The 137,951-nt window shown below is 33.4% G+C and overlaps 8 protein-coding genes across 12 annotated transcripts; 4 read left to right on the top strand and 4 right to left on the bottom strand.

The window, feature by feature from the left end:
* Nucleotides 1–37,666: 37,666 nt before the first annotated feature.
* Nucleotides 37,667–44,063, bottom strand: LOC131602109 (protein HESO1-like). Of its 4 annotated transcripts, none has more exons than XM_058874114.1 (9): nucleotides 43,922–44,063; nucleotides 42,362–42,664; nucleotides 40,870–41,034; nucleotides 40,536–40,714; nucleotides 40,364–40,459; nucleotides 40,134–40,203; nucleotides 39,494–39,624; nucleotides 39,078–39,188; nucleotides 37,667–38,865 (listed from the first exon to the last, which is right to left on the bottom strand). In XM_058874114.1, exons 2-9 carry the CDS (start codon nucleotides 42,498–42,500, stop codon nucleotides 38,185–38,187), a joined length of 1,572 nt encoding a protein of 523 aa, XP_058730097.1. In that variant the 5' UTR covers nucleotides 42,501–42,664; nucleotides 43,922–44,063; the 3' UTR covers nucleotides 37,667–38,184. The 4 variants fall into 4 exon arrangements, with proteins under 4 accessions (XP_058730097.1, XP_058730100.1, XP_058730098.1 ...); XM_058874117.1 differs by lacking the exon at nucleotides 43,922–44,063 and adding an exon at nucleotides 43,830–43,854; XM_058874115.1 differs by lacking the exon at nucleotides 43,922–44,063 and adding an exon at nucleotides 43,562–43,768.
* Nucleotides 44,064–52,392: 8,329 nt separating this feature from the next.
* LOC131605213 (probable BOI-related E3 ubiquitin-protein ligase 2) lies at nucleotides 52,393–53,213 on the top strand. The gene is made up of 2 exons (XM_058877597.1): nucleotides 52,393–52,593; nucleotides 52,704–53,213. The coding sequence occupies exons 1-2, from the start codon at nucleotides 52,393–52,395 to the stop codon at nucleotides 53,211–53,213; spliced, it is 711 nt and encodes a 236-aa protein (XP_058733580.1).
* A 16,455-nt stretch (nucleotides 53,214–69,668) lies between these two features.
* LOC131605212 (probable BOI-related E3 ubiquitin-protein ligase 3) lies at nucleotides 69,669–70,526 on the top strand. The gene is made up of 2 exons (XM_058877596.1): nucleotides 69,669–69,866; nucleotides 70,017–70,526. The coding sequence occupies exons 1-2, from the start codon at nucleotides 69,669–69,671 to the stop codon at nucleotides 70,524–70,526; spliced, it is 708 nt and encodes a 235-aa protein (XP_058733579.1).
* Nucleotides 70,527–74,740: 4,214 nt separating this feature from the next.
* Nucleotides 74,741–76,371, bottom strand: LOC131602108 (GATA transcription factor 7-like). The gene is made up of 3 exons (XM_058874113.1): nucleotides 76,214–76,371; nucleotides 75,748–76,100; nucleotides 74,741–75,624 (listed from the first exon to the last, which is right to left on the bottom strand). The coding sequence occupies exons 2-3, from the start codon at nucleotides 76,066–76,068 to the stop codon at nucleotides 75,070–75,072; spliced, it is 876 nt and encodes a 291-aa protein (XP_058730096.1). The 5' UTR covers nucleotides 76,069–76,100; nucleotides 76,214–76,371; the 3' UTR covers nucleotides 74,741–75,069.
* A 5,658-nt stretch (nucleotides 76,372–82,029) lies between these two features.
* LOC131607093 (subtilisin-like protease SBT3.5) lies at nucleotides 82,030–85,516 on the bottom strand. Of its 2 annotated transcripts, none has more exons than XM_058879133.1 (11): nucleotides 85,275–85,516; nucleotides 85,083–85,180; nucleotides 84,896–84,993; nucleotides 84,642–84,797; nucleotides 84,428–84,539; nucleotides 83,802–84,345; nucleotides 83,591–83,688; nucleotides 83,279–83,518; nucleotides 83,093–83,207; nucleotides 82,782–83,007; nucleotides 82,030–82,697 (listed from the first exon to the last, which is right to left on the bottom strand). In XM_058879133.1, the coding sequence occupies exons 1-11, from the start codon at nucleotides 85,347–85,349 to the stop codon at nucleotides 82,150–82,152; spliced, it is 2,310 nt and encodes a 769-aa protein (XP_058735116.1). In that variant the 5' UTR covers nucleotides 85,350–85,516; the 3' UTR covers nucleotides 82,030–82,149. The 2 variants fall into 2 exon arrangements, with proteins under 2 accessions (XP_058735116.1, XP_058735117.1); XM_058879134.1 differs by having other exon boundaries at nucleotides 85,096–85,180; nucleotides 85,275–85,308.
* Nucleotides 85,517–92,603: 7,087 nt separating this feature from the next.
* On the top strand, nucleotides 92,604–95,198 carry LOC131607092 (uncharacterized). The gene is made up of 6 exons (XM_058879132.1): nucleotides 92,604–92,806; nucleotides 92,886–92,968; nucleotides 93,621–93,707; nucleotides 93,915–94,063; nucleotides 94,550–94,681; nucleotides 94,785–95,198. Exons 1-6 carry the CDS (start codon nucleotides 92,668–92,670, stop codon nucleotides 94,972–94,974), a joined length of 780 nt encoding a protein of 259 aa, XP_058735115.1. The 5' UTR covers nucleotides 92,604–92,667; the 3' UTR covers nucleotides 94,975–95,198.
* A 4,277-nt stretch (nucleotides 95,199–99,475) lies between these two features.
* Nucleotides 99,476–103,332, top strand: LOC131602107 (SH3 domain-containing protein 2-like). Its single transcript, XM_058874111.1, has 10 exons — nucleotides 99,476–99,746; nucleotides 100,270–100,392; nucleotides 100,481–100,550; nucleotides 100,655–100,806; nucleotides 101,392–101,493; nucleotides 101,663–101,863; nucleotides 102,114–102,176; nucleotides 102,325–102,477; nucleotides 102,582–102,656; nucleotides 103,072–103,332. Exons 1-10 carry the CDS (start codon nucleotides 99,687–99,689, stop codon nucleotides 103,186–103,188), a joined length of 1,116 nt encoding a protein of 371 aa, XP_058730094.1. The 5' UTR covers nucleotides 99,476–99,686; the 3' UTR covers nucleotides 103,189–103,332.
* Nucleotides 103,333–110,607: 7,275 nt separating this feature from the next.
* LOC131602106 (squalene synthase 2-like) lies at nucleotides 110,608–117,031 on the bottom strand. Its single transcript, XM_058874110.1, has 14 exons — nucleotides 116,529–117,031; nucleotides 116,395–116,437; nucleotides 116,007–116,096; nucleotides 115,605–115,680; nucleotides 115,122–115,191; nucleotides 114,707–114,850; nucleotides 114,515–114,619; nucleotides 114,134–114,280; nucleotides 112,559–112,634; nucleotides 111,836–111,924; nucleotides 111,273–111,364; nucleotides 111,147–111,192; nucleotides 110,994–111,063; nucleotides 110,608–110,866 (listed from the first exon to the last, which is right to left on the bottom strand). The coding sequence occupies exons 1-13, from the start codon at nucleotides 116,721–116,723 to the stop codon at nucleotides 110,995–110,997; spliced, it is 1,242 nt and encodes a 413-aa protein (XP_058730093.1). The 5' UTR covers nucleotides 116,724–117,031; the 3' UTR covers nucleotides 110,608–110,866; nucleotide 110,994.
* Between the last annotated feature and the right edge of the window lie 20,920 nt (nucleotides 117,032–137,951).

The raw sequence follows: 137,951 nt of genomic DNA, 5'->3' as shown, positions 1-137,951 counted from the left end.
ATGATGAAGGGTACCCCTAAGGTACCTCAAAATCCTCTTGACAGCAACCCAATGACTTTGCATAGGTTGAGATAGGAACTGGCAGGCTTTATTCACTGCAAAGCTGATTTCAGGTCTGGTAATAGTGGCATATTGGAGAGCCCCTACTACAGACCTATAGTAAGTAGGATCAGGTAAATAATCAGTCCCCATTTTGGTCAGTTTTAGATTGGAAATCATAGGAGTAGGTAGGCTCTTAGCCTCACTCATATTGGTCTTGGCAAGGAGATCTTTGATGTATTTGGACTGAGAGAGGAAGAGTGATCCACCTGAGAGATGAGTCACCTCAATGCCTAGAAAATAGTTCAAGAGTCCTAACTGTTTGAGGGAAAATTGATCATTGAGTTTGTTAACTAGCTGTTGAATGTGAGAGGGAAAATATCCTGTAACTATTATATCATCTACATAGACTAGCATGTAGATAGAATAAGTGAGGGTCTTCAAGGTGAATAAGGATGGATCACACTTACTGGTGACAAACCCAAAGTTGTGCAATGCAGCAGTGAGCCTTTCAAACCAGGCCCTAGGAGCCTGCTTTAAGCCATAGATGGCTTTATGAAGTTTGCATACAAGAGTAGGGTCAGAATCCTGAAAACCAGGAGGCTGCTGCATGTAAACCTCCTCTGTAAAAATGCCATTCAAGAAGGCATTGTTGACATCCAATTGAATGAGTTGCCATTTTCTAGAGACAGTCAATGTAAGAACAGTCCTCACTGTAACAGGTTTCACTACAGGAGAAAAGGTCTCCTGAAAATCAAAGCCATGAACTTTATGGAAGTCCTTGGCTACTAGTCTAGCCTTGTACTTTTGAAGTGAGCCATCAGGATTTTGCTTGATTCTAAACACCCATTTTCAACCAACTGCTCTTCGATTGGGAGGTAACCTAGTAAGGGTCCAGGTCTGATTTTTGAGTAAAGCATTGTGTTCATCTTGCATTACTGCCAGCCAATGGGGATTTTTAAGGGCAGCTTTGTAAGAGGATGGTTCCAGTTCAGTGAGGAGAAGTGTAGGGTGAAGTCTAGGTTGCACAATTCCATTTTTAGCCCTAGTAACCATAGGGTTAGTGTTAATAGGAAGATTAGGAACCAAAGGTGAATTAGGAGGAGAGGAAGAAGGTGATGGAGAAGAAAAATTGAGTGGAAAAGATGCTGCAGTAGAAGAAGCAACAAAATGAGGTGAGGCAGAGGGAAGGTGTTCAGGAACAGAGGCTGCCAGTGAGGAAGAAGGAGAGGAAACAGCAGCTGAAATGATAGGAGAAGTACTAAAAGGTGTAGAAGAGTTTGGAAAACTGAAAGGAACTGGTACTTGGCAGTTGGAAGAAGAACTAGCTGCTGAAGTCTGAACTGGAAAAAGGTCAGAATAAGGATACCTTGTTTCATTAAACAAGACATCTTTTCAAATAAAAAGCCTTCCATCAGCTGCAAGACATTTGTAGCCCTTGTGTTGAGTGGAGTAGCCTAAGAATAAGCATTCCTTAGTGTGATAGGAGAATTTGGATGAACTGTAAGGCCTAAGGTGTGGATAACAAGCACATCCAAATATTTTAAGGAACTTGTAATCAGGTTCAGATTTAAACAAAACCTTGAAAGGTGAGTCCATTCCTAACACAGTAGTAGGCATCCTATTGATGAGGAAAGTGGCAGCCAAGAATGCATGATCCCAATACTTTAGAGGTAGGGAAGCATGAGCTAGCAAGGTCAGACCAGTTTCAACCACATGCCTGTGCTTTCTCTCTACAGACCCATTTTGATGATGGGTGTGGGGACAAGTAAATCTGTGAATGGTGCCCTGTTTGGTCAGTAGGGGAGTGAGTGGTTGAAACTCACCTCCTCCATCAGTTTGCACAATCTTGATTGTGCATTTGAACTGAGTTTGCACATAAGCCATAAAATTAGTGAATACAGCAGCAACATCAGATTTAAGTTTGATCAGAAAAATCCAAGTGAACTTTGTGTGTGCATCAACAAGTGTTAGCATATATTTGAATCCAGAGGTTGAGAGCATTGGAGCAGGACCCCACACATCAGCAAATATAAGATCAAAAGGTGCATTATATGAAGTATTGGATGCAGTAGAGGGCAATCTATGAGCTTTACCCAGGCAACAAGCAACACAGAAATCCAAAGTAGATTGCTTAGGGATAGGAATATTACACTTGAGTAAGACAACTTGAGAACCTCATGATGAGGATGCCCAAGTCTTCTATGCCACTGCTCATACAGTGAAGGACCTAGACTAGTGGCAGATTTATTTGCATGAGAATTCAAAGTAGAAGTGCTAGAATCATTGCTAGTGAGTGTGTGCACTACAGGTGTTTTATTCCTAGGAGAAGGTAAAGAAAGATCCTGTAGAGATCCAAATGAATAAAGTCCATCTTTGCCAATATCTCCTTGGAGAAGTACCTCAAAAGTAGCCTGGGATTTAACAATGCACACATCAGGATGAAATTCAAAATACACCTTATTATCTCTTGCAAATTGACTGACAGAGATTAGATTTTTTGTGATATTAGGAATGCTTTCAAGATGAGGGAATGCTTTCAAGAAAGCTCTCTGCAGAGTGTGTGACATGGTGAGTAGCACCTGAGTCAGGATGCCATGGAGAAGCACCAGATGAAGTGGCACCTGCATTAGAACCAGTGACATATGCTTGTGCTTGCTTATCTGGCCTAACAGTAGCAGCTGGAGCACGCCGCTGAACAAATTGAGGAGGATACCACTGATTAGCAGCCTGTTGTTGTTGAGCAGGTGCACTTGGATACCAAGGAGCAGGTGCACACCATTGACCTCCAGAAGCAGGTTGAATAACAAGTCTATAGTAACATACTTTCGCATCATGACCAGTTTTGGCACAGATCTGACATTGCACATGATTACGTCCATCATTGCGACCACCACGACCACCACGAGAGTACTCCAACGGTGGTGCAGACTCCGGTGTGGGAGCATCAGACGCAGTAGAAATAGTAGAATTAACAGTAGGAGTGGAGGTACCTTGAGTAAGATTCACAGAGAGAGAGTCTTGGGAGACATTGCGAGGAGTACGATCAAGACGAGCTTCATGAGAGAGAAGCATCGGCTCTGATACCAAAATAGAAAAAGAGAAATGCAGAGAGAAATAGAGAGAAAGAGAGTTTGTTATAATCTTGGTAATGAAACTCTAACTGTGTTAGTTACAAGATGAGGTTTATATATGTGGCTGCAGTGACAGGTGTCACTGCCAGCTCACTATTACATTGTATCACTTAATCTAATTCTATATAATACTATATATATATATATATATATATATATATATATATATATATATATATATATATATATATATATATATATATATATCGACACGGTGTAAGCTAAACTGGTGTCAACATACCAAACCTGATATATATATACAGGGCCAGCCCAATGTATATTGAGGCCTGATGCAAATTCTTAAATGTGGCCGCTAATATATATATATATATATATATATATATATATATATATATATATATCTGTGTGTGTGTGTGTGTGTGTGTGTGTGTGTGTGTATTTTCATGTGTTACTTGAACATCCTAAATCATGTTCACGAATATTGTTATGAACATTTTGAACTGTCAAATAACTTGAATGAATATTATGCACTTGGTCAAAATGAACATTTTGAATTGTCAAATAACATGAATGAATGAATGAGAATGTTTTCCTAGCTCTGCTAGGGTTTGTTTTTTCTTCTTTTTTGAGAAGCTTGATATCTCTTTCTGGTTTTTTTGGTCTACTGTTTCTGTTTTTCTTAGAACCGATGACTACACCAACTCTTGAGGATCTGTCGATCCAAGATGAAGGACCTAAGGAGGGTTTTTGTTTCGAGGTGGAGGAGGACGGGGATGAAATGGGAGGATTGAGATGGTGTCTGGTGGGTAGATTCCTATGTGATCGGCCTATACATCTATTGTCAATGAAGCGTAAAGTGGCAGATATCTGGAGGCCGGTAAAAGGAGTAACAATAAAAAAAGCCAAGGAGGGCTTGTTTCTGTTCTAGTTTGATCACAAATTGGATATGGAGTCGGCAATGAAAGGTGGTCCCTGGACATTTGATGGTCATCTTTTGATTACGGAAAAGGTGCAATTGGGAGTCCAGATTGAGAATATTCCTCTTAATCATGTAGATTTTTGGGTGCAAGTCCATAACCTTCCTGCGGGACTGATGCTTGAGAGGGTGGGGAAGACGATGACTAATTTCATAGGATCATTTGTGGAGTATGATAAAAACAATAATTCTAGTTTTTGGAGGCAGTATATGCGATTGCGTGTGAAGATAGATGTTCGTCAACCTTTGAAGAAGCATACAAGAGTTAAAAATAAAGGCGGAGATTGGTGTACGGTAACATTCAAGTATGAGAGACTGGGATTATTTTGCTTTTTTGCGGTATTATCGGCCATTCAGATAAAAAATGTGAGGTCCGATTTTCTATGGAGGAGGATAATGGTGTCCGAGGCTGGTCGAATGAGTTAAGGGCGGAGTTGCGCCGTAATGGTGTGGGCATGGAGTCAAGGTGGTTGAACAGTGAAGCAGGTGGAAGAAGTTCTCAGAGTTCTCACTTCTCTGATTTCCAGGCGCGTGCATCCCAAACTGATGGAGGAGAGAGTGAGATTCAGCAGGGTAACCCCATAATAGTAGCTCCCAACGTTTCAGAGAGCATTAATCACCAATTATTGGTGAGTAATGACACACTTACGTTACATGGTGGTGCATTGAATGAGGGACAACCAGACATACATGTCGGTGCAATGATTGGGGCTGTGGGGACAGGACCAAACACTCAATTTAATTCGCTGGAATTTTTGTCTGCTAATAATACTGCTAAGCCCACTGATGTGCCAAGCTGGATGAAGAATTTCAACCCACTTAATGATCCAAACAGCGGGCCCCCTCCTTTTCCCAACTTCAGTACCACAGCTCATACCGGTCATACACCTGGCCCACTTTTATTACAAAACCCATGCATGATTGCTAATAACCACGTTCCCACTTCCCATGACCAAACACAGTAACCATGTTATCAATTCCAAACACAGTAACCCCGAGAATACACCATTTACTTCTATTTCCAAACCCATTCATACTACACTTAAAAAACCACACAAATTTAAACCAAAAAATAACCATGCTAAATTCAACAAAGAAACCACAACTACTTTTCAGCCTATTCCTACTCAAATTCCCCAACAACCGAGTATCACCTTTGACAGTATAGTGCATAATTCTAGAACACAGACCTTACCAACAGAACCTGTAACCCACTCATATAGTGAAGATCAAGTAGAAATAAAGAGGAGACGGGAGGATAAAGAAGGAATCGAAAACAGCAACGCAATAGTGGGGCAGTCTTTTTTATCGGCAAGTCCTGGCAGCCAGGACTGCCAGGACTCATGAAAATACTTAGCTGGAATTGCCGGGGTGTGAGCAATCCGAGAGCAATTCCGAATTTACGCAATCTAGCTCACAAGCATCAACCTGATATTATTTTCCTTTCGGAGACGTTGGCAAAAGCTCATAGATTGGAGAGTATTAGAGTGATGCTCAAGTATAGTTCGTGTTTAGCGGTGGATGTCGAAGGTAGAAGTGGAGGCCTTGTTGTCCTTTGGAAGGATAGTATCAAGTGTCAAATTCTTAACTTTTCTAGAAATTTTGTTAATGTCCTTATCCAAGATGCGACTAAAGGTGATTGGCGGCTTACTTGTTTATATGGTTACCCGGAGAGAAGTCGACGTCGTCATCATGGGAGTTATTACATACGCTACGGGATATGTCGGATGTTCCTTGGTGTATTATTGGCGACTTTAATGACTTACTTTCTCAGCAAGACAAACGGGGACTACACCCGCATCCTAACTGGCTGTGTGAGGGTTTTCGGCAAGTGGTGGGGGATTGTAACCTGATGGATCTTCCGTTGGGCGGGTACCCGTTCACTTGGACTAAGAGTCATGGGAAAGAGAACACAGTGGAGGAACGCTTAGATAGAGCTCTTGCGAACTCGGGATGGTTGGATTTTTATCCAGATGCGAAGCTAACTAATTTGATTGCTTCATATTCAAATCATAGTCCTATATTATTACAGTGCAGCAGTGGCCAAAGCAGGAGGATAAGTTGTTCTTTTAAATTTGAAAATAGATGGCTGAGGGAGGAGGATATTGAAGGTGTTATCGGTAGCGGTTGGTGTAGTAGAGAGGGCATGGAGGTGACTTCTCGTATTGCTTCTTGTGCTAGTGCGTTGACTGTCTGGAATAAAAGAAAATATAAGGAGGAGAAGGATGTTAAAGCTGGGCTTTTGGCTACAATGGAAATGTTTCGTGGAAGCCATGATGCGAGCTCATCGTCTCGATATCTTGAAGCTCAAAGGGAGTATAATAAACTTATTGTTAATGAGGAGATTTACTGGAAACAGCGCGCTAAAATGTATTGGCTTCGGAGCGGTGATCGCAATACCAATTTCTTCCATAGATCAGCCACTGTTTGCAAGAATTTTCAAAAGTTAGACTTGTTATTTGATGAGGACAATGTTGAAGTCAGTAACCAGCCTGGTTTATGTGGAGTTGCTTTTCGTTACTTTGACAAACTCTTTACGGTCCAGCATGGTGTTTATGAACCGGTTCTGGAGTTTATCCATCCTGTTATTTCATTGGAAAACAATACTAAGTTGCTAGCTAGTATCACAAAAGAAGAATTGTATGCAGCCCTTAAACACATGCATCCCGATAAATCTCCGGGCCCCGATGGTTTCAACCCGGCTTTTTATCAGAAATTTTGGCATATCTGTGGGGATGATATTTTTTCAGCAGCGTGCACTTGGCTCGAGCGTGTTTTTTTTTCCGGATTCTCTCAATGAAACAAATATCTGTTTGATTCCAAAGTGTGCTAAACCTCAAACTATGAAAGAGTTACGACCTATTTCTTTGTGTAATGTTGCTTATAAACTGGTGGCTTAATTACTCGCTAATAGGATGAAGAGCTGTTTGGCGAAATGTGTGTCTGAGGAACAGTTTGCGTTTGTGGAAAATCGGTCTATTTTGGATAATGCTATGATGGCGATTGAGATTATTCACTCTCTTAAGCGGAGAACTAGTGGTAATAAGGTTCACATGGCCTTGAAGATTGATATTAGTAAGGCTTATGATAGGGTGGATTGGGGTTTCCTTAGGGAGATGTTAAGGAGGTTGGGTTTTGCGGATAGATGGATTCATTGGGTGATGATGTGTGTGACTTCGGTGAATTATTCGGTTCTTGTAAATTCAGAGAAAGTTGGACCAATCAAACCAGGAAGAGGTTTGAGACAGGGTGACCCACTGTCACCTTATCTCTTTATTATCATCGATGAAGGCCTTTCGGCCCTTATCAAAGGCGCTGTAGCTCGTGGAGATATTCATGGTGTTCAGATATGCAGAGGGGCGCCTAGTGTGTCCCACCTGTTTTTTGCTGACGATAGTTTTTTATTTTGCAGGGCTTTTATTGCTGATGTGTCTCACCTTATGGATTTGCTTAAAATCTATGCCACTGCTTCGGGACAGGAAATTAATATGACTAAGTCAGAAGTTTTCTTCAGCCGTAACCTGAGTATTCCGGCTTAAGAGGATATTGCTAATATGATGGGTGTACGTCATGTTCTTGGGATAGCTTCTTATTTGGGCTTACCCTCGGTGATAGGCCGTAGCAAGAAGGAGACTTTTGCTTTCATTAAAGACCGTATTTGGAAGAGAATTAATTCTTGGAAGGGGCGATCTTTGTCGAAGGCAGGTAAGGAGGTGATGATAAAATCTGTTCTGCAAGCTATTCCATCCCATATCATGAGTGTGTATGTTATTCCTGACGGCGTGGTGAATGATATTGAGAAGATGCTAAATTCTTTTTGGTGGGGAGGCGGTAGTGGTGGTAATAGAGGTATACATTGGTTGGCGTGGGATAAGTTGGTGAGCCCGAAGAGAGATGGAGGTATGGGTTTTAGAGATTTTAGAGCCTTTAACTTGGCTATGGTAGCTAACCAAGGTTGGAAGCTGGTGTCTAGTCCCACCTCTTTAGTCTCCAGATTCTTCAAAGCAAGGTACTTTCCTAACTCATCGTTTTTGGATGCTAATCTAGGCTATAATCCGAGTTTTTTGTGGAGAAGTATCTGGAAGGCTAAGGATGTTTTGTGTTTGGGCTGTAGGTGGAGCATTGGGAATGGCGGTAATATCAAAGTATTACATGATCCTTGGCTCCATGATAGCAAGGACTTCCGCATCATTGGCACGTTTCCTCAAGGTGTGTACCATCTATCGGTTCAAGATCTTCTTTTACCCAATTTTAAGAGTTGGAACACTCAACTTGTTAATTCATTATTTAATCAGGTTGTTGCGAAAGATATCCTGAGTATTCCATTGATTGAGGAGGTGGCGGAGGATAAGTTGGTTTGGACGAAGAGAAAAATGGGATTTATAGTGTTCGTTCGGGCTATAAACTCTGGAGGAATTCTCGGTCTTTTCAACCAAATGGTAGAGTGGATGGAAATTGGGATAGCTTGTGGAATATTATGGCGCTGCCTAGAGTTAAACACCTCCTTTGGCGCATTTGTAGAGGTTGTTTACCGTCGCGCAGAAGACTTAGACAACATTATGTTCAGTGTCCGTTATCTTGCCCGGTTTGTGATTCAGGTGTGGAGGATGATTGACATGTTTTCTTCGGTTGTCATGCAACTAATCTTTGTTGGCGGGAAGCGGGCTTATCTAATATTGTTGACCATCGGCTTCAAACTTTTAGTGATGCTAAGGCTTTTATCCTTGATATTTGTAATAAAGAAGACAAGAAAGAGGCGGGTCGTTTTGCTGTGGTATTAGAGGGTCTTTGGAAGAATCGTAATAACATTGTGTGGAATAATGATAGAGAGGACCTTTGTAGAATTGGTACTCAAGCCTATTATAATTGGTTTGATTGGTTTGCTGCCCGAGATATTCATACGCCGAATAATGCTCCTCAGCTTCCGTTGGTTTGGAGTCCGCCTCCTGAAGGATGGATAAAATGTAATGTTGATGCCGGGTTTAATCATTTTTATCAGACTACTAACAGAGCTTGGTGCCTTCGGGATAATATGGGAAGGTTCCTCACTGCAGGTGTGGCTTGGGACAATGGCATTATGTCTCCCTTGGAAGCTGAAGCTCAGGCTCTGAAGGAAGCTATTCACAATGCTTTAGCCATGGATCTGAATAATGTTATTTTTGAAAGCGACTCTCAGGTGGTGATTCATGGAATTAATTCTTCGGTTACCGGTAGGTCTGAGTTTTATGATATTATCATGTCTATCCAAAGATTATTGAGGTCTGTTACAAACTTTGAGGTTAAATTTATTAAACGTCAAGCGAATTATTTTTGAACATGAATATTAAAATTGAAAATTTAATTCATTCATTGAAAAGCACAAAGTACAGACACAAGCAGTCAACATAAACGCTCGTAACCATAGACAGTACATGACATAAACAAACTGAGCTACGCAAACAAAACTTCACATCTTTCTTCCTCACAAGCATTTCTAGGTCCAGAGTAGCGAACTGCTCCAAAATTCCCAACCTAGATGAAGAGTGCAGAAAGAACTCTCCTAAAAGGTATAAAGGTTTGTTGATGGTTCCTGGAGACAGGAATCAAGCTCTTGAGATAGTTGAAGATTGTCTGAGTTAGATTGACTATGACATGATGCACAAGGAAATATATAAGAACCCTGTCATCAAACTCTAGAATGTTCATGTTGAACCTTCTAGGTCTGAAGTTATTCAACAAAAGATGAAACTAGATAGCAGCAATAAGAATAAGAGTTCCAGGATTGGTTGGTGTATATCCACGAGAGACGTCATGGATGGTATTGAGTTTTTCAACCTGAGTAAGAATGCAAATATGTGCTAAACTTAGTCATAAAATATTTTAACAAATTTAAGTTATTATATGCTCTAAAGGATACAATTTAAGTTCAAATGGACACTATACTTTTTCATGGAATTCCCAACAAGCAATATTCGTTTCAAAGTTGGCTCTTATTTTGTATCCTTCCTTTTTAGCTCATAAATTCGTTTTTCTTTTAAAATTTTCTGATGTCGTATTTTGTTTTACGCATCTTCATAAGATTTTAGAATTAAAAGAAGGTAGAGTTTATCGACTTGGTAATAATATGATTTGTAATGTTCATGGTATTGATACGACTTAACTGAAGATATTTTAAAATATTAAATATTTTTACGCAATGTGAGGTCTGTTCTCGAGGGTAAGAAGAATTTGTTGTATATACATTTCTGATGATTTTGACTATTGCATTAGAATTAAACATGGTATGTTGATAATTTTGCACGGTGTTAAATAATTGTTAAAATGTCTAAAGTAGTTAGTGTATTTTGGTTCTTTCCATTGTAATTTGTCACGCATCATTAGTTAAGTGAAGATTTTTATGATAAATCAAACTTCAACATTTTGAGATTATGACAATTTTGAGATTATGACATGTTAGTGAAAGAGGTACAATTGAGCTAGCTATAGAAAGTTTTCTAGAAAGTGAAAAATCAAACAAGCTATATTTGTGATCAATATACTAGGAAAAAAAATATAAGATGAAGTTTGAGAGTAGTGTGCATAGTTTTAGCAAATTATTTGAGTATATTCATTCAGATTTTTATAAATGTCCGATGAGGGTGACAACAACACATGGGTGATGAGAATCAATCAAGAGTAAGAAGTAAAGAATTAAACATTTTAATTTTATTTTATTTTGATTTGTAATTATTTATTTTATTTTAATATAGAATTTTATTTTATTTTTAATTTAAAATTAGTTAATGTTTGTTTCCTTACATTTATTTTAGAAAAATAATGATGTAACCCAATATAAGCCGATAAAATGTTGTTATTTATGACCCATAAGTTTAAGAATTTTTTTGTTATAAATAAGCATTTGTAATCTCATTTGACATAAGATTGAAATGAACTAAAATTTTCTCTCATGAGAAATGTGAAATGTGAGTGAGATAGGTCTTCTATATTTGCTTCTTGGATTGGAACCTTAATTTAATCTTACTAATGGATTTTTTTTATCATTGTGGTGATTTCTTATTGCTTATTAATAGGTTGTGGATGTTGGACAAGTAACTCCAAACCCTGTCAAATTAAAAAATCTTTGATAAAAGCAATTCTTTAAAATAATTTTTCCAACCAAACAAAAGAATAGGCAACAAAATAAGATAATCATAGTAGAGAAGAGGTGAAAACACATCAAAAATAAATAAATATTAGAAATAAAAAAATATAAGGATAAGAGAATTGCATCAGAGATTTATAGAGTTTCGGCTTTACCACTAGACATACTTCTCTCTCCGAAAATTTCTTCTTAAAAGTTGCCACTATAGATATGAGTTTTTTTTATAGACTATACCCATGTAACTTCTTACAAACAGACTAAATTTTTACACAAACTATTCTCCCAACTAAACAAGAGATTTACATTAGGCTAATCTCATAACCAAATGCGAGCTTTTATACCAAGAACAACTCACGTACCAACCAAAGATTTTCACAAATAATCTCATAGGCTAAATGAGAGCTTTTACACCAAACGAAGCTCATGAACCAAAAGGAAATTTTCACTGACTATCTCACGAACTAAAATGAAATTTTCATGGACTATATCACAAACCAAACATCAACTTCTCACATGGTATATTGCACAAGAAATAAATTCGTTTTTCGCAAGTCATAATACAACCCAGTGTTTTAAAAACCGGACCGGATCGGCCGGTCAGACCGGTCGAATTGGGAACCGGCCAGGTAACCGGTCTGGTTCAATAGTCGGATCGGATATGTTATCAAACCGGTGGGAACCGGGAAAACCGGAAAACCGGCGGTTTAATTGTTTTTTCTTTTTTTTCTTTTTTCTTTAAAACTTTTTTAAAATATTTTTTTAAACTTTTTTTTTAACATTCCTTTTTGTTGTGAAAAACGATACCAATAACAAAGTATAATAGGGAATTAGGGAAGAGAATAAGAACACAAGAATTGGTTATAACTGCTATTCTTTTACTTTCTCTTAAAACAAGATTACAAGTTTACAAGAATAACAAATAACCTCTCTCACCCTAAATTAGGATTTGCAGCTTGGCAATGATGAGAGACTAGTATGCTATTTATAATAAAACCTAACATACTAACTAATGGGCTTTTTCAGCAAGGCCCATTACACAAGCCAACTTAATAAACAAGCTAACTTAACAAATTAGGGTTTAAACACTAAAACCTAATTTAACATGCTAACAACTCTAGCATCTTCGACATCTGCATGCTAGACCCATCTTCGACTACAGCATGCACACTTCGACACCAGCATGTGAACAATCCTTCGACTCCATGCTTAACTATGTCGAACTGTCGAACCAAGAAGCTACCCTTCGACAATACTAGAGTTCGATCCAATATCTCACAAATCTCTACCTTGGACCTAACTCTAAAACGTCAAGGAATAGACTAGCTTTCTTCATGCAGTTTTATCAACTGCATACAGTGGAAAAACTTGCAACTCGGCAATGTCTTGGTGATCATATCAGCAGCATTGTCTTCAGTCGAAACCTTCAGCACTTGGACTTCTCCACGCTCGGTTACTCCTCTGACGAAATGCAGCCTCACATCAATGTGCTTAGTTCGCTCATGATAGGCTGAATTCTTCGACAGGTGTATTGCACTTTGACTATCACATTTAACAGTGATACCTCGACCTTGAAGTTTTAGCTCCTTCGCAAAACCTTCAAGCCACAATGCTTCTTTCACAGCTTCAGTTAGGGCAATATACTCCGCTTCAGTGGTTGATAGAGCAACAACCTTCTGAAGTGTTGCTTTCCAACTAATTGCAGTGCCAAACATAGTGAAAACATATCCAGAAATAGATTTTCTGGAATCCATACAACCTGCATAATCAGAGTCGACATATCCTTCTATTACTGCTTTACTATCTTCACCCAAGGCTCCACCATAAATTAGGACTCTATTCAGAGACCCATTTATGTACCTTAAAATCCACTTCAATGCTTGCCAGTGAGCCTTTCCAGGATTCGCCATGTACCTGCTTACAAGACTTACTGCGTATGCTATGTCGGGTCTAGTACAAACCATAGCATACATCAAAGAACCAACTATATTAGCATATGGGATGCTATTCATATAGGCTCTTTCCACATCAGTACTGGGACACTGATCAATACTCAGCTTGAATTGAGGGTTTGTTGGAGTCACAACTGGCTTCGAATTCGACATACCAAACTTTTCAAGAATCTTCCGTAGATATGCCTCTTGAGATAGGCATAACTTCGACTTCTTTCTATCTCTCCGAATGTCAATTCCAAGAATCCTGGAAGCAGCTCCCAGATCCTTCATATCGAACTCCTTATTGAGTTCAGCCTTCACCCTCATCACATCTTCAACACTGTTGCTTGCTATGAGAATATCATCCACATAAAGCAACAAAATAACAAATGAATTACCAGGTCGAAATATGAAGTAAACGCAGTGGTCGAACTGACTTCTAATGAAACTTATGCGTGCCATGAACTTGTCGAATCTCCTATTCCACTGTCGAGGAGATTGTTTCAGCCCATACAAAGATCTCTTTAACTTGCACACATAATCTTCCTTCCCCTTTTCGACATACCCTTCAGGTTGCCTCATCAGGATCGTTTCATCTAGATCACCATACAAGAACGCAGTCTTCACATTCATCTGTTCCAGTTCAAGATCGAACTGTGCCACCATGGCAAGCAACATTCGAATGGACCTATGCTTCACCACAGGAGAAAACACATCATTGAAGTCGACACCTTCTTTCTGAGTGAAACCCCTTGCAACTAACCTTGCCTTGTATCTTTTCGACGTCACTCTTTCAATTCCTTCCTTAACTTTGAAAATCCATTTACAGCTGACTAACCTTGCCCCAACAGGTTTCTTGATCAGTTCCCAAGTATGATTATCATGAAGAGATTTCATCTCATCATCCATGGCCTTCAGCCATTCAGTCTTATTTCGACTCCTCATAACTTCCTTATAGTCTCTAGGTTCTTCGTCTAGAACCTCACTTGCAGAGATTAAGGCATAAGCTATAAGATCTGCATATCCAAGTCTCTGAGGTGGCTTGATGACTCTTCTCGACCTATCTCTCGACAATAGGTAGTCATCGGCAGTTTCCTCAACTTCATCATCTTCTGCTTCTTCTTCGACTTCATCTGGGATATGCAATTCAGCATCAACATGCTCCACCTCAACAGGAATCTCTACCTGTTCCAGCTCTTCGTCAGATGTTTCTGTACTTCGACCAACATCATCAGTTTTCTTAAAAGCCATTTCAGCTTCATTGAAAACTACATCTCGACTGGTGATACACCTCCTGTGACCTGGCTCTAGGCACCATAGCCTATAAGCTTTGACTCCTTCAGGGTATCCCATGAACATGCATTTCAGAGCTCTAGGTTCGACCTTGTCTTGCCTAATGTGAGCATAGGCTACGCAGCCAAATACTCTCAGTTTGTCGAGATCTGGTGGATGTCCCGACCAAACTTCTTCAGGTGTCTTCATATCTAACGCTGTCGAAGGACATCCGTTTATCAGATATGTTGCTGTCGAAACAGCCTCAGCCCATAACACCTTTGTTAACCCCGCACTAGTCAACATGCATCTGACTCTCTCCAAAATAGTTCGATTAAACCTTTCAGCCAAACCATTTTGCTGTGGAGTACCTGCAGTAGTTCTATGCCTTGCAATACCAGAGGCAGCACAAAAACTGTCGAATGCCTCATTGCAAAATTCAAGGCCATTGTCGGTTCTCAACCTCTTGACCTTTCTGCCAGTCTGATTTTCAACCAGAGTCTTCCAACTTTTGAAATTCTCAAAAGTTTCATCCTTAGTCTTCTGGATGAATACCCATAATTTTCTGGAATAATCATCTACTATGGATAGAAAATACCTTGCTCCTGAATGTGATGGACACCTTGCAGGCCCCCAAAGATCAGCATGGATGTAATCAAGGGATCCATGTGTTCTTTGTTTGCCTTTGTTGAACTTCACTCTGCAAGATTTTCCAAGTACACAGGGTTCACAAAACTTCAGCTTTTCGACTTTGTCTCCACCAAGCAGATTTTGTTTCCCTAATTCGACCAGACCCCTTTCACTGACATGGCCCAATCTCATGTGCCAGATTTCTGTTTTCGACAAAGATTTCGTGGATGCAACATTTGTCGAACCACTTACAACTTCAGCCTCAAGGGTATACAAGCCTTGTTTCTTCACGCCTCTCAAGACTTCCTTCGAACCCTTCATGACTCTTAGGATACTTTTCTCTCCTTGGAAAACATATCCTTTCTTGTCGAATTCACCAAGAGAAAGCAGATTTCTCTTCAAATCAGGAACATATCTGACTTCAGTCAACAACCTTATTGACTCATCATGGAGCTTGAATCTCACAGATCCAACACCTGCAATCTTGCAAGCCTTGTTGTTTCCCAGCAATACTGATCCACCATCTTGATCACATAATTCCTCGAACAAGTCTTTGTTTGGAGTCATGTGCCAAGTGCAACCTGAATCCATAATCCACTCCTTCTTAGAGTCACTGCTTGAAACCACAAGAACATCCGATGATTCGAAATCATCTTGAACAATGGCAGCGTTGCCATTATCCTTACCTCCATGATATTTCAAGCGATCAGGGCACACCTTTCTTGTGTGACCCTCCTTTTTACAATGGTAGCATCGAATGCCAGATGCTTCGCCACTGTAAGACTTCGACTGGCTTTTGCCCTTCTTGTAGAACTTACCATTCTTTCGTAAGAGTTTTCCTTTAACGGCCAAACCTTCGCCAACAGTCGAAGGTTTATGCTCCTTTCGTTCATTCAAGTCCTTAGAGTACAAGGCTGATTGAACTTCTTCAAACGTCAGGGACTCCCTTCCATACAAGAGAGTTTCTTTGAAGTGAGCATGTGATCGAGGCAAAGAACACAATAGTAACAGCGCTTGATCTTCATCATCGATCTTCACATCAATATTTTCAAGATCAAGAATCAGCTTGTTGAACATATCCAACTGCTCAGCCAATACTTTGTCTTCAATCATCTTGAATGAATACAAAGCTTGCTTCAGGTAGAGTCGATTTACCAGCAATTTGGTCATATACAAACTTTCAAGTTTCACCCATAACCCTGATGCCGTCGTCTCCTTTGATACCTGCCGGAGAACCTTATCACCAAGGCTCAACAAAATTGCGCTGTGTGCTTTCTCGATCATATTCGTCTTCTCCGCTGCCGTCAATTCTGCATTCATGGCTGCCTCTCCCTTCAACGCTTCCAAACAACCCTGCTGAACCAGTAGGGCTTTCATCTTCAAGCGCCACAGACCGAAATCATTCACTCCGGTGAACTTTTCAATCTCATACTTTGTTGAAGGCATCTTCTCCACGCTCACCGCACCAGTTTGTTGTGAAAAACGATACCAATAACAAAGTATAATAGGGAATTAGGGAAGAGAATAAGAACACAAGAATTGGTTATAACTGCTATTCTTTTACTTTCTCTTAAAACAAGATTACAAGTTTACAAGAATAACAAATAACCTCTCTCACCCTAAATTAGGATTTGCAGCTTGGCAATGATGAGAGACTAGTATGCTATTTATAATAAAACCTAACATACTAACTAATGGGCTTTTTCAGCAAGGCCCATTACACAAGCCAACTTAATAAACAAGCTAACTTAACAAATTAGGGTTTAAACACTAAAACCTAATTTAACATGCTAACAACTCTAGCATCTTCGACATCTGCATGCTAGACCCATCTTCGACTACAGCATGCACACTTCGACACCAGCATGTGAACAATCCTTCGACTCCATGCTTAACTATGTCGAACTGTCGAACCAAGAAGCTACCCTTCGACAATACTAGAGTTCGATCCAATACTAGAGCATGTAAACTTTTTTTTTAACTTTTCTTTTAAATATATTTAGTAGTGTATTACTTAAATAGCATTCTCACATCGTTTTTTTTGTTAGTCACAAATTAAAAACTTTATTGTCTATTTGTTATCTTTGCTAATAAATTTTCTTAAATAGCATAAACATATTGAATTTTCTTTGATTTTCTTTTTAGGAGGATCCTATTTTAAATTAAATTTGATACACATTGGAGTTATTTTGTTATAAATTATTCAATTAGATTATGTTGTAATTAGACTTTGTTTAGATTATGTTGTAATTAGACTTTGTAATTTTTTTACTATTTTGTTATGTGTGATACATTTGTTTAAAATTTGAATTTAAGTTATGAAATTGTGAATTTATGATATGATATTTTTAAAAAATTTAAAAGTTAGTTATATTTTTTTAGAGACTGAATCATCCGGTTCGACCGGTTTTATACCTATATAATGACAGGTCTATTCAACCGAGTTATCCGGTTTAATCCGGTTTGGTCGTGCGGTTCGACCAGTGACCCAGTGGTTCGACCGATAACCCAGTGACCCAGTATCCTCACCGGTTCGATGACTGGTCCGGTTTTTAAAACACTGATACAACCCTAACACCAGAATACACAAGAAAATTCTCACTAATTTTTTCACTCTTAACAGCACTAGGGCAAATTATTGAAATGAAATAAATGAAAAGAAAATAAGTAGAGTGAGAAAATATGTCAAAATACTTTTTTCAGATGTAGTTTAAAAATGAGGAGAAGTTCACTATTTATAGGTGAAAATCTTGCTCAAAAAGAAAAAATATCCACTAGTTTTTTTATACTCATAATAGATTATGCATTAGGTCTAGTTGATTATGTGTTTCATAAAAATGGTAACCCTAAATCTATTTTTTTTTACAATGGCTAGTGTCTTAATCTAATAGGAGTGTTCTTAATTGATTAAGAAGTTTTATGCTTGATCGGAAAAATAGCAAGTGTATTATTTTCACCGATGTAGTAATAATGGGTTTTACCCCAAGTATCGATCACGAGGATTGCGTAGGAAACACAAGTTATTTAAGTCAATTAAACAAAAGAGCAAATAGGTGTTTTGTTATAATGCAGTAAGTAAATTTAAATAAAAGAAATAATAAAAATAAGCTGAAATTAAAGTTTGACTTTTTAGATGTAATTTGAGGTAATGCCAGGGTAGGTGTTTGATCTTCCTTATAATGACTCTGTAAAAAGATCTCTTCAACAAGTTCATAGACTGCAACTATTTGTTCTTAAGGGTGTTTCCCTAAGTCCTTAGTGGAAAGCCTTTTGGTTTGCAATCCTAATGCCTAAGTCCTTAGAAACAAAGGTTTGCAAACCAAAGATGTAAATAATCAAGAATGTTCAAATAACCTTTCGGTATCCCTAGTCCTAGGTGATAACTACTAGATCAAATTGTTTAAAAACCTTAACAACCGTAGTCCTACAAATTGTTAACCGTAGATCAATCTTTGTTTTTCCGACAAAGAAGGCATAAAAACATTAAACAATCAAATTGCATAAAACTAATACTTGATTGAAGAAATACGGAATTCAAAAGTCATTACAATTCAAATCAGGGACACCCCCCTGGCATTGGGGGGTTTAGCCTCTCATAATATTCAAGAAACCAAAATCAAAAAGTTTAGACATTTACAAAAGATTAGGAGAACTCTGATCTTCAATGGTTTCCACCGTTGAATCTCTTCGTCTTCCACAACCTTGATAACGCTATCTTGCTCTCCTCTGGAATTCTTTCGTACGATCCAAAAAGTGCCTTCACCTTGTCTTTCAGTCTCTTTTAATCTCCCTAGGTTTTCAGATCTCCGCCGCAATACCTAAACTGCCCCTGGACTTTAAAAAGATTGGAAAAACCAAAATTCAGAAATTCTGTCCGCACAGCTGACACGGCCGTGTCACTTGACACGGGCAGACCGTGTCAGCTTCTGGTCTTAGGGCTGAGTTTCTTCAGGGGGTCTGACACGGCCGTGTCAGGTGACACGGTCAGACCGTGTCCGCCTCTGCCCATATGTTTTTTTCTTGCTTTTTGCTTCTTTCTTCACATCTTTTGGCCACGCGATCTTCCATCAATCTGAAGCTCACCTGAAACCATTACCAAACGAGATCAAAAGCACCTAATTGACAATGAAAACGACATAAAAACACATTGCTCAGAGAATAACTAGAATTAGATGAATTAAAGAAAAACACTTAAAAACAACCACAAAGTGTTACCAAGAATGGCGATCTTATGCCGAATGTATGACGAAATTAAGTAGAAATGGTGACCGATCAATGCTTTTCTCTAATCAATTGGCCATTGGCCTTAATTGATCAGGTAGTGTAAATAAGCTTTCTAAATATTTAGGAACACCCTTCATGAATCACATAAGCATGTTTATAGTTCCTCTAAGGGTTTTAAGGTGTTTTATCCAATAGAGAGGTTAAAAACACTTTTAAGTGAGTGTGTACATTGCCTTAGTAGTTTATGAATTACTCTATAGGTTTTTAACAAGACTCTGAATCACTCATACACGAACTAGGAAAGCTTTCACACTTCCTCTCTTTCACAAACTCTAAAGCTTCAAGATCCCTTGCTTGATTCATCAATGATTCAACACTCCATTTGGGACTTGACTTCTTCTATCTAATGAGGCTTGATAAGACTTCTTGATATACAATATCATCAGAGAGAATACTTTAATGGAGACCGTCGGAGATTCCACCAAATGTCGCTTAATATTAGATGTTATCTTTAAGAGATTGGCATTGAAATCTCTGATCTCCAAATCATAACAACTTGATATTAATTTCAGATGAAAAATTCTCCTTATAGATTAGGTTCATTTGGTTATTTTCCAAAATGGTTAGCAACATTTGGCTCTTCTTTTAGCACGGGACTATGAAATTAGGGTTTTGAAATAAGGGCATTATGGATTTTTTCTTCATCAGGCTACAAGGGATATTCTTTTTCCAAATTCATCAAGGCCAAGGATTAGGGTTTATTTACCTACCCAAGGTGTCAAAGATCATGGTTTTAGCTAAGTTTTCTTGCACTAGGGTGTTGCCCCTCCATAATTATGGGACTTTTTATTCATCATCTGGGGTTGATCTTCCATCAAATACTTGTACTACAAGGCATGCAATTGGTCTTTAATTTGATAACTTGGATAGAGGTGTTATGAGTCTTCTAAGGTTCATTGTCACTGAGGTTTCTCAGGATTAATCAAAAGAAGCATTACTTTGTTTGAATCACAAGGCATTGGTCATGGATCTTTAGGTTTCTTAAGGGTTCTCTATGTTCAATTGGTCAGTTGGTTGATGGATTCCTTTTCTAGGGTTTATTTCCCTACTTCTTTTGGGTCAAGTGTTCATTTTCCTAGATAAACATATTTAAGTTGGCCTCCAAGAATGATGTTTCTCAAGTACTATGGAATGAAAAATTGGATCTCACCATTGCTTGTGATGTAAGCTACTTTAGTTCTATTAACACTTGTCTGGATTTCTCGAGGAAAGACTATGGAAGAAGTATTGCAAATATTGTTAAGGGTTGACTTTTGGTCAACAAAGTCAATCATGGAAGGTTGACTTTTGTTGACCTTTTTGGTTTATCACATCATCATTCAAAAGATAACTATTGCCTTTGTGATACATTTGAAAAAAGAAGAGAATTTGAAGATGTAAACCTAAGGATTGACTTTTGGTAATCAAAGTCAACCAGGAAGGTTGAGTTTATGTTTACTAAGTCATGATTGGTTCTTAATTGGTATTAGATCATGGTTACATTGTGAAGAATTTTTTAATACATTATAAAGCATGAGAAGAATATTCAAATACAAAAAAGGAGGGAAAGTGTTCTTTATTTGATTACTTAAATTATAAAAGTGTCCATGTTTAAAACCAAATTTCATTGCAAGATATCAATACACTATATGCATCAAGAACCATTACAATTACAAGAAAAATTACAAGTTTTGATTAAAGTCAACAATGATCCTAAGGCCCCTATTCATAATCCGCCTAGACCTAAGAGTTCCCATCCATCTTGCTTTGCTCCAAGTTTATTCTCTGTAGCTATACATCCAATGTTGCAACACTTCAAAGCAAATGCATCATAGCCTCGCAACCCTGTACAAAAGACAATGCAAACAATTCACATCCAAAATGACAATACTCCCTTCATTCCTACTCCCTCCGTCCCAAAATAACTGTCACATTTAGAAAAAAAATTGTCCCAAAATACTTGTCACTTTAGATTAGCAATGTGATTTTATATTTAATTTTTCAATTGTACCCTCTAATAAATACTCTTAATTTATTATTTTCTAACTTAACATTAATGTTAATTTGAATACACCAATAGATAATCAGGATAATTTGGTAAAGTTACTATTCTCTCTCTTTCTTTTATTAATGTTTCTTAATATGTGTGAAATGTTCAATTGCGACAAATAATATGGGACGCATGGAATATTTATAAGCAAATTTTGACTTTTTAGATTCATTGAATAAATGATGTATTTAGACTATACATAGGTTAGATACATCAATTTTTTAATGAAATTTAAAAAGTTAAAATTTACTTAAAAATAAGAATGGAGGAGTATATCATTATAAGTCATTCAACACATAAATTAATGCATGTCTATTCAAATCCAACAACATAGCCAAAAGAGGTCATCATCATGAATCATTCTAAGCAATAAAGCATCATCAATTTGCAGCCATGTACAAATTTAAAAACCTACTAGATTGTTGGCCTGTGCGATGCACGAGTATTTTAGGATTGAAAACTATAACATTTATTAAAATTTAATATTTTATTATTATTATTATTATATTAAGTAGGTTATTATAATAATAATAATAATAATAATTATTATTATTAATGTTAATTTATAACAATTACTCTACTATATCATGATATTTTCTATTACTATTATTTTATTATTTTATTATTTTATTATAATTTTTTATTTCAATAGTTTTGTTTCAATGGCTTATTATTATCACTACAATATTTATTATCAACTTAAAATTGTAACTTAAAAATTAATATATTCTCGTATGTTTTCAGTATCTCTTAAAATGACGTGATCATTATTTAAATAAATAATTTAAATAAAAGAAAATATATTATTAATGGTATACATAATTTTGCAAATTTTGAGGTATTGAGATGTTATTGTCATTAAAAATATTTAGTGTCAGATGACAAATATGAAAAATTCAATAAAAATATAATTTATATATAAAAATACATAAAAAAAGGATGATTAGACAGATATTTTTAAACAAAACTTTTATAAATTGACCTATAAATCTAAAACATGCATATTTTGTTCTCCTACACAAAAAATAAAAAAAAATCAACAATTATGATGACACATATCAAATAAAAAAATATAGAATATATAAAAATAATAAAAATTTATATTTTGGGCGTGGGTAATGATATACCTATTAGAGAAAATGAATAGAAATAAAAAAGGATGGTAGAAATATATATGAATTAAGAGGGAGAAAAATATAATATCACAAAAATAACAATACATTATATTGCAATACACAAAAATAACCATAATATAATGTTAAATTATTTAAAGGAAGAAATAATTTGAAAAAAACTTAAATTATTATTTTTTTTTTTTAATAAGCAAAAAAAAAAAAACTTAAATTATAATGATCTCAATGATTTGTGAGATCATTGGAAAAAAGATATGACTCTAATCATTTGAGTTAAGATCTTACTTGTTCGATATTGTGAAAATTTTAAAGGAATATGAATTTGTGAAATAGATTGTCAAAGTAAACCGATTTTAATCGATTGATATTCTAAAACCGATTTTATTAACTTGAGGGGTTAAAAAGTTTAATCAAAATTAAATATTTGTTTCAATGAAACCAAATTAAATTCTTTGTATAAATACTTTTTTAACCGATTTTAATTGATTGATATTTTAAAACTGATTTTAATTGATTGATATTTTAAAATTGGCTTTAATAATTTGAGCAGTTAAAAAATTTAATCGAACTTAATTATTTATTTCAATGCCGTATAATTTGAGCGGCCCGTATAATATAATTCTTGATTTTATTTTTTGCATCAAATTTAAATTTATTTATTTCAAAAAATTTGTATAATTTAAACTTGTATAAATTATTATTATATATTATTATTAATAGAGATCGTTTAATATTATTTTTTTATTAGTAGTAGTATTTTTATAATAGTAATTATTATTATTATTATTATTATTATTATTATTATTATTATGTATTAATATAGTGTTAATTAAATATTTAATAAAATAAAGATGACAGAAATATATATATATATATATATATATATATATATATATATATAGTGTTAATATTAATATCGTTATTATATAAACATTACGATTTCGAATAAATTAATTGGAAAAATAGAAGATAAATTTCACAATTTTGAGAAGTTACAACAATTGAAACAATAATATAATTTACTGTATTGAAAATAAAGGACAATAAATTGCAACAACGTGCTTGCAAGTAAATCACAATCATAATTAAAATATAAATATTACTTATATTAAAAATAAATATAATTTATCATAATAATAATACTACCGTTACCTATGAAATTCAAATAATGCAGAACAAAATAACATATTTAAATATTGTTAGAATCATTTGTAACATAATTGAAGACCTTCAATATATTATGGTTATAGACATATAATTATATGATTTCTCACATGATTCTCAAGTAATAAGAATGTAAAAGTAGCAACAAAATAATTCTTCTTTCTTCTTTACGTCCGCAAGAAATGGTAGAGAAAACTACATCAAAAAATCCTATAAGAAAATTATTACAAAACCATATAGTTAAAATATTTAGATAATTGATATAATAGAGTATATTAAATCATAAGTATGCCATATAAATTGAAGAATAGTTAAGACGTAGTCAAAAATAAGAAAAAGAAATAAAAATATCAATACAAAATTTAAAAAATTAGGTACATGTCTTTGTTTGGGTAGAAGAAGATGAAGATATACAACAAAATAGAAAATGAAGTACTGTCTCAACCTTATTTGAAGAGAATGATGAAGACCTACAACAAAATATATAGTACAAAATATATACTACAGATATTTAAAACTCATTTATCAGTTGTGTATTTTTTTGGGTACAAAAGAGGGCCTTAGCCCGGAAAGAAAGAAAACCTACGGAAGAACACTCCTAGCAGAAATTAAACCTATGCGATCCTCATCTATTAAGGATAGCAAGAAAGCTGGCGGGTAATCGAAGCGATCATAATTCATACAGGTACATCCAAATTTTGCCAAAGCATCAACACTTCTGTTAGTTTCCCTTTATGTATGAGAAACAACAACAAGCTCGTGTTCTTCAATAATGTGACAAATATCACGCAACACTGCTTTACACTCCGAGCGGTTGATATTCTTACTGTGAATGGCATTAACAACCATCTGAGAATCAGTATTAATTTCCACCCTCATGAGGCCGAGATCTTTTGTCATTTTGAGCCCTTCCAGCACTCCCCAAAACTCAGCTAACAACACACTACATATACCCAAATTTTTACAAAATCCCTTCAACCAATTTCCATTATGGTCTCTAATTAAGCCTCCACACCCTGTGACTGTGTTGTCTTGCTTAGCTCCATCAGTATTTAGCTTGATCATATCCGAAGTCGGGGGTGTCCACCCAACAAATCTACTCCCACGAATAATGTCAGAAATGTTATGAAGATTGTTACACGCCGTATTATACTCACACTTCCGCTGCATAATGACATTAATCGGCTCCATGGGTCTTATAAAATTTTCAAGATGGATCTCTTTGTTCCTCCATTCCCACATGATATGGCATCCTATAGCCCATATACTACTCCAAGTCTTGTTCATTGGACCCTTATATCTTACATTGAGCTTCACCCAATGGCTAAGATCAGCAGAGAAAAAGTCTCCCATGATTTCACTAGGCACAATGCCGTGCCATATGTAAGAAATTTTGGGACAGTCCCTAACAGCATGCAACGTCGTCTCGCATACATCTCCACACAAACTACACGCAGCTCCCCCAAGACCCTTCCTGCTTTTGCTGAAATTAGTTAAAATTCTGTCATGGTACAACAACCAGATAAAGTTGCGACACCGTTACGGAGCAGCCAATTTCCAAATTTCTTGCCAAGTATTATCACCATTATTGTCAAAGCCCGCAACTTCATGGAAAACATATTTGGTGGATAAAGTTTCATTAGTAGTACCTGCAAAACCAAACACATCGTTAAAGTCTCCTTCCTTTGGCGGCACACACGAGCGGATTCTTGCTAGAATGTGAGTTGGCAGCCATCCTTGCAAAATATTATAGTTCCACTCGCCACTATCGTCTACTAAATCACAAACTCTAGCTTCCTTGAGGTTCTCCGGAATTTGAATACTATCATCTTGCAAACAATAGTCACTTTCTAACCAGTAATCATGCCACGCTCTAATACTCTTACCATCCCCCACACACCATATGCTAATCTGATACAGCCGGCAGATAGAATCAGTAATGTCCTTCCAGAAGCTAGAATCATAATTCCTAGCAGTAGTAATGACACCATTATCCCGTGCCATATATTTGCCATATAAGAGCTTACACCATAGCACATCATTATTATTATTATTATTATGCATTTGCCATCCCAGTTTCATCATACAAACCGAGTTCATTGTTTCCAAATTGCGCAAACCTATTCCCCCCAAGTATTTAGGTTTGGTTAAAGTTTCCCACTTAACCGCATGGATACGTCTGTGATCATCCGTATCTCCCCAGATGAAATTCCGCTGCATCTTATGAATATCCTCTATCGTTGCTTTTGGTATTCGAGTAGTCATCATCAGGTAGATAGGTACCCCTTCGAGAACGCTCTTAGCTAACGTTATACGGCCTGCTAATGCTAGCGTGTTCTGCTTCCAATTACTAAGTTTGCTTGCAATCTGATCCACAAGGTACTGGAAGTCGTTTTTGCCAAGCTTCCTACCACTTAGAGGTACCCCCAGGTACTTACCAAAGCTCGTGCTCATTCGAAAGTTCGACATTTGTGTCAACCTCCTCTTACTGCAAGTACTAACATTTTTCGAGAAAAGAATGCTAGTTTTTTCATGGCTCACCTCCTGCCCCGACATATTACAAAATTCACCAAGTGTATCCAATACACAACCAAGCTGAGTTTCAGTAGCCTCACCAAACAAAAGTAAGTCATCGACAAACATGAGATGGGACAAGGGAATACCATTTTTTCCAAGCTTAATTCCATTCCATTTTTTGTTCCTTACTGCTTCTTCAATCAAGTGTGATAGTTTATCCATGCATAGCACAAATAGGTACGGCGACAAGGGGTCACCTTGGCGGATGCCGCGCTGAGGTTTAAAGTAGGGACTTTTCGCTCCATTCCAATTCACATTAGTCTTCACACTCGTTACTCCCTGCATGATTAGGTTCACAAGATTTTGTGGCAACTGTATCTCATATGTTAAAAAGACAATAACTCTTATTTTGTAACTCATATGTTACAAAAAAAATTGTAACTGACCGTTTTACCAATTAAAATATATTATTAACTAATACTAATTAAATTTTTGTATTCTAATTAAAGCATATTTATTTTTATCTTCATTATAATAATTTTATAGTATTGCAAATGACAAATATTTATGGAATATATTTTAGCCAAGTAAAAAAAATATAAAATTATGAAATTTGTTTATGTAGAAGTTTATATCTATAAAATGAATAATAATAATCAATAAAAATATTGACTAATTATTTTTAATAAAATCTTGCCCTAATAAATTTTTTCTCGTATTAGTCCTTATTGGTCAATCGGTTATTTTTAATCAAATATAAGTAAATAAAATCAAACATTATATAATATTAAAATAAACTAAGTTTTTAGAGCTAATATAAAGTTTTTAAAGTATTGACTTCAAATATTTTAATATCAATTTTTTTTTGGTAGTGAGACAATTTATTAAAAATTATTTATTTATTATAATAAAATTAGGGTATTAGATTGGATAAATGTAATGATTTGGTGTGAAGAATAAAAAGTGATAAAAATTTAAAATTTTAATAGGTTTCTAATATGATGCCACATTGGATTAAGGTTTCTAATATGATGCCACATTGAATTTAGGGTTAGGGTTGTGTCAAAGGTTGTCATCATGACAACCTTGGATTTATATTAAGTAGATACCAAAGCCATGCCTAACCTACAACCATATCATTCAATAACAAACCAGCATAACATCATCCTCAAACATAATTCAAATTCATTCATAAACCAAATTTGCTCCAAGTAAAACTTACATATGAAATTCGGAATCTCTATAGCCAAATACAAATTCAGACCAGCGCAATCTCGTGTATACAACTCAGTTCAGCAAAGCTAACACTCTGATTAATTGTGTTTTTCATACGGATAAGTTCACATTGAGAATTAATTGACTTTCAAACACATCAATAAAATATCAAACTAATATCAAACCGATAATATGAGTGACACAAACATCCAAATATCTTGACATTCACCATGAACTTCATGCACCTTCTCAAGCTTTCCAACAGATACACGCTCATATTCATCATGCTCTGCAAGTTCTAAGAAAAAAATAAGGCTTATACATGCTGCAATAACAAGTCAGGTGGCAGTATGTTCAAAGTGAAATGTGAACGTTTATATCCAAATTTAATTAAGGCTGAGTTCTACGACATGTCAAAATAGTTGCAAATTGGGAGGTCACATTCAAATTCCAAGTTCAACTCACAACTGACTCGCAAACTAACGGTAGCATAGCATTGAACTAACCTAACAAACAAATTATTTCACAACAGTTCTAACTGATCCTAACTGCTTTTAACAAACTATTTTAACATAAATAACCACTAGTTAATCATACTGACTATTTTTAACCTAGCTATCTATTATCATTTAAATAATAGGAATTTTTGAACCAAGTCTTTTTACCCAACATTAACTATTAACACATAACATTTCCTAACGAAAATTCCTTCACAGTAACTAATATAACTAATATTATCTAACACCGTCTAATTGTTACAATTCACTAAAACTAATTGTTGTGACAATTAGTGATTTCTGCTAAAAGGGCTTCTTAACCTCACTCATAACGCTCATCTCTTACACAGAACAATAACAACAACAATTCACTTCAATTAATTCAATCCTTTTTTTCCTTAGGGCTTCTCTTCAAACTCTTTTCAGAAAAGACATGTGCTTCCTTTCTATCGCAAACAGGCAACGCATAAGACTCCACACAATGAGCGACAAACCCTAATTGCTGGAATGTGAAAGTAACATCACCTACTAAAAACCACAAACAAATAAACATTTTCTAAATGAACTACGGAGCTTTGATTTCTTCATCGCACATTGAGGATACGTGGGCACAGTGTTTAGGAAATCCCGATGAGCTCACTAATTTAAAACCTTCTTTTCCCCTTTTCAAGCAAACCCTTAGAAACAAACAAACAAAGTGGATCTTGTTGAGTACAACGAATGTGAGGGGTGCTAACATATTCCCCTTGCATAACCGACTTCCGTACCCGATTTTTAGTTGTGAGACCATTTCCATTCCCTTCTAAGGTTTTCTCGAAGTTTCCCTGTTTCTTTGGGATAAATAAATTTTGATGACGACTCTGTATTTTTTCTCGTAGCGACAGCTGACGATTCTGCTAGGGAAGCATAAGCAAGTCAGTCCTAACTATGTTTGTTTCTTTTCTATGGGTATTTATACTTTATGTTTTACTTGCTTTATTTATCATATTGATCCTATTTATTACATTTACTATTCATATATTCTGGATATGTTGTACTTTCTCTTTGTGGGTGGGTGATACTTTTGAGAGATAAACCCACTATCCAGGCTTGAGCATACATATAAGATAAACTTGTGGATAGTCGTGTTAGCCTACTGGGTGCATATCCTACTAGGTTGGCACGAGACCCACACCCAGACTAACTTCAGTTGGTAAGACATTTGTCACACGAGCATTCGTTACGGCAGTGAATTTTCAATTGAATCAATGACTCTAGGGACCTTTTAGGAACCGCCTTTCAAGATTAGAACCCACATGTGAGAGGGGAATGATTTTTTTGCAAGAAACCATGACCTTCATCCTATTTGGTTCTTGTATTCAAGATGGTACCGAAATTTTGATCTTGTTATGTTAGACCTACTTAGAGGATTGTACATTTGTTATCCAGGATATGCCAAACTTTTGAACCTATGGTGCTGCATGTTATTACATCAATCATGATGAAAAGTTCATTTGAATTATCATTTATTCATTGTCATGCATCTCATTCTTTTCAGCCAAGAGACTCATTTGTAACCTGGATTCTTATTCAGAATTAAAAGATCGCAAATATAACTTCCTAACATCGTTACACCACATGTAATAACCAAATACTAGTCATGGAGCAGTCACATGCAGAAATGAGGACTAATATTGGTCAATTTATGGAGGCTATTCAAGTCATCGCTTGTGGAAAAGAAGTATTGAAACTGGTTGTTCATAGGCCAATTGTTACTATTGATCATGTTGATAATCTAGGGGATCTAATCGATGTTATTGAGAATTAAGGTGTTGTTAATCCACCAAGGAATCCTACAGGAACTGTTAATAAACCAGTGGGCATTTTGCAATAATATGACTCCTTATGCGGAAAATGACAAGGAATCTTGTTTCACTAAAGTGAGCCTTACAGTGAGCACCGGCAAAGCAGTAGTGAAGTGAAGTCATAAGCAAAGCACTCAATTTCGCTGACAGTGAAGCGACAACAAAGAGAGCTCGCTTAGAAAACTAAAAGCAAATCAGTAGCGAAGTGGAGGCAGAAGCAAAACACCTAATTTTGCTGGCAGCGAAGCAACATCGAAGGAGAGTTTGCATAGAAAAATTTGAAGATTTCCACGAGGTGGTTTGAAAATTGAAAACTTAAATGAGAAGAAAAGATAGTTTGCTTAGCGAACTAAGGCATCTAGAATTGCTATAAAAGAGGACCAAAGGCAGTGTAGAAGGAGAATAGTCTTAATATTGAAATCATATTGTAATATCATAGTACAATAGCATCAGAAATAGTATAATAGTTAGGAAGAAGAGAGAATCAAAGAATCGAGATGGATATGCATCGTACCGAGGAATCATTGTTGATGCTCATTCATCTCAAATTATTTATTTTTGTACAAACTACCATGATAATGGCTAGCTAATCTCCTTCTCTTATTGGGATTGAAATTATCTACCCGTAATCGTATGTATATTTACCAACTATGCTTTTAATATAAGCATGTTTTCATTCTTACCGATTTTATCTTGAGCTTATTGTTTATCTTATGAATTCGTTATGTTATTGAAAAATACTTCCAAAGGCTTGAACTAAAGATAAAAATTGATAAAACACCAATTTCTAGACATTTAATATCCACAAAAGAACACATGGTCTTAATGCAATCAAGTTGTTGAATAGATTGAGAAATCATCAATTAAACAAACCAATTGATATATTAAACTTCTGTATAGACAAATACGTTGTTATGAAAAGTATGTGGAGGTATGAATGAATACATGATATCTACGAAAAAATAATTGATGAATTGCATATAATAACAGTAGAGGAAATTCAATCCCAGTAAGATATCTCATCAATCAAACTTTTTTTACTTAATCATGTTTATTTTACATTTCGTTATTATTTCAAATCAAAATTCTTAAAACTTCAACTTAAAATAATACCATTAATCTTAGAGCATTGGTAATATCGCTCCAGTCTTTATGAATACGATAACACATACTTTGTTTTGATTTACACAACATCAGAATCCTATAATGTATCTAAACTATTAGATGGATCGTTATAGAGTAAGGATGGAGATTGTATCACCTCAAAAATATAGTTATGTTGACCTTATTTGTTATGATATGAATTTTATTGGAGGGTTGCAAGACTCAAAATATGAGACCATTAAGGAGACATTAGAAATAAAAGAGAGTTATAAACTATTAAAGACAGTGAATATTAAAATTGATTCATAGATGAACCACATTGAGAGCTTGTGAGACTAACCGGGAGAAAAAGGATGGTTTAATGCAAGTTGATCTTCACAAATAAGGTGGCTATTTCAAGGATTGAAGTGCCGAAGAATAAACTAATACATGCATCAAATGGTTTTACTCTGGTAAGGAATTGATTACAATGGTATATTTTCAGCCGTGATAAAGCATCTTACTAATGGATACTTATGGCTATTGTCAATTAATATATTATTGAGTGTAAACAACAAGTCTAAGGTGTGTGTTTTGAAAAAATATTGTATGGGTTGAAGTAAATCTAAAGAAATTGTATCATCATTTGATGAATTTTTTCTAAATAATGATTTTGTGAGAAGTGGTTATGATAGTCATGTGCACATATTAAGAAGAATAAGGATGTAACTTTTTATCTACTTTAAGATATTTATGATATATTTAAGACAAACTTTGACAATGAAGAGATCACTAAGCTTAAAGAAATTTTGAATGGAGAAGTTGAGATGAAAGAACTTGAGGAAGCTAAGAGAATCCTAGGGATGAATATTAGAATTTTAAATACTCAAATTGTAAAAGATGCCTTTGGGTTATCCCCTAGATTTCTTTTATGAAATATCCTAAAACAAAAGAAGATAATAACACGATGGAGAGCACTCCTTATGCAAGTGGAGTTGGAAGCAACATGTAAGGTATGTAAGTACAAAGTGTGTCTAAGAGGGGTGGATTAGGTACTTTAAAAATTTATCGATTTTTAGTGAAGTTGGAATTATTTTTCAGACTTATGGTGAGGTTATGAAAGCAATAAAGTGCAAAAAAATAAAGAAAACAAGGATGTAGACTGATTCCCCTCACAGGCCAAGAGTACTCGAGTCCCCTTTCAATACGAAAGAGATTTCACTATTGTTTGGACTTGTACACGACCAACACAACCACCAAGAACAATCCTCTTGAATTTTCACTAAGTGCACTAAGAGAAAAATCCTCCCTTAATGACTCTCTTGTTTCCAACAATCTTGGAAAATAAGGATACAATACTAACAATCTTATTTTCAAGAATCCTGAAAAATAAGATATGGATACAACGAGAATTTTTTAATATATAAGTTTGTAGGATAAATATCACTTTGAGTGATTTATCAATGTAATTGATCTTCCATTCCGATAACAATAATTCACAAATACTCAAAGTAATAGATTGCTCAAGTATTTTCTGGTTTGAAAAATATGAAAGTATGCAAAAATTATCTTGAATAAAGGTTGAAAAATGACAATGTGAATTTTGAAAATTTCAAAGAGTTTGATTGGAAGAGGTGAATTATAATTTGAAATTCTTTTTATGTATATGTGCATAACACCCTTTTGAAACATGGGCAAAGTATGAGGAAATACCATGAACATATGCCAAGGTGAAATGAATAGATTCCATGAAAAGATGCATGAAAAAGTGTAATGAAAGTTGCTCATTTTTCACTTTTGTACAGGGAGCAATCGATTGTTGTATGAGTGCAATAGATTGCACAAGGGTCCAAAAACTATATTTTTTGAAATTGCTTCAGTGAGCAATCGATTGCACCATAGTAGCAATCTATTTCACATATAAGACAATGATATTTTTCAAAGATAGTTTGGCTACTAGAACAGAGAGCAATCAATTGTAAGAGTGCAATCAATTGCACAAAGTGAAAAATGGAAAATTTGTCTAAGTCTTTTGTTATGGCTATGACAAAGGTATGCAATGATATTTGATGTTTTGAGCAACTAAGACTAAACTATTTTGTAAGAATTGTTGTTATACTTTCTTTTTAATGTTTAAATCATAGTCTTTGAACATAATGCTTTATGATTGAATGACATTTTTGCCTTCTTGTCACTAAGAGATTTGTCTTCATCAAAATAAATTTTTTCATTGAGAAGCTTGACTTCACAAGGTATGGTTTAAAATTGACCAAACATAGCATATTCAATTAGCATAGCATAGTAATTCATCTACGAAAATTATGTGTTGAGTTCATTGAAAAGCTTTGAAATAGATTTTAAGGTATTTAAATGCTTTGTTGGAGGGAGATTTGAACTACACAAAGGCAGTTATCTCAAGGGAAAGAATATTTGGAGGGGTATGTAGATGTTGATTATGCTGAATATTTGGAAATTAAAAAATCAGTATTGAGTTTCGTGTTTATGTTATTTAGGTTAACTATTAGTTGGAAAGAAGATCAACAACCCAATCAGAATGTATTTGTCCAATTGAAGGGGTTAAAGAAGTTATTAGAGAACAATACATTCATTTTTACTTCATTAGAGACATGATAAAGTCGAAAGAGATTGTTAGGGAGAAGATTGTTTCACAAGTAAATTTAAAGGATGTGTTTATGGTTCTAAGTGAATAACATGCATAACTTGAATTACATTACATAAATTTGTAGTGATAGTTTGAAATGATGTTTATAAATAGTGAAACAGTGTTGGCAAAAGTTCCATCTACACCACACAGGTGTCTCATATCAAACTCAACATTATTTGTACTTCAATGACACAACTCTTTACATGGACCCAAAATCTCAATTCAAAAATAATAGTGATGCTATTCTCCACGGTTCCCACTTTTCTCTACTTCCTTGCCGTACATCACCTAGCCAACAAAACAAAAACACAATAAGATGATTGTTAGACAAAATGAAAAGAAAATTAAGATATTTTGATTTGTGTTGTTGTTACATTACATGACACGTTGTTACAAATTCCTCAAATAAGGTAAACATGTGGGACACGTAGCATTTGATCCTTTTTATTGAGTCACCATCTCTTAGCTGGATCAGATTTCTTTGGATTTTATGCTTGATTGCTTCCAATCAACCCTTCATGGAATCCATTTTATGTGAAGAGTGAATTTGACTTTAAATTAATAAATAATCATCATTCGCTCTTATTTAAACATTATTAGCTTACCTAATTTTGAAGTTAATTAAATTAATGTTTTGTAGCTTCCTTGATATGGAGCTAGTGCTACTCAACCTATATTTGACAAATTATTAATATATGGAACTCTCTATTTTTATCAAATTTTATGGTGCATAATTTTTTGGGAAGGTATTGTATGGTGCATATATGTGACTGTGATAATTAGTGGCAACAACGGAATAGAATCGGAGTTGAAAGTGTTGCTATAAAGAGAAATATTTTAATGTCCAGATTAGATAATTGGAATGTAAAATAAATGGCAAGGGATCTGATAGTGAAAATTATAGAAAGTGAGTCATTGCATCTTAAATCAGATTTTAATATCATATTAGAGTTTGAACTAACTCATCCTTACAAATTCGGTTTTGTAAAGACAAATTAAGTCCAACTCTAACACACTTTAATGGTCACGATCTAATTAACAAATCTTAACTAATTTATAATAAAATTAATTAAATAATAATTATTTATAATTAAATAATAATTATTTATAATTAAATATAACAACTCATTCTAATTGTATTTAGGACAAAACTTAGATACAATTCTTTAAGTGTGGTTCTTATTATTTTCCAATAAAAATATGACAAATATACTTAAATATCATTTAGTGAGTGAAAATAAGAGAAATTTACATACCTGTAAGAGGAAATTATACATTTGTAATATTTTCATTAGAAAATAGTAAGAACCACACCTAAAGAATTGTACTTAAGTTTTGTTCTTGTATTTATTGATCAATAGAGCTTTGACTTGTGCGTGAAGGGGTGTGTTAAGAGTCTCACATCGGACAATATATGACCTGAACATATGCTTATAGGTGAGGACAATCCTCACCCTATAAGCCAGTTTTGTAGGTTTGAGTTAGGTCAAACCATATTTCTTAACATGATATCAAAAACCTCGTTTAAGATCCGTGGGCCACTTATTATGATTTCCACTATCGGATCATCCACCATTCATTTATTTCCACGCTCTAATTATCTAGTTTTGAACGTAATTTTGTAAAGATGAGTTAGGTCAAACTCTAATCAAGTGATTCATACTTACATTTTTTTTCTTTGAATTGAATTGAAGTATACTTCTTAACATTGTAGAAGAGTCATGGCATATACTATGAAGTAAAAATGATTTTATTTATTATATTTTTTCATTGTTGAATAATATCAAGTTAAAATTTAGATTCAACGCAAATTGCAATTTTATTTTAAAGATTTATTTTCAACCGATAAAATTTTGATTTTTAATATATTCAATTAAATTAATTTTCCGAATAAATTAGATAAATTTAAACGATTTAATATTTATTAAATTAAACTTATAATTTTTTTTTTAATTTAACAAATTCTCACTCTACCCCACCAAAAGTTTATTGCGTTAAATATATATATTTTTTTATAAGTAAAATTGGATTAAAAAAGTACTAGGGGTGCTTAACCTAAATACAAAGAAATAAAAATCGATAAATAACCCAACCAACAATCAAACAAAAAAAAGTCTCAGGTCTAGAAACCAATCCTCCCGGGACCTATTACAATGATTCCTAAAAAACACACTAAACCAATTCTAAGATAGGGATTTCATAAGTAATAATCCATCAAAGGAGGACACATCCAACGTATTGAAAATAACATCATTTCTACAATTCCACATAATCCAACAAAAAACTAAACCGAAGAACCAACTCAAATCAACTCCACCCACCATACCAAAATGCTCTTCCAACCAACAAATACGCCCCATAACCGAAAGAATCACAGATTTATACTAATTGTTTGTTCTATTTCAGAGTATAATTTATCGATTGAATTATTGTAGGCACATAGCATCCACGTGTTATTATAACTAAAGGGGGAAATACAGAATCTATTTTAATATAGTCAAGATTCAAAAGAAAAATAAGAGAGAATGAGTAGATAAGATTTTGATCCTTGAAGCATGATGTTAACAATTAAACCACATATCTAAATTCCTTAGAACTTCTATGTTGCGGTTATATTCCACTTTAGAGATTTCATGAATATAAATGATATTCACATTTCACAATGAATAATGTCATAAGAAATACGTGTGTGGAAGTGAAACTCAAAAATTAGGAGCATGAAGTATAGGATTCTGAAAATTGCTGAATGTCAAAGACAAAGTGAGTGGAGGAATTAACCTTCTAATCTCGTCTATAATACGTTATCCTTTATTGATTATTGCTATATATCCTATTGATTATTTGAATGTATTATAATTATTATCACGCTCTGTGTTGTATTGTATGTGACACAATTCAAGATAATAATGTCTCTTTCATTCGAATCATTTTATTTGGGCAGTTCTCTATTCACCTCCTCAGTATTTTAGGGATGTCCTAAAGTCATAATATTATTCTTATTTTTAAACTTTCCAAACGCTTTTTATCGGAAATAATTCCTTTTACAGTTCATATATTTCATTGCAAAACTTTTAAAGCTTTATCAAATCGAAGTGCAAAGGATCCTTCAGATAAATAGAAATTTAAAAGAATTCTGCGAAGAATCAATATTAAAATTTTGAGAAGCCTCATAAATATGTGGGAGGTGAAAAGAGAAATTCTCTTCAACTTTTCTAATGAAATTCAGTTAACTTCGAGCTTAATTCCTGACATTAGTCCAATAAAAAATAAGGGCTAAATTTGAAAAAAAATCTTTGGAAACTGTTTTTCTTTCCAGAGTTTTTGGGAATTGTTTTTTGCACCATCTTTCGCATAGTTTGAAATTTGATAACTACAATACTACAAACTCAATCTCAAAATCACGTCAAATGTAAGTAAAAAATATGTCTTGATTACAAAATATGATTGCACCATATAACTTTTAAAATTCAGACACTATCATTTAAGTGATACGGATAGTCTTTCCCTCTTCATTCTCTTACATTTAAAACAAAAAATAATTCTAAAAAACACCAAGAATTTCCCTCTTCATTCCCTTACATTTTTAAAAAAAAAAAAATCTAAAAAACACCAAGAACACCAGAGTTCTTATAAATTTTGGTCCAACATTTTTTCTACTTTTCCCCTCAATATCTACTCTTGTTCATTTAAACCAAACACCATCATCAACATCTATTACTCTCCATTCAAAACAAATAACTTCATCTCTCACATTCGGTAAGTTTTTCATTTATACTTTGGATGCATGTATTGCAATTCCTTAAATGATTCTAATTAAACTCCATTAAGTTACACCCAATAGAAACTACTTAAATTACATTAGATTACAACCTTCTTTTAAGTCATTCTTTATTGCGTAAATAATGTATGGATAGTGATTTATATATAATAATGTTCGAGTGTTTATAATATTGTGCAAGGGTTTGTTAGGAGATTGAAATTTCAATTCCCCCATGGTATCACATAATACACTTAAATACAACCTCAAGGATTTGTTCAGATATTGAAATCCAAATATACCCCTTTGAAAAATAAATACCAAGTCTCAAGAGTTTTTCCGCAAAATCAAAATTCAAATTTACCTCTTTCTTATTTTGCACGAAAGTAACATATAAGAAAAATGTTTGACAATGACAAGAAGCTTGCAAATAGGAGGAAGATGTTATTATCATGCCGAAGTGGTGTGACGCCAAAAACTATACCCAAAATTTTGGAGGTGTATTGAGTGGCTTTAGTAAAAATGTAAAAAAAAATTATAAAGGCCAGGGGGTGATGGGAGCACAAAAGAGAGTGTCCAAAAAACATTGATCTAATGTAACTATGCTGTCTATAATGTCTTATTCCTTAATGAATCTTATGAACACTAATTAAGGTGGTTCACCTTAAACCTTTTCACATGTCAAACTAAAAATAAAGACTAATATACTAGGCTTCTTAATATTCTTAATTTATAATCTCCGTCAAAATGTCAAGTAATAATCCAATGTCCAGTAATAATCTTTTCATCCAAGAGCAAAAATTTCATGCCAAGTAACTTATAACCCAAGAAATCCGGTGATGTCAATGAATTGTATGAACCAGTAAGCAAAAAAACAACAGTTACTCTTAAACCTGTTGACTAGATGAACATATACTCCCTTCTGTATTTTGGCTATGCTTGGGTATGTGCTTTTGGTCTCCACGCCTGCTGCGGCGGCGGACCTTGACGACTTTTCGTAGGTACACTTGAAGTTGGACCATTGGAGCTTGCTCCTTGCTTTGAAGTCGAACCATCGGAGGTTGCTCCTTGTTTTGAAGTCGAACCATTGGAGCTTGCTCCTTGTTTTGAAGTCAAACCATTGGAGCTTGCTCCTTGTTTTGAAGTAGAGCTATTGGAGCTTGCTCCTTGCTTTGAAGTCGACCCATTGGAATTGGCTCCTTGATTTGAAGTCGAACCCTTGGAATTGGCTCCTTGTTTTGAAGTCGAACCGTTGGAATTGGCTCCTTGTTTTGAAGTTGAACCGTTGGAGCTGGCTCCCTGCCTGCCATTTCGAACACGGCGTTTTGATTGTGGGTGTGGGAGCACTCCCTTCTGAACCTGTGGTTGAGTTAGATGAGGGTAACCGCCGTTGTAATTTGGAAGGGAAGGCCAGACATTATAATAAGGATTGACAGGTCCGGCTATAAGTCTCGACACATGTGGTGGTACTAATTGGGTCAGGATAGAGCTTTGGTTCTGGTTGTTTGATATAAGTAAGTTGTACGTCGTTAGAAATGCTTCGCCTATCTTTTTCAGCTGTCCTGCACTGACTGATCTTGCTGAGTTTTCCGGCTGCTCAAAAGGATCCTCAACCTAATCAAGTAAAATTCAAATATAAAATATCAATAGCAGAGCACGAGAATTTGTATATCGCAAAACTTAATAGTTTCCGCGTGGCATTGACTGAAGAGAGAGGAATCCAAAAGGGAACCGAGCATATTTATTGAAGTAATTAAACATAGTCTATCCTCGATCACACAAAAAATCTAAAGAGAAAGATATGGTTAAAGTGAGAAGAGTATTACGTATATTGCAGAAGTCTTTGGCAACCATCTCATGTTGTTTTCTATCTGTTCCCATTGCCCCGTGTAAGTGCAAACTCCAAACTCTGCGGCCCATGTATCTATCAGAGCAAACTGCGGGAACATAAAACATGATGTGATCATTATCGGAAATAAAAAATGCCAAGAGGGTTATGCTATAGATTTCGAGGAAATTCACTATCAAGGAGAGCCTAAACAAACAAATACACGCCAAATTTTTGCTTTTCATTAAAAGTACACAATGTCTATCACTACAACTTCTCGTTGGTGTTTTAACCAACTAGGGAGAAAACAGGTAGTCTTAAAATTATTAGCTATGAACTGAGAATGCCAGATGTTAAATGGAGAAAGCATACAAATGTCTATCCACTGATACCAAAAGTATAAAATAATCTTACCTTTCTTAGGAAATCAATAAAAAGTTCAGGTAAAGATGTTCTGTTGATTGGCCTCGACTTATTTGATTTGAACCTGTCTATGTTAGCATTACAGGTTCCTGAGATAAGATTCTCAGCATCAACTCTAACTCCTGCAGAAAGAACATCAGACAATGGTTATAATTTGATTTGAACCTGTCTATGTTAGCATTACAGGTTCCTGAGATAAGATTCTCAGCATCAACTCTAACTCCTGCAGAAAGAACATCAGACAATGGTTATAATAACTGATAATGAATTAGAGGATTATACATCTAGATTATGAAGTTTGTAGGATTATATATTTGCAATTGGCCAAAAAAAATAGATTAGGATAGGCTCTGAAATGATGTAAGAACTGAAAACAAATGGGCCTAACTCAATTCCAAAAGCTAGCATTAGGGTAATAGATTATCAGAGACGTTATAAGGAGTACGATACAAGTTGTATGCATTTATTTACAGAATTATTCACATTCAAGCATGCAGACAAGCTGAATATCTAAAAGAAAAGCGAATATTTCAACTTTCCGCAAAGAGGTTCAGCTCCTATAAAATTTGCCCCAATATCTCAAATTATAGAATAATGACGCTTCATGCCTGAAATCATAGATGAAGTTTACCTCTCAGCTCATCAACCATATTGGTAGGATATATATCTTTCAGCGGTGGAAAAATTGCAGGAACACATGTCTGAGTGAAAGAAAATGTTGCATGCATCACAAGACAAAGACCCATTTATTATTCGCAGAAGAAAACCAACAGACAACATATTAAAGCGGATGTATGTATCAACTATTTTAGGTAGTTAGAAATCTTCACCACATAAAGAAATATGCAGAAGCAGAGGTACCTGAAAGTGAAAGATTACAAGTAAACTGAGAGAAAAGGAGTTGAAAGATCCAGTCTTCGAGTTATTGATTTTATGTGCGTTGGCCCATTGCTTGACCTACAAACCAGAAAGAATGAATCAAAACTGAAACAATTGCTAGCCTAGCAACCCTACTTCAGCCACGAGAACGTACCACTAAAACCAGATCATGAAAACGGTCATCTATCTTGCTGATCCAAAGCAAAAATTTGGATTTCATTAGGCCTGGAAGGTTATTGATCGAAACATCGCAAGATATGCCTTGTCGGACACTTTTAAACTTTAAAATGGGAACTCTTGCATGAGGGATGAGCTGAATGTTCATGCATCCACCTGTAAATTATTGTTATTACCAAATGTATTACTTGGAAAGAACATTTCCAGGTGATTAGGAAAAAACAAATTTGTAAATCACGAATAAGAGCTAACTAATACAAATTTTTGTAACAACTTTTACGAGACAGAAGTCTCAATTAGAAGAAAATTACCTTTCATTCTCAAAACTTTTAGGAAATTTACCAGCAACGTTTGTTTTTGTTTTTTCCCAGCAGATGCAATATGGGTGCCATTTAATAACTCAATTGAAATATCCAAGTCACCCCATCGTGTGAAGAGATTAGATACAAATGACCCAAATGGTTCAACAGTTGCTCCTGTTCCAAAAATTGAGTAAAATTGCAATTTTAAATTCTTAAATTTCATAACTGAAACAAAAATAATTTGCTCGTCGCTACAAGATATAGGAGCTCACGCCTTTTGTTCATTCTTAACCCAGACTATCGAACCCCATTGGTTAAGTTGGGGCAGAAATAGCTATCGGACTATGATCACAGGCCGGCCAAGTTAAATTCTATTTGTTATGCTAAGCTAAGCAATGCCGCTAAAAGCAGTTGGACAAGGAAAGGCAATGCAAGCGCGAGCAGCCATACATGAACCGTGATAATTGATGCCATGATAGGCTTTCCTCCATTCAGACCACAAATGTTAGGTCCATAAAACACCACCACTTTTGGTGTTCTATGATACTAAATGAGATTGAGTTCCACGCATATGCAAGCTAGAAAGATGCTCTTATAAAGATAACTTCTAACAGTGTCAAACTTCATGGTAACTCACTTGAATACATTTGTTTCGAAATTTGTGGTATTAAAGGAAGACAACAAAACTAAATGTTTGAGAAGTTGTTTTAAGCATAAGATATTAAAGATTCTCAATTTCCATTATTTATCAAAGAAACCTTCAAGCTAATGTGAAGCTTGCCCCAGAAGTTGGCCTCTTTTATCTTTCCATTTATTAGACTGAGAATAGAACAAATTAGTACAACTGTGTAAACGTAATAGTGATACTATGATAGAACCTTAAGACATCATGAGACAAGATTAATTACTTAAGAACTATAAAAAACATAAGTAACAACAATAAAAAAGATGAATGATATGTTTGTTAAGTAAGGCAAATCTTCAACCTTCAAATCTCCCAGAACAGAAAGCTTATACTTTTTAGTTTTAACATGAGAAAAAGAAATAACTATATAGGATGAATGACTCATTCAGTTATATGTATACAAAAAGAAACACAGAGGCTCTGAATAATAAGAGGGAGCTAGCAATCCCTCTCAGAGGGATTGCTAGCTCCCTCTTATTATTCAGAGCCTCTGTGTTTCTTTTTGTATACATATAACTGATTGAGTCATTCATCCTATAGAGGCTCTGAATAATAAGAGGGAGCTAGGAGGGATTGCTAGCTCCCTCTTATTATTCAGAGCCTCTGTGTTTCTTTTTGTATACATATAACTGATTCATCCTATAGAGGCTCTGAATAATAAGAGGGGGCTAGCAATCACTCCCACATAGGCCTGATCCTGTTACTGAGTCACAGACTCACAGAAAAGATGATAACTATCCAATTATAAGCATATAAAAAACAAGCTACATTAGGTTAGTCAAAACTGTTTGGTTCCCCAAAGCTTTAGAAGTTTACCTCTCAGGCTTTCCACAGATTCAACAGTGCTTCGCAAATCACTTATAATTGCAAGCCGTATCTCCCAATCTTCTCGCGAGGGTGTCACCATGTGAAGTATATCATTTAAAACAACGCCCAACATATTATGCGTGTTCATTTTCTGTCTCTTAGTAACTCCCAGTCGAAGTGAATGTAACAATGACAACAATAGTTTGCAGAACTAAGCAAACAAAATGAAAGCAAGAGGATCGCAATCTACAAGCATGGGCATCTTGAAACACACGTCATAACCTTTGAAAGCCCTGGAGAAGCATCCCTGACCTGATACAATTGTTTATAAAGTTAGAGATAGAACTATGTGTGTAACATATATAGTTAAACATGAAACCTGACACGGGTATTCATACCAGCATCAGAAAATAAAATCATGTTATTAATTGATAATTTATAAATTTTTCCAAAATCAAATCTTTTTCCTGCTCCTCATGACACCAACATCAGAAGATATCTAGACATAGCAAAGTCTTATGACAGAACAAGAGAATAAAGAGAATTATAGTCGAATGCACCCAAATTCTAGGCTATTCGGTCAATGTAAGCTACACCACCCACAGGCAATAAGAGCTTTAGTTCTTTCAGGCAAACAGATACAGCGGTTCAATGAGCAGCCCTATTACCTCTAATGGTAGCAATTCAAAATTACAAGTACATAAATACGGATCCAATTCTCATCGCTATCCTTACTATTTTGAACCGAAAAATATTCAATCAGGTTACAAATGGGGTCGGCCCAGTAACATGATCCAGTGCACAAAAGGCTATCAAGTATCAACATTCAACACTATCTAACTTGTGTCTGTGTTTCTTGCTCTTCCTTATAAAAACCAATTAAGGTTGTCCCATTTACATGATTCCTTGCTCTCCCCTATAAACAAAGATCAATGCTCATGCCTATGAAAACAACTTCTAACTTAAATCAAAACATGAACGAAAGCAAGAATAGAAATTACAGAAATCCTATATGATACGGACACCAACACGGCGACACCGGTTATAATTTGAAAAAGTAATAATTGGTGCTACATAGCACCTATACTATACCCATACCTAAAATAGAAATCAGTAAGAGCACAAACCAATAAAAGGGCACCTAATTAATCATACAAAAACCCAAATAAATTATAAATATCTAAAAAGACAGCACTAATAAAAACGCACAATCAAGCAAATGCACCCTTTTCATTCAGATTTGAGAGTATTTGTTTTAGTGAAAATGCATCCCTTCATCGGTGAAATTCAAATTGGCATTGATAAGAGTGAGAAAGGAAACAACTTTACTTGAGACGGTGATTGAATACGAAAAATGAAGCAAAAGTAACAACTTTACTTGAGACGGTGATTGAATACGAAAAATGAAGCAAAAGTAACAACTTTACTTGAGACGGTGATTGAATACGAAAAATGAAGCAAAAGTAACAGTGATTACCGTACAAGAATATTGTAACTTAGGAAGAAGGGTTTCCTTTTCTACTTTCTATTAAGAAAACACTTTAAAGGTAGATTGATAGGATAGTTTACCTTTTTACATTGAACGCGGGAAAGGGGTATTGAGTCCTTTGAAATTGGTGATGATAGTAAGGAGTGTGAGTGATTGTCAAGAATATTCAACGAGAGATTCTTCTAAGGCACAAGAAAGAAGAGATGGTTTTTATAGTAATTTGTAGCATTCTTTTTGGCCCAATCATCAAATCTATTTTTTCATTGTATCATTCTTTGGTAATTTTTTTATCTTATTGTGGTAAAAAAATTGGCTTCACTTTTTTTTAATTGGAAAAATCATTTTGAATTGGAAAAATCATTTTGCCGAAAAACATTGGACATCTTTGATTTGGGAGAAATCCTTCTATCCCTTCGGGTTGATAGTTAAACAATGTTTTTGTTTGCAAAGATGACTTATCATTTGTTGCCTAGATATATTTGTACTAAGAACAAGAGTTATATTTACCTACTTAGTTTTACCTAAGGTATCTAATCGTCCACAACATCCTTAGCCAGCCATATTTATGGATTCTGATGATGATAATCATCAAAATAATTTGATTAAACATGAAGAACTTGTGGAATATCCAAAAAATTTGGATAAACTTAATAAATGGACAATTCCATCAGTACCTTCAAATCAAATTTATAAATTTGGCAAGATAGATATATTATCTCGTTTTGCTGTAAAAAGTCTAGAACAAACTATTCAAATTTCTGAAAGTACTCAGACAATCAAACTTTTAACAAAAAAGGATTTACTTCCTTTTAAAAATTATAATTATATTCATGTTGGTTTAATACAAGTTGTTGTTAAACCTTTGACCTTGCTAGGATTAAATACTAGCATCCTGGGATATATTAGAGATGGTAGATGTAAAGATTTTAAACAATCTTTAGCTGCTTTAATTGAAACGAGTATGTGTCATGGACCAGCCTATTTTGATGTCTCTCCCAACATAAGCTTATCCATGTCTGATAAAAATTTATTAGATGCTCTCCAATTAACTATTCATACTAATGGTTACAATTTCAAACCTGGTAGTGAAATTATGGCTATATGTTATAGGGTTTATTACAAAGTCCTTACCACATTAAACCCTAAAGCTAAACAAATATCATTTCCTGGAACTACTACTTTAGTTCAAACAAATTTGCTTACCTCTAATGTTGCAACTAATAGGTTGCTCAAATGGGATGAAATTAATTTTCCAGAAACCTGGAACCTCCCTCAGGCCATTGAACCAGAACCTATCCTTAATAAGGATGTTGATCAAATAATCCAATCTAGTGATGGAGATCTAGAGATAAATTTTAACTCTAAAAGAATTATTAGAATACCTAGATCCATGTCTGGAAGACATTCTGTGAATTCTATAAATGAATTTTATTCTGCTCCCAGTCAATTAGCTAGACCTTCAACTTCTCAATTAAGAGAAGAAATAGAAGTCGTTGAAAATATAAGACTCGGTGAAAACAAAATTCCTCATGGTATATATCAAAAACCAAATCCTCCTAGAGTAGAATCACCTACTCCCTCAGATATGGACTTCCCGTTATAATGTTAGATTATTCTCCAGGTAGTAATCTAAGAAACCTTGTCAATGACGAGTTTCAGCATGCTAGATACACCCAATTTAGAGAATGGTTTTTTAAAACTTTTTCTGCTCCTATGTTAGCAAGTTTTAAAGAAGAGTACTATACTCAAATTTCTATAAACCAAGATTTCATTCCCTTTGTTAAATGGTTTATTAGTTACTATATAACTAAACAAAAGGAAGAATTGGTTTTTATGAAAAAAGACGAACTTTTAGTTCTTCAAAAACCTTGGGAAAGTATCCAAGGAGAAAAAATAGAATCTCCTTTTCCCCCAGAACAAACAATAAGTTTGGGTTCTCATACTGAAGCTACACCTTATCTTACCCTTCAATTACAAAGGGTTGAACAAAATCAGATTACTCTAAAAGAGTTAAATTCCATAATTAGATCCAACAATTATACTAATGCCTACCTTGTTTGTCTAGGAGAACAATTTATTTCTCTAGAAAAAGAACTTTTATCCATTAAAGACCTTTTAAATAAACAAATAGCACGTCAAAAAATTATTATTGACCTTATTAATAAACCTAATGCTCCAGAACAAGCTTCTACATCTGAAATTTTAGATGTTCCTATAATTCAACCTCCTATTCCAATAGAAGGATTTAAAATGGAAACAAATGGTAATGAGTTTGTTCGCATTCTTGAGAAAAAGCTTAAAGATTTACATTTAACGGTTATGACTAACCAAGACTCTTCCAATGAAGAAGACATTAATGATTTAGCAAATATGTTTGCCGATTTAGACATTAATAATCAAGATACTAATGAGATAAACCCTGTTTATAGCTCTAAACCATTAGAAAAATACTATTATAAACACCCCTCTCCTCAAGACATACTTTTTGAAGAACCTGAACCCTACCAGAATTCATATTCTGGAAAAGCCATTTATGAATGGAATATTGATGGTTTAAATGACAAGCAAATAGTTGATACAATACATAGAATAATTATGTATTCAACTGTTTGTAAACAGCACGGAAATTCTGACAGCGAAATTGCCTCTTTCATATCAACTGGATTTGTTGGTCAATTAAGAGGCTGGTGGGATAATTATATCACTGAAAGTCAGAAAAAAGATATTCTTAACCATAAGAAATTAGTTAAGTCTGAAAATCCTGGAACCGGAGCAAGTAGTATTGCCACCACAGGTGAAGAAGATGCGGTTTATACACTGTGTCTCTCTATCCTTCAACATTTTGTTGGAAACAATGTCCCTATTGGAGAGAAACTTCAAACTTTACTTCAAAATCTAAGATGTCCTTCTCTTACACATTTTAGATGGTATAAAGATACCTTTTTGTCTAGAGTTTACCAATTAAAAACTCCTAATTCGATTCACTGGAAAGCCAAATTTATTGACGGATTACCCCATTTCTTCTCTGAAAAGGTGAGAAATTCTTTAAGAAGTAAAAATGATGGGATAAATATTAATTACCATGATCTTACTTATGGTCAAATTATTAGCACTTGTGTTAATGAAGGATTAACCTTATGTAACAATATTAAGCTTAGAAATCAGCTTAAGAAACAGAAACTTTCTGAAAAACACCAAATGGGTGAATTTTGTGATCAATTTGCCTTTGATCTTGGAAAATCTTCAGAAAGTAAGAAAAGGAAAGGCAAAATATTCAGAAATAATCTCATCAAAATAAGGATAGTTATAAAAATTCTTATAGAAAGAATAAGAGAAGGAGTCACTTTAATAAAAGTAGACCAAAAGATAAGCCTCTCAATCATAAAGGCAAAAGAAAAGCTAAGATGCTTGACGTATCTTGCCACAAATGTGGTAAAGCTGGTCATTATGCAAACCAATGTTGGACAAAAAAGGCTCTCAATGAAATTGAGGATGAGCAATTACGTTTTCAACTTGAGAAAGTTTGCTTAATTAAGTCTGAATCAGAGACTAATTCTTCTAATGAAGATATTAACATGATTTATGAATCATCATCAGATTATTCCTCTGATAATTCTGACAATAATAACTGTCAGTGTAATCAAATTGATTACTGGAAGTCTATTGTTGACATGAATGGTCTTAATGTTCTTACTACAGAACAAGATGAAGCCATAAAGGCTATTGAATCTATCTCTGACAATAAGCTTAAAAGAAAAATGCTTGAAGTTTTAATTCAAGAAAATTCTAAAAAAGAATCTCCTATCATTATTGAAGCCCCTTACCAATTAAGTGAGGTTTTATCCAGATTTCACCAATCAAATGTTCGTGAAATTCCTGTTTCCCTCTCTGATTTACATAGAGAAATTAATCTTTTGAAATCTGAAATTACTCAGATAAAAAATGATAATCAAAGATTATCTCAAAGGGTTTCCTTACTTGAAACAGGTAACCTTAAAGTTGAAGAAATATCTTCTACTAGCAGTCCTACTACTAATGATAGGTTTCTTACTCTTATTGATAGAGTAATTTCTCAAAAATGGTTTGTTAAAATAACTTTAGTTATTAATAGAACATTTATTTTAGAAAATGAAGTTGCCCTTATTGATAGTGGCGCTGACCTTAATTGTCTTCAGGAAGGAATTGTTCCTACCAAATATTATACCAAAACCACTCAAACCCTTGCCCAAGCTAGTGGTGACAAATTAACGGTTAATTATAAATTACCAAATACATATGTCTGTAATCAAGATATTTGCTTGCCTACCCATTTTATCCTAGTAAAAAATATGACTCATAGAGTTATTCTGGGAACTCTGTTTTTAAATAGTATTATGCCTTTAATTAATGTGGACACTAAAGGTATCACTACCATGATTAATGGTGAGACGGTCACTTTTGAATTTATTACTGACCCTCATATTAAAATGCTTAATGAAGTTAAAAGTATTCTTTTAAATAAAGAAAAACAATTAAGTTTTCTTAGAGAAGAAATTAGTTTATTAAATATTAATGAACAACTTAATAAAAATGAGATTAAAGAACAAATCAAATTGATTGAGCAACAGTTTAAAAATGAAGTATGCAATGATTTACCAAATGCTTTTTGGGATAGAAAGAAACATGTTATTTCTTTACCTTATCTTGATGACTTTAACGAAAGTCAGATTCCCACCAAAGCTAGGCCAGCTCAAATGAACCATGAGTATTTGGAGCTATGCAAAAAAGAGATAGAATCTCTTTTAGAGAAAAAGTTAATAAGAAAATCTAAATCTCCTTGGAGTTGCACAGCTTTTTATGTAAACAATGCTGCTGAAAAGGAACGTGGGGTTCCTAGACTTGTTATTAATTACAAACCCCTTAATAAGGTGTTAAGATGGATTAGGTATCTTATTTCTAATAAAAAAGACCTTTTAGATAGATTAAACAATGCTTTAATCTTCTCTAAGTTTGATATGAAATCTGGTTATTGGCAAATTCAGATTAATGAATCTGATAAGTATAAAACTGCCTTTACCGTACCCTTTGGACACTATGAATGGAATGTCCTTCCTTTTGGCCTTAAAAATGCCCCTTCTGAATTTCAGAATATTATGAATGATATTTTTAATCCTTATACAGAATTTATAATTGTTTATATTGATGATGTTTTAGTTTTCTCTAAAACTATAGATCAACATATTAAACATTTGAAAATATTTAAAGGATTAATTAAACATAATGGATTAGTAATATCTGCTCCAAAAATGAAAATTTTTCAAACTAAAGTTAGATTTTTGGGTCATGAAATTGACCAAAGAACAATAGTTCCTATACAAAGAAGTATTGAATTTGCTTCAAAATTTCCCAATATTATTACAGATAAGAAGCAACTACAAAGATTCCTTGGTAGTCTTAATTATATAGCTGATTATTATGAAAATCTTGCTAAAGATACTGCCATATTACATGCTAGGCTTAGAAAAAATCCAGGCCCTTGGACTAATGAACATTCTCAGGCAGTCCAAAGAATTAAAAATAAAGTTAAATGTCTGCCTTGTTTATCTCTTGCTAATCCTAAGTATTTCAAAATTGTTGAAACTGATGCTTCAGACTTAGGTTATGGAGGAATCCTTAAACAGGTTATACCTGATACATCAAAAGAAGTTTTAGTTAGATTTACTTCTGGAAAATGGAATCCTACTCAATCAAAATATTCTACTATTAAGAAAGAAATGCTTTCTATTATAAAATGTATTTCAAAATTTCAAGATGATCTTCTTAATAAGAAATTTTTATTAAAAATTGATTGTAGCTCAGCTAAATCATTTATTGAAAAAGATGTTAAAAATCTTGTTGCTAAGAAAATTTTTGCTAGCTGGCAATCTCAATTATCTATGTTTGAATTTGATATTCAACATATTAAAGGTGAAAATAATTCACTTGCTGACTACCTAACTCGTGAATTTTTGCAGGGAAAAAATGATGACCCCATATAGGGGAAGAGGCCGCGGCTATGGCCGTGGTGGAAGAGGGAGTAACAATATGTTACCCCAACCTGAATCAAACATTCCTCTAATAGGGGATTGGACTATATTTTACAAAGGAAGAAAAATGCAGCAATTACCTGCATCTTCATCAAAAAAGGAAGATATTGCTTCCTCATCTAATAAAAATACTTCCTACAAGGAAGTTGCGGTTAATAACCCATCTCAAGAACAACTGGATTATTTTGAAAATCCAGTAACTGAAAAAATCATGTATGTTGATGAAGAAGATATTAAGATAAATCCAAATGATGGATGGTCTATCAAAACAAGATACCTCGAATCACGAGGATATCCAGGTCTTCATGGAAAATCTAGGCCTCACCTAGAAATTCTTTTGACTGTTACCGAATCAGTAACAATTACCCACCACTACCAAAATAATAATCCTGAAAGTTTTATAAACTTCAGTAAATGCCATATTAATAAAATCTTGCTACCAAGAGAATGGGGTCTCAACCCAGATGGTGAAAAAGCAATAAGAATTGCTGAAGGAAAGTATATTTACTTTAATTATTGGGACTATGTCCAAGCTTTTACTCAAGCTTTTTATTATCAACATCCTAAGAATAAGCATTCTTGGTTTTTCTCTATTAATCCAGAAATGATTAATAGGCCAGTACCAAATTGGTTTTATGAATGGTGGACTAAATTTGGCCCATGTTTGGAAATTTTACCCAAAGAATTACTTGACTTGTACAACCCCTGGTGTGATAATAGTCCACTTATCATAAATATTTTATCTGAAAATTTAATCACAGGACAATGTCCATTTTTATTCTTTGCTAAATTTCAGATTCCTTGGATATGGAGATGGTCTATCACCATGTCGCAAGATAAATTCAATATTCCCATTTTAGAAAGAAATTTCTTTTATAAATGGTGGAACAAGATGAGTTCCGAAGAGATCCAAAATAAAATTATTATGATTCAAGCAGCCATAGCTGAAGATCAAAATAACAAAGCCAAAGAGCAAAATTCCCAACAAATGTCCATGGGAAATCTGAAGAATTTCTTCCAAAGAAAATATCCAACTGAAACAGAAGAAGAAATTATGGTTAGAACACTAGATTATATGAAGAATCAATTCTTCTCCACTTTTCCAACAAAAACATCAAAAGATGAAAATTCATCTATGAAGACTAGCTCTTCTATGGGATCAATGGATTCCAATAATTTTGATTGTTTGGCAGGAGAAACCCAAGCAGAGGACCCTACTGCTGAAGATTTTTGGGATGCCATGATTCAATCTATGGCCCAAAAGGAAAAGGATAAAGCCAAGAGACAGTAGAATCTCAAGACATAGAGAAATGGACAAGAAAGCATCTTTTCTTGTCGGCCATTTCAAAAACCAAGTCAAGATAAGAATCTTATCTTATGAGAAAAAACAATGCTAAAGACAAAAGCGAAGATAAGAAAGAATCTTATCTCGGAAGAAGGCCCATGCAAACATCTTTTGTTGGACCATGCAAGCATCTTTTGGAATAGTAACAGAATATTTCCTGCTTTTGTAAGATAGTTTGTTTTTTGTGAATTATTATTGTGACGATGGGGCCCAATGTGTACCCGGCATTAATAATTCTTCTATGTTTTTGTAACCGGCTATCTTAGGTAGCTTTTACCGGCTTGAATAGTAAGCCTTTGTATCCCTATATAAAGGGAATTTCGTTTCGTTTGTAAGTACGCAATTTTCAATAATATAACAAAGTTTTATATACTCTATCTTTTAACTACTCAATTCCCTTAAAATACATAAGATTCCGACCCTCCTTCCGCTGTAATACACTTCTGGTATATAAACACTACAAACTAATTTTTTTTTTAAAATTTAAGATAATCTAAAAAATCAAAAAAACTTTTTATATGGTTTTTGATTTCCTCAAATATGTAAAAGATAGAAACTAGAAAATAAAAACTAAATTCATTTTTTCTATTTTATTCAAAACCAAAACAAACGCTTCTGAAATGTCTAACTTGATAATTAGTCACAAAATATGCATGTGGTAGATATATAGACCGAAATACAAAGAATAGTGTATTATATGATAAGCAATAAAAAGAAAAAAGAAGCATCTAAAAAAATTATAAGATATTCTATTCTAAATATATTGGCATCTCCTTTGTTTTTCTTTATTTTGGATAATTTTTTATTTTCATTAAAAATGCATAAAATTAATTTAGTATATTAAATTTCATATTTATGTTAACTCATTAGTTTATAAAATGATTTTTTTTTAAAAAGGCTAACTCTTTTATACTATGTGACAACCAATATATAAATTTTAATTCAAAGAAATTCCTATTTAGAGTGTAAAGTGCCTTCCATAGGATTACCTAGCAAATATATAAACAAAAAAATAAATAAAAATTGACTCATTAATTAATTTTTTTTCAAATATAAAATTGAATTGTAGAAATTTATTTCAGACTACTAAATCTCATTTTAACCTTTATTCATCAAGGTTTTACAAATTGGTTCTAAAGTAATGGCTATGCTACCATACTCCGATGCTGATCATGATTTTTTTTCATGTGGCTTTGTTGAGTTACATCAACCACATCATCAACAACACCATCAACATCAATGGCTGAGATATGTTCATGCTTCAAACACCTTAAACTCTACTACCATTGTTACTCTATTGAAGAAGCAAGAGCAGGAGACAAACCAGTTTCTCAAAATTCAGGTAAAAATTTCCATGAATCATGAGTTAGATAATATCATCTTTAAATAATATTTTTTCATTCAATGAATTTTTCTATGTCCATTCTAATGAATATTTTTTGTGTTCCACAGACTGATCAAATGAAATTCATGTTACAACATCAAAGGGAGCTACAAGAGGGTGCAATTAGACGCATGAAAATTTATTTGCAACAAATTCTAAAAACAAAGGACGGAGAAATCGCCAAAGGTGCAAAGAAATATCAAGAGTTGAAAAATATCATAAAAAGCCTGGAGAGCGAACAAATGAAGTTGAAGAGAATGACTGAGGAAAATGGAGCAATGGCAATATATCTCCATAACAAGTTGGAAGAGGGGGAAAAAAGATTGAGGATATTGGTAGGAAATAATGATGCAGAATCATGTTGTGGTGAAAACGAAGAAGCAAGAGCTAAAAAACATGTGAGACATGGAAGTAATAATATCATATGTTGTTCTATGTGTAACAGAAACTCTCCTAGTGTCTTGTTTTTGCCATGTAGACATATATCTTCATGCAAAGCATGTGAAGCTTCACTCCAATCTTGTCTCATATGTGGAGTAACAAAGAAGGGTGCTATTGAAATTCAGAGTTATGTATGATAGTAATACTGATCTTGGAAATTTAAATATGATATCTTTGTTCGAGTATGCTTAGACAACATATCATGATGATCACATATGGATCTATAAGTCTATTCAACGTGTTGAAAATGTTATAATAAAATTTTGGTTAAATTACAATTTTGATCCTTTTATTACAATCTTATCACGAAATCAATTTCTACATTTTGTTTTTAAAAAGTTTTAGTCTCCTTACTTATTTCTCATAAAAAATGTTGATGTTTAATTTTTTAAATGTGTGACAGAGGATTTGATGATATGGCACAATAGAGGTGGACTATTAAATTTCATATCAATAAACTAAAAATTTAAATTATATTTGTGTCACAAATAAAACAAAAAATATAATTTAAAAATTAATGAAACTCAAACAAAAAAATTATTAATAAGAAAAAAGATTACTTCATCCTATAATACAAAATCTAATAATAAATATTAATTAAAAATAAGAAATTGAATAAAAAAAAGAGAACGCAAAGGAAGTACAATTCATTCTTCCTTCATTGAACATTCATTTGTTCTTCCTCAGAAAAAAAAATAGATACAATGATTCAGATCTAAAATCAGCAAAACTACCACGCCTCTCCTCTCTTCCATTTCATTCGCAATCAAGACAAACACATAGAAGAGTCAAAGAAATGGCAAATGATGACCATGACGAGCTTCTCCAGATGGAGTTAAAGGGGTAATCTTAGTGAGATCTCAAGAATGGAAAATCCTCCTTCAATCCTTAAAAACATGCCGCCAATTATGTTTAACTTGATTCCTCTAAACCTAAGAGATCAGCCTTTGTCGCTACCGCGAAAATCAACCGAGTCGCCACTAACATATTTATCCTAAAAAGGAAGGGAATGCCAGCAAACCACGAAAATAAAACAATGGTCTCACGACCAGAGAAGAGGGTAAGGGAGTCGGTTACGCGAGGGGAAGGTGTTAGCACCCCTCACGCTCATTGTACTCGATGGTATCCATGCTTGTGTCTAAAACTATGAGTGTGTAACAAATCTAACGCCTAACTGAACTAGTATGCATGCAAAATGTAGGGAAAAGAAAGAGTTATACTCGCACGGGCCCTACCCCGCTGCCTACGTATCCTTTTTGAGGAATCAGAGGTACCGTAGCTCAGCAAACTAGTTTGTGTTTGTTTTGTGTTTTTTAGGTGAACGAGTTACATTCGCACTCCGCTGCTCGACCTTTGGAGGCTTACGCTTGGGAATGGAGCGGAAATAACAAACTCTTAAGAAAAGAAAATCAAAGAGTGTGGTTTGTGTTTTAAAGAATGCATGAGGAAAACCTAAGCTAAGGGGGAAAACTTGCTACTTATGTTATCATACAAAGGGTACAAGTATAAACTAACCTAGCAACCTATGGGGAAAAAGCGAATGCAAACAAAAGTATCACACAAACGAGTCTCGCTCTTTAAGCAAACATCTACTGGCGCATGCCAAGTAGTAGAAAAGCGGTCCCTCCATAGCCAAGGGGAGTGTATCACCCGATTCAACCAAGCATTAGACCAAGGAGTTGCGAATCTTAACCGCGACATTGTGTTACCGGGGCAAAGAGGAGTAGAGTCAAATCGGTGCATGCGTACATCGAGCATCAACGTCGGTCAACGTGAGCTAAGAAACGTGGGGGTCCGATTGCATGGACCCGCTTCACTTTACCCATTGGGCCTTCGACTCGACGATCTTAGGGACTTGTCCAGAGCTCTGAACTTGCAAAAAGTGAGCATAGGGACAACCTGGGGACCAAAAGTTGCGGGGGTTGATTGCTAACCATTTCTACTTACCTTCTCGAGGACTTATAATGGCCTTTGTTAGGACTTCCAATAAGCACAAACATAAGCACGCCAACAAAAACAGAGCCTCTCTCGAGGGCTTGGTCAAATGAATGCATGCCTAAATCCTACTTCTCATGTTAAGAATGGAAGAAAGCGATAAAATGCGAGAAAAGGTAAAATGAAACGAGATCAATACCAAACGGATTATAATTCGTAAACTGCAGCAAAATAAGAAAGAAAACATGAGATCTTGCGAGCGAGCTAGCAAAGGCAACAACAAATCGTCAGCACACTGATTATCCACATAAGCAAACAAGGATTGACGTCGTGAAAATAAATCATATGTCAACGTACACATCGAGCATAATCACAATACACCTGCAAGAGAAACAAGCAATCCAGACAAACAGGTATAAAGTGAAAGACGTGTCTCCAAGATGAGAACATGACGCAATAAAGTGAAGTTGTGTCCCGCAAATAAAGCGGAACACAAGGGAGATAAGCATAATCGGTAATCACCTTTCCAAATGCCTTGCACACTAGCCCACAAGTTAGAGATAACAACATATCGCAATCGAAATTGTGTTATTTCGAATGATAAACGAACAATAAGGGAAAGACAAATAACACCGACAAAATATCGACCGAAACCAAATTTAAACATCACCAATGGTTCCATAAGTATCGTTACACTCAAAAAACACTATTCACATACACTAAAACTCAAAACGATGCGAGAGATATGATGGAATGAAGTTAGAAAATATTTGAAAAAAGAAACATGTAACCGGTTACATGAAATGATGTAACCGGTTACATCACTGACAATTGCTAAAATTTTGGAAAACAGGGTCATGTAACCGGTTAGATGAATGATGTAACCGGTTACATCACTGGCAGTGACGAAACAAAAGTGGAAAAAAAGGCATGTAACCGGTTACATGAAATGATGTAACCGGTTACATCACTGGCAGTAGCTATTTTATTGAGAAAAGGATCATGTAACCGGTTACATGAAATGATGTAACCGGTTACATCACTGCCACTGGCGTAACATGGTCAACAACAAAACATGTAATCGGTTACATCAATCAGGTAATCGGTTACATCAGCAACAAAAGCAAAAAAACAGCAAAATCAATATCCAAAAGCACTTCAATCACGCATCCTTTAAGAGATATAATCAAAGCAAAGAATTGTCTCAATTTGCACAGCATTAAGAGCATCAAACAACCACAATTAAGCCTCAATTCCCATGCATTGCATACTATCAACATCAATTATTAATTCATAAGTTCATGCAAGCATTAACACAAACATTTAAGGCACACAACAATGGATCCAATCAATTATGCACATAAAATCATCACCAATTCAAAGATCTAAGGCACAAGATTAATGATCTATCATCAACAATCATCAATTATGAACAAAAACCATTAGATCTACTCAAAATTCACATGATCACCACCAATTCAATTAACAACCAAGTGAATCTATCAATCAATCATCACTTATCAACAACAAACAATGGATTTATATTCAAATTCACATGATGATCAACAATTAAGAACTTAATTCAATATCTGAATGCTTACCGAATGAAGATTCAATCTTAAGCGCAAACACAAACACGAATGCAAAAGCGAACACGAACCGAAGTCGAAAAGCGAATCTCGTGTGAGATGGAGAGGGAGACGCAGCGCTTTGTGTGAGGAGGAAGAGATGATTTGAATCAAGATATTTATTTTTGATGAATGTTATTCTTGAACTTGATGAAGATCAATGAATATCCATGAAGGTTGATGGAAGTTTTATGATATTTGTGGTTTTGATTCAAGAAAATTGAGAGAGAATTGAGAGAAGAGTTTTTGAAATTTTTTGGGAGAATTCAAGTCATCTTTGGAGAATCGAAGTTGTCTTTGGAGAGTTGAAGTAATCTTTGGAGAATTGAAGTTATGAGAGAAAAAAAGGGAAAATGGTTTATACAGTATGAGTGGTGAAATGTAAAAAAACGCCCATAATTTTTTCCTTTTGGCTCGTTTTCGAGAAAATGTGACTCGGTGCGAAATTTGGAACCGGGACCAATGTCCACTCAAATATGACTAAATTTATGACTCGTAGTCGCGAGAATCGTCTCAATCCGATAAGCAGTGAAGAAATTACGTGCGTTTGAATGACGAGAAACGTCGAGTCATCTGGCACGACTGTGTAGAGTTTTGTGAGTACTGCTTAAAGAACTCGATAAAACTCCATCTTCGGCTTGAAATATGAACAAGCATGTGTGACGAAGAATCAAAGCTAACAAAATTTCCGAGAGAATGCCGCCTGAATGGACTTCATACGACAAAAATCAAAGAAGTTATGAATTTTCAAATTTGCCGCGACATACCCGAAACCACACTTTTCACTGAAAAATCACGACGCTTTTCAAAATGCTGGGTATTTTCGGTGCATAATTGGTCGACGGTCCAAACATATGAAATGTCGGGGATAATGGCACGGAGCTGCAGTTAAAATTTTGAGCGGATTTGACAAGCGGATCATGAGATATAAATTTTTAATGCCCGAAAACCTACGATTCAACATCATTTTTCATCACGAAAACCCAAGTAATTTGCAAATTCGCCAACCTTCTTCATAGAATTGGTCTCTGGGCCAAACACGGAAGTCATAGAGAACGTCGAAACAATCCCAAAAACAAGGGAATTAAGCTCATAGCACCTTCCAGATAGGACTTGTGAATTTTTTCGCATTCTCACCTTATAAACTGACTTTTGTGCCACACCTCCTGACAACCATGAGAACTTTTTATTATTTTTCTTCCATTTTCAAACGACGAAATAAACGTCTTTTATAATGTATGACTCAACTAAAGAGGGCAAATTTTGGGTGCAACAGCCTCCCACCACCGCAAAACATCAACAATAGAAAGGTAGAGTGGTCGACGATGATTCAGATCTGATTCCCTTCATTTTTTCACATATATGGGTGTCTATGTAGATTCTAGTGTGATATTTAGGGTTATTGTTGAATTGTTTCTTGTGATTGAATAGGATATTATCACTCTTTCAGTTGGAGAGGAAGACGATGGTGATGACGTATATTTGTGGCCTTCAATAAAATATAACTTACTAATGTGACATTAAGAGATATTTTATTATTTGAAATAATAATCAACAAAATATAATCTAATTTAATGTGACATTAAGAAATCATGATAATGGATAGAAATTGTAATTAAGAGATAACAATTCAAGAATTCAAGAGATCGTGTAATATTTCAAGCATGTAATTTCATTACCATTATATGGATTGTGTTATAGTTATTATTAAAGAATAAAATGAATATTTATTTTTAAAATAAATTTAAATTAAACAAATATATATAAATGACATAGAAAATACAATTAATAAATTTAGATTAAACAAATATACTTAAATGACATGGAAAATATGGTTAAGGACAATGAGCGTGTAATAATATTTGTGCCACCTATTTTTGGCAAAATACTCATTTTTGTCTCTTAATTATAGGTCATGGTTCACTTTGGTCTCTTATCTTTTTTTCGTATCAAATTGGTCCCTTAATTTTCAAAACGATGCAAACAAGTCCCTTCCATTAACTTCGTTAGTCAAAGTCTGTTAAAAATCTACATTTGACCAACTATTGTGACAGAGTTAGCGTATGAAAAACCGACACTAAAACTATTTATGGATTTTAATTATTGTTCTCCTTCCCCAAATTTTTCTATATTTTAATTTTTGATGGCTCATTTGATATAAAGTGTTTGTGCTACATGTATACATTCACTGATTCGTTGCTAAATGCTAATACAATCTAAAACAACAACTTATATTAATTTAAGCACGACAAAATAACATGAAGCAATAACTTTAGGAATACTTTCATCTACCAACTCAAACTCCTTTTCCCATGTATTAGCAAAACATATCAAACGCAAACCAAACAAAAGATATAGACATTTTCCACAACACAAATTCTCAAATAACATAATAACTAAGTGAAAGCGGTAACAAGATTAGGGGTAACACAAGATTTTTCCCCGAACAATGTGCATAAGACGCAAGTTCTTTTCTTTCCTTCACACTCAAACTCGACACTTCCAACTTCAATCTATCTTCCATCTTTCCAACAACGGTGACGAAGTCGAATCCACCACTTTTGTATCTTCAAGATTGTCTCTTTCAGTGAAACCAAAGGTGCCGCAAACACGTTGGTGTTGTTAATTACCAACGGACCATCATTCCTTCTGCTTCCACCACCGACCATTGTCAAAACCTCACCGCTGCGCCGCTTGTGTTGGTGTCGATTCAAATCAAATTTATGAGTGAATCGAGTTTTATATATTCAAAAAGGTGAAGCACTTATAGAAAAAATGAAGCTTTTCTGTAGTTTGATTTAACTGAGAAAAATAGAAGGAAGATTTTGAGATCTAGTATTAAAGGAATAGAGAGAGATTGATGAAAAGAAGTTGGAGTAAAAATGGAAAATTGGGATTAGGGTTTGGAGATAGAGAGAAGAAAATTAGATGAATAGAAAATTAACACATGAAAACTCTTCTTACCATGAATTTAGTAAGGGCTAGATCTAAAAATAAGCTATCAAAAATTAAAATGCAGAAAAATTTGGGAAGGAGATGAACAATAATTAAAATCCAGAAATAGTTTTAGCGTCGATTTTTCAGACACTAACTCTGTCACAATAGTTGGTCAAATGTGCCACGTATAAGAGACCAAAGTGAACCATAACCTATAGTTAAGGGACAAAAATGAGTATTTTGCCTAAAAAAATACACATTGACACTTTTTTTTTACCAAAAATGAGAAAGGGGGCCAAAATGTTCAAACATAAAATAGAGAATCTAATTTTGTAAATGGGATAAAATGAAGTGCCAAAAACTGTAATTTTACCTAAAGTTAATATTAAATAAAACTAACTTGGTGATTTTTCATTAAAAATAAAATAAGAGTTTAAAGGTAGTGCACTGACAGTGTAAACAAACTTTACACATACATCCAATCAAAATCCTTACACCTGCCATGTCATATTAATTTTTTTAAATTAAAATTGTGTTTTAATTAGATGCATGGTTGTGATTGGTTGACAGTGTAAAAATATTTTACACTGTCAGTGCATATCCCTTTTTCTCATAAAATAATTATATAATTTAAATTTAATTAATGCATTTTTAAGTCAATCAATTACAATCGTTAAACTATTAAAAAAACCTCGCAGGCCAACTACGGAGCAAAATACCAAAAATGACTGAAATCAACGTCACAACCCAACACGGGCCGTGTTGGGTCTCTATCTATTTATTTTTACTTTCAAGTCCCGGGATGTGCAACACGACCCGTGTCAGCTAACACGGCCACCTGTGTTGCAGCACTGACTTCCACTCTTTCTGAACTTCGTCCCAACCTTTCTCCTGACTCGGCCACCCGTGTCAGGCCTCCTAAAGCATGTTTTTTGCACTTCCTCTGAAACTTCGAGTTTTGCACTGATTTGTCTCAGTTTATTTATCTGAGCCTAAGAACAATAAAACACACAACCAAGGCATAAAATGAAGAAGAATGCAATAAAACGCTTAAAATATAAAGTAAAGACAACTAAAATGAACGGTAAATAAATGAGTAAAAACCATTGATCAACAGGTGCTTCACTTTTCACCTCGCAACTGTTCAAAAAATTTCTTCTGATCTTCTATTTGTTGATATTATTTTTCACTTTTGAGGCACAACTCTTTGTATGAAAAGACAAGATCCTCAAAAGTAAGCTCTTCACAATCTAATTCTTAATCACAAACTCAAGTCAGGGCAGTAACCTGTTTTCCAGTTTAAGTATCACTCTCATAATCATCTTCTGATCATGACACAACTAGACCTTTCTCCCACCTCTTAAGATAAGTAGGACACTCAGCTTTAATGTGTACATACCCTTCACACTCATGACACTGAACTCCTTTTCCTTGGTAGGACTGATCTTCAGTTTTGGACCTTCTCCCAACATCCTGATTATTACGGATGTCGAGTGACTTGTTCTTTATATTTGATCTTGACTTCCAATCCATATTTTAAACACCTTATTGAATTGTCTTCCAAGGAGCACAAGGTTTTCATATAATCTTTCACCTCTATCCAGGTCACCTACATCTACTGAAATTTCAGCATTGCATACAAAGGCTACACTCTTCTTCTTTTTCAGACTCGTCACCAAACCCTAACTCAAAGGTTTGAAAAAATCACATAAGTTCATCAACCTTCATGTTATTTATATCTTGGGATTATTCAATGACAGTAACCTTCATGTCAAATCTTTTTAGAATAGATCTGAGAATTTTCTTGACCAATTTGGCTTCTGACATCTTCTCTCCTATTGCACTAGAAGTATTGGCTATCTCAATAATATTCATGTGAAATTCATGAATACTCTCATCTTCCTCATTCTTAAGTTCTCAAACTTAGTGGTAAGGAGTTGAAGTCTTGACATCTTTACCTTAGAGGTTTGTTCATGAGTATTCTTCAGAATTTCCCAAGCTTCCTCAGCAACAGTACATCTACTTATTAGTCTGAAGATGTTCTTGTCCACTCCATTGAACAGGTCATTCAATGCTTTGGAGTTTCCTTGAGAAGCTTTATCATCTTCATCATCCCAGTCTTCCCCCTCCTTCAATAATTTAGTAATCTTCACATCCTTATCTTTAGCCCATGGTGGGCTCCATCCTTTGACCATAGAGTTCCATGCCTTGTTGTCCATCGATATAATAAAGTCCACCATACGATCTTTCCAATATTCATAGTTGGTTCCATCAAGAATGGGTGTTTTGTTAACAAATCCTCCTTCCCTGTCCATTATACAAGAAATTATCTTCCCTGAATATCACCCAGAGTCAAAGCACGATGACTGCTCTGATACCAATTAAAATTCTGGTATTCAGATGTCCTAAGAGATGTCAAGTCACTGATCTCTGAACAACACACAATGGCAAGGTAAATACCAATAAAACAATACTGAAAAGTAAATGAACACACATAATTGTTTACCCAGTTTGGTGTACAACAAAACCTACACTATGATAGTATCAATTCAAAGTCCTATGTAAATAACCTTCGATTTACTTCCTTCTCACTTAATCACTACCCGTGCTATACTTCTGCCTAATACTTACCTAGGTATGAGATCCTTCTCAATCCCCCTTAATCACAATCGTGATTATTAGTTCAAAACTTTAGAAGACACACTTCAAAGACACACAATCACCCAATGCTTAAAAGCTTATGAATGATCAACATAACTTATAACTCAAAAGAGACAGTCCTACTCTTCTATCAAGATGATATTAAAGAGGCTCACAATTGCCAAGACTGCACAGAACCTAAAACAATGAACAACTAACACATTCTTAGTTCCACGCTTCAATTAGTTTTGTTGCCTTCTATATAAAAGAATCTTCTGGACTAGATTGGGCTTCAAAAACACAACATGGTATTACTGAAAAAACTTCAAGATCTTCTCCACAAAGATAAGGCTTCAATCATTAGTTTCCTAAATAATCTCCATATTTAGAAACTAAGAATACATCATGAAAACAGATAAAATTGAGCGCCACATAGGATTGCATAATATTTCCATAACATTCTGCATTTGTAACAAACTAACAGATTCCAAAAGTCCAGTTGTACACAGGCACGATGTCGTATGATCCCGCACAGAATGTCTCGCTCGACATGTTTCTCCAGTTGATAAAACATCTTGTTCAACATGTTTCTCCATAAGTTAGTTTTACCAAACATAACGCCAATCATAAAATTAGAGAATTAACAGTGCCAAAATAACATTCACCCCAACCGTGTTAGTTGAAGCCTTTAGGTCTAATTTATTCAGACTCTTGAATGCAGTCTCTGCCTCTAAATTAACAAAACCAAAAATTTCCATATTCCATTGCTTTAATTATTCTTTTAGGATCTTTAACTTTTATTTGAAGATAAAAGTTGCCTTCCCTTAATCCTTGTTGATCTCCATATTTTCTCCACCAATGGATAAAAGCCTAAATGATCAAACTAGAAATTGAAATTTTTGAAGAGCTTGGGACCCCAATTAAAATTGTTGATCTCCATAGTTTCTCCACCAATGGATAAAAACCTAAATGATTAAACTAGAAATTGAAAATTTTGAAGGGTTTGGGACCCCAATTAAAATTGTTGGTGTTTATCTAGATTGGGAGGTGGTCCTAGAGATCTATGCCTCCAACTATTTGTCCCCACACTATGCCATATAAGACCTACGACAGCGCTTTTTGGGCTTTAAAAGAGCTTAAAAGTGTTGTCGTAGGTGGCGCTGCTATAGGTTTTAGCAGCGCTTTTTGTTTAGGCAAAAGCGCTGTCATAGGTAGGCCTAAGGCAACGCTTTTTCTTATAAAGCGCTTTCATATATAGGCCTAAGGCAGCGCTTTTTTCTTGAAAAGCGCTTTCTTAGGCCTACTTTAGAGTGCCTTTTATGCCTACCTACGACAACGTTTTTAAAAGCGCTTCCATAGATAGGTCTAAGGCAGCGCTTTTTCTTAAAAAACGCTTTCATAGATAGCTTAAGGTAGCGCTTTTGATGAAAAAGTGATTTCGTTGGTGTTTTCAATAAACCTATTATTTTTATAATTTCTAAACCTGCATTTTTTGCAGGATTATTTCATGAACCTATAATTTACCATTGTTATCCCATAAACCTATAATTTACAATCGTAATCCCATTATTTCAGTAATCTCATTATTTCAACAAAGAAGCGATTTCGATTATATACAAAAAAAGGCATTATAATTATACCATTAAATTATATTATAACAATAAGAAAATCATCCCTAAACAACTAAATCAACTAAATCAGTCCTGGTCCTGCAAAGTATGAACATCTTCAAATGATTGAAAATCTTCACAATCTGCAAAATAAAAATAATATAATCAAAATAAGATTATTATTATATAAAGGCTCTAAAATAAGAAGGTAAAGAGTAGAACGAGTGTGTGTATATATATATATATATATATATATATATATATATATATATATATATAAACTTTTAGATATACTTATTAATCTATCTATTTGTTGTGGAGAAAGAATAATCAAATTAACCTTTATGTTATGGTTCAAAATGTCTACCATAACATAAAGGTTAGGGGTTCGAACCCCAGTTTTGCCAAGTTTAATTTGTAATTTTTCCAAAGTTTCCAAAGACAACCACGTCATGCGCCACCTAAGCAAGCAAACAGCAGATTTTGCGCCAACTCACCACACCCAGTCAGCCAAACAAGGGATAGGGGGTGTCTAAAAATAGAATCTTGTTTTCTAAGGGGCGAAGGCTAAATTTTTTTTTAATAAGGGGGAAAACCGAATCTCGCTACTTTGGCGGGGGGGGGGGGGGGGGGGGGGGGTAAAATGTATTTAACCCTTAAATATATCAATAAATACAAATTAGTTTATTAATATTTAGGATGGAATGAAGTAGTTGAACTTGTTCAATCCATGACAAGAAACCTCTCTAAACTCAGAATAAAGTCAAGGAAGCATGCTTGGACTTGTACCTTGCCATTGGAACTCCAATTTTCACATAACTTCACAAATAAGAATAAGAAAGGTGGTACAAGGGTCACATGTGAGCTTCAAACGTCTGAATTTTTTCCCTCCACAAACCCTAAATCTTGCCTATAAATAGAGGGTATCACTCCCTTGATCAATGACACCAGAATTCTCCAAGTGACCCTCCACTTGAAATTCTCCATTTTCTCCATCTTTGCATTTTTTAGGTCATTTTGAGTTCCACAAGTTTTGGGTGTCAACCAACACTTTAGACAACTTCTAAATACCATTTGGAAGCTGTCTATACCTTCCATAACCCCCCAAAACTCCCCCAACCAAAAAACACTACTTTCACCTCCATTTTCATACTTTTAAGGTCTTAACTTACCAAAACTCAAACCAAACACTTTCCAACTAAACTATCACCCCAAATAGTTTCTATATACTTATTAGGAGCTATCCTAATCATCACATTGAGCCTGTAATCTTATTTTCACAAAGTTCCATTTTCTACATACCTTATTTGCTCTTGAACTTGTGTAGAGCTATCCATGCCATTTCAATTCAAACCAATCATCCAAATACCTCACATATCACTTATAGAAGCTATTCAAATCATAAAATAGCATCTGTGATTGCATTTTCATAATTCACCATTGTTGCTTGTTCAAGAAGAAGGTGATATCGTGTTTAGAGTTACATGTATCCTCAGCTCATTCTAAGCACTCCATTAGCTCCAGGGAGGTCAAAGGAAGTTATTTGGATCAACAACATAGTTCTGAAACACTCCTAAGGACAGGTTCGATCTCCACTTTAAAGGTAAAAATCTTGAAACCAAACTCAGTGATTAGAGCATCAAACTTTGTGAAACTTGTTTCCAATCTGTTTAGAATCATGTAGGGAACAAAAGCCCTAAGCTTTTAGGGCTTGATTGTTTGATTTGAGTATTTAATTTGAAATTCAATTTTTAGGGTTCATACGAGTTTCTCAGAAATTCGTGAGCTTGAGTGAGTTTTAACTGTTGTTAGTCACATGGTTGAATTCGTACTGAAAATCTAAGCATGTTACACTTTTGATTTGTTAAAATTGATCAAGAATCAGGAAAGTTTGAATTTGCCACCATTATTGTTCATGTTGTTGTTTTACGTTGCTGAAGAAGATGAATATGGGGTTTGTTTCATTTTGAGTTCAAAATCTGGCGGGTGTTTGAATAGATATTGAGTGGTAGTTGTTCCTTAAATGACTACATCGTTACAGTAGGGTTGGCAATTGTGTGTGTACTTAGCGTGTCTATAGGGTCTGGGGTTTGAATCCCCCTCACCCCAAACCTTTTGCCATTTATTTTTTATCCTGTTTTACTCTTTGAATATGTGTTATATTGTGTTGGGCTCACCCATCTTTTACCTATAGCGCGTTGGCCCAATGGTAAAACTTTTGAGTAGCAAGTCCAAGGTCCTGGGTTCAAACCCTTCTAGGGCCAAAACCTTTCTTTTTAATCACTTGTTTTGTTAAGTTTTTATTTAACTTCAAAAAATCATTAATAATAGTAGATTTATCTTTTTTAATCCCTTCTTTTTTGTGTGACTTATTTACTTTGTGTATTTTAATACTATGTTAAAAAATCCCAAAAATATTTATTATTTCTTTATTTAAAAATTAATAAAAAAAACAAGTCTTTTATATGTTAAAAAATCAACCAGAAATCACTTTATTTTGAATATTTCTTCAAAGTAGTTTTGTGTAACTTTGGAAATATTTGTTTAGGGTTATAATAGGATGTCTTTGACTTTCTTCATGTACCCTTAGACCATTTCTCTTAAATAAATTGGTATTTAAACAATTAAAACTAATTAGGTTTAGGAATTATGTTTAAACCCTAATTTAAAACCCTAATTCAAAAAAAAAACCTAGGTTTAAAACCCTAACCAAAAAACATGTTGATCTTTGTTTATCCATGGTTAATTTAGTTTGTTATCTTGTACATACTTGTTGATTTTAATCCATGTTTTGTGCTTAATTGTTGTTTTAATCACTCTCTTGTTAATTCATCTTATGTATTGTTTATCTAACCCCGTGTTTATTTATCATATCAATCATTCATCATACATACATGAGTTTGAATCCAAGGGTTTAGATACATCCATCTCTCTTACTTATTGATTATCATACTCACTTGTTTGTTCTTGTGTCACATGATATCACACACACACTTGAGGTATCCATTGTTGAATGCTTAAGATTGTTTGTTTTTGTCCAAAAGGATGGGAATATTTTTTACTAAAATTGTCAAGGTACTCAAACTCTTTTCCCCAATCTCTTTTATCTATTGTAAAAGCTTTTTTACTTTGTCTTTTAAAATGGTTTTGTATTGATAAAGCTTAACCAAACCCTTTGTTTTTCAAACCTTGGCACTAAGAATAGAATTATTCCCGGTGAAACTATTCTTAGTCCATTGACCTTTGTATTGTTAAAACTAGGTCTTTGTTTTAAAACCTTGGTGTTAAGAGAAGAATTATTCCCGGTGAAACTTCTCCTAACCCATTGACCTTGTATTTTAAAGTTTGGTCCCTTTTTATTTTAAAATTGTTAAGTATTTTAAAGCTTAACCTTTTAAACTTACTAGGTATTTTAAAGCCTAATCCCTTTTTAAACTTGTTAAGTATTTTAAAGTTTAACCCTCTTTTAAAAACTTGTGAGTATTTTAAAGCTCACACCCAAAAAGATTTTGGCCATTTTGGCCCCCCTTTTCCTTTTATGAGGAACTACAGAAGCTCTGACTTCCCTATTGCACTTAAGGGGTATGTAGGTCTAAGATGCGATGTCTTATCGAGCTCACTTTCAAAACATTCTTTTTCCATCCCCACCCTCTATTTCAAACAAGTTTTTCACATAGGATTTTCAAAAAAGGGTATGTAAAAAAATAAAAACAATAACACAAAACAAAGAGGTTCCCATGGAGTACCATGGATATGAGGGGTGCTTAAAACCTTCCCCTTTTATAACAAACCCTCCGTCGCCAGAACTCTGATAAGTTTATTAGTTTTGATTTTAAAAACTTCTGTGGGTTTTATTCGCTCTTTCACTCATTCCTTTTTGGAAACAATAAAGCGCGGTGGCGACTCTGTTTAAAATGAGCTAAGTCTTCTCATGACTCTAGTCTCACCAATTTCACCGCTACACTTCCATATTAACTTTCTTATAAGTGTTATCATCTCAACAAAGATAAACTCCTAACAGATAGGTGATAAAATCAAAAAACATAAGATTCCATGCATGGCATGGGACCCCGTAACAACGCATCTAAGTAACTCTTTTGTTTTACCCTTTCGCCATTTTCCATCTCCCGATATCTTTAAAAGATTGCTTCAACCAGACACTTATATCCTTGACCAATGCTTCTAGATCTCCCTCATCCTTTTACCTTACGAAGGATTTTTTTAATCTACTCCAATCAACTTATTCCTCAATGATAAATTCTCGATGCGCAGCCAAAGGTTTTGTTTCCTTTTCCAAATCATGTTTAGGTCTTCTAGTGAACACCCCATTTGCTGCATAAAATTATTGTTAAGTACTTGTGCATCAAATGATTGAATCTTCTTGTTGGCATATCGTTTTCCTTCCTCAAACGGTTGAACCTTGTTTTTACCTTTTGAAAATTTTCACCGATGATGTTTCTTCCCTCCTCCTTGCAACATACCTTTCATTAGTCGCTCTATTAAATCTAGGCCAATTCACAAACAACTTCAAGTTGTCAATGAAGATGTTGTCCAACTTCTTTGCTAGCAATGTCACATTCTCAACATCGAAGAATTTGACGAATTTGTATACTCCTTCCTCTCACACCTCTCCTGAACGGAATCACCACCTTATCAAGATCACCATAATCCCTAAAAATCTTGGACATCTCCTTGGCTTTGTGACCGTCTATAAAGAAAGTGAAAAAGAAATATGTGACCATATCCACTGAAACCCCTGAGCCACTTCTTCCCCCTCATTGTCCCAATGATTCCACTGAAACCCCATATCACATTTTAGTTTTAAAAAAGGATAAAGGTTGTATTATGAATTATATATCATGAAAAGAACAATTTAAAAAAAAAAAACTCTAAAATGAAGAAGAAAGGACGAAAAAGTATATACTCTAGGCTACAACTTTTTATTTTCAATAAACAATTCTTTGAATTTACTTAATTTATCCTATTTTTAATAAGGAAAGCAACAAATTACAATAAATATATTTTCAAGTTGATTGATAAATTGTAAGTTTCTCAGTTGTCACTTACTGGAAAATGAAATTCATTTTTTAGATTTATTCAAAACTAAAACAAACGTAATAGGCTTAAAAAATTAAACACTATAAAATAAAAAAAATTTAAAATTTAAATAAACTAAAAATAAAAAATGTTTTTATTTTCTTTTTGATATCAAAAGACAAAAACTAAAAAATAAAAATTAATTTTTTTTTTTGTTTATTCAACACCAAAACAAACACCTATGGAATTTCTAACTTGATAATTTAGTCATAAAATACGCATGTGGTAGATATATAGACTAAAATACAAAGAATAATGTATTATATGAACAAAAAATTAAATGAAAAAAAAGAAGCATTTAGAAAATTTCTAACATATTTTATTTTTAATATGTAGCATCTCCTCTGTTTTCCTTTTAAGTTTTTCGGATAATTTTATATTTTCATTAAAAAATATATAATTTAATTTAATATATTAAATTTCATATTTATGTTGACTCATTAATTTATAAAATGAAATTTTCTAAAAGGCTAACCTTTTTAAATTTTAATTCAAAGAAATTCCTACTTTGAGTGTAAAGTGCATCCCATAGGATTACATAGGGAAGATATGAAAATAAGAAAAGTTGACTCACTAATTAATTTTTATATCAAATATAAAATTAAAATGTTGAAATTTATTTTCCTAAACTATTATTTATTAGACAATTTTATATGTAGTATATATATTTAAGACTATCCGCCACACTATCAAATCTCATTTCAAGAGTTATTTCATCGAGGTTGAAAAAATTGATTTTAAAATGATGGCTATGCTACCATACTCTGACGCTAATCACAATTTTTCTTCATGTGGATTTACTGAGTTACATCAACCACAATATCAACAACATCAACATCAAAGGCCGAGATATGCTCATGCTTCAAACACCTTAAACTCTCCTACCATTGTTACTCTATTGAAGAAGCAAGAGCATGAGACAAACCAGTTTCTCAGAAATCAGGTCAAAATTCACATGTATTATGAGTTAGAATTAGGTTTCACTTCAAAAATGACTGATATCAAATTAAATAACATCATCTTTAAATAATATTTTTTTCATTCAATGAATTTTTCTATGTCCATTCTAATGAATATTTTTTGTGTTTCACAGGCTGATCAAATGAAATTCATGTTACAACATCAAAGGGAGCTACAAGAGGGGGCAATTAGACGCATGGAAATTTATTCGCAGCAAATTCTAAAAACAAAGGACGAAGAAATCGCCAAAGGTGCAAAAAAATATCAAGAGTTGGAAAATAACCTAAAGATCCTAGAGAATGAAAAAATGAAGTTGGAGAGAATGGCTAAAGAAAATGGAACAATCGCAATATATCTCCATAACAAGTTGGAAGAGGGGAAAAAAAGAGTGAGGATGTTGGTAGAAAATAATGATGCAGAATCGTGTTGTGGTGAAAACCAAGAAGCAAGAGCAGAAAAGCGTGTGAAACATGAAAGTAACAATATAATGTGTTGTCTTATGTGTAAGACAAACTCTCCTGGTGTCTTGTTTTTGCCATGTAGACATATTTCTTCATGCAAAGCATGTGAGGCTTCACTCCAAGCTTGTCTCATATGTGGAGTAGCAAAGAAGGGTGTTATTGAAATTCAGAGTTTTGTTTGATAGAAATATTAATCTTGGAAAATCAAATATGATATCTTTGTTTGAGTATGCTAAGAGAGCATATCATGATTATCACATTTGGATCTAGAAGTCGATTCAGCATGTTGAAAAATATTATAATAAAATTTAGGTTAAATTACAATTTTAATCCTTTTATCATAGTCTTCTCACGAAATTGGTTTTTACATTTTATTTTTAACTAATTTTAGTCTCCTTATTCATTTCTTATTAAAAATTATTGATGTTTAATTTTTTAAATATATGACAAGGATTAATGTACCACAAATAAAATAAAAAATATAATTTAAAGAAAACTTAAACAAAAAATTATTAATAAGAAAAATACCTCCATCCTATAACTACAAAATGTAGTAATAATTGTTAATTAAAAAGAAGAAATTGAATAAAAAAGAGAAAACAAAGACGATTTTGATCTGATTCCCTTCTTTTTATTTGCCTAGATATGGGTTTCTATTAGGGGTGGCAAAACGGGCCCGGCCCGTTGGGCATGCCCGTTTTACCCGCACTTTAGTGCGGGGCGGGCCAAGGTTTTAGGCCCTCACCCTCTAATGTGACCGCCCCGCCCCGCCCCGTTTTCAACGCGGGCTTTTGCGGGCATGTGCATTTTCATAAATTTTTATGTTTTTAGGCTTAAAAGGTGCAATGCCCGCGGGCTTTGCCCGCCCCGCCCTCACTTTTTTGCGGGGCGGGGCTAGGTTTTAGGCCCGCATCTTCAACTATGCCCGCCCCGCCCCGCCCCGTTTATTTGCGGGCTTTTGCGGGGCGGGCTAAACGGGCGCGGGCATGCCCGTTTGCCATCCCTAGTTTCTATGTAGCGTTAGAACTGGGTTCCCATGTTGTAATCATCATAGTCATTTTACCTATGAAGCACGGACACTCCGAATTTAACCCCGACACTGACACGACGACATCAATAATATTTGAAAAAATGAATAAATTAAACATAATCACAAGTGTCGGTGTAAGTGTCCGTGTAAGTGTCTGATACCGACACGGACACGGACACGGTTTTTTTAGAGGTGTCGGTGCTTCATGGCATTTTAGTTGACCAGATCTAGGTTTCCATGTAGTTTTAGAACTGGATTGAAGAAATTTAATGAATACCTTCTCACATTGGTATTTATTGAGTTTATGGTGTGGAATTTGAGGTCGATGTTGAATTGTTTCTTGTGATTGAATAGGCTATTGTTACTTCTTCAACTGTATATGATGACGATGGTGATGATATAGATTTGTGGCCTTCAATAAAATATACTTTATTAATGTGACATTAAGAGATGTTTTATTATTAGAAATAATAATCAAGAAAATATAATATAATTTAATGTGACATTAAGAGATTATGATAATGGGGAGAAATTGGATTTTTTTTTTAATTAGGGGTGAAAATAGGTTAGACTAGGCTTTATAAGACTTGAGTCCGACCTATGAAAAACTTGAAAAGTCTGAGTCTGACATGTGGCCTATAATAGACTCTCTTTTTTGATATGGCATGACCTTTTTAAAAGTCTAGCCTGGCCTGAAAGCCTATTTAAAATTCTATTTGTCATTATGGTTTTCAATTAATCCACATTATTTAAGAAATCTTATAAGTCGACCTATATATGCATATATAAGCCGGCCTATTTAGCCTTTGTTCCAATATGCATGCAATATAGGCTTGGCTATTTAGCTTTTGTTTTCTAATATATATCCAAATATAGACTGATCTATTTAGCCTATTTTTAATATATTTGAAAATATAGGTCGGCCTATAAGATTTTATAGGCTTTTTTAATAACCTAAGTCTGGCCTATTTTATTAAATAGGCTTGTAAAAAAGCCTAAATTTTACCTTTTTGTTAAATAAGCCTGACCAGATCTTATATAGGCTAGGTCATAGGCCCTGTAGGCTGGCCTGGTATATTCTCACCCCTGTTTGTAATAACCAAAATTTAAAGAAAAATACAAAAAAAAACCAATATTTTAAAAAAAATCAATGTTTACCTACAAATTTACCTACAGAAATAAATGTTTAGTTTGGAAATAAATCCGTAGGAAAATTTGCTGGTAAATCTGCAGGTAACACCAAATTTACAGGTAAATTCGCAGATAACTGAAAAAATTTTAAAAGTATATAGGAGGCGCCATGACGTCTACGTGGAAAACACCCCCAAATATAGTTAGATGGGTAATTTTTTTTAAATATTGGTTTGTTTTGTATATTTTTTTATAAATTTGGTAGTTATAAAAAACTCTTCGAGAAATTGCAATTATTATAAATAATAATTCAAGAGATCGGTAATATTTCAGGCTTGTGATTTCATCACCATTATATAGATTGTGTTATAATTATTATTATTAAAAAATAAAAATGAATATTCATTTTTTTAAATAAAATTAGATTAACTAAATATATTTAAATGACATAAAAAATATAATAAATAAATTTAGATTCAACAAATATATTTAAATGACATTGAAAATATAATTAACGAGAACTGACAATGAGCGTGTCATATTATTTGTGCCACCTATTAAAAAATGACACACTATCACTTTTTTTTTTATTAAGGTTCTGTTTGACGAGTCCTATTTTGAACTTTTAGCTTATAGCTTATAAGCTCGTATGATAATAAAAGAGCTGTTTGGTAACAGTCTTTTTATCACGAACTTATAGTTTATTTTACTAGTTTATAATTTATTTTTTAGACGTTATTTTAAATAACATTTTATCTTATAGCTTATTATTTTTTATTCCATTAATACACTTATAAATTTTAATTACTTTAAATGTGTATTTAATTATTAATTAAAAATGTTGTTTTATGTCATTTTACATTTATCAGCTAGTTAATTTTACTAGTTTATTAATACACTTATAGTTTATTTTACTAGTTTATAATTTATTTTTCAGACGCTATTTTAAATAACATTTTATCTTATAGCTTATTATTTTTTATTCCATTAATACACTTATAAATTTTAATTATTTTAAATGTGTATTTAATTATTAACTAAAAAATGTCGTTTTATGTCATTTTATATTTATCAGCTAGTTAAACCGCTAATTTTACGAAACACTTTAATTAGTTTATCATGTATCAGTCATCAGTTATAAGCTATAAGCTATTAGCCACCAGTCATTAGCCATATTACTATAAGCTATAAGTTAACTTAACCGCTAATATTATCAAACATAAAAATAGAAATGAGGAAGGGGACCAAAATGGTCAAAAATAAAAATAGGGAATCTGATTTTGAAAATGGAGTAAAATGAAGTGACAAAACTTTAATTTAATCTAAAATTAATATTAAATTAAATTAAATTGGTGATTTTTCAAGGAGATGAAGAAAGACAAAGACTATAATGAATGAGACACAATCGCTCTAATTAATGCTCTCGAGAAGGAAGAGACAAAGGTGTTTGCTAATAAAGTGAATAAGAATAAACCAAGCGGTTGAGCTCCATTGGCAAGGAGCTCCGTCCAAGGACGTACTCGGAGAATACCGAATTCGATTCTCAGGCGGAACAACCTTACTTGGTCAGTGGGTATGCCTCTACGCACGAGCCGGATTAGTGGTCCACCTGTGGTGGGTCGAATTGGTGCGAATAGCAAAAAAAAATGAATAAAAATAAACTTGAATGTCAAGGATTGACTTAACTCTCCCTGTATCGTCCCTTATATTTTCTTTAATTATTTAATTATTTTATTATGAATTATTTGGTGAAATCAAGGATTACTGGTATTTTATGCAATTATAGTATATAGTTGAATAATGATAATAAAAATAATAATAAAGTATTTTCAATATATAATAAGAAGTACTATAATAAAAACATTATTTTTCTTTAATTTTTATTTTTTAATATGTGTGAAATTATTCTGTGGGACTAGTAACTTCAGATTAAAAATTACCAAAATTTGCGGTAATTATTACGTTAAGGTAAAAACTTTTTGAGGTAAGTCCCAAACATAGAGACGACCCATCATTGACCCGTAGCTTGTGAGCCTCCCAAAATAAAGCAATCCACTCACCCCCCACTCGACCACTCTATTTTTTAGCACTTAAAATCACTTTCAGTGGTCTCAATTCAAATATCAATGTTTTTCAATCTCTCTCCACACCTTTCTTTCTCTCACACACATGCATCATGCATGCACTCATAGATTCCAACACGCACACCGCTGAACTATGTTGAATAATTCAAAATTCCAATCAAAACAAGGAAATTAAATACTCCAACTTGAATTGAGGGCCAAAATGTCCTCACATTTTTTAAAAATCTTATCCTAGACTTTAACTATAGTAGTAGTATTTCATTTAATTAAACAAATTAACTGCACTAGAAAATGGACACAGTCACAGACAATTAATGCCTTCTTCCTAATCTTCCTTACCTGACTAGTTACTCACTACCACTAAAATCATCGACTATTTTACCAAAAAACCCGGTTCAGACCGGCTGGTTCACCTGTTTCTAATCTAACCTTACCTTATCAAGTTATCTTATCACTATCTGATTCTCGTTCTCAACAAATTCACCAACTCGACGCCATTTGATTCCGGTCCAGACCGGATACAGCCTCTTCAGTCTCCTTCCTCCGCCTCATCTCCAGAACCTTACGGTGGCTGTTCGAGTGAATATTCCCGGAGAACGTCGGGCTTGAAGCCGGTCTATATTCCGGGAAAAGCCTACCGGACTTATACCGAACACCACAAGCGTTACATAGTGTTTTCGGTCCAAGCGGACCGGTTCTCCACTGTGGCGTTTTCTGCACCTGGCAATGGCTACACCGTCTCTGAAACTGAGTTCCACCTGTCTGAGCCTCGGGCTTTTTCCTCTGCTTCTTTGCTTTACACAGAATAGGGTTGAAGGACCACGTGTTAGAGTTAGGCCTTCTAGTCTTGCTAGTTCTAGGCTTTCTCCGGATTAACATGACATGAGAAGGAGCTTTGGTTGGGCTTGGGCTTGGGCTTAGACCCGGTCTAGGTTCCGGTTCAACCCGGGCTTGAACTGGATACAATAGAGAAAGCTCCGGCAGTGAGTCGTCCACAAAGTGAGAGACCCATTCCAAATCCGCAACATCATCAGCCTGAGTAAAAAAATCCAAAACAAGTCATGAATTATTTGTTTTAATTTTAATACACAAAAAACAAAAATATATATATAGTTTTTCTTTTTTAGTTTGTTGCATAATTATTAATTAAATACTCACCGGAACTGCTAATTCGCCGGCAAAAATGGAGTCAGACTCGCCGGTACCGGAAAACGTTAAGGAATTGGAATTTCCGTCGTCTTCTGTTCGGTCATGCTCAGAACCTGAACTGGTGCTGTTTTTCTCATGTTCTTCTTCTTCCTCCTCGTAATTATCAATCTCTTTGCCGTTTGAAAAATCAAGCAAGTCGTCGACAGAGAAATCTTCACCGACAACAACGTTATTCGCGTTCAAACACAAAATATCCTCGCTAATAGTTTGCGAAAAAACAGACTCTGTCCTCAAGCTTGGTTTCAACGCTTCCGCCACCACAATTTCCATTATTCTCTTCTTTACTTTCTTAGTTTCTTTCTCTACCAAAACAAAACCATCAAACTATTATTTTTATTGAGGTTCAAAAAGAGTAAAAATACGAGTTAATATTTAATTTGGGTTGCAAAACGTTACTATTGAATTAAAATTTTACCTGATAAAAAAATAAAAGTGTGAAGAAGACAGAGAGGGGAAACCGCAAGAGAGTTTCGTTTGGTTTGGAAGCACTGAAATGAGGGCGAAAGAAGCGTTGAAGTATTGGTTTGTAGTAATTATCTCTTGTTTCTTTATTTTCACTATGCACCAATATTTTCCATTTTAAATACGCCACTATACTAAATTTTCCTTCTCATAGAGAGTCATGCACTAATGCACCATAGGTGTGACATTTGGTCAGGTGGTGGGGCTACTCAATTCACTATTATTGATATTTTTTAATTAAAATTTATTTTTTATTTATTTATGAGTGCAAGATATTTATTGATGATGGCTTTGTAAATTCAAAACAACGTTGGGATTTTTTTTCCAACCAGTTACAAACAAAACATTAAAATCAAATGCCGGTTTTGACTGTTAGTAATCAACGTGAGATGAACGGCTGGGATTGATTCTGTGTGTTTGAAGTTTAAAATGATAAATTATAATTTGGCGCAATTAGTTTTTAATTTTTTTTGGAAAAAGAAAAACTTAATGAAATGATGAGGAAAGAGATAGCTGAGTGGGTTACTATGTTAGTGTAGTAAACATAACTTTTTCAGTGTGTTAGAAAAGTTAATTGAATTAATTAACTTAAAGAGGAATCAGACACAAAGATTAGTACAGCATTGTTTGGTCGCGTTAATTGCGCCTCGTGATATGGTTAGCTTTTGGACAGTTCTTCCCGCTACTTTGTTTTCTTTTCTGATTTTCCAATGTATCGACGAAAACCAATTCTTTCAAATTATTTTTATTTTTTCTTAAACAAAATAGTAATTACTACTATTTTATACTCCCTCCGTTCCTTTTTAAGTGTCGTTTTAGAAGAATTTTTTTTTCCTATTTAAGTGTCGTTTTATAATTTAATGTTATAATTTGTCATTTATACCCTTATTTTCTCAATAACTCCACCTCAATTTTTTCAATTAATTATTGGAAAAAGAGAGTGTATGATTGAATTTATTTAGAAAGAGAAAAATAAATAGGGATATAATAGGAAAAGTAACTCTAATAATCCACTATCTTGGTTGAAGAGCTTTTTGCTAAAACGACACTTAAAAAGGAACGGAGGGAGTATGAATTACCCTCTATAAATCGTTTTTCTATGATCATTAAAATATTAATAATGTTTTTCTTTTAAATTGTGTAATTTTATAAAATTTGTATTTGTCTTGTCAAAATTTTAAAATATTATTAATGATTGTTTTGTCGATATTGTTTTTAATTATTTATTATAAATAAAAATAAATTGAATGTGCTAATAAATTGTATTAGAATGAGAAATAATTAAATTAAAAGTTTTAAAAAAATTGGGTTGTCTATTGCTAAGCTAGCCAAAAAGTGGCAATTTCCTTTTCTTTTTAACAAGACAAAAAATAACCCTCAAATATGACATAACCTCAATATTGACTTTGCAATTACTTTAATTGGTATATGGTGGATGTAGGTCTTATAGATTGGTTTTATTATGCAAAATAACAAGGAGGATGTTCAAGTTATTTTTGGTGTAGAAAGGACATATTTCGAATATGATGTCCAATATGTGTGTTGCAATATCTGATCTCTGACAGCAAACAAAAATCATTGCAGTATTTATTTAGACTTATTTTATCTAAGATTCACTCTAGAAAGAAGATATATGAAGAGAGTTAATTTGGATGTTTTTACACAACATGTGGAACACGATGTTCCAACATGTGTGTAGTGTAACATCTCACCCTAGTCAGCAGGTCATGATGAATGTTGTTTAGTGCGAAATTTGTGATTGAGTTTCAATCAGATTTGTTGCAGATTGATTAGCAATGTTTGTGTGATTTGTTTGACAGTTGTGAAGATCAAATCATATTTAAATGGAGATTTAAATTTGAATTTGAAATATAACAAACCATACCTTTTGTTGAAAAAATTTATGGAGCATATCAAATCCAACACATTCAGCTATTATTCTGGACGAATTTAATTCAGATATCCAAGGAGAAAAAAACCCAGAAGAAATTGTTATATAAGGAGACTTAATTCTCATGTTTAGGAGTAAGTTTTGTGCACTAGAATAAGTTCTTAGTGCCTATGGTTTGTAAGTCTTTTGTTTCTTGTATTCTACGTTAATGTCATCATAAGGATTAGTATTAAATCTGTGTGTACACCACTCCATATTTTAGTAACTTGACATAGTTATTGATTTGTTTTAGCTGAGTTGTGAACTCAATAATCAATAGAGTTGTTATTGAAGTTGATCATTATAAGTTAGTGATTGAGAGAAAGTGAGATGGGTTCTGTATTTAGGGGGAGTCTTGAATAGAAAGTCACTAGGATTAGGAAGAGACATTGAACAATGTGAGGTGTAGAAGGGACACATGTGGAACACAATGTTCCAATATGTATGCTGTAACATCTGGTCTCTGACAACATACAAAAATTATTGCATTACTGATTTAGACTTATTTTATCCAAGACTCGCTCTACAAAGAAGATATATAAAGAGAGTTAATTTGGATGTTTTTGTACAACATGTATCCAGTGCAACATCTGGCCCTAGTCTGGTCATGATGAATGTTGCTTGGTGCGAAAGTTGTGATTAAGATTTAATCAGATTTATTGCAAATTGATTAGCAATGTTTGTGTGGTTTATTTGACAGCTGCGTGTTCACCTTAGAAATTGGTAAACAACGTTAGTCTCTTTTTAAAGGTTACTTTGTGAGATCGACTATGGAATCTCATAACAGCGCTTTTGATTCAAAGAGTTTTTGTAAGAGTTTTTTGAAATTGTTGTCTGAAAAGGAGGTGCTTGACATGACGCCAAACACTCTCAATGTCAAAATTGGTGTTTTTGCAAATGGTTGTGAAAGATCAAAACGAAAAGTTAAACATAAATAACAAATCTTGAATGTAAATGACATAACATTAAATTTTGCGTTAAAAGTTGGTGATTCAAACATACATAGCCCTTTCTTGACTCATTTCGCTTGCTCGCTTGGGTACTCTAAGTGTTTAACGTATAGGCGGCCCTAGTCAGCAAGTCATGATGAATGTTGCTTGGTGCGAAATTTGTGATTAAGATTTAATCAGATTTATTGCAGATTGATTAACAATGTTTGTGTGGTTTGTTTGACAGCTGCGTGTTCACCTTGGAAATTGGAAAACAACGCTAGTCTCTTTTAAAATGTTACTTTGCGGGATCAACTAGGGAATCTCAGAACAACGCTTTTTATTCAAAGAATTTTTGTAAAAGTTTTCAGAAACTGTTGTCTGAAAATGAGGTGCTTGACACGACGCCAAACACTCTCAACATCAAAATTGGTGTTTTTGCAAATGGTTGTGAAAGATTAAAACGAAAAGATAAACATTAATAATAAAGCTTGAATGTAAATGACATAACATCAAAATTTGCATTAAAAGTAGGTGATTCAAACATACATAGCCCTTGCTTGACTCTTTTCGCTCTTTCGCTTGGGTACTTTAAGTGTTTAGGGTATAGGTGTTTGCAAGTATGAACCCCCAAAACTATGTACAAACTTCTTTATTTATAACACAGAGAAATAACTGCTTCATGGTGGTTTTTGACCTGCTGGAACTCCATATCCTTCCTTCTGACTTCCCTCCATGAAGACCCACGTTCTCCATTCTTATGTCCTTTCCCTCCAAAGACCCTTACTCTTGTGATATGGGCTTCTTATTTAGTCTTGGGCTTTTGGACGCTTTTAGGCCCAATTAACTATTGATGGAATATTTCTTGGTCGACTAGGACTATGGTCGACTTAGGTACTTCTCTCTCAAAGTTGATCCCTTTGAATTCCTTTCTCTTGGCTGGATTTTAGCTTTGTCGAAAATCCCAGCCAACACTATGAAAATCAAATCATATTTAAATGAGTAGAGTGCCCTCCAAACGTAGGTGTGGTTTTATCGAACTGGATTATCAATCTCTTGTGTTATTTTATTTCATTGTGCATTGTGTTATTATTGTCGTTGTTATTCTATTGTCATATTGGTTTAGCAAGTTGGACCAGTTGTTTCAACCTTGTGTTTAACATCAGTCCCGTTAGAAGCAAGTTTTAAATTGGCATCAGAGCAAGCACATTGTTCTATTTTGGCTGAGCTCTAGGGAAGATATTTTTTGTTCAAATAGACAACACTAAAGATGGAGGTTCATTCAACAGGCTATTTGTGTTGGATGGCACAAATTATGATTATTGGAAAGGAAAAATGGTTGCTTTTCTCAAATACATACATAGCAAAACTTGGAAGATCGTGGTTAAAGGTTAGAAACATCATGTGATCACTTCTCAAGATGGTTCAACAAGCTTAAATCCTAAAGTTGGTTGGTCCAAAACTAAATATGAGGAAGCTCTTCGAAACGACAGAGCCTTAAATGCCATATTCATTGGTGTTAACAAGAACATGTTCAGACTAATCAACACTTGTACTAAAGTTAAAGAAGCTTGGGAGATTCTCTAGACTGTTCATGAAGGCACATTCAAGGTTAGGATGTCAAGGTTCCAGCTACTCACAACTAATTTTGAAAGTTTGAGGATGATGGAAGATGAATGTGTAACTGATTTCAACATTATACTACGTAAGACTTACGAGTGAAGATTCCTTTACAACTTTCAAGTGTGAAATACTCAAGGTGGTGAATGTTTCCCTTTCATTATTTCACCCCAACAGTTGGAGGCTTGTTAAGGTGTTTGAGATCACGTGTAAGGGTTGGGAATAGACCCCACTATAGAATTTTTTTTCCACGTTTTATTGTAAAATAAGGTAAATAATGGGAGTTGGATTTCAGTTAATGCTCGACTCCCATAAGATCAATTTCCTTCTCTTTTGAGTGGATGCTTGACATTTCCCCTATTGTACAAGTAGGGGTCTAATGAACTGAAACCTTATATGAAAACATATTATTTCACAATTTCTTAAGTTAGCCGATACTAGATATCATAACTATATTCATAACTAGGAAATGATTGATATCTAAGGCCATCTATGTTAACCCTTTGTCGGTTAACTTGATCCTTTCTTCCTTGTCGACCTTCTAAATAGCCATTTAGAAGACAACATAATTAGTTTATGCATGGTTGTAAGAGTTATTCCATTTGCAAAACCTTTCCTCTTTTATTTCCTTGGCTAAAGGGATCTTATGACAATCTAGTAGTCAAATTTTCTTATCTTTGGGGAGGAAATAAAGTATATTTTTCCCTTTCAAGATCTTAGTTTCTAGTATGTTTCTCCGCTCATCGTCTAACATATCATCGTAAGAATTATCCATATTTATGATAGAGACTATGTTTCAACCTCTCCCTCGGCTAACACGCATTTTTCTTTGTTTCTTGAATGCACTTCTTAATGCATGGTGCTCTAGGCGCAAATTCTTCCAGATCGTGTGTGCGTGAAATTCATGGCGATGGAGACCAAACATTACTATTTCTCTGTTGGCGCCATTTCCTTTACCTTTTTTTTATTTATTTTGAATTACGAAATTAATATTTTCAAATTTCTTCCTTTTTCTATATTTTATATATTTAAATTTGTATAAACTTAGGAAATATCTTTTGAATAAATTTCCTAAAATATGATATATATATATATATATATATATATATATATATATATATATATATATATATATATTAATTAATATATTTTCTCCGTTTTATCTTCTTTTAGAATTGTTTTAGTATACCCACATTTTATGGAGGAGTTTTTGGATGAGTTTGAAAAAATTCATTAAGTCCCACAAAATTTCTCATTTCTCTATCATTTGATAACTTGACATCATAAGAATCCATGGCAACACAGAAATCATCAAACATTCATATCACTATAGGTTTCTTAGCATTTTGTAACAATGTCTGTAATTAACCACAAACCATGATATTATTTTTTAACATAAACAAAATTAAGCTATACTACAGAGTAAACTGCCAATGGTATCCTCACATCATGCAACCCATCTTCCCATAACAGGTACCCAAACGAGAATCTGCTTTGAACGCGTAGCTTCGAAGAAAAATTCACTTTGAATTTCATCTTCTTTCGTTTCTCGTTAAATGTTAACACTGCTGGCTCAACTGTCACTGATATGCCAATTGGAGCCGCGACACAAACAATGTAGGTAGATTTAATAGGACCAACATTAGTGACTGTTCTTGTTACTGTCAAAGGTTGCTTCAATTCAGGAATAGTAATAGAAGGAAGGTTCATATTCAACAAGAATTTTCGCGATTTAATGCACTTGGTAGGAGAATCTGTCAATAAGGCTATAGCAGTGTTATTGTAGCCCATGGAACAAAGGAACTTTATGTAATCTGTTTTTTCTAAGTCGTATACGAGACCAGGATCTGCCACTTTGTTAGGATTAACATGTCCACCACCATAGTCGAATGGATCGGCTTGTTTGTACGGTGCTCCCTCAGCTCCAATGTATTGACTGTATTCGTTTTTTAGAGATGCTTCATAGAAAGGGAGGAAACTGTTATGTCGCGACCAGATCCTTTATTTAAAACTGTGACAAAAAGGTTTGAAAATCCTTTTACCTGTTGTGACAAGGGCGGACTTAATTGCGGCGGGGCTCCAAGTTGGATGGATAGTCTTTATAAGTGCTACGATACCGGATATGTGGGGGCATGACATTGAAGTTCCTGATTCAATTTTGAAGTTAAGAGATGATAAGTCATCTTGACTTGTATCAGATTCTAGGCTGGAATAAGAAGCAGGTGACCAGGCAGCCAGAATATTAACCCCGGGAGCAGCGATGTCGGGCTGCAATACAATAGTTTGATGAACCATAAATAGTTATATTTTTGTCAGAAAAAATGTTTCTATGTTGGAAGAATGTGATTAGAACCTTTAAAACTGAAGGAGAAAGAGAACTTGGTCCACGCGACGAGAATAATGCGACATCAGGAGACATCTGCCGCCCGACAACGGTTCTGGTTTTGCTAAACTTGATTACAGGCTTCCTACAACAAGCAAGAATATATCATAAAAATAAAACTGCATTGTCTAGAAGTTGGTTTTCAAATGTACCTACCTAGTAGCTTCCATGTATGATAGAATTTTTGTTCCTGCTATGAAATCAACTTGGATAGAGGGTATATTCCAAGACATATCAACATTTATAGTTGGAAACTGAGCATATATGAGACCAGCAGCCTCAGCTTCCATTACAGTTCTTACAGCAGCCATTGCCGATCGCTGCGACCGAGACTGGAAACACAGAATTACTTTTCCCTTGGCTAAGGTGGAGCTTAGACTTCCTGATTCACAGCTTCTGAGTATAGAAAACAATGAGTATGGACTTTCTTAATGAAAAAATACGGAAACAGGAACCGACGTATTTTACCTTGCACTTTCTTCACTTGCATTTGAAGCTGCTATATCTTCTCCAAACACTATAGGATGAAACTTGTTTGATTCTTTCCCTGTATACAAACTCTGACCCTATATGAGGAAATAAAATATCTATAGCAAGGACACAAACTACTAATACATACTTTTAGTGTCTGTTGTGTTCGTATCCAAACCGATCCAAATTAAAATCGGAGATGAAGTACCTGTATAGTATGATTATTTCCCAAGATAACTGTGGATGGAAATTCTCTATCGATGGTACTGGCAGCGACGGTAATAACCCATGGAGCAGTATTTATGACAGTTTGAGCATAGGGTCCAGAGTTACCACCAGAACATACAACACAAATTCCTTTAGCAACAGCATGGAAGGAACCAATGGCCAACACATCCTCAACATAAGTAGGAAGTGGAGGAGATGAGCCGAGAGACGCTGAAATAATGTCGACTCCGTCAAAAATTGCATCGTCAAACGCTGCAAGAAGGTCTGCAGAGCTGCAGCCTCCAGTTGACCAACAAATTTTGTAGATAGATAACCAAGCTGATGGAGCGCCGCCTCTAGCTGATCCTTTAGCCAGTCCTTTAAAGCTCGCATTTTCTACTAGTACGCCGGCTGCAGTAGATGATGTGTGAGTTCCATGGCCCGATGCATCTCGCGGAGATAAGTACTCTACCCCATCGCTCGTATTTAGTTTACCAAATTCTGCTTCGTATCCTTTAATATACCATCGCGCACCAATAATTTTCCTGCCATTATATGAAAGGGTATACGTTTAAGAACTGCGTCTACTATAGCAGGACTAGAAATAATTTGTAATCAACTATCAACCTATTACAGTGGGAGCTGTCGAAGTTTTCTCCTTCTTGACATATTCCACGCCAACGAGGAGGAGGATTATCCATATGATCATCTCTAAAGCTATGAGACTCGGGCCAAATACCTAATAGAGCAAGGAATCATATAACCACAGTCACACTTATGACTAAAATTTTTATCAAACACTTTCTTATAGTTATTGTAGAGCTATTTTATACTAACTAACCAGTGTCTATGATGCCAATGATTGTGCCTTTTCCAGATTGAGCCCTAGAAAGAACACCAGTTACGATATCCTGCTTTACGTGCAAGAAATCCCAGCTTCTTGTTGTGTGAAGACTAAGAATTTTATTAGGAATCACACGGATAACGCCAGGAAAATCTGCATGCCAATTTAACTCATACTTTTGCTCTCAAAAGTATTAAACAATGCTTTGCACATAATGTGACTGGTGTTGCTATGGTTAAACTGTGAAATACCTGCAATGAGCTTAGCTTGAGACGGAGTCAAAACTGCAGCAAATCCAGAAAAGCCATGCTTATAGCTATAAAGGATGGACTTCATAGCAGCCCTTTTGCTGTTAAGAAAACAACTCAATTCCAAATATGTTAACATCATGTGTATACAAAAAGTTCATTGAAAAGGAACAATAATATAAAGTGAAACCTTCCAAGAATACATGATAGCATGTTATGGTGAGAGTCTTCAATTCGCTTTGACTCATTCTGGCTTTGGCTTCTTTCACCCATATACACAATATGAACCTACAAAAGCAGCACCAAACATACATAGATGCAAAATAGAGAAAAACTCTTGAGCTATTTCAAAATATGAAAAGGAGTAAGAACAAAGTTTTACATTGGTTGATGCAAAGGTGACAACAAGAAAACAAAGAAGTATGAAAATGAAGGCTAAACTGGAAGCAAGAGCCATGAGGGATCAAAACTAAGAATGAGACCATTCAAAAATCTGGCTCATATTTGAGTGGTAATAAATTTGGCTTAGTAAGTGTGATAGTGTTTGTAAAGTGTGGAATGAGACTTTTCCACTAAGTACACGCTCCACCACCATTGCTAGTATTTACTACATGGTGGGCTCAGTTTTTTATTTTTTAACTTTTGGTTCCATTATACATCTTTCTTATTTTTGCATCTGTTTGTTTGTGGATTGAATAAAGCTAATAGGTTCTATATATGGTGTTTTGAATGTTGACTTAACTGTTCACAATTGGGACACTTGATGGTGATGTCAACTCTTTATTTTATCTGAATGCGAATGCAAAATCTGATCCTAGTGAGTGCATGTTTAAGTATTTTTTTTTGTTTCATGATTTCAAAGAATTGCCACCTAATATATTATTGGGTCGAGTAGTATATTAGGTCACTCTCTTTAAGGCGTTATGCGGCACTGCTCAAAATTTTAGTTTTTTTATACGATTACATCTTGCATGCTGTCTAAAATACACTCTTTTGTGGTACAAAAGACCACTCGAATATGGTGTAACTACCACTTGTAAAACGAGAAAAAATTCAAATAATTCTCCAAAGAGATTTTAATAATGGTCGTTTGGCCATTCAAAATAATTTCTCAAACCGGGATAAATTTAAATAATTCTTTAAAGAGAATTAAAAAAATATTTATAATTTTTCAACTTAAACAAGGAGAAATTTAAATAATCCTCTAAAGAGAATTTAAAAAATACTCAAAAAATTCAACGAAAAAAAAGAAATGGAGATAAGTTGGCGCTTCGAAATATTGAACACGTATAATAAAGAGAGTTCGGAAGAAAAAACACAAGAGAAGTTGTTGGTGTGTTTTGGAATAAAACATTAGTTTTCTTTTTATAATGAAGTAAGTTAGCCCATTAATATAATATAAGCAATGTAGAACTTAGAGTTTTCTCAATTAACACACAACCACACTGATGATGACAAAGATATTGAATAATAGTCACACATATTTATTTAGTTTAGCTTCAAGTGCATTTGCTTTTTTGTTCACTGCTTTTCCACTTTTGTAATTTGAATTATCTTTAATGAAGTATTAGTTTCCCTTCTTTAGTAAAACATGTTTGGTCAATGTGAATTATATCCTTGCATTACTTACTAGCATCTTTTTCCTGCCTTTTTATTATGGAAAAGGGGGAGAAGTATAGTTTTAGGGGAAGTAAAGTATACTCTCTACTCATGTGAGAGGGGATTTAACCACAAAACTTACCTGTCTATTTTGTCTTTTACCACCTTTCTGAAAGATGTGTTGTCATCATAAAAATGGGGTGAATGTGGATATATGTAAATGCAAGAATCGTCAAGATGATTGAAGGTGGTGAAGTTAATGATAGTAGAGTTACAAGTCAACTGAGTAGCTATTTAGTTTTGATGATGATAACACTTAATATCAAATGAGATATAGTGAAGTCCTTATTTGTTGAAGATATCTCAAGTATTAGAAGATGCTCAAATGGTTGATTAAACTATTCTTTTGAACCAAGCTATCATGTTGAAGATTTTATTGAAGATCAAGTCATCTCTTTGAAGTCAACATTGTAGCGAAATGACATTCAAGCGAAGATTTCTGTTTCAAGATTCACTAGTGGCTTAACCTCTCAACTTTCAAATGGTGGTAATCAACATGAATATATATCAAACCGCATGAAAAATTCAAGGCACTTGCATTTTGATAAACTGAAAGATAATGATGCTAAGACTTGAAGCTTCAGAGTTACGGAAGAGAGGAATTGTGAAAGTTCGCTTGGTCGTGTCTGTCTGAGTGACCAATGTCTTGTAAAGACATAAGGGTATTTCTATAAATACTATGGAAAAATCACACGCACTAAAAATATTTGATAAATCTTTCATATTTTATTTTAACAACTTGAAAATGTTTTTAAGGTCTAGTCAACTGATTAGTGGAAGATTTGATTAATGGGAAGACTTTTTTTTAACTAAATAACCAATTAAACATAATCACCTAATCGATTATTTTCACTAAGTTAAGTCTAAAATCGATTGGTAACGACTAAATATCCAAACCTTCCATTTGTAGCTTGATTAATCGATTATTAAAGGTCAAAACTCAATTGACCTAATCTATTATGACATTGATTTTCCCCATGGATTGTTTCCAAATTATATCATGATTTGACCTATTTATAGATAGATTGTCAATCACTTTTTCACATCCAGAAAATGAGCTTTGATCTCACTTTCTCATTCTCTCTCATTTTTTATAAATTTCTCGGTTTGCTCACTTATATTTAGCCACGATGATTCGAGAGTATTCTTGAGTCTAAGTGATGATCTTGTTCTGGGTGAGGGCTTAATTATAATTTACCAAGAGTATATTATCTCTTAAGTAAATATTTCTTCTATAAGAAGTTATTTTGATTGCGAGATAAACCACTTAAAAGATCATGTTTGATTTGAGAGATTATCCTAGGAATTCTTTGTTTTGGTTCGTAAGCTTTGCCAAGAAGAAAAATTATGTTTTGGTTCATGAAGATCAACCATTAAAATCTCCTTAACGATTCTTGAGCTTAGCTCGATTAAAATCTCTATCGGGGTAGAATAGTCTGAGTAAAATTTCAACTTGATTCTTGAGTTCAACTCGAGCTGTCAAAATGGGTTACTCGGTCCTAAATGGGTCATCCCTGATGGGCCTCGTGCTTAGGGTCGGGCCAAAAAACCCTGTTGTAATATGGACTCAAATATTATTACCCGAGTCCGGCTCTAAGCAGACTTTTTTAATATTATTGTTATACAAAAATAAAAATAAAAATCTCATAATATTTATTATAAACACAATAATAAATTATATTATTTTAAATATAATACATTTTTAAGTGCTATATTAATTTTTATAAATACTTTAATATGTTTTTGAATATAATACATGTCGAAATTTTATAAAATAATACTCAAATATTTAACATAAGAGAAACTAATAGAATATAAGCACATTATGAAATAAAATACAACAATTAAATATTAATTTAATTATATTAACGTATAATATTTAAAAGAGATAAAATTTAACAAAAATTAGTGTGTTGTTTTTGATTAAGACAACATAAATATTAATCTAAATTTTTAAAATTTATATTTATATGGATCTAACGTGCTACCTGCAGCATATACGAGCTAGCCTTAATGGACATCGGGCGTTTTAGGGACAGGCTAACAAGGCCTTAAAAAATATGAGCTCTAATTTTAAAGTTCAAGTCCTATGATTTTTCAGGCTTGGTGGTCCGACCCATGTAGGCTAGTCCATTTTGACCTTCTAAGTTCAACCTAGTAAGAGCTCAGTCGCTTTGAGATTAACTAGTATAAAATCTCAATTTGGTTCGTGGTTATCCTGTGTAAAAATCCAATTTGATTAAGAGAACAGCCAACTCAAACTCTATTTTGATTTAAGATCATCCCTAAAAAAATCTCAATTTGGTTTGGATGATAACCACTCTAAGTCTTGTTTGTTATTTGGTTGGAAGTTAGCCTTAAATCTTCTTTTCTTTGTATAAGGAGGTTCGTGGACATATCCTTTTAAAATTTTTCCAGTTTATTGGATACTCTCAAGAATAATTCTTGGGGATTATTAGTAGGTCAATTAAGGTCGATCCTGTATAAATCTCTGGTGTATATTTCTATCCCTTATCTTTTTCCTTTTTTGTTTCTCCTTTGGATTTTTTGTTGCTTATTTACTCGTTTCGTGTAAAATGTTTTCAAATTTTAATTTTTCAAATGATTTTGTTTTCAACCTAAGTATTTCAAACCTCCACAATTCACCTCCCTATTGTGTATGTGCATGGAGTTTTGTTGGTTAACGAAAAAATATGGAAAAATAGTGGTTAGTAATCATAACTTAATTTGTTCTTGTTATTTAAAAAATACTAATGTCACGTCAATGGATTGATTTTGTGTTTAAAAACTGAAACCCAATATTCAAACTAAATTTATACGAGCTATCGCTGGTTAGATCAAATACATCCGCAAATGAACAGATTCAAATTCAAGTAATTAATAAATTAATTTGATTTGAATCGACGAATTCCTGAGTCAACGTGGACTCATAAACACCCTTATCTCTCACTCAAGAACTCCTTCCTTATTTTTCTTCAACCCATCACCCTAATAGAGTGATCTTCCCCCCACTGTATGAAATAAATAATAAATAATAAAATATAGTAGATGTCAACGCAAAACATGGACACGTCAAATTATCTACTCCCTGCGTCATTCGCTTTACCGAAAAAAAATTGTTAAAAATTGTGAGTCACTTTACAACTTCAATATGTTGATAATCAAGCGTGAAGACGAAGTCTTGCATTGGTTATAAAAAGGATGAATGAATACTTTATAAGTGAGAGAACTCACATAATTTTAAGATTTTTGGTGAACATGTAAAGTGTGTCTCACAAAGGTGTGTCCCAAGTGTAAAGTGTTCCCTCGTTAATCCCGTCCAATAGCCTCCAACACAATACAATATTAAAAATTATTTTTATAACATATCATACATTATTTATTATTCTCTTCTTTCAATAACTTTAATTTCTTTATTTTTAACTTAATAAACAATAATATTGTAGAATTATAAATTTTCTTATAAAAATTAATTATAATTATAATTTACGTGAAATATTCCAAATATCTTATAATTTAGAATTAAGTAGTATTTTATTCCATCATTAACATTTTGTGTATCTGGGGATGTGTTTGACCAAGAGCTACCTTTTACATAAAGTTTTCACAATAACTTTTAAGACAATATTCCATGAAAAAAAAACTTTTAAAACAACATGTAGTTTATAAAACAATCTTATAATTCTTAAATTACAAACAAATTTAAAGATAATTATCGTTAAATAGTAATGTTCTTTCAATTAATTAAAAACTTTATACACACAATTAACACTTTTTTTTAATAACATTACATTCTCAATACAATAAATAAAAAGTAAAAACAGTGTGACTGTATTTATATTTTGAAATAAAAATAGTATATTATGGTAAAAACGCTTAATAAATCAAAATGGGTCTATATATAATTTATCCTTAGAATAAAAATATTATACACACAATTAACACTTTTTTTTAATAACATTACATCCTCAATACAATAAATAAAAAGTAAAAACAGTTTGACTGTATTTATATTGTGAAATAAAAATAGTTTATTATGGTAAAAACGCTTACTAAATCAAAATGGGTATATCTATAATCTATCCTTAGAATAAAAATAAATATTTTATTTTAAGTGATCCAAGAAAAAAACGAGTTTGAAGAAATGATAGTTCAAATGAGGAGGAGAAATGAATTCATCTTAAAAGGATATTATACTTTTTTTCTTCTCTATATTTTATTCTACTGAATTTTTTCTAGTAAGGTTTTAATGAGACATATTCTCAATGCACATTCAAAGAAAAGTGTTATGAATAATATTAAATAGACATGGAAGTCTATTTTCCCAATCTCTCTATATTTCTTAACTGTTGTGAGTTAATTTCTTAATCTTTGTGTATTCCTTGAGTTAATGGTTGTTATTGGTCATGTATTATAAATATGGTCCATGTTGCAATGTTAAAGAAACTTAAGAAGAAGAATACACATCACTTTCTCTCATTGCTCTCTCTTATTTATCTTTACTCATAGGGATGTAATCGAATCAGTCTAGAACAGTTTTTGGTTAAAAAAAAAAAGACCCAAACCAATAATATCTTCATCAGTTTGATTTTTAACATTTTTTAAAAATGGAACCGAACCAAACTAATCAATTTGATTCGGTTGATCGGTTTTCAATGTTTTTTTCAAACATTATATTCATCAATGTATTATTCACTCTCGTGTTTTTCATTGTATTTTATGCTATTATTTTTTAAAATAATATATTTCATGTCATTTATTTCATGCTCTATTTTTTCAAACAACTTATAAGTTGCTCTTAATCCATATGAAACAATGACATGGTTTCATTGCATCATGAAATAAATTCACTATAAAATATAAAGGTTGAAACTTGGCATCAGAATGTTAGAAATAGATTTGAAAGTCTAACAAATAGAACACAAAAAACATGCATCAATTAACATGTTTTACACCTTAAATTTACATAAAAACTATTTGTAACAAGATTAGAAGGAGTTTTGTTGAAGAAGAAACCAATAAGATAAAAATAAGTATGTAAATTAACAAAGAGAACTTGAACACGAAAAAGAAAACCATAACATATCATAATAATCATAATAATAATAATAGTGAGAGCAATATTTTAGGCGGGCAGCTAGAGAAGTAGTTTATTGAAATCAAGTTTTTGTGACTTATGATTTCTACTTTCTATATTTTGGTGTTTGGTTCTAGATGTGTCTTGCTGAAAGGAAGAAAGTGAAAACAAAGATGGATAATGAAAGAAACAATACAGAATTTGAGCTTAACGATGGACGAAATAAAATATTTAGAGCGTAATTATTTTTATTGGTTCAGTTCATCGGTTTGACAATTCTTAAAAACTAAAACCGAGAACCGAATCAAATCACATAAATTTTTATTATTGGTTTGATTTCAGAACCAAACCATAAAAAATCAATGTTATTTCAGTTTGATTTAATATAAATTATCGATTTAATTAGATTTTTCTGATACACTTACATCATTATTTGCTCATATAAGTGTATTATTTTTATTACTTTTATTAGAGCATTATTGTTTTTAAATTTGTTTTTGTGAGAATGTGTTTGACCAAGACTACCTTTTACATAAAGTTTTTATAATAATTTTAAAAACATAAGTTTAATAAAAATACATTAACTGTATAACAAAATATTATACTGTCATTCAATAAAAATATATGAATCCATTATCATCTAAGTAATTTAAAAAATTAATTTATACTATCATTTCTTTTCTCTTCAAAGAATATATACAATACATAGTTTATAAAAAAACTTATAATTCTTCAATTTTCAAACAAATTTAAAGATAATTATCGTGAAATAGTAACGTTCTTTGAATTCAATAAAAACATTATACACACAATTAACACATATATTATTATTTTAATAACATTACATTCCTAATACCATATATAAAAAGTAAAAACATTTTGACCGTATTTATATTTTGAAATAAAAATAGTAGTTTATTATGGTAAAAGCGCATAATAAACCAAAATGAGAATATCCTTAGAATAAAAAAATTATTTTAAGCGATCCAAGAAAAAGAAAAAAACGTGTTTGAAGAAAAGAAAAACCATAGATTTCACAATGCAAGAGTTAGAGCAATGGAAGGAACAGGTTTCTCATCTCTGGAATTTGGCAAACGATTATCTTCGCCAGCTTCCCCCAAATCAACTCTATGCCGCTGTTGCTATTGCCGTTTTCACAACCCTGCTTCTTCTCTTACGTAAGTTTTGTTCTTGATTTTCTACTTATTGGCTCGATTCTGAGCTTTTCAACGATGGTTTTTTTGTTTGTTTGTGTAGTGAGGTTTTTGAATCGCGCCAAGTCTAACACCATTGTGTTGACGGGACTCAGTGGCAGTGGGAAAACTGTTGTCTTTTATCAGGTGATTATGGTTTTTGATGTTAAACCTAAATTGTAGCGGTTTAGAGATTGCTTGAATGAACTGAGATTATGCTATGTACAGTGAGTGAAGTGTAATGTAGGATACTGATTTCTGTTTTAGGTCTTCAGCAATTTTTTGTTTTGAGCTAGGACTAAGATATCGGGGTTAGGAATGAGGGATTAAAAGATATAAATAACCTTTCTTTCTTGGAAACTAGTATGTGATTGTATTGTTCTTTTGTTTGAAGGGTTTATTGAAAGGATGTGAATATTATGAAGGTGGGGTTGTAAGATGATTTTGTAAGTATCCTTTGTTTTCGGTAATGTAAAAACAAGAGATGAATTGATTTCTCTAGGTCTAATCCATAGTGAGCAATTCAGCTATTGTTACAAACGAGGTTTTGAGGTTTTGAATTGCGTAGGCCGTAGAATAGCCTAGTTTGTAGTAATAAAGCGACATGCAATTGTAGTTATTTGAGAACAAATATCGTTTGTATATTGTATGTGAGGGAAAAGAAGAGTTAGGGTCAGGTGGTTGATTATAAACTAAAAGTATCTTATTGCATTAGCAAGTAATATTACCATTGATTTTCCTTCTATTCGAAATGGCTCTAACGTAATGTTCGTGACACTTTATTTTATGTCTGCGTCAGCTTAGAGATGGCTCTACTCATCAGGGTACTGTTACATCAATGGAACCTAATGAAGATACTTTTATTCTTCATGGTGAAACAACCAAGGTAATGTTAACCTCCTCCACTCTGATGAGTTTAAACTTTTTTAGGTATGCGTATATTGTGCTTCTCGTCTTTACAAAATGAATATTAGTCTTTTATTGTTAGGTTGAAGAATTTTTTTGGGTTTTTGAAATTATGTGTATAGTCGCATGTTTCGTTCAATAATTGTGAAGTCAGATATAAAATAATATGTTTCTTTGGTTTTGACAGAAGGGTAAGATAAAGCCTGCTCATATTGTTGATGTTCCTGGACATTCTCGTCTTCGACCCAAACTGGATGAGTACTTGCCTCAAGCAGCTGGTGTAGTCTTTGTGGTCGATGCTTTGGACTTCTTACCAAATTGTCGTGCTGCCTCAGAGTAAATTCCCTTCACTCAGTTGCTAGATTGTCATCTTTTTAAAAAGCTACTCACTCCGTCTCATAATAAGTGTCTTGTTTGAGCTCTGCGCGGTTCTTAAGAATATGATTAGATGTGTTGATTTTAATGATAAAATTAGTGTCATTTACTAAAATACCCTTATTTATTATAGGTAGTGAGGTAGTTGAAAAACGTGAAAGTTAATAAATAGGGGTATAATAGTGGAAAAAAATAAAAAATGTTGCATTGGTATTCTAAAAAGACATTTATTTTGAGACAAAGAAAAAGTGCAAATGAGACACTTATTATGATACGGAGGGAGTACATTTTTTGTTAATATTAGTTGTTCGCCATGTTGGTGTGTGTTATAATACTCTCACGACACTAAAGCGTAGTATTTATGTTAAACTAACCATTTCTCACTGTTCTTGAGAAAGAAGGGATTGGGAATTACAAAGAGACTGACATTTTGTTTTACGAATTAAGGTACCTATATGATCTCTTGACCAAGGGAAGTGTTGTGAGGAAGAAGATTCCTCTGCTCATTCTCTGCAACAAAGCAGACAAAGTTACTGCTCACACTAAAGAATTCATCCGCAGACAGCTCGAGAAAGAAATGTATGGCTTCAAGTCCTAAACTGTTACAGTTATTTGTCTTCACACCCAATAAAATGTTTGGTTTGTTTTAACTCTATTATTAACTCATGTTATCCTTTTTCAGTGACAAATTACGGTCATCAAGAAGTGCGGTATCAGAAGCTGACGTTACAAATGAGTTCACTTTGGGAGTACCTGGAGAGCCATTTTCCTTTACTCAGTGCTCTAACAAAGTTACAACTGCGGATGCTTCTGGTTTAACTGGAGAGATATCTCAGCTAGAAGAGTTTATCAGAGAATATGTGAAGCCTTAGTTGGATATAATGTTTAAACTATGGTTTTTGTTAAATTAAACTTGTTATGAATGGGATTGTTCCTCTTGGTTGTTTTTTCTAAGGATTAAAAATCAACACAGCATGAGGTAGTTAGGTAGGAATCACTATGTTTGGATCAATTAGGATCAATTTAATTGGAAATCCTGAAATATTGATTGGACTATAATGATTCGACTCTACTACCTGTTCTTGGATTTTCCTTATCTGTTCTCAACCGTTTCCATACCTTTTTTCCATTGAAGTTAACTTGTGACCAAGCTACATTAAAAATGTTGCTTAAAGTGCAAGGATTTTGGTTAGAATACTATGAGTTAAAATTAAAGCTTAGTATATTATATACCCGAAAGGTGAAAAGTGCGTTGGCCAACAAGTGCTTGCTTTAGAACCTAGACTTTTAATCCTGTCACTAAATTCTCTGCAGTTACACAGACATTATCGAAATCTCTTTTAAATTATACTTCCTAATTCTTTTTGACTTGGATTTAACGACAATTTAATTTATATAGACTTAATTGATATCGCCAATAAAACTATGGAAGATCAAATTAAAAACACTTTGATAAGTGGCTTATGCATATGTCAAATGACATCATGGTCCATTTGAAAATATGAAGGGAACTAGGAAATTTAAGAAATGTTTTACCCAACAATCAAAAAAATTAGTTATATCTTGAATATCTATCCATTATCCTCAACTTTTTTTGGATTAATATCTAATTCATCCCTGCCATTTGGTGTGAGTCTGAAAAAAAATTATGTAAAAAATACATAGATTCTCTTATAACAAGAAAAATTCTTTCGTTTTGGTCTTTCATTCAAATCAATCACCAATTTTGATGAGGTGGCAATGGCATGTAGTACTTTATTTTTGTCTCCATTTTATTTATATCCAAATGGCATCCACATGGAAATTACTATACTAATCTATCAAATTGGACAATTTATTTTATTTCAATAAACATTAATTATATTATATTTATGTTTGTTGTTCGAGTTTCAATATTTTCCCCTTTTCAATGGACATATAAATGTTTGTTGTCTTCAAAACTTGTCATTTTTCTTGAGTTTTAAATTGCCTTTCAATCTAGTTTCATCTCATAATAAAATCAAGCTTAAAAGTCTTAAATTTCCATTCCATTGAATCATCTTCACAACATATTTTCAAACTCAATTTGATCTCCCAATATCATAACTCTAACAACCTCCATGATAAAATCTACAAACAACACTTTATGCTCATCTTTATCTGACGCCTTAAGTGTCAAATGCCTTAGAAAATTAACCAAAGCTTTCCTCACACAAACAAAAATTCTTAGCAAGACTCGTCATAAAACCAACAACAAAGTCCTTATTTGAGATTTCGACATAAGAATAAGCGGAGATATAGACTTTAAAACTTCGACAACATTCTCTGAAGGTTCACCATGCTGTAGTTTCAAAACCTCTTTCCCAATCCTCGAACATAGAGTAACCAATTTACTATATTGAAACTCATTTTCATATTATTCTGTAGATGTTAAAGGAACATCATAAATGGTTTGAAAAACAGGAAGCAAAACCCTAATATTTTGTTTCTGTCTGGAATTTAGAGAAATAGGTTCAACTTCATTGTTTTCTCCTTTTTTTGTTTTGTTTTTGGAATTGTATTTTCGCTTGCGGGACTGTTGAGAGTTGTTGGAAGGTTGTCTAAAGAAGACATCCATCCTCTATATATTTTGGTTTTGATGAAGACGAGGATTATCAAAGGAGAAAAAGATCAATAGATTGATGACAAGTTATGATGGTTGATCATGACTAAGGTATACATTACAATTCATATTATATCACTTTGGATGCTCAAACATTCCTATCAAACTTCATCTATAATCCTCTGAAATATAATGCATTCAAACAAGTGAAACCTAACCATAAAATATTGCATTTTCACTTATGGTTCAGTGGTAATCAATTACAACTATGTCAAAATAGATTACAAGCTTTTAAAATTTGAATTTTCTGAATGTTACAAAACTCTAATTGATTACAACCTTACTCGTAATCAATTACGAGTTGAAATATGATAACTTTTCACAAAATAACATGTGTGCAATACTAGTCAAGGTTTCATGGAACCATTTCAAATTCATGCATCCATTCATAAGGGTTATTAATGGTGTATATAAAGCTCTATAAACCAGAAAACAAATATTCTCTTTCATAAAATCATTTTCATATAATTCAAACACTTTTTTTAAAGTGTTCGTACAATTTTAAGTTTTAGAACTTTTGCATAATTTCATATATTTTAAAAAAATTCTTTAAACATTATGAGCAATATAACTTTGAATTGTGATATAGATAAAGAAAAGATCAATCTTACACAAAATCATTTACAAATTGTGTGTTGTAACTTAGACATCAAGATTTGTGGTGATGAATTATTGTAAAGAAGAAATTATTGTTCTTTTTGTTTGTTTATGTATTAGAAGGTTGTAAAGAGGTTATAGTGAAGACTTGTACAAGAATTTAAAACATAGTGGATAACCCTCTAAGGAGTAGAAGGACTAGATGTACCATTGAGTTAATAAGGGAACCAATATAAATCTCTTGTGATTGTTATCTTTATGTCTTTAAAACTCTACACTTTATATTAATCATAAAGTATCATTCATATAATTTCTTCCGATAAAATTACAAGTTAAGAAATGTTGCACAAAAACGAGAAAAAAATCAACAATGCTAATTCACGTCACCCCTCTTAGATTGCGTCTCATAATTACATTTGGCATCACATCAAGAGTTAGGCAACTTACTCCTAAATTAGGGGAAAATGACTTTCGTAAAACCTTTCAGAGGAAAAGGCTCTAGCATCAACAGACCACCAAGTTTCACCGTTGAATGTTACAATTTTTGAAAGATTAGAATGCAAGTGTTTCTAAAATCACAAGGGATTGAAGTTTGAAAATCCATGAAAAATGGTCCCTTCATTCCTAGTATAGTTGAGGGTATAAATCAACCAAACTTGAAGATGCATAAAATGACAGCGATAAAAAGAAAGTTCTATATGTTAAGAAAACCAAAAACATAACAACATCTTTCTTAGGGATGAACAGATTATTTAGGGTGTCAAATTGCCAAACCGCTAAATGAATATGAGAAATCTTGGAGATAACACACAATAAAAGAGAAGAAGTAAAACGGTCTAGACTAAACACTTTCTCTCTAGAAAATGAGATGTTGAGAATGCTACTAGGAAAAAATATTCTAGATTTGCAAAAGTGGTTCACTCATTTGACAAACCATTTAACCGTTCTTGAAAAAAAATTCATCAATAATGAATTAAAAGGTCTTGAGATCCTTAACAAGTGCATGACAACCAAATGTGATAATTATTTCACAAAAGAAGAGTCTACTTTAGATGACATCGACGATATTTTTTAGAAAATCACCATAACACAAATTGAAACTTGGTAGATTAGAACAGCATGAAGAACATGGAAAGAAACATCAAAAATATATCTTTGAAAGTGGAATCCAACTATCCAAGTAAGTGTACAAATTGATGACTGAGATGAAAATGAAAACATAAATCTACTTATCAAGAAATTTAAAAAATTATTGAAAAGAGACAAAACTATGAAATTTGGTCAAGGAAAGAAATTTTCAAAGAGGAGGGAAAAATCTACTTGAAATCAAAATTTTACTTGCTTCAAATATGGAAAAAGGACACATCAAGGTTGATTTCACATCTCTTCAAAAGAAGAATGAATTTAAAAGAAAGAATGACATGATACCAAAGAAAGCCTACATTACACGAGAATATAATAAAGTAAATTCATCCTCGGATTCAGAGAATAAAGAACAAGCAAATTTTTCCTTGATGGCCTCACATTATTCCGACAACGAAGATAAAGAGATTAGTGATTTTAAATCTAATTACAGACCTTATTATAATGAATTACAGTACATTTTTTGAATTACATATTGGTTGTTTAAACCTTTCTAAAATGTGTATAAAACAAAATAAAATAATTTTAACTCTACAAATAAAGTTAATACCATATAAGTGGAATTAGACAAATTTAAAAGTTCATCATGCAATGATTGTAATTTTCTTGTCTTAAATATTGTTGAATTAAATCAAATTATAAAGAAATATGAAAATATCAATTTAGTTTAGAAAGTTTTTTAACTAGATAAAAAATATACAAATGATAGAAATAATCTTAGATAAGAGACTCAAAATAATATTTTATATATAACATTTCAGAATGTGTAAATTACAAATGAGATAATTTATTCTCATTATTTTTCTCACAATGTATTAAATGATTTGGAGCCTTAACATTTTCCTTGTCTGTCGTAAAAAATAAATAAATCATTTTCCTTCTTTCATTTTAAACAAACGTGCTAGCATGTTAACGATACTACAACAAAATTATCCGTTGCATCATCATCAATCTATTTCTGTTGCTTAACTTCGAGCTGGTAACTTAAAAAAAAAAACCTTTTATGCGCTTTTTTAATTCAAAAAATAATAATTCTATTTTCTCAAATAAAATATAATATTTTCGAAACTACCAAGTTTCTCTAAGAAGGATCCAAATCCCAATGAATCAACGAATTCACTTCTGAAATCTCGTTTTTCTGGTGAATCGGTGGCGTAAAACCAAACTCTTCACTCTGATTAGTTTCAGATTCGATTCATCCAAATGGATGCTATCAGAAAACAAGCTTCGAAGCTTCGAGAACAAGTCGCTCGTCAACAACAGGTTCGCACACGAAACCTATCTCGAAATTCATCTTCAGATCTCTCCATTTCTTCGTTGTTTCCATTCAAATTCATTTCACGTTCTTACAGTTTTTCTCTCATGCCGCTGTTTTCGCTAATCTGTTATTGTACCAGTTTTCAGTATTTCACGATTATAGTTTAGTTTCGGTTCTATAGAATTGTGATTGTGATTCTTGTTATCGTGGATTTGAAACTGCTTAATACTGTTGGATCTAACCGAATTCCACACTTGCATTGCGTAAATAAGTGATTAAATGCTATAGAATGAAGTTGAATTTTAAGCTTGTGTATGTTGCTGACTTTGAAATCACTGAGCGATGCCTAATTGTGTACTAGTGAATATGTATATCATCTATTATTATCTGTTGATTTTGATTTAAGGAGATTTAATTCGATTATTTTGTTTTTAGAATTTTTTCTGTTGTTTTTTCTTAGTTGTTCGTTCGTTTTGATTGCTTTGTTTATCAAGGTGTTGATGAAAATCTGAATTATTGCTATTCTAGGCTGTATTGAAACAGTTTGGTGGTGGTGGTTATGGAGGTTCAGATAATATGGTTACTGATGAGAGAGAGCTTCATCTACATCAGAGACTTGAGAAACTTTATATATCAACACGTGCAGGGAAGGTTAGTTTGCTGATTGATGGTGATCTGATGCTTTATTTAGATTTGAACTTCATTCCAAGGATGATAATGGAAACTGTTGTGTTTTCAGCATTATCAAAGGGACCTTGTTCGTGGAGTAGAAGGTTATATTGTTACTGGATCCAAGCAAGTTGAAATAGGTAAGTTTGTAAGTAATGATGGTTAATGAAGCTTCTGTATAGGTTTAATGCAATTAGTTTGCTTAAAATGTTGATGTTGAATTTATATGTTTTTTGTTAAATAGGAACGAAGTTGTCAGAAGATAGTAGGAAATATGGTGCGGAGAATACGTGTACGAGTGGGGGCACGTTGTGCAGGGCTGCACTAAGTTATGCACGAGCCCGTGCCCAAATGGAGAAGGAGCGTGGAAACTTACTAAAAGCTCTTGGTACACAGGTTAATTGTGTGTATGTTTGTGGCTTGTTATTTATGAGTTCATCAAGCAGCTACTTGTAATTGCTAGATTTTAATGTTCAAATCTGACTTGCAGAAATAATGATGTTTGTTTTTCTCATAACCTATCTGTTTTACTGAATATGAATGGGATTTACAGAATTGATCTTTGTTTGGAAAGCTTGGACCCTGTTTAGTATGAAAACATTTTCTGTATTTGTTTCCTAAAATTTATGAGTTTTACTTGCTAGCAAGAAGATACTAGACTCTTAAAGTAAACAATTGTGTGGATTTTTTAGAAACAATAAAAGTGCCAAAAGAGTTTATTATTTCCAAAAATGCAACATCCTTAACTAGTATTTCATCTTCTTTCCAACCCAATGGTTCATTTCAAGAGTCACTTATCTTCTTATTTGCTAATTAAATTAGGCACATATTTTAGAATATGAAAACAGAAAATGTTTTCACAAAGCAATGGTTTGTCCAAAAGCATGTCTCTATTTGTAACAGTAGCTTGGATTGTTTATTTACCAGTGTGTGATTTCCATCTCAATAACTCTGATTGAAATTGTATTCTATGCTGAATAGGTTGCAGAACCCTTGAGAGCAATGGTGATGGGAGCTCCGTTGGAGGATGCTCGGCATCTCGCTCAACGTTATGACCGAATGCGACAGGATGCTGAAGCCCAGGTATTATGGGATTTATCTTTCATTTGACTTTTACAAACTTGTTGCTTCTGTTTAAATTTCTCATCCACTCTGTAATCTTTGTCTTCTCCTGTGTTTCAGTACATGTTTTATGAATGATTGTACTTTCCTATATTGACTTGTATTTACTCTATTTTTTGAACCTAGACAGGCTATTGAAGTTTCTAAGCGCCAAGCAAAAGTAAGAGAAATGCCAGGCAATTCTGAGAATGCTATGAAATTAGAAGCAGCGGAAGCAAAGTTACAAGACCTGAAGTCAAACATGACTATATTGGGAAAGGAAGCAGCTGCAGCATTGGCTGCTGTTGAAGCACAGCAGCAGAGGTTAACCCTTCAACGTCTTATAGCTATGGTATTGCAGCTTTTCTTATATGATTCTGTGGTTCTTCAGTTCAGTGAAATTTTGGATCTTAGTTATAAGAGATCTCTTTTTAATGGAAAATTTTTAGTTGTTAATTGTTAGAATATATTTACACCCTTGACAGGACTTGAACCCTAGACCTCCAACTCCTTTTAACCCTTAGCTCAACTGTTTCAAGCTAGTTGAGTCATAACCGATCATAACTTCTAATTGTTCACACATTTTATTTCTACTAACGAAGGTTGAAGCGGAGCGTGCCTATCACCAAGTAGTCCTACAAACTCTTGATCAACTTGAGGGAGAGGTAAGCACTCACTTGTTTTATCATTTTGCTGTTCGATTTGTTTAGAGAAGTCAAATATTCCAATTGACATATCGGTAATTTTCTATGTTATAAATGTTTTCTATGTTATAAATGTATGATTATGTGCTACATGTATGTTTAATGATAGATGATATCCGAAAGACAACGAATTGAAGCCCCTCCTACTCCTAGTGTGGATAATAACATGCCACCACCCCCACCATATGAAGAAGTGAATGATGTTTATGCTTCTCAGACACATAATGGATCAACAGATAGCATGGGTTACTTCTTAGGAGAGGTTATTAAGAGACCTTTTCTTATACACAGAGTCAAATAGATATTAAAAATTCTAAAGCAAGTGGCTGCTTTCTCCTAGGTAACTTTTATTTACTCTTCATGCAGGTTTTATTCCCATACTCTGCTGTATCCGAAGTGGAGCTGAATCTATCTGTTGGTGATTATATTGTCATTCGAAAGGTTTGTAGCTTACTGAATCTGAGTATAACTATAGTTTTCTTCTATGAACCAAAGATGGCTTATCTCAATCTCTTTTGGGTTATTGATTTGTAATTTCAATCATCATTTCACTCGTGAGTTGGTAACAAATTAAAAGAAGTTTCAAAACTGATGCAGGAGTAACATAAGTAAAAATCATTTATTCCATTATATCTTAGTAAAGATGCGTTTAAGCTTAAGACAGCATGGTAACCTAATACAGAGTAACATGATTATGTTATCATTGATTTGTTTGTCCATCTATTTATGATATATATCTAGTGTGTTCCAATTCAAGTAGTTGTGGTTCACCATCTATTAGCTTAGCATCATTTTTAAAGAAAAAAAAAGGTCATATTTTCTTGTCACCTCAATATGTTTGTTGTGTTTTCAACAGGTGACAAACAATGGATGGGCCGAGGGGGAATGCAAAGGTAGAGCAGGCTGGTTTCCATTTAGTTACATTGAAAGAAGAGAGCGTGTTCTTGCAAGCAAAGTATCTGAAGTGTTTTAAATTTTTTTTCCTGCTGGGTTGGTTTCTTAACCAAGGGATTTTGTATGTGTGCATGTTTTGGCTATGTAAATCAAAAATTGATTTGTGATATAGATGCCAACTTTTCTATTGTGATTATTATTTTTATATATGAATGTTTTGCTATATGTTACTATTTAACTCCACTTCAAAAGAAGAACATTGTGGACTAATTATTTTGGATCTCCGTCTAATGAGTGGTTGACCTATGAAAAATGAATGAGCACTGATTCAATTGAGACTATCAAGACAACCAGTCCAATCAGCAAGCAGTGGAAGGTAGGGATCATTAGGAAACATAATCCTTTTCACTAGAATCCTTCAAATATTGCAGTATCCTCTGAGCAGCTTTAAAATGTTTTATTGTAGGTTTGCTTAGTAGTAACTGGCTTAGTTGTTGTGTGGCAAAACAAATGTCTGGTTGAGTTGTTAGATAAAGAAGCTTCTTAATCAATCTTCTCTAACTGGACATATCAAAATAAGGAGAACTTCATCTTGATTCGTGTTGAAGATGGATTGGAGGCTATTTATCTAGAATTGGATGGAAGTCAAGAAGACATGCTTTGAGATATTGATTCCTTTGGAGGTGTTTGTAGCCTCTAGTCCACCAAAACACGAAGTTTGGAGAAGAGGGGAAGAGAAGGTTTTGAAAATACTTTTTTTGTATTATGACTAAAGAAAAATACTTGCATGAACACAAACATAACAAGTGGTTTTACAAACAACTAGGGGTGTTCGCGGTGCAGTTTGGACGATTTTTACGTAAAAAATTATCCGAATCGCATGAGGAAAAAGTGTGCGGTTCGATTTGGTTCGGTTGACTTTTAGAAATAAAACCGAACCAAACCAATGCAGTTTGGATTGGTTCGTTTGGTTCGGTTTTTTTTTACAGAAATTTATTGAGTCATACATACGCATATTGATGACAACATAACTTTGTCTTTAGTCATTTATGCGTTATCAAATACCAACAAAATTCATCATATTTGGATAACAACTTTCCATTTAATATACGAAAATAATATTAGATAAAAGTGGAATAAAAAACATAAAATAGTAGGCATAAAATAATATCAAAAACAATATAATGAAATAGAATAAAAGAGGAGATGAAATATTAGAGAAGATGAAAAAAAAGAGCAGAAGAGATGCGATTAGACAAGAAGAGGAACATTAAAAACGTAATTAGAAAAGAGAACATTATTAGAATAAAAATAATAAGATGAAAAAGAAAGAACTTAAGAGATGAAAGACTAGAAAAGAATATGTGATATGTATTTGGAAAATAAGATGAGAAGAAGGTGCAATACCGCTATGAGAGATTTGAGAAGACCTAAACCAAAACCTTAAGTGTGAGGAAGAGAAAATCATTCGCAATAGTAAGGTTAAGGCATAATAGGTTTGAGTTTGGGTTGAATATAAGTTAATTGAAGTTTGTGGGGTTTTAACATAATGCGGTTTGGTTCGGTTTGGTTTGTAAAATACAAACCGAACCAAACTTCGTGGTTTGTTAAAAAATGGTCCAAGTACATCCAAACCAAATGTAGTTTTTTGCAGTTTCGGTTTGGTTTGGTTCGGTTTTGCGGTTTTCTATTGAACCGATTTGATTTTGAACACCTCTACAAACAACCAATCACAAATTTTTATTAATTAAAAAACAAAAATATTTGTTTTCTATCTCCTACTCAATCACAACCATCTCATGAATCCAATAAAAAAAAAAGTTAAATTTTAAATAAATTTAAAAATCTCCCTTTTCTTATTGGTTGTTCCTACCACTAATGATTTATGTGCGTATCCATGCAAGTTTTTCTCACGATTAAAAGTAAAATAATTTCAACCAATATTCTTTTATTTTTTCTCTATTATTCTTCCTTTTTTTTTTTTCCAAGCATTCTAAATTCTTAGTGCAGTGTTTGACTGAAAATTCGTGAAGGGGAATTTCCAGCTAAGACGATTTTTTCTGCAAAATCAAAAGGACTATAAATGAGGATTCACTCTTTCTAGTGAAGAAAAAATTATACGAGTTTTACTGAGTATATCCACGTTGTAGGAGGGAAGTGAAAAACATCTCTTACAACATGCGGCTATTTAGGAATATAACATGTTATTTGTTTATCTATTTAGGAATATTTATGCCATTTCGTAATTATACTTTGTTTTTCTCATATTTAATCTTTTTTATACTAATTTATTAAATAAAAATTCATTTTCTACTGTTTTTTTACTTTCTTTTTACTATTGTTTTTACAGAAAGCAAACTAATATATAACTTTAAAACTGATAAAACTTAACAACTCATTATTGAATATGAATATTCAATAAGATAAGATGTACTATCTAGGGGTGGCAAAACGGGCCGCCCGCCCCGTCTTATGCCCGCCAAAAAACGAGCGGGGCGGGCATGCCCGCCAAGTAAAATGGGCATAAAAGTCATGCCCGCCCCGCCAAGATGACGGGTTGGCGGGCGGCGGGCTTACCCGCCTATTTTTATTTATATTTTTTAATAGATTAATAGGCTTTTTTTACCTTTTAATTAAACTTTTCACTTATTTTTTAAAACAATTTTTTATAAAAGCAATTTTTTAACAAATTTACTTAAAAAAATATTACATATATTTATAAATAAATGTATAAAATAAACCATCAAGAATTAAAATTACTAGAATTAACTAAAAAAAAGAGTGAGTTTTGGAGGAGAGACGGGTTTTGGCGGGCGGCGGGCTTTGGCGGGGCGGGTATGGCGGGCGGCGGGTTTTTGCGGGGCGAGCTTTGGCGAGCGGCGGGCCTAAAATCTCAACCCAACCCGCCATTTTTTGGCGGGTGGCGGGCCGGCCCCGCGGGCCACGGCCCGTTTTGCCACCCCTAGTACTATCTACATAATGATATGTTTTGGGTTAATGCAATCTTTCGTGATTGTGGCATTTCTTTGAAAATGTCATTTATGTTAACTTGTTTTTTTGCAGTATTAAGAATTAATATAAGGGATTTTACGAAATAATAGTTATGTTATTTCATAATTATTTGATTCTTTGATATTTTATTTCTATTTTCTTTCATCATACTTTCTCTTACATAATTCCAATAATCTCATTTTTCAAGTGGAAGTTCTTTTCTTCCACGTACCACTCTTGGAGACAATTTAGAAAACATTTTACACTTGCGACACAACTTTGTGAGAACATACCATCTACTTGTACTATAAAATATATGGTTTCTAATTACAAAACAACGTTAGTCCAAGAACTTATGTGGAAACCCTACTTTATAATATAAATATTGAGTCACATTTGAATCTTGAGTCTTGTTGTAGATCCACGGAGATATACCTTTATAATAAATTTTTCAAGTGGAAGTTCTTTTCTTCCACGTACCACTATTGGAGACAATTTGAAAAATATTTTACACTTGCGACACAACTTTGTGAGAACACACCACCTACTTGTACTATAAAATATATTGTTTCTAATTACAAAACAACGCTAGTCCAAGAACTTATGTGGAAACCCTACTTTATAATATAAATATTGAGTCACATTTGAATTTTGAGTTTTGTTGTAGATCCACGGAGATATACCTCTGTAATAAATTTGAACAACATTATGGTACTATTCAATTTGTCGGCATTTAAGAGATTTTCAATTTTTCAAAAGATGTTTTTCTAACCCATTGGACAAGGTTAGCAATTCCTTAAATTTAATTGGTCTAGACTTTGGACAAAATTTTCCTCAAATCAAACCAATCAAGCATGTACCCACCCTAAGCCAAAAATAAATAGGTCAGGCTCACAAGTTTGAACTTTAGATTTGTCGTCACTCCTCAAATCTAGATATATTGACCACTTTAAAAATAAATAGGGTCAATTTAGATACATTGACCACTTTAGCTAGGTTGTAGACTATTTGTGAATTATGCACAAGTTTTTTTTTAAGGAAATTTCTTTATCCACCTCCCTATCTTCTTGGTGACCCCTGGTGAAAACCCTTAAACGCTCCTATACTTCGAAAATGCATTTCCGAAGTGCAAAAAAAGGTGTTTTCGGAGATGCATCTCCGAAAACACCTTTTCTTTTTCAAATTTTTTCTTGTTTCGGAAATGCATATCTGAAAACAGTATTTCGGAAGTGCATTTCCTAAATACTGCGCGTTCTGCAGATTAAACAAAACAGCCCCCCCCCCCCTCCAAAAATCATTTACCCTTAATCATTCAAAACTCAAAAAATTCGTCTGAAGCAATTGCATAACCACCAAAGGCAAATTCAAAGATCATCAAAGGCTACTCCAAAGGCTCTTAAACTACTTCTAAAGCAACTCCAACAACACTTAAATCTGTAAGTTTTCTAAACTTTCAATGTAGGATTGAAATTGATATTAGGGGTGTTATAGTGTAGTTCATTTAAGTTATTACATGTCACTGGTGTTGTTTAGATAGGATTATTGGGGTTTTGACGCACTTAGGGCAAGCTTTTGTGTTTTCTGCAAAAATGGAGTCGCGGCTGTTTTCGGAAGTGCATTTTCGAAAACACCTCCCTGACCAATTTCGGAAATGCACTTCCGAAGTTGACCTAGAAAGTTTTTTTTATTTTCTTGATTGTTTCGCCTTCTAACCTGTTCGCTTATGAATTTCAATTGTTTCAGGAATATGGCAGGCAACCCAGCACGCATCAGACAGGGGAGAGAGACACAGACAGCGTCTGCTAGACGCGAGCGGACGGCGCAACTGGCATCAACGCAGAGACGGGGTCATTTCCGAGTACCCATGTAGATGGACGAGGGTACTTCCTCATCTGGATCGAGGAGTCGTCTGGCTCGAGTCTCTTCTTCCTGTCAGCAGGAGTTACGAGAGGAGGAGGAGGAGGAGGCAGTTAGATACCAGGAGGCGGGGGAGGAGGAGGCAGTTAGATACCAGGAGGCGGAGGAGGAGGTACCGGATATTGACCCTCCGCACGGGGAGGAGGAGGGCTACCCGGGAGGGCCCAGTGACATGTCTGTGCTGAATTCGTACCACGAGCACGTCGCTCGACGTGTCTGGGAGGGAGAGGTATTTTTTATAATTTGTCCGACTTTATTATTTTAATCTTTTTTTATTTAGCTTTTTATTCCCCATTTTCTTAACGGTCTATTAACAATGTTTTTTGTTTTGTTTTTGTTGTAACAGGAGAGACAGACTTTAAAAATGGTGAACCACGTCCGGAAGATTTTCGGTCTCTTTAAACCTGAGGCGTAGTGGTTTAACGACACGGTGACAACTTCAGGGCTAGGTGGGTTGTGCATGACGGGGTATACCACCATCAGCCACGACATGCAGGGGGCCTTTGTCGAGCGGTGGCACAGGGAGACGTCTTCTTTCCACTTACCGGTTGGGGAGATGACGATCACCTTGCACGATGTGTAGTGTCTTCTCCACTTGCCGATTAGGGGGATGCTGCGGGACCATTCCCGGATCCACAGGGTCGATGCGATCGAGTGAATGACGATCTATCTAGGTATGGAGCCAGATATGGCTGATTTTGAGTGTCGAACGACAAATGGGCCTCATATCCGGTTCTCCACATTGAGCGATTATTACAAGCACCACTTGGTGGCGGCGGCCGAATCCGAGGATGCGGAGAACGGCCTATTTAAGGAGTATCACCGTGCCTGCGCTCTCCGATGCTGGTTCATGTTTTTGGTAGGCACTGCACTCTTTGTGGACAAGAGTGTAAGATACGTCGACGTGACCTACCTCTGCTACCTCATGGACTTGACTACCGTTCACCAGTGGAACTAGGGGTCAGCTATTCTGGTATGCTTATACCAGAAGCTGAATGAGGCCTCCAACTGGAGGACCAGGCAGTTGAGCGGATCCGCCACACTCTTGACGGTACGTTTCATTTTAATTGTTTCACATTTATTTATGGTTCGTATTTATTTTTAATATATTATCGTGTTTGTGTTTCAGGGCTGGATCATCTCCTACTTCCCCCGCATTCACGGCTTCGCCATTGATCCGGCGTACGAGGACGCCATGCCCAAGGCCGCCCGATACGTTCTCCAAAGGGGGAACAATGCAGTGGGACCATATCGTGGGTACCTCGACCGCACAACTCACGATGACATCACTTGGAGGCCATTCAGTGACTACACTACTGTTGTCGCCTTTGACCGCATCTAGTTATATTCTGGCTGGTTGGCATGCGGCAGTTTGGATTTGTGTAAATGATACCTAAGTCACCTTTTGAGGCTGCTCCCGACACAGTTACCCGAGTGGAGCTCACTGGCATATTTGCGGATTGGGAGCGTCATGTGGTCCCGGAGGAGTATCGTCGCATGCAGATCACCCAGGACTGGCACAATGTGGAGGGGTATGTCACATGGTTTTATCTGATGTCACATCCTCTGATGACAGTCGACGCTCCCGGCACTCCTAGGCCAGCATACGAGGAGCTCCTGGAGAACCAGCAGGCCGAGGATGACCATGTCATTTATCTCCTGCCGATCTGCCAGCGGATAAAGCTGCTTGGGCGTGACGCGTTGGATCGAGGTATCATGTATAAGGGCGGTCCAGAGGCAGTCGCCGTGGTGGAGAGGATCGTCGGTGACGCGGGCCGTGCGACGACATATAGGAGGCAGAGGAGGTCTCAAGGAGTGAGAGTTAGTCATACCCAGTAGGGGTTCGGGTTTATTTTTCTTGTATCCGGATTGTATTTCGCACACTATTACTCGTTTTGTATATATATTATTTGGATTTTATTTATCATATTAGTATTTTATGTTGATATGTCATTTATTTTGTTCGGCGTTTTCGTTTAATTAAAAATACAGGACTGTTAAGAAAAACATAAAAAAAAAAAACACAATTTCTGCATAATTCGGAAGTGCATTTCCGAAACCCCCCAAAATATGAAAAAAGGTGTTTTCGGAAGTGCATCTCCGAAAACACCCCCCATTTGATATTTTCGGAAGTGCACTTCTGAAGTCTGGGAAAATTTAAAAAAAAAAAAAAAAAAAACTTCAAAGATGCTTATATTAAAAAGTAAAAACAAAGACGTCAATGATGATTATTTAAGAGTAGTTTCAAATATGATTTATGCACTCGTAAAAGTATATCGATGTAACTTTATCGGCAAAAATCAGCAAAGTCTTGGTATTATGGATTATGTGCGGATTGATTACTTGTATATTGTCTATTCCTTTCTAGTCATCTCTGTATATATATCAAGGTTTGAAAAAGATAGGAGAGGAGTCTAGAGGTTAATTTCACCTTTTCCAAGCTTTTATGTGATGGTACTAATACCAATTCACTGCATCTCATCAAAACTTTACGATTCATGTGTTTAAACTAAAGTAGTATTAGAATGACTGACCTCCTGAAAAGCTTTTGTATTGCATCTTATCCAGATTTTTTTAGCTAAAAGAAAGGGAGGGAGGAGGGAACTCCAACATATATATAATCAACTGACAATGCCCATAATAACAAACTATAGAGGTAAAGTTAAATCCAACAGAGGAAACTAGGAACTATATCTATTTCTACTATTCAATTCAAATAGAATACACAATTTTCAAACTGCATGCATCAAAATATCACTCCCATGCATGTAAATTCACTTTTGGTGAATGGAGCATCCTACTGGCGTTCCATTGCTATCCATGTAAGCAAAAGGCAAGAAAACCAGTTGCTGCAAAAGCGATTTTAACAAATTCATCAGAAAAGATAACTTGCAACTTTTGTTCATTTCTTACGTATTCTGCCATACATTAAAAATAACAAAGGAATTATTTACCGAAAAAGCTCACAGAACTTACATCAGTTACTATGATGGTTGGCGGAGAGATAAGCAAAAATGATGGAAAACAAGATGACCAGTATGAAAATCTGCAGAGAGGCTTTAAATTAGCTCATATTTTTAGAAATGAGGGACCAAGGTAAAACAAGAAAAAGGATAAAAATAAATGTACCATAGTCGGGCCATATCCGCTCTCATTCCCCAAAACATAAGATTTCCTGCTTAAATCAAAGAAAGGCATGTTAGACTGTCAATGGTAAAAAGATATTTTTTGAAGTATTTGGATATTTGTATATGCCTTTTGGTTAGGAGACCAGATTCTCTGCAAGTTTTCTGTATAGCTTCCAGCCTGCTCAATGTTTTTGTTGCATTGGGGTCATGTTTGTCAACCTACAATGGAAAATGATTAATCCATTTAGAAGGAACAAGCCAGCTTTATAAATATATCCTTGAAACAGAAAAACAGCTTTAGTTACACGGTGGAATGTTACTTAAATGGGCTGTGTAACAACAGCAGTATTTTAATAATCCATTTCTAAAAAACCATCAAAATATATTTTAGAGCTATGGAATTGAGGGTGGGTGACGATTACGAGTTATATAATGTTTTGTTGGGAAAATAACAAATCAGTATCAAAGTCAGGCAGGAAAGCTTTCAGTGGACGTGTGTAAGCCAAATCATATGCAAGAGGGGGTCTATATGCATCAACTACTCGTCACCCATTCGCAACTAACGATTAATGTGTTTGCTATTATAAAACATAAAATAGGAACATTATCAGGTATAAAACATGAATATCATCCACATTCGTATGTTACAAATTTAATCATACTTTGTTTAGGACCAGGGATGCTTCATACCTTGGACTCCAACATGGAAGAAAAATCAAAGAAAGCCCCATAGACATCAGTCATAGTCTTTGTTCGGTCAATCACTTTGGCAGTTAGACCTAAAAATCGTAACCAAAAAAAAAAAGATAACAGCTAGTTCAACTTCCTCTTTCTTTAAAGAAACAAATTGTGACAATGGGCAAAGAATACCAATAGCAACACATCAGTCCATTATAGTTCCCAGATAAAAAAAATTCAAATGAAATGAGGAAAGGAAACTATACAAATGCCTAAAATATTGAATATAGATCAAGTATTATTATTCCATTTAAAAACTACGAATGTTCGCTATAAAATTTCAGTCCGTTGTCTTCCAGCACTTAACCAACATCCATACGGATAGATGCTACAAGACATGTAGTTGCGAAGTATTTAGATTTTAATATTTGAACACCCTAGATCCAATTAGAAAACACAAGAAAATATGTTTAATGACATTGAGCAGGTCCACTAGTATAAAGTAACATGGAATGCAAATTACAATAACTTACTATCCATGAGTACATACAGTTTTCCCAGTCTTAATTCAATTTTAGCCTAATGTTTAAAAGCAGCAAAAACAACCAAGTCTTTTCCCACAAAGTGGAGTCGGCTACATAGATCAAACTACGCCATAATGTTCTATCAAAAACCATGTTTAGCATGCAACTAAAATAAATTACAAGAAAACCATATCAAAATATTTGTTCTTACCTCGCCTCATTTTAACTACACCTCTGAAGACACCAATGTTGTTGTAGCATATTGCAAGTGTTCCAATTGCCATTATCTGTTACAACATACATACATCAAATAAGCATTAAAGTTACTAGAAAAAGTATGAAAATAGACATTATAGATACATAATCATTAGAGATTAAATACATATCAAGAGGAAATAATATAGAAAAGAAAGAAAAAAAGAACTCTCAAAATGTATGAAGGAAAAATAAGATTCACGCAAAAATCCTATTAAACCTAGAAATTCCTCAACCAAAGTACTATTACTTGATTTAACTGAAATGTGAGGCCAATACCAAGAGAGCTACACCACTTCTGCTTTTGGAACATCAGCAGCTTGAAAAAAAATTACTCTTATTCTGTGTCATATTGATTAACTTAAAACAGAAATATGTATGCTTAATTTAGTTATATCAATTAATTTCCATTTAGTAGTGATTTATGATTAATTTGAGTGTTAACGTAGTTTAATTTGTGCGGTATTTAGCTTTTAGATAAATGATTTATAACTTAAACATGCACAAAAAACATGTGTTTAAAATGTGATTCAATTCAAAATATCATGCATTGGAACCATTTTAAGATTCAAAATTAAACCCAAGAATTTAATCACCATTAGAAATAGTGTATGTTCTTCTCTAGCATGCCTGCCCTGAAGTGCTGATATTTCAGCACCAGTGCGCAATGTGAACAATTGATAATCCTTTTTTGCCATGCTAGTGTTCGCTCAAACCTCAGCACTCCAGCACTCAAATTCTAATTTTTGATATTCAATCCAGTGTCATAGTGCTAGACTCACTTGCAGCAAAATGACTTTTTTTTAATAATCCATTTCTTCCATGCTAGTGTTCGCTCAAACCTCAGCAATCCGGCACTCAGATTCCAAGTTTTGATTTTCAAGCCAGTGCCATGGTGCTAGACTCACTTGCAGCAAAATGAATTTCTTTTGAAAATGAAGGGGGCATTAGAGGGACTTCTTTTGGAGACCCACAAGGACATTTTTCCCTTTTTCTTCACCTCTTCTACCACCTTCCTTTCTCTTCTTCTCCAGTCTTATTTTCTCCTTTCTTCTTCCCCCATCTCCACCCCTCCCCCTTTTCTCCATTTTTATCTTTTTCTTTTTTCTTCTCCCTCTTTCTTAATATATTCAGTCTCTGAACCTCCTCATCTCAAGCTTTAACCCACTCTCCCATGATTTTGGCCACTCCATTTGCAATATTCAGTTCCACCTAACTAGGTATCTCCTTGATGCGTCCATCTTCATGCTCAAGTTCTCTTTTCTGAATTTTTGGTAAAACACTCGAGGTAAGCAAAGATTTGCATGATAGTATTACTATCACGGATCTCTTAGGCAGCACTGAACTTAAGATAGAATAATATAATATATTTTCATATTCTGTTTGAACTTGAGTAGGAAACCGCTATTGGTTGAGCTCTTCTAAAACATAACATGAGATGCAAATCAATAATACTTCAAACTGTTGACAAATGATGTACATTCTACATAACACTTAAGTAATAAGTAATAATTAAGTAAAAGAACAACACCTGAGGAATAGCACAAAAGCGAAATATAGAGGGGTCTCGTAATGCAGCCATGTATTTTAAGCTATCTTCAGCATGCAACAAAGCATTAGTGACCATGTCGTTTAAGCACTGCACAGCCTTAACGGAGTTTTCCTCATATTTCAAGTCCTGGATGAAAAAAAGAACATTCAATTGAAATACAAAAGAAGAAAATTATACATTTGACAATCATACATACAATATTAAAAAGACACTCATGTGAGTATAACGTAACAGTATGCAAAGAAAGCTGTTTTACCATCACACTCTCAAGTTTTACAAATTCATCTGAGAATCGTGAAATGGGGGAGAAAAGGGTGAAAGAATGATTTAGGTTGGATAGAAATTCTTATAGAGCCAAACCTCAAGTTTGCTAACATATTTACTCCAGATCTGCCGTGGCCAAAACATGCGTGACTTTGGTATCTCATTGATGTCTTCCAGATAATCTCTAATAATGTTGGTTTTCTGCAATCCCAACAGGTTAACTGGATTGTAAGTATATATTTGTGAGCATATGGTGTTGCTACTTGCTATATATTACTTTCATGATACCTGAAGAAACAAACCCATTGAATTTGAAAGGTCGTCTGTTGCCAGATCTTCTGTACCAGAGGCGTAGAAAAGTTTTGATAAACCAAGCCCAACAAGTCCTGCCACATAGTGGCAATATTCATCGTAGTCATCAATTGTTTCTACCTACAAATAAGTATTGCATCGAAGTATTACAAAAAGTGTTGCATTTTATAGTAATACTACTCTGCATGACTATTTGTTCACAGTTGTCACGACCTCTTCATTATATTCCCCTCCCCCTTAAATCGTTAAAAATCAAACTACCAGAAGCCACATGATCAAAAAGAATAATGAACATCATAGCAGTCTGTCAATCGCAGAGGTTAACCACATCAAATGTAACTAACATTAATAAATGGAAATATATGCAGAATAGAATATGTGTATAACTTACCTCCTTGCAAATAAATTTGGCCATTCCAGCACCCATTCTTTTGGTAATGTCTTCAATTGCATCCTGGTAGCTGCAAAATTGATTGGCCAACATTTAATTTTACATCATAGACTGCAAAACCAAAACTCTTCTAATCACATACACCTAAGAAAAGCTACAAAAAGGAGTGAATGCATAATTCACATAGCACATCTCAAAGACCCAGACCAGATCAGCTGTTAAATACCTTTAATTTGAAAAACATAAAAACCCAGACAAATCAGAGAACAGAACTTTTGAGTCTTCGGTTTATTTTACATGAAATCCTATCAAGGACCCAGTGGAATAGGAATTGACAGCTCACTAGCATCAGATGAAAATAGATATAATATAGAAAGCTATATGATATAACATGGAAGCAATTGATAGTTTAAAACTAAGACAGATGTATCACGGAATATCAAAGTGTGTTCAAGACAGATGTGCAAAGATAAAAGAACTAACTTCTTTCCAAGTTCCAGAAAAGCCGTTGAAACATGATGAAACTGGTCCATTAGAACTTTGTACTCCTTCGTACCGCCTTGTTACATAAAAACAATTAGCATGGTGATTAGCATCAATAAAGTTTGAGGCATGTTAACCTTAAAACTATTTTCCAGAAAATTGACGAAGACTGTCCCCAAAATCCTTAAAAGCAACTGCTATGGGAAGTAAAGCACGTTTTAAAATCCAATCTAATTACTAGAAAACAATTTAGATGTGACTAAATTGAATTTTACAAAGTCAATCAAAAGATACATGCAACAAATTGTAAAGGAATTTTTAAAATTTTATCGGATCTTATCTTACTCGGAATGGGATCAAGATTTTTAAATAGAAAGGAGCAAAAAGAATATGCATACTCACATCCAAAGTGCCAATCATGATCGTAGATGTGGCGATGAAAAGCTATTAGTATCGGAACCTTGACATCTGTCTCTACACTAGTATCATCCTCTGCCAAAACAATTCAAAAGTATTAGATCCTCGCAGTTTCTGAAGAATGAAACAGTCTTTCAATCAGAACAGTTTGAGATTCAAATATATAAAATTCATATTCGAAACGCGATAACCGCAATATAGATAGCGAACGCATAACAGGTTTACACTTAGTTTCCAAACTAATTTTGTCTGAGATAAATCAATCAGACTAGTATTTAACAACCAGAATTTTCCATATATAAATAAGATAATAAATGATTTTGATACTTAATAATCAATCGAAAAGCGGTGTTTAGGATATTCGAGAACAAACCAACGGTATCAAGAGCACGAAGAACCAAATAGAATATGCAAACCTGCAAAAAGCCATAAGCAACTTCAGATAAACAAAAAAAAAAAAAAGCAAAAAAAAAAAAACGGAACGATTGAGAATTGAACGAAACTAACGGCATCGCGAAGCTCGGGACGAAGCTGCTGAATAACGAGACCGAAGCTTCTAGAAACTTTATGAAGCATAGAGTAACAGAATCCCCAATGCGGTTCCGGCGGGATCTGCTTCTCGGCGTTCCTCGCCGCGATTTTGAGCTTCAACAACGGATACAAATCATCTGGATTCTTCAGAATCACTCCCAAAATTCCCATCTCGTTCTGTTTCTAGAAAAAACAATTTACCTTTCTTTCTTCAGGAATTGAAATATCAATGGCGAGAAATTGCGAGCATTTGAATTTTTGTCACTATGTATTGGATCTTTGTTAATAGCAATAGGCCGGTGATTGTGATTGTGATAATTTTGGAAATTGGAATTTTTTTTTTTTTTTGAGGTAGGAAAATATTGATACCAACTACTATTTCTCGTTGAGTTTCGTTCGTACCGTTCGAGATTTGTAGTTTCGTTTGGCTCTCGTGGTTAACTAAGAAATGCACTCGGGTTGGATATTAGAAGTTTTTTTTTGTGGAGATTTATAAGTGTAGTTTGTGTTGTTTTTCAAATACTATTATAATAATCTTTCTTGACAGCTAGATATGCCTACCTTTTAAATGATTTTAGAGATATGCCTATTATATCATTTATATGTTATTATGTTGTATACTCCATCTCTCGATTATTATAAGCACCTCTGATATTTTATATTTATTTTAAAAATTCATTTAAAATGTTGATATATCAATATGTGTAGTATGGTTGTGCAAAAATATGGTTAATTGAACCATATTCCTAATTTGAATTGCATTGAACCACAAAAAATTTGAACCACTTAAATGGTTCATAAACTGAACCATATATTTTAAACAATTCAGTTAACCAAATTTAAGTTAAAAACCAGTTTAAACCGTTTTACTAATTGTTTTTAAAACATAAAAAAACACTTTTTAATTAAAAAATTTGATTTATTTATTTTTTCAAAATTAAGTTTAAAAATAGTGCTACCATATTTCAATTACTTGTACACCAATATGGTAAAATATGAAAAATGTGATAAAAATATATATAAATAATTAATTTATATTACATTTAAAATTGTACAATTATAATTAATTATTTAGATAAATTAATGATAATTAGACCCAATAATTAAAAAAATGCATTGAATATTCATATAGAAAATCTAGTATCACCATCTAGAGAAGTTAAAAAGAAAACCTGTGTGTGTTGCTTGCAAAAGTATTTATCAACACATTTATTTATCAACACATAAAGTCATAAACTATTGCCACATATCCTACGTGTGTGTTGCTTGCAAAACTGGAAAAACAAAACCGGAAAACAATCCACTTCAGGAACTGCGATCATTGAAAAATGTAATTGAAGTTCGGTTTGCATGTTATAATTAACAAACAAATTTTAGGTGGTAAAAAAATATAATATTTTAATAAAATATTAAATGCAGTAGTAATATTTCAGGTGGTAAATAAAATAAAAATAAAGTATTAAATGCAGTAGTAATTATTTCTACATATAATTTAAGAGTTTAAAGGTAGTGCACTGACAGTGTAAACAAATTTTACACATACATCCAATCAAAATCCTTACATGTCATATTAATTTTTTTTAATTAAAATTATGTTTTACTTAGATATTAATTTTTTTTAATTAAAATTATGTTTTACTTAGATACATGGTTGTGATTGGTTGACAGTGTAAAAATATTTTACACTGTCAGTGTATATCCCTTTTTCTCATAATTTATATACTGTAGTAATTATTTTTACATATGATTCTAATAATCGATTTAGTAACTGGTAAGTACAACAAACTTATAAATCATTATTATATATATATATATATATATATATATATATATATATATATATATATATATATATATATATATATATATATATATATATATATATATATATGTATAACAATTTTGAAACAATTTGTAAAATAAATCTTCAATCGAAAAAAAAAACTAGTTTTTAACTACAAATTGGTTTTAAACTAGTTTATAACTAAAAACTGATTATAAACCAGTTTATAAATACAAACTGGTTTTGAACCAATTTAAAACTGAATTGAAACTGTTTTACTAGTTAATTGGTTTTTTATTAAAATGGTTTTCAAAAATTGAACTGAACCATTTATTTGGTTCAGTTCAGTGCAGTTTATGAACCACGAACACCCCTAATGTGTAGTTTTAATTTGGCATGTTCAATGATAAATTAGTACTATTAATGAGAGACGGGATAAATTGCATAGGCATTTATATATTATTATCCAGATTGATAGAATGCAAGCTTAGGGGTAAGAGAGATGATGAGACTTTGAAGATTGATATTAGTAAATGTTTCTGGTGATTAAAGATCCATTAAAACCGACACATTTTATGGGCTTAATCTAGTGAGTGTGTCAAGTACTCTCCGACAAGGTGATCTTCATTCTTGGGATGTCGCACAAAAAAATCATCTCCTTTTCGTCTAAAATGCCTCCTTTTCGTCTAAAATGTTGATCTACATCCAACGATCGTTCGCACACCACGCGAGGATAAATCGAGGATAATTGTAATAGTCTCCACTATAAAGTGTGACCTAGAGTCACACTCATGTATTTTTTTCACTCACACTTGCAATAGTTCCGCCTTTCTCAAATACTGACCTAATCGTTTGAATATTAAGCTTTTATCAGGTACCCCAATATGATCACTAAATAACCATAACAACTACATTGGAAGCCTTCCTATGATAGTCGTCATCAATCTCTCATCTACTTTAGTGGCACCGTCCGTAGGAACATTTTATTATTCTCACAAATGTTCATTCAAGTTTTTCACTTGTGCAATCACAAACCTTTCTTGTTAACAATTTTGACAACCGTCTCATGATTATTTTTCCAGTTATCGTCTTTGATGCCTATTTGAAGCTATATCGTACTCACAACACAACTCGTTATCTTTAATTAATTGTTGATATTCTTCAAGATAACCCTCAACCGGTTCTCTCTATCGTTAATGAATGTCCTCAAACTTCCTCCATGATTTTATAACCACCAAGTCACAAAACTCATTCAATTCCTACATGATCCAAAATTGTGTGTAATGATTTAAAAGGTTGGATCTTTAAGAAAGGCTTGAGGTTATAGACTAGATGTTTAGAGAGAAGTTGGGATTAGAAGAACCATTGAGTATTGTGAACTACTTGGACGAGCTCAACCATAAATCAACTAGGAAGAGAAATTAACAGCTTAAGACATGGAGAGGATCAAGACATTCGGGAGCCCATTTGAAAATAAATAATGTGAAGACACGGATATGGAAAGGAACAAGGGACCCTGGTCCTGGTTTTCAAAGTACGCCTCATTTAACACATCTAGTGAAATATTTCTGCAAAATTGTGCTAACATTAAATTCAAATAATTCAGGGTGAAATACCTACAAGTCGTGAAGGAGTCAACATGTGCTGGAAAAATGTATTGCAAGTTTCATAAGTATTATGGAGATGACACTGACAAGTGCATTCATCTAAAGGATGTCATTGAAGACCTTATCAAGAAATGAAGACTTGGTAGATATACCAAGGAAGAAACCTAGAGATGAGACAATAAGAGGCACAAATATTTTCCGCAAAAAGATACTCCCTCCGTTTTTTATTATAAGTCGTTTTGAAAAAAAAAATTGTATTTTAATATAAGTCGCTTTACAATTCCAATGAATAATTAATGATATTTTTCCTATTATATCCTTAAATATTTTTATTATTCTCTCTCCTTTCAATTATGTAGTTTTATCTTCCACATGTCATTAATGATGGAAAATTTTGTAAAAACCTTCATAATTTCTCATTTTCACACAAGAGTTATTATTTTTCTTAATATGTGTGAAAAGTCCAAAACGACTTATAATAAAAAACGGAGGGAGTACTCATTGAAGAGAATCTTCGCGCATTAAGTGTTCCTTTCTCTAGGGGGCTACCTTTCCTAGGAAGATAATAGAAGCAGTGGAAAAGCTCGATAACGAAAGAGATAGTAGTGATGAATAAAATCATGAGAGAGGAAAATAACCTTTTAGAACCTCTATCTCAGACGATTGGCACTTTATTTCATCTATCACATGAGGGTTCCCACCACCAAATATGTCATCCCAGAGAAACCTTGAGAGGAAAATAGCTTAGTTGTTGTTCATTAATCGAAATCGGAAGTTCTATTCATGCAAGATTCATGAAAATTTCATTGTAGGCTTTAGAGACAACAAGAAGGTTGGAGGTATCCCAAACAATATATTTCCATTAGTAATAATAGTGACCATGGTAAATTTTTATGTTTCATGAATTCTCACTAACAAAGAGAATTCATGTGATATTATGTATGCCGAATGATCACCAAGCTAGGCTTGAGAAGAGAAGCTTTGTCACCTTACATGGGAACAAATTTGCTAGGTTTCAATGGAGGGGTAAACCTATCCTTGGGGATTTGTTTACATTTTGGTTACCTTTGAAGAAATAAACAATGCTAGGACGACAGACGTCCAAATCCTAACAGTGTTATGCAAAATAATCTACAATTGCATTCTGGGGAAACCCTTCACAACGACTTTGGATGTAGTTTCATCCATTGTTCATTTAAAGATGAAATATAACAATGTCAATGACAAGGTGATTAGCGTATGTGTAGACCTTGTTGGAGTCCATATTTGTCACAAGGCCCTGTAGAGGATCCTAGATGTAGTTATCGTCTAGGCAAATGAAAGAGTTGTTGTTAGAAATAGTATCTTCAGGACTATCCCCTCGCTTTTCCACGGGGAATTCCATATCTCCTTTATAAAAGGCCCCTACTAGAATCTCGCAAAGACGTTCATGGATAGTACAGTTAAAGGGGCATGAAATAGTACTTAACCTTGAATCTCTTGAAGTTATCCATGTATTCGCCAAAAAAAATTGACCTTATTTCAAGGAGATTAAATCTTGAATATGGTTAGGATCAACATACCTCCTCAATACACGGAACAAGTGAAGAAAACAAGACATCCATGGGCATGATATTCTTGTACTTAGACTAGTGTTGGAAAATTATCACAAAAGCCCAAATGATATGGCGCAACTAGGAAGGGGGTGATTCTCATGTAATTAAGAACTTCAACTTTGGAACTATTGAGGGGGAGAGTGACCCCCTATTCTAGAGAACAAACATTCGTACAAAGGTATCTTACAAATCTAAAAGTATATACAAATATTTGTGTGATTTTTGGGGAGCGTCATATGTTAGTCTGATGGCAGTTCCACATTCCGATAAGAAAACTTTAGTCTATCATCGCATGTATAAAAGGATCGGATTCCCATAACTTCATCACCCACCCAAGAAAAATTATCAGCATCAGGAGGCAATTCTAGCATTGATGGTGACATCTTCTTCCCCATGTGTTATTTCTTATTTATAGACGAGTCGCTCTTTCAACTACCATCTCACTTAATTTTTGGAAAACTTTATCTATGTTCATGTTCAATTAATTCATGAATGTTCACAAATTTTCAGGTGGGTTGTGATTCAAACTCTAGGTTGTCTCCTTTGCAATTTACAAATAACACTTTATTTTTTGTAAGAATGAAAGTAGGGGCAAAATAGGTTGAGTCCGCCGAGCTAACCCATTTAACTTGTTATTTTAGGCCGAGTGGATTGAAGTTTTCAACTCTATTTTACTAATTAGCTCGTCTCGTTCGAATCGCTGAAAAAATTGGTTGGGATAGCCAGCAAGTTAAATAAAAATACAATATTTATTTTACATCAACAAGATAAAAGTATATGGAGAAGACATTCCTAATAGCAAAGTGGTATAACAAATTCTACGTACGATGCCGATGAAGTTTGACCATGTGGTGACTACAACAATTGAGTCCCACGACACAGATACTTTATTTGTAGCAGAGTTGTAGGGAAGCATTAAAATTCATGTCACATAATATTAGAAAAGACCGAGAAAGTAGTAAAAGAAGAAGCTCTCGAGAGTCAAGTAAATTTAAACCACACTTCTGAATCAAATCATACTGTAGAAGAAAGAGGTCAAAATAATTACAACAACAGAGGAAGAGGAAATTGTAGAGGTGAGGAAATTATGGAGGAAGAGGACGTGGCAAATTCAACCAATGAAGAGGCAATAATTTCAATCCATCCAATGAAGGAAGAGGTGGAAATAATTTTGGATTCAACAATCATGGTCGAGGAAACAATTTCAGATTTAACAATCGTGGTCGAGGAAGAGGCAACTACAATCAAGAAAGGATAAATTATAGTTGTTATCATTATGGAAAGTTTGGACACAAAGCAGCTGATTGCAGATACAAACATCAGACAAATGTGGCAGAAAGTTCGTATCAAAATACCGGTGAGAACTTTGAAAATCCACAAAAATTTATTTTTGGCCAGTAATACATTTTATGAAGAATAGGATATTTAGTATCTGAATACTGGGTGTAGTAATCATATGTGTGGGAAAAAGGAAATATTTTATTCTTTAAATGAAATGGTAAAATCTACCATGAAGTTTGGAAACAATTCTAATATTCCAATTTGGGGGAAAGGTCAAATTTTTATTAGGTTGAGAGATGGATCACAAAACTTTATTGGTGATGTTTTCTATGCTTGTGGTCTTCATCACAGACTATTGAGTATGGGACAATTGTCAAAGAAAGGTTACAACATGCATATTCATAATGGTTTCTGCACGTTGATTGACAGAAATGACAGATTTATCACAAAGGTAAGAATGACAATGAACCGCCTAGTTCCTTTGAAAATTCAACAAGAAAAATTTCCTTGCTTGAGTTCTATCATTCCAAATGATGATTGCTTGAGAAAAGAATAGGTTTTTGGATTGCCTATTGTAAATATTCCAAATGGAGTATGTGAGACTTGTCAGATTGAAAAGAGACATAGAGATTCATTTCCAACTAGAATGTCTTGGCGAGCGAAGAATATACTAGAGATAATTCATTCAGACTTGTGTCTAGTTGAAATACAACACCCGATGGTTGTAAGTATTGTATTAGTTTTATACATGATTTCAGTATAAAGACTTGGGTGTATTTCTTGAAACAAAAATCAGAAGCTTGTGATGCTTTAAGACATTCAAGGCATTTGTAGAAAAACAAAGTGGTTGTAGAATCAAAGCATTGAGAACACACAAATGCCAAGAATACCTCGCTGGTAAAAGTTTCTTTAAACAACATGAAATTGAGCATCGATTAACAACAAGATACACACCTCGGCAGAATGGAGTTGCTGAAAGAAAGAATAGAACAATCACAGATATGATGAGATGCATGTTGAAGGCCGAATAAATGCCCAAGGAATTTTCGGCAAAATTTCTTTATACCGCAGTTTATATTTTAAATAGGTGTCCTACAAAGAGTGTCTAAGAAGAGACTCCCGGAGGAGCTTGGAATGGAAGAATGTGAAGATAAGCTTCTAACATGTTTTGATGAAGACAAACTCAACACTGCCTTATCAAAAAGGAGGAAAAGATCTATGAAGATTTGACTTGATTCACAAGATTTTGTTCATTATCTTAGGTTGAATTCCATATCATATACATTTCTTAGTGCTCAAAATATTTTTTATCATGCATTGGAAATTATATTTTTCATGTTTGAACCATGTTAAACCACTTTCAAATATAATCTAGGGTTAAATATGTTTTTGGCCCTTATAAATATCTCAAATTTTATTTTTAGTCTCTATTAAAAAAATGACATATTTTAGTCCCTAAAATTTTTTTATGCATGCAGCTTTAGTCCTTGCTATTTTCTAAAAATTTAAAAACTGTTTAATTACCTATAATTTTTAAAATTTTGATTAATTTTTTCATACATGTTTAGAATACTATAAGATATTTATTTACAAAACTTAATTTTTTTTTAAAATGAGAAAAATTAAATATGAATTTTTTAAATTTCAAAAGATGGTGATAAAAGTAATAAAAATCTCGACTTAAAAATCAAATTTTGAGTTTTTTTTTCAAGAAATTTTTTAAAACGTTTTAAACATGTCTGCAAAATAATCATTCAAAAATACAAATTGGTTTAACAGTAGAGACTAAAACTACGTGCATAGTAATTTTGTAGGAACCAAAACATGCAAATTATTTTTATAGGGACCAAAAACAAAATTTGGTATTTTATAAGGACCAAAAACATATTTAACCTTATAATCTATTGACTTGGATAAATCAATAGATGTTGCATAAGGTTGATTCAAATACTTAGACAAATTTTCAATCTTTTCAATTTTTCAAACATTCTATTTTTGGTAAATTGTGGCAGTTTAACCGCTCGTAACAACACTAAAAACCGCCACAATTTACATCGGTCTGAAGCAGTATTTTAATTTTGAATTTTGAAAAACGTTATGCACTTGTTAAGTCAAGTATCCATTTAACCGACTTAACAAGTCCTGTACATAATTCAAAATTATGTCTTTTTCATGAACCATTGTTATTCTATTGCAAACCTTCATGAAAATGTCTCACACTTTTGCATTAATTCATAGAGGTTTCTTAGGATGTATTTAAGGCAAAAAAATATTAATTTTTCAATCAACTCTTTCAATCAGAATTCTACAAAACTCTCTACTAATTTTCATTACAAAATTACATACTAAGATGTTTTTTGAGAAATTTTTTATATCATTGAGCACTTAGAGAGTTTATGTTATTGATATTTCATATTTGAAAGAGAAGAAGACTTTGGTCATTTGATTAAGTCTTGTCCATTATACAAACTTTCTTCTTATAAATATTATTCAGAATTATGTGTGTACCTTGTTGTCTAGAATTTATGGAAACAAGAGAGTGGAAAAAAAAGGATTTTTTTTCTTTTTCTGCTTGCATGGTATAGTTACCTTGTTGTCCAAGATTGTTGGAAGAAAGAGAGTTAAATGGGAGAGGATTGTTCTTATTTCAACTTGGTTGAATCACAATAGGATTGTTCTTGTTGATTGTGTTAGAGTCTTGTATAGAAAGACTAGGTGTGTCTTGTCTAAAGATCTAATGATAATAAAATCTCTTACATGTGGTAAGGGGACTGGAGTAATCTCAGATTGTAAGGGGAACCAGGATACAGCTCCTTGTTATTTACTTTCCGCACTTTATCGCTTTCATTGCCTAACATAACTAGAAAAGAAAGAAGGCCTTCAATCCGTCACCTTAGAGTTTTTGGATGTATTGCATATGCTCATGTACCAGATCAACTGAGAAAGAAGTTATATGACAAAGGAGAGAGATGTGTCTTTGTTGGCTATAGTTCAAACTCAAAGGCTTATAAGCTCTACAATCTAGAGAAACAGAAGGTGATTATCAGTCAAAATGTGACTTTTGATGAAGGAGGAACATGGGATTGGTCCTCAAAGTTACAAAAGGATCCAATAGAGACTTCAAATGATTGCGAAGAGGAGACTGAATATGATCAAACACATGATGAGACAAAAACATCTAACAGACAACAAACAACATCTGATGAGCCAGAAACATTCAACAGACAACAAAGGTCGCGTATATTGCCATCCAGATTACAAGATTGTGTTTTGGGTAACGATAATGACCCATCTGATGAAGAGATTGTCAACTTTGTTTTATTTATAGATTGTGAGCTATTTACTTTTGAAGAAGAAGCAGATGATAACAATTGAGGAAAAGCCATGTATGAAGAAATCAATGCAATTGAGAAGAATAATACATGGGAGATGACAAAGTTACCAGCGGATAAGAAAGCTATAGGACTGAAGTGGGTGCACAAGACAAAGTACAAATCTAGTGGTGAGATTGATTGCTTTAAAGCAAGGCTGGTGGCAAAAGGATACAAGCAAAAACTAGGTATTGATTACTTTGAAGTATTTGCTCATGTTGCAAGGTTGGATACAATTAGAATGTTTATTTCGATCTCAGCTCAAAATAGTTGGAAAAATACATCAAATGGGTGTTAAGTGTGCATTTCTTAATGGTAATCTAGAAGAAGAAGTGTATGTTGAGAAGCTTGCAGGATATGAAGTCAAAGGAAAGGAAGATAAAGTCTATAGATTGAAGAAAATATTATATGGTTTGAAGCAGGTGCCAAGAGCTTAGTATAAGAAGATTGATTTTTATTTTGTGGAGAATGGTTTTCAGAATAATCCTTATGAGCACACATTATATATCAAATACATTGATCTTGGAGAAGTTCTTAGTGTGTACCTATATGTTGATGATTTGATTTTCATTGGAAATAATTTAGAGATGATTGCAAAATTCAAGGAGGTTGTGATTAGACATTTTGAAATGACAGATCTGGGCTTAATGTCCTACTTTTTTGGCATTAAAGTCATTCAACAAAATGATGGAATTTTTATTTCTCAAAAGAAGTATGCAAGTGATATTTTGAAAAAGTTCAAGATGGAGCATTCAAAGCTAGTATGCACACCTGTTGAAGAAAAGTTGAAGTTAACAAGAAAAAATGGGGGTAAGAGGGTAGACTCAACCCAATATAAAAGCTTGATTGGAAGTTTGAGATATTTGACTATGACAAGACCATATATAGTTTATGGAATTGGTTTACTTAGCAGATTCATAGAAGAACCATGTGTTAGCCATTTGCATGGAGCTAAGAGGATTCTTTGTTATATCAAAGGTACACTGACTGATGAGATTTTTTATGCTAATAATTATAAAGTTGAACTTGTTGGATACACAAATAGTGATTGGGCTGGAGATATAGAAACAAGAAAAAGCACGTCAGGGTACGCATTTCATTTGACACATGTGCAATTTCATGGTATTCGAAGAAACAATCGGTTATTACGCTTTCTACCGCTGAAGCAGAATATACTGCAGCAACCAGTTATGCTACTCAAATAGTATGAATGAGAAGAATTTTAGAAGTGATTCATCAAAAGCGGAATAGTCCTACAAAGATATATTGTGACAACAAGTCAGCTAGCTATTGCACTGAGTAAAAATCTGATTTTTCATGGACGTTCCAAGCATATTGATATTCGGTCTCACAAAATAAGAAAGTTGATATGTGTGAAAGAATTGGTGATCGAGTACGGTCCTACTGAATAACAAATTGCAGATATATTTACGAAACCTTTGAAAATTGAACTATTTTACAAGTTGAAGAAAATACTTCAAATGATATAAGCTTGATTTTAAGGGAGTCAATGTTGAATTAATTAAATCAAATCTAGAAGAATAGTTTAACATTCTTCTTGATTAAGAAAAAGTTATAAAAAAAATGTATAAATTTGAAGAGATGACTTATTAGATAAAGTTTCTTAGCTTGCTTAGCTAGTAAAAATTCAAGTGGATTAGTTCAAGAAGATGCAGCTGTACCACCGTTTTATCACCACTGCCATATTATAATTACTTAGCCTATAAGTGTTTTCTATTTTAAAGCCTATAAATCTTTATTCAACCATGATGCATTGACATATATTAAGTTTGAATAAAATTAGTGAGCTATTTTTTCTCTTCTTTCAACTAGTGTGTGTAAAAGAGTTTTCTTATTACAAGTCCCATTTGATATATATTCTTTTTTATTTTTTATTTTTATTTTGAGATTTGTTTAATTTTATTGGGTTTATTTTATGTTAAAGGATTTTAATTTTAAGACTTGTTTAATTTTTTTGGGTTTATACTGATGATATTTGTTTATATTAATTATAATGTTAATTTTGTTTATATTAATTATAAAGTTGAATTTGTTAATTATGTGATGGTGTTGAATTAGTTTCATAAGATATAAAGAGAATATGGATGACTAGATTAACAAATATGCCAATTATGTCATTGTCCATAATATTTTGACATCATAGAATTTATTACAAGAGATATGATATAGTTACACCATATTTGACATCTTTATACGGTAAAGTCTACTTATGTCATTAATTTATTATTTTATGAAAATTGAAATTTGTGCCATACATAAAAATGAAGCATAGGAAATCAGGTGCAAAGCTACGGTGTAAATTTCTAGTGTCAACATAGCATCTCTCTTATATCAATGCAATTCAAATTACCATCAATCTTAATTTCGACTCCAATGTGTAATATTTCACAACTTGCACAGTAGTGTATATATACCAAAGTAGAAAAACACAACGTCCATCAATTTAAATAGGATACTTCTTAGACCGTAAATCATATATGCCTTACTCATAGATGAGTATTTAAAAAAAAAGAATTAAATTTATCAAGATTATCTTTTCTGTTATTTAAGATAAAGATTTTACAATAATAAATAAATAAATAAAAGTAAAAAATCTTAGGTTTTCTATCTTTGAATAGCTCATAGGATGTCTTTTTTAGGATAGATCAGATGACCAACCTGTTTAAAACATGACATGCGGTATTAATCGCATCCATCCAAAAGTACTTAGGCAAACTCATTTCACTAATCGTTGTAAAATATGATTTTTGCGCTCAACAACACCATTTTGTTGTGGAGTACACATACATGAAAAGTTATGAGTTATCTCGTTTTTATTACAAAAATTTCAAAATGATGGCTTACAACTCACTCCATGATAACCTACAAAGAGTAACAATTTTCAAATTAAAAAGATTTTGGACAAATTTGACAAACTTAATAAAAGCTTTAAAGGTCTCTTCTTTATGGGCTAAGAAAAACGTCCAAATAAATCTAAAATAGTCACCTACACTGATAAACCCGTATTAGTTACCGCCTAGACTTCTTGTCATTGAGGGGTCAAATAAGTCAAGATGGAGAAGTTTGAGAGGTTTTGAAGTTGAAACAATACTTTTCAATTTAAAAGAAACTCTCATTTGTTTTTCCATCTGGCAAGCATCACAAAGCTTATCTTTTAAAATTTTGATTTTAGGTAGACCAATTACTAAATTTTTGGATGTTATCGTATTTATCAAGTCAAATTATACATGTTCTAAACGTTTGTGCCACAACCAAGAGTCCCTATTCTTAGTGACCATACATTCAGTACCGTACATTGACACATCATCCAAGTCAAGCAAATAGATGTTATCCACTCTAGAACCCTTAATCACAAGGCTTTTACTAGTTTTATGTCCAGTCAAGCAACTTAAGATATTGGAAACAATAGTATACCCCTTGTCGCATAATTTACTAACGCTAAGTAAAATGGTTTAATCCCTTTAACCAATAAAACACATTTTATGATAATTGTGGATGGAGTTCCCACAACATCTTCTCCTAGAATTTTACCTTTGTTGTTGTCTCCGTAAGTGACGTGGCCACTTTCTTTGTGATCAAACTTGATAAATATCGAAGCATCTCCTATCATTTCTCTTGAACACCCGCTATCTAGGAACCACAACCTTTCCGCGGAGGCAAGACAATCCTATAGAAAATCAAACAAGTAATTTAGGTACCCAACTAGTGGGTCCTTGAGGGTTAATTAAGTAACAATTAGATGTTCAAACCATGGTACCATTAGGAACTTTAAAATTTCTAATGTAGCAAAGAGGTCTAATGTGACTTTTATCGCCACAATAAGGACATATAGCTTAGATGAAATACATTTTCTATTTCTTCTAGAAAAGTGAAGATTTTTATTAAAAGTACTTCCTATTTCTTTTGAAGAAGTAGAAAGAAAAGTAGAAGATTGAGAAATATCTTGTGACAATTATCCTTTAAGATTTTTATTTTCAAATTTTAAAATCGGACAAGTGTCACATTCTACTTTTACTACCTTTTCAGCTAAAGGATCAGAAATAATAAACTTTTTGCTAACAATAAATGCATGTTCTTCTTTTAAGGAATCTAAGACACTATTAAGATCACATATCTCCTTTTCAAGATTTGATATGATTTTTCTTATATGAGATAGTTTCTTAAATGTGCCTAAAGCATCTGCATGCATTTCTCTAAAAGCTTTCGACAATTATTTATAAGAGGGTTTAAAATCACATTCAGAGTCATATACCCCAGAGTCTTTACTTTTCTTATACGCCATCAAACACAAATTTACACATTCATCATATGAGCTAGAACTGGAAGATGAGGAGAAGCTTTTGTCTTCTTCTTCTCAAGTGATATAGGCTTCACGACCTTTGACACGATTGTCCTTTGTTTTGTAGTAGTCTTTATCCTTCTTTTTGTGGTGCTTGTTGAGACTTGAACACATAGTATGGGAATGACCTAACTTTCCACATTCTAAGCATGTTACTTTTCTTATTTTCTTTTATCTTCCTTCTTATACGCACTTGACTTTCTAAAGTTGATTAAATTCTTATCTAAAGGTTTCGTCTTATTTTTCTTCATATAATGATTGTAGCACTTAACAAACAACCCATATCTCTTCTTCTTTGGAAGAGTCTTTGTCAGAACTATCACTGCCATCCTCTTCTTTCTTGGTATTTGACGATGAAGCTTTCAAGAATATATCCCACTTCACTTCTTTCACTTTCTCTTTCTTTTTGGCATTCACTTCGCTTGTAGCGAGCCTTTTGAGCTCATTATCATGTCCAATTAGCTTTCCAGACAGTTTTGTGATGTCCAAAGTGTTGAGCTCATTTGATTCTTTAATAGTTGTAACTTTAGGTTGTCATTCTCAACACATAGGTATTAACACTTTTTAGCACATTCTTTTTAGAAAGGGTATTTCCCAAGTTACTTAACTTATGGACTAAATGGAAAAAACAAGTCTACAAGGATTCCATGGATTCACTAGGCTCCAAGCAGAATAGTTCATACTCCTTTGTAAACATATTTATTGTATAATCTTTTACGTGTTTAGTTCCCTCATAGAGAACTTATAGAGCATTCCACATTGTCTGTGCACTCTTATGATGTAAAATAGAGTAATATATAGTAACATTGATTGCTGATTTTAGTATATTTCTTGCCTTTAGATCATAAGATGCCTTTTTGATTTTATCATCTATTTAATCTTGTGGGAGTTAAACAAAATTATTAGCATTTTTGGGAATAAACGGATTGTCTACTATTGCTACCCAAAGAATTTTGTCCACCGACATCAAGTGTATGTACATGTTATCCTTCCAATAAGCATAGATTTTGCATTTAAAAATTGGGACTCTATTATACACTCCCTTCAGGTCATTGTTATCCATATTCTAAACTTTTGAGTCACTTAGACCTGATCAAAAGACGAACTCTGAGGCCAATTATTGGGCGAGAATAAGAAGTTACAACGGTATAGAAAGGGGCGAATAAACCTTTAAAATCTGACCGATTTAAAAAATTGAAATATGATCAAACTTAAAAAAATTATTTGCATGGCAGAAGTGATGCGTATAAAAAATTCTTATGCTTTTTGGATGGTTTGCACATAACACAATAATATAAATACACAAATAACAAGAGATTAGATCAAACAAAATATCCAAAACATAACACATGTTGTATTGAATTAATAACTGATTTACCTAAGGTGTTTAAACATGCAAATTCGATACAAATTAAGTTTCTAAAATTATTATTATCATATTTTAATCAACAACAAGTTGCTTTAAGAGCCAATCAAACAAAACCTACAATTGATGAATAAATTGCTACCAAGGGCACAAAAGGACCTAACCGCATGTGATTCTAATAATGTAATAAAAACCTAAACATGATATTCTACGAAATTAGAAGGAGGGAGAGAGAGAGAGAGAGAGAGAGAGAGAGAGAGAGAGAGAGAGAGAGAGAGAGAGAGAGAGAGAGAGAGAGAGAGAGAGAGAGAGAGAGAGAGAGAGAGAGTCGAGATTTATAATGGTTCAACTTTATGTCCCTCACATGAGCTTGATCCACTCTCCAATGGTTTCCCATTGAAAATTATTTTTCTTCCAATATGATATGAAGATAAAAAGTAAATAAAGTATTGGATGCAATTTATGCCTTGTTCACTATTATCAAGCTAAAGAAAATATGGAAGCAACATCATCAATATCTCAAGTTCATGAAATTCCTACCAAAAAAAGGAAGAAGAAAAATGATGTATTTTTTGTGTCTTATATGCCTCCCTAACATAGAATCAAAAGGTCAAGCTGATGACCTTAAATAAGCATTGCGTGAGAGGCAACCCACGAATTTGTGTTATTTATTTTTCTCTCGTTTTGTCTTTAAAATTTTAATTTCAATTTTTAATAAGTATGTTTTCCCTATTTATAAACTACTTTTTCTTTATTCAACTGATGAGGTTGTTCTGTATTTTCTCAATTTTGTGTATTTATCCTTCCCAATGACTAAAAAAGCAAGACAAGAAAAATAAAAATAAAAGAGAAAAGCAAGTAGAATTGACATTGAAGTTGCAAATGCTTGACAACACATGAAGGGGGTGTATTTTTAAACAATCTTGTGCTCAACCTCCAGATACCTCAACAAGTAAGGTTTGAGCCCAAATTTTCCATTTTTAACGTTTCCTTGTGATGATTGTCCATATGATTGTGCATATACCAGGACTTGAATTTTTCTGAATTGTTGTATGTCTGTTTGATTACGCGATAAGGCGTGCTTTTTATTTTTAAACTTATGTGGTTATGTGAGCTTTTTGATGGGGGTGCCTTCGACTGGATATGTCGTGTTGTATACTGCCTTTCTACTTCGAGTTATTTAATTCATGTGATTATTTTGTCTTTTGATCACTTTTGACTACCTCTGAATGAACTCTAGTAGGTATCTAAAAAGGTTATTGACTTTTTGGTTGAGGGTTAACTTCTAGTTTGTGTGTGCCAGAAATGTTTATTATATTTCTCAAGGACGAAGATAAATGATATAATGGTCCTTTGTTTTTAGTATTATTTGATATTGGGGATGTACCTCTATACACTCTAACAATTAAGTAAATGATGGTCATAAATGTAAAGTTTAAGGTTTATAATAATGTGTACTTAAGCATGATCCATTCATTACACTTTGAGACAATTATCTTGCAAGACAAATGTCTTGAGATCATGTGATTCTCCCATCCAAGAAATCATAGAAGACCGTTCAATTAAGATTCTCTATGTTTGTAGGACGATTTCATTCTTTTACCCACTTTATTATCTAAGATTTATATGACATGTGATCCATATAATTTGGCGTAGTCCCAATTTGAAATATTGCTTACTATCTATTTAGTCTCTAACAATATTATTAAGAGATTAATACTAATAACATCTTACACAATCGGTAACACTTTAAAAAATATTTACAATTTCATAATTTATTTGAGAGCATTTTACAAAGTTAAAAGTTAGAAATGAATTTAATAGTTTATTAGTTAAATATCAATATGAAACTTGACAAACAAAAAACACACATGAATATTATAAAAAGTATGAAGTTTTTTTTCCTTTCAAATCAATGATATGACCCATGCCATATTGTAGGGTTTTTAACGCATCAACCAACTAATACATTAGTTTTTTAATCTTAAACTATTAGGTATATTTTACCATTCAGGCATTGACGATGTAAAAGTTTGGTATGTGGTTGTCTGAGTTCTTAAGTGATTGGAACACCTCTGATCGGATATGTCGTGGTGTATACCATATTTATACTTAGAGATGATAACCTTATATGATTATTTTGCACATGTATAACTTTTGAAAGCCTTAGAGTGATCATTGGGAAGTCTTTGAGAAGGTCATTAACTTCCTACTCGGATGAACATCTAGTTTACATGTGTCGTGGGTTCATCATGATATCAAAGGTAAAGCAGAAATGTGAGATATTAGATCGAACTCTAGTATGATCGAAGGGTAGCTTCTTGGTTCGACAGTTCGACTGGGTTAAGCATGAAGTCGAAGGTTGTTCACATGCTAGTGTCGAAGTGTGCATGCTGTAGTCAAAGATGAGTCGAGCATGCAGGTGTCGAAGATGCTAGGGTTATTGGCATGTTAAATTAGGTTTTAGTGTTTAAACCCTAATTTGTTAAGTTAGCTTGTTTATTAAGTTGACTTGTATAATTTGCCTTGTGGAAAAAGCCCATTAGTTAGTATGTTAGGTTTTATTATAAATAGCATACTAGTCTCTCATCATTACAACGCTGCAAATCCTGATTTAGGGTGAGAGAGGTTATTTGTTATTCTTGTAAAACTTGTAATCTTGTTTTCTAAGAGAAAGTAAAAGAGTAGTAGTTATAACCAATTCTTGTGTTCTTCTTCCTTGTTCTTTATTCTTCCGTTGCATTATACTTTGTTCTTGTTATTGAATTCACAACAAGAAACATTGAGAATTTTTTACACACACGATGCTAAATGATTTGGTGATGATATTTACCTTCAAGTGACAGTGATGATGACCTTTAAGACGGTATTCTTTTATTTGTGTTGTCTGGTAGCAGGAGATTACCTGCAAAATAATATGTTCTTAAGCACGGTCCACTCATCATATTCTATAATTTGTGTTTAAGGTCCAAAGGTCACGTAACCTTTAAAATTATATTATAGTATAAACATCTTAAAATTTTGTGATTCTCCGTATCTATATAAGATTTAAAGGCCATATAACCTTCATGATTATATTATAGGACAAACATCTTGAAATCTTGTGACTCTCTGTATCTAACGAAGTGCAGAAGATTGTCCAGTTATGATGCTTTGAGCCTCTATGGTGTGTTGATTCTCGAATCCACTTTGTTCTCTAATATTTATATGACACTGGTCCTTATGATTGGGCCTCGTCGGAGTCTAAAACATAGCTTACTATCATTTTAGTCTCTTAACAATATTATTAAGTGATTAATATCAATAACATTTAAAAGATATTTACAATTCCATAATTTAAATTTGAGCGTGTTCTAGAAAGTCCAACACGGATTTAATATACCAATATAAAACTTGACAAAAAAAACTCATGCATACTAAAAAATTAGGAAGCTTTCTTCCTTGCAATTCAAATATATATGACCCACACACACATGGATTGTAAGTATTCAAATGCATCAACCAACCAACCAATACATTATGTTTTTTTTCAATCTAAAACTATTAAGTATATCTTGCCATCCAGCTCAATAATGAACGTTGTTGTTTTTGTTTTCCACCACAAAAACAAGATCCTCCAATTTTGTCACCATTATGTGCCCATTTATTTTTAGCCAATTTGTTTATACCAGACACGCGGGGCGCGAGGAGCACGATGATAGCATGATCTCAATAATAAAATACTCATAGCTTAAAAATGATGTATGTCATTTGCTCTAGTATGCTAGATAAATAAATACCACTTTCACGTGTTGTTTTATGATACTTTAACTAGTTTTAGTAGTAAACTTTTGTCGTATGTATACGTAAGATCCAACGATTTTTCTTAATTATTCAAAGAAAATGTGATTAATTAAAAACATAACGTTTTTTTTAGTAAATAGTTATATTAACAAGAGTAGAGCTGCCAAATAAGCCCAATTTTTCAAAGTCCCAATTTTTTAGCCCCACTAAAGCCCTATTTTATTAAGCCCTTTGTTAAAGAGAAATTTTTTAGGCCCCATAATTTTAGGCCCCTTAATTAATGTGTTATTTCTGGGTCCTATTGAGGGGCCCTTATTTTATTTCAAAAATTTCATTTCTAGTTCTAATATGGATTATTACTCTTGTACTTTGTAAAGTAGGATTAACAGTAACAAGTCTATGTTTTACACTTTAACCCTTTAAATTTTAAGAAATTGTATTACGATTTAGTTGCATGTATAAATTTAAAGTGATATTATAAAATGAAAATCTAAATTAGGAAAAAAAGTATCTTGTAAAAAAGTTAGGCTAAAATAAATTTAAAAATGTTTTTAATCTAATAAATTAATTTATTATCTATTTAATAATAATTTAAATAAAATAGTAATAAATTACTAAAATTTTAAAGTGTTATTAACAAATAATATTACACAATATTTCACCATGAAAAAATGACAAGTAAATTAATTGTATGGTAAAAATTTTAACTCGTTAAAATGCCATTATTTAAAATAAATTTTGAAAAAATTAAATAAAATAAAAATTGAAAATATATAAGATATATACTTCAATATAGTTATAAAGATAAAAATTGATTATATTAAAATTTAAAACCATTACATGTAGCGTTTTTTTTTAACATAAAAATAGCAAATATACAAAATGAATAAACAAGAAAATGAACCAGGTTCTGTTATTAAACAACCTAGCACTTGCATATGTAGCGTTTCTTCATGTGTAAAATAAAAATTGCAAATATACTTTATTGCAAATATACTAATAAGGAATCAAACTGGTTTATGTTAGTAATCAAAACTAAATTTATGTTTCAAAACTTTATTGCAAATATAATTTATGTTAGTAATCAACCATTCTATAATATATGTTTCAAAACTTTTTATTTATTTATAATTTTTAATATATTTATTTTGTTTAAAATTATTATTTTTTGAATTTTTTATTATTTTATTTTTTAAATTTAAATTTAAATTTTATTTGATTTGGGGCCTAATGGCCCTCTTTTAAATTTTGGGGCTTTTAAGTTTGGGCCCTATGTGTTTAAGGGCCTATTATTTTTGATTTTTTTTAGGCCCCATTATTATGGGGTTGGGGCTCAAATTAATTGGCCCCATAAATTGACACCTCTAAACAAGAGAACTAATGATTCTCAAAACTTGATTACACAGCAAGAATAAAGATAATTCCGTTAAAAAGAGAGAAATTACAAATCAATTAGAATTACAGAAAAAATAACAAAAGATTTTTGTTAAATTCGTAAAAATTATAAATGGATTGAGTAATTTCTCATATAAAAACTCACTTCCAAATTAAAGACTTATACTCCAAACACTATTATCCACATTCCAAACTTCGTCCCGAAAATAAACTCCATTTCTATAAAGTTAAAGTGTCCACAAAATAGCTAACCGCACAACTTCATATTTACCTTCTTTAACTTTTTTTTTTTATAAAAGAAAAACCAATTTATAAAACAAAATAAACAATCTTCCTCCAATCTCCCTACCGATTTTCCAATCCAAATAGCAACTTCATTCCAAACCACCTTAACCGGATTGCAATTGAAAAAAAAGTGATCCCGACTTTCCGAAACACAACCACAAAAAACACACTTGGCATTATCTAACGTCAAGATATGCCTCTAAAAGAAAGTAAATTCTTAGTTAGTAATTTACTTACAAGGAGTCTCCATCCAAACGCCTTAATTTTAAAAGAAACTTCCACTTTCCACACCAAGTCTAACGCTAGATCATATTTATTAAAAGGACCAAAAAGAATTCGCGAACCGACATAGAAAGTTGTAATATTTTTGTATTAATGATTTTAAAAAATATTAATTTTAATTATTTAATAATAGAGCTTTATCTCATGTACACTTTTGAAAGCTTAAATAATTTTTTCAATGATAAATATTTATCTCGTGTACACTTTTGTAGGCTCCAACAATTTATAATTTCTTTTAGTGATTAATTTCTAAAAGATAAGGAAAATTAATAATTGGTAATATATATTTAC

The sequence above is a fragment of the Vicia villosa genome, linkage group LG5, assembly GCF_029867415.1.
Source record: "Vicia villosa cultivar HV-30 ecotype Madison, WI linkage group LG5, Vvil1.0, whole genome shotgun sequence".
Lineage (NCBI taxonomy): Eukaryota > Viridiplantae > Streptophyta > Magnoliopsida > Fabales > Fabaceae > Vicia > Vicia villosa.
Note: the sequence above shows the minus strand (reverse complement) of the source record. Positions and strands in the feature narration are given on the sequence as shown.

Coding starts and splice junctions, on each gene's coding strand:
- LOC131607092 (XM_058879132.1), top strand. CDS start 92,668: ATGCAAGAGTTAGAGCAATGGAAGGAACAGGTTTCTCATCTCTGGAAT. Junction 92,969..93,620: donor AAACTGTTGTCTTTTATCAG/GTGATTATGGTT, acceptor TGTCTGCGTCAG/CTTAGAGATGGCTCTACTCA. Junction 93,708..93,914: donor TTCATGGTGAAACAACCAAG/GTAATGTTAACC, acceptor TGGTTTTGACAG/AAGGGTAAGATAAAGCCTGC.
- LOC131602107 (XM_058874111.1), top strand. CDS start 99,687: ATGGATGCTATCAGAAAACAAGCTTCGAAGCTTCGAGAACAAGTCGCT. Junction 100,393..100,480: donor TATCAACACGTGCAGGGAAG/GTTAGTTTGCTG, acceptor TTGTGTTTTCAG/CATTATCAAAGGGACCTTGT. Junction 102,478..102,581: donor TGGGTTACTTCTTAGGAGAG/GTTATTAAGAGA, acceptor CTCTTCATGCAG/GTTTTATTCCCATACTCTGC.
- LOC131602109 (XM_058874114.1), bottom strand. CDS start 42,500: ATGAACACGCATAATATGTTGGGCGTTGTTTTAAATGATATACTTCAC. Junction 41,035..42,361: donor ATCTGTGGAAAGCCTGAGAG/GTAAACTTCTAA, acceptor TTTTTGGAACAG/GAGCAACTGTTGAACCATTT. Junction 39,625..40,133: donor TATGGTTGATGAGCTGAGAG/GTAAACTTCATC, acceptor TTCTTTCTGCAG/GAGTTAGAGTTGATGCTGAG.
- LOC131605213 (XM_058877597.1), top strand. CDS start 52,393: ATGGCTATGCTACCATACTCCGATGCTGATCATGATTTTTTTTCATGT. Junction 52,594..52,703: donor ACCAGTTTCTCAAAATTCAG/GTAAAAATTTCC, acceptor TGTGTTCCACAG/ACTGATCAAATGAAATTCAT.
- LOC131605212 (XM_058877596.1), top strand. CDS start 69,669: ATGGCTATGCTACCATACTCTGACGCTAATCACAATTTTTCTTCATGT. Junction 69,867..70,016: donor ACCAGTTTCTCAGAAATCAG/GTCAAAATTCAC, acceptor TGTGTTTCACAG/GCTGATCAAATGAAATTCAT.
- LOC131602108 (XM_058874113.1), bottom strand. CDS start 76,068: ATGGAAATTGTGGTGGCGGAAGCGTTGAAACCAAGCTTGAGGACAGAG. Junction 75,625..75,747: donor CCGGCGAATTAGCAGTTCCG/GTGAGTATTTAA, acceptor TTTTTTACTCAG/GCTGATGATGTTGCGGATTT.
- LOC131602106 (XM_058874110.1), bottom strand. CDS start 116,723: ATGGGAATTTTGGGAGTGATTCTGAAGAATCCAGATGATTTGTATCCG. Junction 116,097..116,394: donor TCGTGCTCTTGATACCGTTG/GTTTGTTCTCGA, acceptor TTGTTTTGGCAG/AGGATGATACTAGTGTAGAG. Junction 115,681..116,006: donor TCATGATTGGCACTTTGGAT/GTGAGTATGCAT, acceptor TTATGTAACAAG/GCGGTACGAAGGAGTACAAA.
- LOC131607093 (XM_058879133.1), bottom strand. CDS start 85,349: ATGGCTCTTGCTTCCAGTTTAGCCTTCATTTTCATACTTCTTTGTTTT. Junction 83,689..83,801: donor GAAATAATCATACTATACAG/GTACTTCATCTC, acceptor TTCCTCATATAG/GGTCAGAGTTTGTATACAGG. Junction 83,519..83,590: donor GCAAGTGAAGAAAGTGCAAG/GTAAAATACGTC, acceptor TTCTATACTCAG/AAGCTGTGAATCAGGAAGTC.